This window comes from Mauremys reevesii, linkage group 1 (assembly GCF_016161935.1).
Source record: "Mauremys reevesii isolate NIE-2019 linkage group 1, ASM1616193v1, whole genome shotgun sequence".
Classification (NCBI taxonomy): domain Eukaryota; kingdom Metazoa; phylum Chordata; order Testudines; family Geoemydidae; genus Mauremys; species Mauremys reevesii.
Window position 1 is genome coordinate 246545803 of NC_052623.1, and position 102712 is coordinate 246648514.

The 102712-nt window shown below is 41.4% G+C and overlaps 1 protein-coding gene across 16 annotated transcripts; it reads left to right on the forward strand.

Moving 5' to 3' along the window:
* The first annotated feature begins 41087 nt into the window (after nucleotides 1-41087).
* SLC15A5 (solute carrier family 15 member 5) lies at nucleotides 41088-101387 on the forward strand. 16 transcript variants are annotated; one of them, XM_039523722.1, is made up of 12 exons: nucleotides 41952-42003; nucleotides 42884-43060; nucleotides 43148-43246; nucleotides 46194-46416; nucleotides 57329-57498; nucleotides 62691-62911; nucleotides 67153-67339; nucleotides 76907-77104; nucleotides 79757-79945; nucleotides 85683-85814; nucleotides 98163-98271; nucleotides 100886-101387. In XM_039523722.1, the coding sequence occupies exons 1-12, from the start codon at nucleotides 41967-41969 to the stop codon at nucleotides 101031-101033; spliced, it is 1890 nt and encodes a 629-aa protein (XP_039379656.1). In that variant the 5' UTR covers nucleotides 41952-41966; the 3' UTR covers nucleotides 101034-101387. The 16 variants fall into 16 exon arrangements, with proteins under 16 accessions (XP_039379625.1, XP_039379708.1, XP_039379636.1 ...); XM_039523691.1 differs by lacking the exon at nucleotides 41952-42003 and adding an exon at nucleotides 41088-41217 and having other exon boundaries at nucleotides 42884-43246; XM_039523774.1 differs by lacking the exon at nucleotides 41952-42003 and adding an exon at nucleotides 41291-41424 and having other exon boundaries at nucleotides 42884-43246.
* Nucleotides 101388-102712: the final 1325 nt, after the last annotated feature.

Below are 102712 nucleotides of genomic sequence, written 5' to 3' on the forward strand. Positions count from 1 at the left end.
GAGTTTAAAATGCTCCCAAGTAAGCCTGTTAGTTTCTGACATCTATTTTGCACAGGTGTAAGTGATAATGCAAGACAGTGGAGAAGCAGGCCTGCAAGATTTGTCAACTGTCAATTAGTTTGAGACTTTTGAGCTCATTTCGCATACGGCACCAAAAAGCATCCTGACAGTAATGATCTTTGGTCACTACAGATCTGACCTGGATTCACATAAGTGATCTAGTGGTGAAAGGCTTTGTCTCTTATTATAATCCCTTAAACCATCCAGCCCCTTCCTACACCACATCTGAAAAGAATTTCACAAGACAAGTGCAGCAAGTTCCCTTCTGGGAGCAACGGATCCCAAAAGTCCTGTCTACCCTGGCAAATAAACAATGCAAATCCAGTGTTCACTATAAGGGTTAAAATTAGCATAATTACACCAGTTACAATTATTTTGGTAATTTATTTCCAAACCCCTTTCAGCAAGTATGTCTGTAATAATACACACACACACAAATTCCCCCAGGAGTAGAGAGTTAAAGAAACCCCTATGACAACCCAGTTCCTGTTTCTCTACCCCCTCCTCCTCCAGAGCCCATCCGGGGGCCAGACACTCACAACCCCTTCCCCGTCAGAGCCCAGCCACAGGCCTGCTCCTTGCTTAGATACCCGCACCCAGGGGCGGCTCCAGACCCCAGCACGCCAAGCGCGTGCTTGGGGCGGCATGCCGCGGGGGGCGCTCTGCCGGTCGCCGGGAGGGCGGCAGGCGGCTCCGGTGGACCTCCCGCAGGCGTGCCTGCGGAGGGTCCGCTGGTCCCGCAGCTTCGGTGGAGCATCCACAGGCACGCCTGCGGGAGGTCCACCGGAGCCACGGGACTGGCGATCGGCAGAGCGCCCCCCGCGGCATCCCTCCGTGCTTGGGGCGGCGCAATGTCTAGAGCCTCCCCTGCCCGCACCTCCTCCTCGCCCCAGAGCCAAGCTGCAGGGTCCTCCCAGCCCAGACAACCCCGCTCCCACTCTAGAGCCCAGCCATGCCCCCCCCCAGCCCAGACACCTGCCCCCCTACCCCTCAGAGCCCAGGGGCCCAGAGCCTGATGCTCAGTCCCAGGCTTGCATGGAGTTTCCTGCATGCTGCCTGCCATCTCCTTCCCTCAGGGCATGGGGGAAACTGAAGCTGCTGGGAACCATCTAGCTCTCTTCTCCCTCCCCCAGGCAGTGTCTTCAATTTATGAGCTGGGCTCTGCCAGGTCTAGTGCCAGGTCTAGTGCCCCCTAGTGATGGCCAACAGCTCTGCAGCCAATTTGTCTGGGGGAAAGGAAATTCTGTGCACACAACATTAATTTCTGCAAAATTCTGCATTGTTCAGTGGTGCAGAATTCCCCCAAGAGTAACCAATTTCTTCCCCTTGTTTACCACCATTCCCTGCCCACTTGCTCATGAGATGGGAGTATGATGCACTTGGTCACTGCTCTCTCTTGCTCGAGGCTAATGTGGCAGCTCAGCAGTGTAATGGGCACCCTTAGACCCCTGCAAATCCCCTTAAATCAAGGGCACAATCTAGCCCTCTATATTTATATATTCACCTTTACTTTGCCTGTTTATTTTAAAAAATCTTTCATGAAGTTACCTCAGTCATTTAATACTGAATTTTCAGTTGCACTGTGTTTGATTTATAGACTCTGAAAAGCTTCCCTGAAATTATACCCCCACTGGTTTTCAGGACAGTTCAGGGATGATATCACTCCTGTGTCCCATTCTGTATTCCCTCTGTTTCTCCAATGACACTGCAGATAAATTGATATTAATGCTACATAAGGGAGGTCAAGGGCACATTACGGTTGCCTGATTTGCCTGTATACAATCCCTCTGCTAGTGATCTGCCATGAAATATCTTATAAAGCACTCTGGACATTCCATTTGACCATAAACACCAGGGGCGGCTCCAGACCCCAGCACGCCAAGCACGTGCTTGGGAAGGCAAGCCGTGGGGGGCGCTCTGCTGGTGCCGTGAGGGTGGCAGGCAGGCTGCCTCCGGCGATTTGCCTGCGGAGAGTCTGCTGGTCCCGCGGCTTCGGTGGACCTCCCACAGGCGTGCCTGCGGAAGGTCCTCCGGTCCGGGAGGTCCTCCGAAGCCACGGGACCAGCGGACCCTCCTCAGGCAAACCGCCGGAGGCAGCCTGCCTGGCATGCTTGGGGCAGCAAAATCCCTAGAGCCGCCCCTGATAAACACCAATGAAAGTTTTATTGACTTAGAAATCTTCAGGAGCCTGTAAGAAACTAGAAATTCAGAAATATTTAAGATAGCTAATGCTAAATAGGCAGGGCCTTTTATACTAATCTGGCAGGGTAAAGGGGCCTTTTAGTGAATGGTAGGCCTGGTCTACACTGGGGCGGGGGAATCAACCTAAGATACGCAACTTCAGCTACGAGAATAGCGTAGCTGAAGTCGACGTATGTTAGTTCGACTTACCTCACATCCTCACAGAGCAGGGTCGATTGCCGCGGCTCCCCCGTCGACTTTGCTTCTGCCTCTTGCCGAGCTGGAGTTCAGCAGTGGATGGGAGAGCAATCAAGAATCGATTTATTACATCTACATTAAACGCGATAAATTGATCTCCGATAGATCAATCGCTACTCGCCAATCCGGCGGGTAGCGTAGACGTACCCTAAGTGTAACTTCAGCTACAAATTAAATCCATTTCAAGGCCCCATCACATTGCCAGAGCTGTGTAAATGGCCCTTAGGGTAAATGACAATTAGGCCCTAAGTCTTTAGTTTAGTAAAACTGAATGCATCAAAGTTCATTAAACTTACAAGAAACAAGGCATTTTTGTCCCCTAATAAGAGTATCAATTCATGGAGTTAATCAGGAACAACTCCACGTGTAGACAAATCTTTTAAGGATGGGCAAACTAAACCTTTCCAACTCACACAAATGCTGAAGTCATTTGTACATTTAAATGACAAGATCCAAATGTGTCTGAAAAACTAGTTGTTTCCTGAGATCTCCTTGCCTTTATTTTCAATTTTAAATGAACTTGCAGTTCGTTAAAGGTCCTGGAAGGAGAGTGCTGGAGAGTGAATTCCTCTGTTTATCTACAGAAGAGTTACAGCGACTACAGCAACAGTTTAATTTAATCCACATGGGCCCAAAAAGGTGCCTCAGTCCTGACGCAGTACTCAGAGGATGGGAGGTCAGTTCAATCTGTGCCTATTCAAGCCTCTTGACTTGGACTGATACAATTTACCTTTTTGTCTATAGTTTTCTATGTGGAAATGTGTCTAATAGGATCTGAATTCAGGCCACCATGTCACTTCACAAAGACCACAGAACAGCTATCAGCTATCAGCTTGTAGCTAGTTTCAGGGCTTGTCTACATTGGAAAAGTTATAGCTGTGTGCATAAGCTGTGAATTTAAACTCTTATAGTTCTATTGGTATAACTCACAATGTTGACACTCTTATTCCAGTATAAGAATGCTTTCTTCAGTTTAGTCTGTCACTTAAGGAGGGAGCTAAGCTAAACTGAGAGGAGGGAGAACCACTTAGGGCCTGTCTGCATGGGAAACTTGTACCAATTATACCAGTATAGTTACACCGTTATAATGATATCCGTGTAATTCCCCATATGGACACACTCATTCTAGAGTAAGATTGGCTCTTCTCAGTTTAGCTTAAACCCTTTCCCAAGCAATATAAACTGGCTTTTTTTGGTTTAGTTAATACCAAAATAAGCATGCACATATGGATGATTATACCTGTATAACTATATTGGATTGAATTCACACTTTAGCTTATATTGGTATTATTTTACCAGTAGATAAGCCCAGGTATTGAAATAAGTGTGTCCATATGGGGAGTTTTACCAGTACAGTAACTCCTCACTTAAAGTCGCCCTGGTTAACGTTGTTTCGTTGTTATGTTGCTGATCAATTAGAGAACATTCTTGTTTAAAGTTGTGCAATGCTCCTTTATAATATCATTTGGCAGCCGTCTGCTTTGTCCACTGCTTGCAGAAAGAGCAGCCTGTTGGAGCTACCTGGTGGGGGCTTGCAACCAGAGTAGACCAGAAGCCCCCCTATCAGCTCCCCGCTCCCCTACGTTCCCTGTGTGGCAGCTGCCCAGCAGGTTATCTATTGCCCGGCAGTTCAGCTGTCCCTCCCCTCACTGCCATGTGCTGCTCCTGCCCTCTGCCTTGGAGCTGCTCCCCAGAGCCTCCTGCTTGCTGTGCAGGGTGGGGTTGGGAAGAGGGGGGCTAATATTGGGGTGTCCCCCTCCCCCCTGCTCCTGCTTACCCCATCTTCCATAGAGCCGGGGGAGGAGGGGACACAACAGGGCTCAGGACAGAGGGAGCTTCCTGGCAGCAGCTGCCATCTCAACTTGCTGATATACTTAAAAAGGCAATGTACTTAGAGTGGGGTCAGCGTAGTTAAAGGGCAATGTGCATCTCTCTCTCACACAGCGTGTGCGTCTCGGTCTGCCATGCTGTCTCCCCTTCCTCCATTCATGCTGCCTTGTAAAGTGTGAGGCTACATTAACAACAAGTTAACCCTTGAGGGCTCAGCCAATTGCTAGTTCATCATTTAGCAGTAAGGCATTCCCTGGGAAATATCCCACCCTCTGACTTCACCACCTCAACCAAGCTTCACAATCATCATTGCTGTGTACAGTATTAAATTGTTTGTTTAAAACTCTGTGTGTGTGTGTGTGTGTGTGTGTATTAGTCTTTTGTCTGGTGAAAAAAATTTCCCTGGAACCTAACCCCCGCTATTTACATTAATTCTTATGGGGAAACTGGATTCACTTAACACTGTTTCACTTAAAGTCGCATTTTTTAGGAACATAACTACAACATTAAGTGAGAAGTTACTGTATAATTACGTTGATTTTACTATACAGGTATAATTATACTGGTAAAACTTTCCCATGTAGACAAAACCTCAGTCAGTAGTGACTTGGATTTTTGGAGCCTGAGCTTTATTATGCTAAGGCCACTATACACCATTCTCACAGCATAAAGCAGTCTTCATGTGAGAATAAACTACATTTACACCCGCCTTAAAGCCTTCATGCACTGCTAGAGTGGTGTAAAGTGGCTTTTGTTTAAATGAGAATCAGCCTCTTAATCTAAGGATATATCTACACCAGAAACACTACAGTGACACCACTGAGTAAACACTTTCTACAGCAATGGAAGGGGATCTTCCACTGCTGTAGTAAATACACCATGTCATTAGCCGGTAGCTAGGTCAACAGAAGAATTCTTGCGTTGACCTAGAGTGGTCTCATTACATCACACAGGGCATGACATTTTTCACAGCTCTGAGCGATGTCGTTAAGATGACCTAACTTTGTAGTGTAGACCAGCCCTATACATAAAACATTTCAATTAACTCTATTTTTTTTGTAAAATTTCATTTAGTGGGAAAATTCAAAATTCTTTGTTTTCCTTCTGACTCAAAACAAAAACAATTTTCAAAATCATGTAATATCCTGTGAAATGGAAATTCTGGTTCCTGTACAGGTCTACTCCTAAGAGCCTAATTCACTTTTGAAAATAGGAATTAGGCACCTAAGTCACTTGGTTACTTTTGAAATGTTTACCCCAGGTGCTGAGGTACTTTTGAAAATCCCAGTATAGAAGCATCAACCTTTTTTTCTTATGCTTTGTGGAATTATAAATTTTATTTGTGAATTTTCATGCAACTGCTTGGAAGTCATGAAAATATTCACAGATCCTGGATGTTTCTCAAATTTGAGAACAGATGATTCTCTTCAGAAATTATACCTGAAGTAAGGTAAGCTATCAATGAACAACGCACAAGCTAGGTATTATTTATCTATTATTCATAAACTATAGGGTTTAGCTGGGATTTAATAAGCATTGGGCAAGCCCTCTGCAGGGATGAATTTAACTTCATGTAAGTACTTACCACTATAAATCATCATCATGTTCCTATTACACCTCTGGTGTTTAGAGCAGTGACAAAGCTCCTCCACTCCTGTCTGTTTCTGGCAAGTCTTTCAATGGCTCCCCAGTTGTACCCCAGGTTTTTCAGGTCGGCTTCCACTGCTCTTTGTCATGTTGTTTTTGGGCGGCCTCGTTTTCCAGGTTTCCATCTTATTGCTACTCTGGTGATAGAATCAGTTTCCATCCGAATCACATGGCCAATCCAACTCAAACGCCTCCTGGCAATGATGGTGCTCAGATCCTCTTGGCTGCACTGTGTCAATAGATCTTGGTTTGAGATTGTTCTGGGCCAAAAGATACGGAGGATTTTTCTGAGGCAGGTTGTATGGAATGAAGACAGTTAAATAAGATAATAAGATAATAAATACTTTGATGAAATTAATGATCAGTCTGATGTGTGTGAACAAATTGCTAGCCAATTTTGGTGCTAAATTCATAATGGAAGTTTTTCATAATGGCTATGTAATGTATATACACACACTTGTGGGCACCACCTGGCTTTTTTAATCTTTTATTTATTTATCGTGTTGGTTAATATTTTAAATCATATTTATGTACAGTAAATTATCTAAAAGGTGGCCTATATAACTTCTGGAATTAAACCTTTCTACCTTCAGAGCATGTAGGTAACCTGGTCAGAGATGCCATATCTAATGACAAAAAATCCAGTCTAATCAAACATTGCTTAAAATGGGGTGATCAGAGATGGGCTTGAACTACATAACCCCAAAGGTTTTGCAATCTGAATTTGGGTTCAGATGTGAATTTGACACTGGGGTGAAATTGTGACCCCAGTGAAATAAAGGGCAAAACTTCCATTCACTCTCATGGAATCAGGATTTCACTGCTGCTGTCTAAACTCTATGAGCTTGTCTACACAGGGAAGTTAATGAAAAAATAAGGTGTGAATTTAAAGACCAATAGCTATTACACACTAACTCCACATGTAAGGATTCTTTGGGCTTGTCTACACAGATGTTAGTGCACAGAAAGCCAGGGTGTGAATCTATAGGGCTTGCTGTGCAGTAGAGTCCCATGTGGACATTCCCACAGTGTCCTAAAAATTCCATTGTGTATTTTGACATAGTCTCATTTCAAACAGCAGTAGGTCAAAGTGCAGCACAGAACTTTTAGTGCACAGTAACAGGGCCCACATACCGAGATAGTGTGTGGCAAGTTACTATGCAGTAGATTCACACCCTGGCTTGCCACACTCTAACTCACTGTGTACACAAGTCCTGGGTGTGAAATAAGAGTGTCCACATGGGGAGCTAGTGCGGAAGAACTAGTCTACAATAGCTATTCTGGACTACTTCCCTGTGTAGACAACTCTTGAACAATTTGAACTGAAAAAACATAGATCTGAACACCCAGGGATGTTCAGATCTGGATGTGAATTCTATAGCTTGGGATCATTTCTCCTTGTTTTGGTAATTCAACACTTCCATTTTCAAATCTGAACTGGGAAGTACAGATGCTCACAACAACAAAAATAAGTAAGTTGACAGAACTTTTCCAAACCTTAAAAAAGGTTTGTTTTGAATTTCAGGTGTCTTCTTATTTTACCTATGTTACCGGTCTCCTACATTCTTGAGCACTAACAAAATCTCCTCCTCCTATAAAAGGCATAATATATAGAGATATACCTATCTCATAGAGCTGGAAGGGACCCCGAAAGGTCATAGAGTCCATCCCCCTGCCTTCACTAGCAGGACCAAGTACTGATTTTGCCCCAGATCCCTAAGTGACCCCCTTAAGGATTGAACTCACAACCCTTGGCTTAGCAGGCCAATGCACAAACCATTGAGCTATCCCTAAAAGTATTAAACAACCTTGTGCACTAAGTTTAGCATGAGTAATGCTTTCTGAATGGTGATTGTAGCAACCCATTAATGGCAATAGCTTGAGAATATTAGCAAAAAATATTTTGACTGGTGATAGTGGAATCATTTAAACTGAAGCAAATTTCCCCAGGGAATCCATTTTTTTTCAAGCACTTCAAATCATGAAAAAAAAAAGATGAAATGCAGCCCGTATTTTACTGTTCTTAATTCTTTGACAAGTTATCCCTGTGAATAAGATGACAATGTAGTCATATATTCCAGCATAAGAGAACTTTTTTGGTAGAAAATATTTTGCTGTAGCTACATTGGTTAAATTCCATATATAGCTTCAATCAGAAATGTTACAATTTTATTAATAATTATTGTTTGTATTGTAGTAGCACCTAGAAGCTCCCATCATGAACCAGGACTCTATTGTGTTAGGTATTGAACAAAGACCAAAAAACAGTCCCCATCCAAAGAACTCCCTTCTCTGCACTGTTTAGTGTTATGTTCAGCCAGAAACCCTAGACACCGCCCTCCAGCCCTGCCAATCCCCGGGAACTTTATGGACATTTGGAATCCAAATCCAGTGTTGTGTCTGAATTTTGTGTCTGACTTCTGTTTCTACAAATGGCCAAACCAAAACCATGGATCCTAATGTTGTCAAATGTTAGGGTGGTGGGATTCTAACTCCAGGTCCAAATCTGAATTTTGTGGTTTGAGCTGTTTAGATTTTTTACTGGTGCAGCAGCAGCAAAAAGACTACTGCAGTCCACTCCCGAGGAGGCTGAATTACAGTGAAGGGTTAGTGAACCCTGAACATTTTGTAAAATATGTTGGATGAGTGGGAGAGAAAGTTGCTGTTAGTATTATTGCTATTGTTATCATGGGTATCTTGGGAGAAAGGGGTGGGGTAAAATATTCTCCCATGGGTCAGCACCATGCCTGGTTTTCACCTTCCACAGCTATTCTGTTTTTAAAGTGCTGGGCAGCTACCAGAAATAGTCTTATCTTACCTCTACAGTCTCCAGCCTAGTGCCAATGGTATCAGCCTCCCTTCCCTACCACACTGCATGCAGCACGTTCTGTCAGGTGAATCTTTCAAGAGGAAGTGCAGAACAATGCATAGCTTCCCAGAGGTATAGATGAAGCTATACACTGTCCGTGATCCATGTCAGCAGCTTCCCTTGATGACAATGGGCATCTCAGTCACACATTGGGCCCAATTCTCCCCCCTACAAATGGACTGAATCCAAAGCCCATTGAAGTCAATGGAAGTCTTTCCACGGACTTCAGTGGGCTTTGAATCATCCCCAATGTAAGTCCCATTGATTTCAATGGAAGTTACACACATGCTCTACAGGGCTGACCACAGCCAATGAGTGGCCTTTAGCTCTGAACTTTCCCCAGGTTCAAGAGAATCCACGCATGGGATTGCAACTCAGGCGCATTACAGGCCTTTCTGTAGTATTACTTACACAACTGCAGAGCAATGACAACAGTTCCGTACATTAGCTCAGGTAACTTTACCCTGCAACAGTCAGAGATAAGTTATCAGAGTAAACACTAGAGGGACAAAGTTCTAGTTAGTCAACTCATGCCAGTCAAAGATCGAGTTCACCGCAGCCCGTCATTCAAAACAGCAAACTTATGTTCAGCTTTTGCACCTTTGTGTAAGAGCCACTGCTGTAGTGAAGAAAGACTGGTCAGCTGTATGTGTGAATGCCCTGGGCAACTAAAGTTCATTATATAACACTAAAGATAAAAAGCAACCTATTGTTTTACAGGAGAATGAGTAGCATGAAAGGTATAAAATGTATTAAGAACAAACAAGCTTATTAGAGTCCTTCCAACTAATGTCTCATAATATTTGTTCCTCTTACCTATCTGATTACATATTAGGAACGTGAGTAAGGACTATTCTTGTGTAAGATACTGCAAGATCAAGCCTGGATTTTTCAGTGAAAGGTGCTTCATTTCTGGAGCTTTGGTTCTGTATCAATGCTGTAAAAATAGCAGGCTGTAATAAGAACCACATGGATATTATTATTTGCTATTTTAATTGGCATAACACCCAGAGGCCCCAGTTAAGGATTGTGCTAGGTTCTATACAAACAAAATAAAAGACAATCACTTGCCACACACAACTTAAAATCTAAGACCCTGATCCTCCTAAGATTTACACACATGCTTGACCGTTTATGTCAATAGGCCTGCTTGCTGTGCATGAAATTAGGCACACGCATAAGTCTTTGCAGGATTTGGGCCTAAATTAACTGCAAAAGGCAATGAGTGCATTTAACAAAAAAAGATGAGTGGAGAGGAGGGAATGGGGACAAGGGTCATGGGGATAAGAACATGCTGATGCATAGGATATATAATGCACAGCACGCTTTCAGCTTGCATTAAAAGGATGGGGTTTTATATGTACATATAGACTTTTTAAAGAATTTTTTGAGAGACACTTCCAAGGTATCAGACCAGTGGTCCCCAACCTTTTTGCGGCCAGTAGCTCATTCATGTTTTCAGAAGAGTGTGGCGGGCGCCAACAGTTTTTCAAGGATTATTTTGTATTTGTACATTAAATAATATGAAATCATATTTAACATAACATAATATATGAATCCAGAGAGAAGAGAGAAGCCACGAGCACAGAGAACACCGGCGCCTGCAGCCCCGGAGTTCTCTGTCCGCGGCAGGCGCGGGGCCGTGGCTTCTCTCTGGCTTAAGCCACGGCCCCACACCTGCCAGGGACCGAGAACACCGGCGCCCGCAGCCTGAAGCCATGGAGTTCTGTCCCCGTCAGGCACGGGGCCACGGCTTGTCTCCCCTGCTGGGCACTAGGCGGGCCCCATGCCTGCTGGGAACAGAGAACACCGCGCTCGCAGCCTGAGTTCTCTGTCCGTGGCAGGCGCAGGGCCACGGCTTCTGTCCTGAGCTGGGCACTAGGCGGGCGTAAATAAATGCCCCGGCGGGCGCCATGGCGCCCGCAGGCACCACATTGGGGACCACTGTATCAGACCTTTTGGATACAAGACATTTGACAGACATCTAGCTTTTCAGAGCAGGTGCCATAGGTAAAATTTTCAAAAGCACCTAGGTGACTTAGGAGCTAAAGTTCACTGGCTTTCAATTTGAAAATGGAATTTAGGCTCCTATGTCACTTAGGGCCTTTTGAAGATGTCACCCCACACCGTCACATATGTTTGTACAGCATCTAGCACAAAGCAATTGCAATCCTGACTGGGACCTTTGAGAATTATTGCAGTAAATAACACTAGGCCTGAGTTGAACAGTTAAGATCAGAAGTTCTCGCAAACTCTGGGGGTATTTGGTTATCAGGATTCAGTCAAGACTCATCTTTAATCTATTTTTATCCAATTACAGGACTATAGGGGCTGAGAGGGTCCTGGGTTTGCCAGGGGCCAGTGTGACCCCTAGTACAAGTTAGGACCGCTCAGGGGCTCACCCTAACCTGCACCCCCACTGCTACAGCCACTACTGACTGTTCTGGCACCCAGTGACAACTGGGGCATAGGAACTCCCCAGCTACACCCTTCCCTTCCTTGGCTTAGTTTAGGGGAGCCAAACTGGCTGTGTACCTGCCAGACAAGCAGGGAGTATTCTCTGAAGAGGTCTTATGGCCACAGTGCAGGGGGCATTTTTCCCATAGTCGGTAGCTTTAATAATTTCTAGAAGGTAAAGAAACATTAAGAGTTGTCAGTTCTTGCAGTTGTCATGAGTCTCATGATATTTGGTGTTAATCTTAAAGCCCCACCCTGAAAGTCAGGTGATTACATAAATCTCAGCTTCCATTAAAAAATAAAATTTCTAGCCCTCGAGATTGTGGAGAAAAAATTGAAAACATGACCCAAGTGCAGCCTAAAGGCTCAGAGCTAGAAGGCAAAAAAAGAATCCCAATTTATTTTTTGCTTAATAAAAATAATCATGATTTATAAGCAATCTCAGGATCCTGGGGCCTGGTCCATGATTTTTTTAAACTAACTATTCTTTTCTGAAACAAAATCACTTTGCTTTGGGGGTGGGTAACCGGGTTTGGTAAATGTCTGGACTGGTTTTTATTTTATTTGAACTACATGGACCATCCCTAAATTCTAGATTAGTGATTTAAAAGAGTATTAAAAAACAGCCAGTCATATGGTGCCAGATCCTGGAACGTGCTGAATGTCTCCGGGCAGGGCTGACTGCCTTCAATGAACATTAGCAGTAACATTGGAAGTTGAGGGTGCTAAGCACCTCAGGTTCAGGCCTAGGGTCCTTTGGAGCAATTAATAGCTTTCAACAACATACGAGTTCTGGGGCATTTTATTATGTGTGAAATGATGGACAATCTTCTGGCGAAGGCATTGGACTGGGACTCATGAGCTGAGTTTGAGTCTCAGCTCTGCCACACTTTTCCTATGTGACCCTGGGCAAGTCACTTAATCTCTCTGTACCTCACTGTAAAATATGCCCATCTGTAAAATGGAGATAATGATATTTCCTTTCTCCCAGGCTTTTAGTCTCTTGTCTACTTAGACTCTTTGGGACAGGGCCTGTAACTGTGTGACTGTACACCTCTTAGCACCCTGGGGCCCTGATCTCAGCTGTAGCCTTTCAGTGCAGTTGTAATACAAATAATTAATAGTAATGTCCAACAGTCAGTGGCGTTACATCAGGGATGGATTTGGCCCAAGGCCCATATAATTTAAATATGATGGATTTTTAATTGATTATTTGGAAAGAGACCTTTTCCCAGGTTCACTAACTCACTTAGACCCACGCACCAGTTAGCTATATTTAGGGATGAGGAGGAGGCAGAGTAATTCTTAAAGTGCTCTGTGTGTCTAACAACTGAGTTGACTGACAGCCCTTAAGTGCTGCCTCTTTCAAAACAAACATGACTCACAGCCCTCAGGCAGAGAATATGCAGGTAGGAAATGTTATTGAACTGTCCATATTTGAGAAACAATGAAATTCAATATAATATCAACTAATAAAGTTTCATTTATTTTATTAAAATCAGGCTAATAGAATGAGGAAAGGGTAGTTATAGCTGCAAGAAGTCTAGCAGTGAAATGCAAAAAGATGACGTGAACCTAGCGTTAAGAGTTTAGTGTAAACCTGGAGAAGCAAAACAGTATTTTCACCTCATTCCCTTGTGCTCGAAACACTGAAAGGTACAATCAGGGTCCCAGCCATATGGTGTGTTCTGTGTAATCTGAGGTTCTCTTTGTAAGAGTAATGGTTGTAGTGCGGTTGTTGTAGCTCAAGTCTAAGACCTCAAGTGTATCTGGCCTTGCACATGGTATCATTGCCCTTTTTCAACCTGAGTGGCTAGTCTAAGTTTGGGATCTGGAATGTTGCAGTTGGGGTAGAAATTGATGACGGAGTCTAGCATTTTCTTTGATGCAGTCTTATTCACAAAGAATGTACAAGGTTTTGCTGCTCCAAATGCTGGAGGAAACAGAAACAACAGTTTCTTAGATTGCAGACGTGCACGTGGTCAGAAGACTATAGTGGAACTATCCGCCACATGGTGCTAGTTTCTGGGTAGGCTTTATTAGGCTTTGTTTTAGTGGTGGCCCCTTGACTGTCTCACAACCTTCTTAACTGAAGGGTCAGTTTTAATGAGGTTTAACTTTTGACTCATAACAAGGTTTAACCCTGCTCATAACAATCTGTTGCTATTTTACCTATAAGAGAAATGGGCAAGAGCTTGTCTCCTTTCCTTCCCTTGTACACTTTCTGTCCCAAACAACAATTTAAGACAGGAAGTGACAAATATATTTTCCAAATGATGCTGCAGGCAGAAACTAAGTAGGCTGAATCAATCCATAGCGAGGTGTACGAGAGAGTGGGAATACACCCCAACCCTCAGACTTCTGAGCAAAGGTTAGCACAAATATAGTCCAGTGGGGACACTACACTCTGTCCAAGGGTGATGCTGATGCTCTGCTTTACTTGTGCTCCTGGAGACACTGGGCCAGGTTCATTGTCACTCTGTGCCTTGCACAGTCATCTACCTCAGTGCAAAGTGGATGTACAATGCTACCATTCGGATAGGAAGCATTTTGCATGCCCTCTGCATGGAGGTATATGGACTAGACACATTACAGGCCAATAGTGAATTGGTCCTCCCATTGTGACTGTCTGGAAGACAGTGCGTCCAGAAGCTGCCACTGAAGCAATATCAATGTCTTAAGAGCACAGTTCAGTTCCATCCATGGTAACTACCTTAGGCCCTAGCCTGTGGTTTTGTTTCAATTAATATTTATTTAGCTCTTATTCAGGCAGATTCCCACTGACGACACAGGAGCTCTGCCTAAGTGAATTATAGAATACCAGGGTTAGAAGGGACCTCAGGAGGTCATCTAGTCCAACCCCCTGCTCAAACCACTGAGGACCAATCCCCAGGCAGATTTTTGCCCCAAACAGCCCCCTCCAGGATTGAGCTCACAACCCTGGGTTAAGCAGGCCAATGCTCAAACCACTGAGCTATCCCTCCCCCTTCTGAAGTCCTCCGCCAGTTCTGCCTACTTACATTCTTTCTTCAGTTTCACTGGCAATTATATTAACCACTTCCTGTCCTAGACTTGGTTGCTGTTTAGCAGTCACCATGTTTTATTCCAGAGGTGGCTGCATTTAGTGGATCCTGGAACATATAGTTTAACAGTTAGTGCAACACTTTGGAATAAAAGGAACTACGTAAATGCAAGGTCATGATCTTTAACTATCTCATGATTGTCAGAACAGTGTGTGATACACACCGTGGGTGAAATCCTGGCCTCATTGATGTCAATGGCAAAAATCTCACTGACTTCAATGGGGCCAGGATTTTACCCCATGTGTATTACAACACCTAGGAACAACGGGCTCTCTTGAAGACACAGTAGCAGCTTTAGCTCTGAATTTCTTTGGTTTTGTCACTTTACAGAAAACTCAATATTGATTTTGTATTTACCCCGTAGTCTGTTTTTAACATTTAACCCAGTGAGAGGGCTATTGTGGTAGCTGGGAATAACACCTTCCTCATGTCATTTAGCAAAGGAAAAGTATTGGCAGACACTCTTCAGTGTCTTTTTTTCCCTTGGGTCTCACCAGCCTAGGAATCATTGTCTTAAAATTCATCTCAGGCATATTTTCATGTGGATTTAGTGTTCCTGAGAGGTGGCCTGGCAGACCCAGGGATTGGAGACCTCTGTTATCCATGGAACAGGGAATGGCAGCAAAAGTTTCCCAGCCACCCTGCCAGTTTGCTACTGTGTCTTCAACCTGATCTGAGTGGGCCTCCTCTTGAGGAAGCCAGGCACTTCAATCTACAGGCTCATTTAATCCTTAGCCTCCCAGTATATGGGTGCATAGGAACAAAGGAATTGCCATGCTGGATGAGACTCTAAATCAGTCTAGCCCAGTATCTGGCAGTGACCCATACAAGTTGCTTCAGAGGAAGTTATAAGATCCCCACTACGCAATAAGCAGAAATGGGACAATTTGCCTCTACAACCTAGATTGCATCTAATCTCTAACAGATATTGGCCTAAGGCCTAAAGCATGAGGTCTACATCCCTTGCAAACATTTTTGTTAACAATCACTCTGATAACTCTGGATATTCTTGCTAGCCATATAAAAATCCAATCCCTTTTTGAGTCTTGCTAAGTTGTTGGCCTCAATGCCTTCTTGTGGCAATAAGCTACACAGTCTATTTATGTGTTGTGTGAAAAAGTATTTCCTTTCATCGATTCTGAATTTACCACCTCTTAAGTTCATTGAATCTCCCTTTTGTTCTGTTAGGAATTAGGGAGAAGAGAACTCTACATCCACACTTTCAAGACTATCCATTTTATTTAAGACAGTCTTATTATCCTTATCCAAGACCATTTCTGCACCAGATGAAGTGGTTACTAGATCAGCTGCCCTCCAATTTTGTATTGATATTTTTCTCCCTCTAAGTAGCTGCAAGACATCACTACATGATTGCCATCTATGACCTCTGCATGGCCTCACTTCATCTCTATTGAGACCTCACCCCAAAGCCCAGGAAGTCAATGAAAAGACTCCCATTGACTCCACTGAGCTTTGAATCAGGCCCTGGTGGCCATGCACCATTAAGGGGTCAGGAATAAGTTGTGTTCCCCTTAGCAACTTCCACACTAGGGAGGCATAGGAAATGCAACTTAACTGTCAGTACATACCTGATGTTTGCAGTGCTGTAGCTGTATTGGTCCCAGGTGGACTCCGTGGCAGCTACCAGAACTCAGCACCTGGTGAAAAAAGAATCATACTCAGGTAGCATCCCCGTTTGGGCACACACACACGCACACACAAAATAGAAGCACTCAAATCAGGTGAAGCTTTTGAAATGTTGGCTTTTACCCACCCCTGTCTCCAAAATGAAGATAATCCCTACCTCACAGGGACATTGTGAAGCTCAATTGGTAGATGCTTGTGGAAGGGAAATGTGAGGCTGGGTAGTTAATGGTTGCACTTGGGACAGAGGATTTGACTGAGGCACTCTCTTCTTTTATACCCAGCATCTTGTGAATAAGAACTATTTTAATACATTGCTTATATTCAATGTTGTGAACTGACAACTGCTTGTGAAGCATTATCTGCATCTAAATAAAAGTACCTTTCATCATTTTGTCTCCAGACTGGATCTTTTGCCACAATCAAGCAAAGTAGAGCCCATCACAGGACACCCATCGGTACTGAAAATGACTCCTTCATCATGGAAGTATCTCTGGAAGACCATAGAATTTGCTACAGTGTCAATGGAACCACTACAGTCCATGCCCTTGTAAATGTGAGGCACTTCCACTGACATGCAATGAGATTCACAAGTCTGGATCCAGCACACACACCATGGAAGTCAACAGGAAAGCCACCGTGTTCTCTACCTTGATCTTGATGAAGATACAATTGGGGGAAATTAGCTACTGAATTTGATTCAAGTAAATATTTCAAATAAATTCACTAAAAAAACATAGACTAAAAGCACTCACACACACTATAGCCCAGGGGTCGGCAACGTTTCAGCAGTGGTGTGCCAAGTCTTCATTTATTCACTCTAATTTAAGGGTTTCGCGTGCCAGTCATACATTTTAAGAAGGTCTCTTTCTATAAGTCTATAATATATAACTAAACTATTGTTGTATGTAAAGTAAATCATGTTTTAAAATGTTTAAGAAACTTAATTTAAAATTAAATTAAAATGCAGAGCTCCCAGACTGGTGGCCAGGACCCGGACAGTGTGAGTGCCACTCATGCCATAGGTTGCCTACCCCTGCTATAGCCTCTGCAACAACTCTTCAATTTGTTACGGTTTGTATTATTGTCCTTGACTGGGGCCTTCACGTCCTAGACACTAAACAAATTCTCTTTGTCAACAGAATAAGTACAGCAGTGACCGCTCTTCTCTAAGGGGGAGAAGATGGAGTAACTTACCCTCATGGCTTATTGAGGCTTTGCCATTGCCAAAAAAGTGCTAAATTAGGGCTTGATCTGGCACAGCTGAAGTCAATGGGAGCCAAGCCATTAACTTCAGTGGGAGTAGAATGAAGCCCTCATTACTCATTGCTGAATTGATGTTGTGGATGTGGACACCTGACCACCAGAGACCCCCTGAGACTACAAATTCCTTTCTCCTTTTTTAAGGCACTTAAGGGGGGAAATGAATAACTATGGTGGGCTGTCAACTATTGTGCCAACTTTCCTCCTGATGTGATTCCGAAAACAGCTAAGATAACCTCTGGGGGGAAAAAGATGCTTTGTAATGGAAATAGCAAGTAGTTCTTATTCTAATGAACACAGTGCTGTCATAAGTTTAAAGTTCAAGTCTGAGGTGTAGAGACTGAAAAAAACAGAACCCTTAAAATAGGACAATTACAGTGTGTGTGTTCATTGTCTGGACTCTATATAAAACAAGAGAAAGAGACAAAAACTTAATTTTCCCAAGGAGGTTTACAATATTTCTTAATTCTCAGCAGGTAGATATTTCACAACATTAGAATTTGCTTCTGCATTCCTTGTGCAACCCTGCTTGGGATTGGTAGGCATTTTTCCCAGCCCACCTTTTGTGCCCTGAGGTCCTTCAGCATTGTAAAACACACTATCACAATTGGTGCTAATTGACCCCTTGTTGGCAGTTTCAGCCAAGAGGCCAAAGACTGAATGGGCTATGGAGATTAAACTACCCTTTACCTCTTAGGGCAGTGATAGGAAAATTGAGGCAAGTGGCTCTTTAATGTATCTCCTGTGGCTCTTTGCAGCACAAAATTAAAACACTATGTGATTTAATTATTAACCAATCAGGATGCTTTTACTATGTTATTAACCAATTGTAGCTGATAAAATAATAATACTTGGTCAATCATTTCGCTGGGAGAATTATATCAGAATTGTAAATGAAACAATGACTTCACACTATGGTGGCTCTTTTGGGTAATGTTGATCGCTAATTTCATTCCTGAATGACTGAGGTCTGAGGGCTAGTCTACACTACTGCGCTACATCGGTGCAGCTGCATTGGTGCAGCTGCGCCGTTATAGCGCATCTGGTGAAGACACATTATGCTGATGAAAGAGCGCTCTCCCATTGGCATAATTACTCCACCTCAACGCGAAGCAGAAGCTATGTCAGTGGAAGAGCATCTCCTGCTGACTTAGTGATGGTGTGGACAGTGCTTAGGTCAACGTAACTTCCATCACTCAGGCTTTTTCACACCCCGAGTGACATAAGTTACATGGACTTAAGCGGTAGTGTAGACAAGCCCTGAGTATCCTTATCTTAAAGTATATCTGTGCTGCAATTAGACCATAGCTGGCCTGTGGCAGTTGACTCAAGCTCTCGAGACTCAGGCTGAGAGGGTGTGAGATTGTGGTGTAAAGGTTTGGGCTTGGGCTGGAGTCTGAGCTCTGGGAATCTCCCACTCACAGCATCCCAAGCCTGAACGTCTACACTGCAAATAAACAGCCTGATCCCCGCAAGCCTGAGCCAGCTGGCACAGGCCAGCCGCAGGTTTTTAATTGCAGTGTAGACATACTCCTAGAGAGGAGTCTTTCCTACCTAGGGTTGAGGTGCACTGGCCAGGGCTGCAAGAGAGAGTTTGTATTGTTGCTTCTTGTTCAGTTAAAAAACAAAGGACTTTATTACTAGCCATCTAGCTGCTTTCACTAGCAGTTAACTCGTTTCAGAAATGCTTCCAATAAATAATAATAATTTAAAAAATCTTTTCCAGGAAAAGTTTCAGGCAGGAAGTACATTACTAGTAAAGTTTATAAATCAATGGCAGCGGCAGGTTAACCTGCCCCTGAACTTAGATGACACATTTCTCCTGATCAGAGCTATGCTGAACTGTATGAATGTAATTTAGGTATTCAGTGAACCATGGTATCTGCAGGTTTGCTGAGGTTGATAGCTTTTTACTGTTGGTCTGACTTTTTTTCTGTCCCAAGGCTAAGAGTTGCACTAAATCTTCACCATCAGCTATCTAGTGTGTGGAAAATAAACGTAACAGTTTTAAAATAGTTTGTACTAAATACTATATAGCTATTAGTCTGATTTTTCTAAGGATGCACCCTATGTCAAAGCACTAGGCTAGTAAAAACTATTTTATTGGCCTCCTCTGGATTCCTGGAAGAATCTATGAAACATTCCAGTGGTCTTTCATGAAACTCATGTATTCAGTGCTGGCCCCCTCCTCCAAAATAAGTCTTAGGAGGGCCGGAGACAGAGTTTTAAAAAAGGGAGATTCTAGCGATCAGGCCAAATTCTGTTCTGTTATACCAGTGAAGCGCCACTGAAGTTTGCCCTGGTGTTGCCAAGAATAGAGTTTGGTCCACTGTATTCTTTTAAAAACATCTTGGACCAAACTCTACTCTCAGTTACTCTGGTGCAAATCCCAAGTAGCTCCATATAATTCAATAAAGTTACTCAAGGTCCCTCCTCCCCCCCCATTCAACAAGATACCTAAGTATGTGTATTTTAAGCATATGAATCACTGAAGTCAATAGGATTAATCAGGTGGTTAAAGTTAAGCACGTGTTTAGGTATCATGTTGAATGGGGGCCTTAATACATACCAAGTCACTAGAGTTTCTGCTTTACTGTTATTAGGTTGTTCAACTTGTGCTTGAGAGTAAAACAGACATTTTTATGAGAGGTCTTTCAAAGCTGTATTTTGTGTCACAGCACTTTGACTGCTTTAGGTTAGAGATCTTTACTGGTATCTCACACAAACTAGTATAAAGATTTTTATATTTATTTCTATAACATTTTTTGCATATATTGAGAGGGAGGGAACCAACTCTAACCCTTCTAAAAGTTTTTTTTTAATGAGCAAGAATTAATATGAAAAGATGGATAGTATATGTTGATGATCAATACAGAAATTAGATTATAAAATCTTTAGGGCAGGGGCCATCTTTTTGTACAGATCCTATCCCAGTGGGGTCCAAGTCTGATTTAGGTTTTTAGAAATAATCATGACACAAATACTATGAAATAATAATGTTCTCTAACATAACCATAATCCCCTCAGTGGAAAAGGCTAAAGAGAAAAAGGCATTACCTGCTTCACAAGAGAATGATCATATAATGCAATATCCATATTTAATCTAAACCTGTGATGGACAAAATTTGTCTCTTAGATGCACATGATGTCTGTCATTGACTCAAGTGGGAGTCACATGTACACACTGAGAGCAAAATTTAGTCCTGTCTCTATTTTCTTAAGCCTAAATACTAACTGATCTGATGGATAACTAAAATATCCAGAGAATGGCCAGATTCCACAAAAAGTTTGGATTTTCAGAAGGCTCCTACATGATCCTGTGAAGCTCCCAACATAGGAGTATAACCAGAGCCTACCATACTTCACCAGTCCCCAACAGATGGTTCCTTGGCAGAGGCTCCTCTAACCAACTCTGGAACCAGACTGGACATAGAACCTACCTCTAGATCAAGAAGCTTCTTTGTGGACCCTTCCCTGCTGCACCCAGTGTTCCTTTCAAGAATAGTTTCTTATGAACCATGCACATTAAAAATTTGGCTTGAAGTCTGCCAATGTCAAGACTTGTATACTAGAGCAGGTTGGAAAATGGAGAGGAAGACAACAATTCTGGCAAAGTTTTTTGTTTCCTTTTTGAAGCAGATTTTTGTTTTGCCAGACAAAAACAAAAAAAATCCACCCATCGCTACACTAAATACTAAAGTCTAAACTTGTATGCAGTGTTGTTGTAGCCAATATTAGAAAGACAAGGTAATATCTTTTATTGGACCAACTTCTGTTGGGGTGAGAGACAAGCTTTTGAGCTACACAAAGCGCTTCTTCAGTCTGGGAAAGATACTCTGATGGTTACAGTTAAATACTAGGTGGAATTTTTGCATAGGTAGTTAGCGCACATTCTACAGGACTGTTCAAGGAGTGGCCCATTAACACTGCTGTGGTCATAAGGCAAAAGGGGGGGGGAAGGGGTATTGGGTTACAGATTGTAATAAGCTATATATCCAGCGTCTCTATTCAGTCCATGATTTTTAGTGGCTAGCAGAGTTATGAATTTAAGCTCCCAGGCTTGTGTTTTGAAAGTGTCGTGCAGGTTTCCTTTGAGGATGAGGACTGCGAGGTCAGATATAGAGTGATCACTTTGTGAAAAGTGTTCACCCACAGGTGATAGGGTGTTTGTCTTTTATCATTTTCCTGTCTGAGTTCATCTAAGAGCATAATGATTGTCTGGTTTCACCCTCATAACTTGTTATTGGGGCATTTAGTGCACTGGACAAGGTATATCACACGTTGTGATTGGTGTGAGTAGGAGCACTGGATCTTGAAAGGTGTGTTGATCTTTGTAGCAGTAGAGATATGTCTGAAGGTTTTGTATCTGTTGCCCTGGCAGGGTCTGGTGCTGTTTTGAGTTGGTGTGCCCTGGTCTGTGAGGGAGTTTGCTTCTGATGATGAGCTTGGGGGGTTCTTTGAAGGCCAGAAGTGGGAGTTCAGGAAAAATTTCTTTCAGGATGGAGTCCCCATTGAGTTGGGTTTTAGTTGTTTGATGATCCCCTGTATGAGACCCAGTATGGGGGGGTAGTTGACAACTGGGATATGCAGTCAGAAGGGTTTTTATTTCTGTGTTGAAGCAGGTTGTCTCTAAATTAGATTATAAATTACCTCTAAACATGGTATAGAAGCACTTAGAACAATGTAGAAAATCAACTGCTCTGCACACTCACTTCACTGTCAGCCCTATGAAGCTTTGTTGGATCCCTGTAGATCAGTGTTTCTCAAACTGGAGTCGCCGCTTGTGTAGGGAAAGCCCCTGGTGGGCCGGGCCGGTTTGTTTACTTGCCCCATCCACAGGTCCGGCCAGTCGCGGCTTCCACTGGCTGCAGTTCACTGCTCCAGGCCAATGGGAGCTGCTGGAAGCGGCACGGGCCAAGGGACTTACTGGCCACCGCTTCCAGCGGCTCCCATTGGCCTGCAGCAGTGAACTGGGGCCAGTGGGAGCCGCGATTGGCTGGACCTGCGGACGGGGCAGGTAAACAAACCAGCCCGGTCCGCCAGGGGCTTTCCCTACACAGGTGGCAACCCCAGTTTGAGAAACACTGCTATAGATATAGGTGCTGGCAGAATGAGGTGGTGAGCATGCAGTGCTTTGGCATCATGTAATGGTTCATTTGTTTGTGGGGTATAACCCTTCAATGACAGCTGCGTGGAGTGATAAATAAGGCCTTGACTACACACAGAATTTGTATTGCTTTAAGTAAGTGGTACAGTCCTCTAGTGTGATGCAGTTTTATTGGTATAAGAGTGCTTTTACTATTATAGTTATCCATGTATGGGAAGAAGACTAAACATACTGATATAAGTCACCTTTATCCACTGTGTCCATACTAAGACTTTTACTGGTATTCCTAGATCATCAGAAAAAAAAAACCCTCACACTCTTAACCAAAGTGCTTATACCAGTAGAACTTTTATGTGTAGACCTAAGTCAAAAACTGGGAGCTTCTTAGGGCAGAAACCATAGATTGTGCCTAGCACATTATGGGTTCCACTGTAACATAAATACATAAATTATGAATGATATAGTAAGGCAAAATAGATTCAGGCAGGGAGAACACACTTTTCTGGTAATAGCAGCAGCAGCTGAAAGAAATGAACCATAGCAGAGAAGCATTTTCCTGAGTTCTAAGTGCTATACATTCAGATTAACAGAATTAGGGAGACCTTTTCCAATAACGGCATCTGATAACTTCCAATAATGTTCTAGAGCAGCTCCTGGGAATTCAGTGGGAATTGATGTGATCAGCACCACATTAAGGCATTAAGCACTTTGCAGGATGCTGCACAGTATTTCCCCCCTTCTCCCCAGTCTTAAATCATTATTGGAAAAAGTTTGAAATCAGAGGCTTGAGATCAGGGCTCTTTATTTATATTTTGGCTCTATTACTGAGACTATGTGATCTTGGGTAATTTCCATAACTTCCCTGCGCCATAGTTTACGCATCTATAAAATGGGGAATACTACTACTTACTTACCTGTCAGGAATTTTCTAGCCTTAATTAGCAGAGGACTAAAGTTTCAAAAATGACTATAGTGCAGAGGTCGGCAACCTTTCAGAAGTGGTGTGCTGAGTCTTCATTTAGTCACTCTAATTTAAGGTTTTGCGTGCCAGTCATACATTTTAACATTTTTAGAACATCTCTTTCTATGAGTCTATAATATATAACTAAATTATTGTGGTATGTAAAGTAAATAAGGTTTTTAAAATGTTTAAGAAGCTTCATTTAAATTAAATTAAAATGCAGAGCCCCCCAGACCAGTGGCCAGGACCTGGGCAGTGTGAGTGCCACTGAAAATCAGCTCGCATGCCACCTTCAGCACGCGTGCCATAAGTTGACTACCCCTGCATAGTGATTTTGGATGTTCAACTTGATTATCCCTCTGAAAATCAGGTCCCTTTAAGGTGTCTTAAGGTGGGCACCCAAAATCACTACTCACTTAAAAAAATTTTAGGGGTATATGGTCATAAAGTATTTTTGAGACCCTCCAGTAAGAGTTTTTATATGCAAGAACAAAGCTATAATATTTGAGAAGGGGAAGGTTACCCATCATTGTATATTATTTATCATCATTTTGGTATAAAGATGTTCTGAAACAGAAATTTCCCTCCCTTCATCCCCCTCACCCAATTCAACATCTAAGATTTACAGCCCTAATTAGTCTTGGTTGTTTTATTCCATCTTCTCCATTTTGGGGCAGAGAGGGAGATGGGGGAAAATCAGCCAAACCTACCCAGAGCAACCTGCAAAGATCCATAGAAGAAACAAGCCACAAATTGTGAGAAGAGATCAGTTAGGGAAACTCAATTTGATCCCAGTTCCCCTCAGGATATGGCAACCTCGTGAAAGTATGTTACGTGATTGCCAAAGGCAAGTGGTTTTAATTGCAAAATACCATACATCATCGTGTCATCAAAAAATTGCCAGCACTTACTTGCATAGTGCACGTGAATGCTACAAGGCTTAGCTTTCATTACGGATCTCTTGCTTGCTGACCCAGTTTTGACTGGTGTCAACTCAGTGCTGCAGTGTAAATTCTTTTTGAACGACTGGACAGAATTCCACTGAAGCGTGTGAATAAACACAAGTTTGTTGGAGGCTGAGTTAAAATCTAACATCTCCCTGGTGGAGCTACATAAACTACTAATTTTTTTCCTATCAGTTGTCTGAATATTAATAGATGTTGTAAATGAATTAAAAACATCTCACTTCGGCTTCTTGCCATCAAGTAGCTTATTTCATCCTTTCCTTGGAAGGAGCCAAATAACATCCTGGAATATATTAATTAGAATTAAAATACAGTGTAAAAATGCGAGCATTAATACGTGTTCATTTTGAAATCATAAGCACAAAAGTGAAGAGACTGTAAAAGCTAAAGTGGCTTCTACCACGTTAGCTTGGCTGTATCACACCTCCTAGATTATGTTATGGAAATACATTCATAACAAGCCATAATATCTTAAGGTTAGATTTAGAAAACAGAAAAAATATGACTCAGGGGCAATGTGACTGTGTAACAATATGGAGCAACCTTAATTTTGAAATGTCACAACTTTTTAGTGCTTGACCTTCAACCTTGCATGCACATTTTCTGTTTTGGTTTTGTCTTTTGGCCAGGGGAGAGGTGGTTGAGAAGGGAATTGCATTTTACTCCCCCCCACCTTTTTAATGAAAAAGTAGTTCAAATGAAATAGAGAAATAAGAATTTCTTGGGCTCGGAGAGCATGTAAGTGAACAGACCCAGGCAATGGATCTAGTCAAAATCTTTAAAAAGTGCCTCTGAAATTTCTCCCTTTCTGCACAAATTAGTATTTCAATGTCCTGAATTCTAAGGGCCGTGGTTGTACTCAATAGTTGACCAAGTTTTCTTCCAAAATTAAAAAAAATCAGACAAATGTATGAAATCCTAAAGAAAATAACATGACTTGGGGAGAAGAAATTTCAGGTGTTCAGATGGGCCTGATAAATAATGATAATAAACATGATTTAAGATAGATGTAACTTAATATTTATATACCAGTAGTTCTGACAGTCACAAAACAAGATCAGGGTCCCATTGTGCTATACAAGCACACAGCAAGGAACGGACCCTTCTCCAAGGAACTTGCAATGTAAATATGCTTGAAAGTGAACCCTGTTCACAATACCAATAACTGTTATAGTAGGCAGCAGAAGCTTTCTGATCTACTTCTAAGAAAGTCAATCGTAAAGGTGTGAAAAGGTCTAGAAAAATCTTACTTGTTGCTTGGTCAAAAAACTGTAGCTGTTACTCCTTTCTTACCTGATTGGGTGCGTCCTTACAAGCACCACCAATACTGTATTGTTAAGGGGTTAGGTAATAAAGGTAATGGTTGGAGATATACCAATCTCCTACAACTGGAAGGGACCTTGAAAGGTCATTGAGTCTGGCCCCCTGCCTTCACTAGCAGGACCAATTTTTGCCCTAGATCCCTAAGTGTCCCCCTCAAGGATTGAACTCACAACACTGGGTTTAGCAGGCCAATGCTCAAACCACTGAGCTATCCCTCCCTCCTGGGTCAGTTCACTGGGTCACATCACAGCAGGCTTTTACACAGGAGCTCAGAGAGCAAGGATGCTTCTGTACAGTGATAAGCATGATGGTTACCTGCAGTCAAACTCCTTTTACTGTCAAGCAGGGTGCACCACGCAGACAACCCCAATGGTGACCTAACAGCTATGAAATGTGAGGAGTAAGTCCTCAAAATGTTTCCTTCGCTCTGCGCTAGAACACAGAGTCACTCTCAATACAAGATATCTCCTATCTGCCACATTTATAGAGAATGGGTAGTTTAAACTGTGCTAAAAGAAAACATTGTCTGCTGCTGCCCATGCTGAACCACAGTAGAACAGAACTAGCCCACTAGGTAGGATGCTCAGGGTGGATTTGTCACATAAGACTTGGGTTTAGGGTTTTAATCACAGAAATGTAGGGCTTGAAGTCATCAGGTCCAGCCCCCTGTGCTGTGCCAATAAACAGACCATTCCTGACAGGTGTTTGTCCAACCTGTTCTTAAAAACCTGCAAGTATTCCACAGCCTCCCTTGGAAGCCTGCTCCAGAGCTTAACTACCCTTATACTTTGAAAGTTTTTCCTAATATTTAACATAAATTGCCCTTGCTGCTGATGAAGCCCATTACTTCTTGTCCTACCCCCAGTGGACATGAAGAACAACTGATCACCATCCTCTTTATAACAGCCATTAACTTATTTGAAGACTGTTACCAAGTGCCCCCCTCAATCTTCTTTTCTCAAGGTTAAACATACCAAGGTTTTTTTTAACCTTTCCTCATACATCAGGTTTTCTAAACCTTTCATCATTGCTGCTCTCCTCTGGACTCTCCAATTTATCCATATCTTCGCTAAAGTATAGCACCCAGAACTGGACACCGTACTCCAGCTGAGGTCTCACCAGTGCCAAGTAGAGCAGGACAATTATCTCCCATGTCTTGCACATGTCACTCCTGTTAATACACCCCCAGAACTATATTAGCTTTTTCAGGGTTATTTCTGTGGGGTTGGGGAGGTTAAAATGTCTTCTCTATATTAGAGCTGGTCCATTTTCTGATTACTATATTTAAAGTTGCCTGGCACTTTCCAGGCACTGTGTCTGTGGGCACTGCGATGGAGAGCAGGGAGACTGTCAGTCCTGGGCTCTTGTTCCTCCACACAAGCAGCACGGCGAGTAGAGCTGGGAGGACAAAGGTAATTCCATTTTGCAGAGGATTTTAATCTTTCAAAATTTGGTTTCATCACAATTTGAAATGAAAACCAAAATTTTTCCACACTCTGGAATGGAGCCCCTGCTCTGAGACAGTCATCCTGGCAGGCTGTTTTAGGGATGTGGACCCTAGAAACCCCGGGATCCAGAATCCAAAGGTAGCCCTACTGAAGGGTTGTTGAGGGACTGACAGGAACCAAGCACGTTTCTGCCTGAGATCCGTCGGATATTTGCTGAAATCAAACTGTCTCTGTGAATGGTTCAAAGTTCAACAAACTGACAAAATCTGACCAAAGAATTATTGGAATTTTTTCAACTAGCTGTACTGGAGAAGAAGGAAGAAAAAAGCCTGACAAACATAATAAGAATGAAGACAATAGGGAAAAGAGGAAGAAATGCTGTGATGCTGGTACAATAGGTGCCAGCTCATGCAAAGGCCCTTATGTCTCACTAAACACTGAAAAATGCATAGCTGGAAACCAGTCTGACTCACCTGTGTGTTAGCATTGTTATAATAGATGTTCAGTTGGATTTATATAGAGGCAATATGATATTTTCTGTCGTCTTATCTATCCCTTTCTTAATGATTCCCAACATTCTGTTTGTTTTTTTGACTGCCGCTGCATATTGAGTGGATGTTTTCAGAGAACTATCCAATATGACTTCAAGATCTCTTTCTTGAGTGGTAACAGCTAATTTAAACCCCATCATTTTCTATGTATAATTGGGATTATGTTTTCCAATGTGCATTACTTTGCATTGATCAGCATTGAATTTCATCTGCCATTTTGTTGCCCAGTCACCCACTTTTGAGAGATTCTTTTGTAGCTCTTCGCAGTCTGCTTGGGACTTAACTATCTTTAGTAGTTTTGTATCATCTGCAAATTTTGCCACCTCACTGTTTACCCCTTTTTCCAGATCATTTAAGAATATGTTGAATAGGACTGGTCCCAGTACAGACCCCTGGGGGACACCACTATTTACCTTTCTCCATTCTGAAAACTGCCCATTTATTCCTATCCTTTGTTTCCTGTCTTTTAACCAGTTATCAATCCATGAGAGGACCTTCCCTCTTATGCCATGACAGTTTAAGAGCCTTTGGAGAGGGACCTTATCAAAGGCTTTCTGAAAATCTAAGAACACTATATCCACTGGATTCCCCTTGTCCACTTACTTGTTGACCCCCTCAAAGAATTCTAGTAGATTGGTGAGGCATGCTTTCCCTTTACAAAAACCATGTTGACTATTCCCCCAACAAATTATGTTCATCAATGTGTCTGACAATTTTGTTTTTTACTATAATTTTAACCAGTTTGCCTGGCACTGAAGTCAGGTTTACCAGCCTGTAACTGCCAGGATGACCTCTGGAGCCCTTTTTAAAAATTGGCATCACATTATCTATCCTCCAGTCATTTGACGCTGATTTAAATGATAGGTTACAAACTACAGTTAGTAGTTCTGCAGTTTCACATTTGAGTTCCTTCAGAACTCTTAGGTGAATATCATCTGGTCCTGGTGAATTATTACTGTTTAGTTTATCAATTTGTTCCAAAAACCTCATCTAATGACACCTTAATCTGAGACAGTTCCTCAGATTTGTCACCTAAAAAGAATGGCTCAGGTTTGGGAATCGCCCGCACATCCTCAGCCGTGAAGACTGATGCAAAGAATTCATTTAGTTTCTCTGCAATGGCCTTATCATCCTTGCATGCTCCTTTAGCATCTCGATCATCCAGCAGCCCCACTGGTTGTTTAGCAGACTTCCTGCTTCTGATGTACTTAAAAAAAAAATTGCTATTACTTTTTGAGTCTTTGGCTAGCTGTTCTTCAAATTACTTTTTGACCTTCCTAATTATATTTTTACACTTCATTTGCCAGAGTTTATGCTCCTTTCTATTTTCCCCACTAGGATTTAACTTCCACTTTTTAAAGGATGCCTTTTTGCCTCTCACTGCTTCTATTACTTTGTTGTTTAGCCACCGTGACTTTTTTATTATGTTTTTTAATTTGGGGTATACATTTAAGTTGAGCCTCTATTATGGTGTCTTTAAAAAGTTTCCATGCATCTAGCAGGGATTTCACTTTTTGCGCTGTACCTTTTAATTTCTGTTTAACTAACATCCTCATTTTTTTATAGTCCCCCTTTCTGAAATTAAATGCTACAGTGTTGGGCTGCTATGGTGTTTTCCCCACCACAGGGATGATAAATTTAATTAGATTATGGTCACTATTACCAAGTGGTCCAGCTATATTCACCTCTTGGACCAGATCCTGTGCTCCACTTAAGACTAACTCAAGAATTGTTCTCTTGTGGGTTCGAGGACTAGCTGCTCCAAGAAGCAGTCATTTAAGGTGTCAAGAAATTTTTTCTCTGCATCCCATTCTGAGGTGACATGTACCCAGTCAATATGGGGATAGCTGAAATCCCCCATTATTACTGAGTTTTTTATTTTAATAACCTCTCTAATCTCCCTGAGCATTTCACAGTCACTATCACCATCCTGGTCAGAGGATCAGTAGTATATCCCTACTGCTATATTCTTATTATTAGAGCATGGAATTCCTATCCAAAGAGATTCTATGATACAGTTTGGTTCTTTTAAAAGTTTTGCTTCATTTGATTGTATGCTTTCTTTCACATATAGTGCCACTCCCCCACCAGCACAACCCGTTCTCTCATTCCGATATATTTTGTACCCTGGTATTATTGTGTCCCATGGATTAGCCTCATTCCACCAAGTTTCTGTGATGCCTATTACATCAATATCCTCATTTAATATGAGGCATTCTAGTTCACCCATCTTATTATTTAGACTTCTAGCATTGGTATATAAGCACTTTGAAATCTTGTCACTTTTTAGTCTGCCATTATATGATGTAATTGAATGGGACTTTTTTTCATTTGATTATTCTCATCAGATCCTACCTGTATTTGATCATCTTCCATCCTCTCCTCCTTACTAGGACATAGGGGAGGATCTATTAATGGAGATTCTCTAAGGGATGCCTCTGCCTGAACCATTTGCTCCTCTACACCTGCTGGCTTTCCCCCAGTCCTTAGTTTAAAACCTGATCTACGACCTTTTTAATTTTAAGTGCCAGCAATCTGGTTCCATTCTCCTATAATCTGCCAGATACATTTTGATCTCAGAACTGGAACATCACAGGGTTAATTCATGATATTGGCTTCAGATGCTCTTGCTATGGGTAGACAAGTTGGCTCTGATTCTTCTTCTATTTACACTGCGGTAAATCATTAAGCAACTCTGTGGGACTACAAGAGATTACACTGGTAACATTTATGGAAGGAAGAATCAGGTTCATAATGTTTATATTGTTCTGGGTTGGTTAAACCTCTTTGAAACTGAGGGGTGTGCTGGCTTTCATTTAAGATAGGTGTAAGATACCATTAAGCTCCTTTATGGAATCAGATAACTGAAACAAGAGCAGCCTCCACTCAAAATAAAAGGCACATGCTGGCAGAGGGGTTATGTGGCTCTTGTTTTGTGAAGGTTTGTGTGCCTGTGAAAGAGAAGGAGAAATGGCAGAGAAGTTTCCTTGCTGCCTTCTCTCTCAGCACCAAACACAGCCTGAACAAGTACTGGGTCTGTGGCTCTGAGAAAAGCCTAGAGAGAGCTTTTTTAGGCTGAGTCCCGGCTAAAAGGAGTTTAGAGCTGCAAGCAAAGAAACTCTCTCCTATTTGATTCCTCCTGTGCTGTGGTAAACAGGACTTTATATACATTCTTTGTCAACAAACATGATTGCATCAAAGAAATACCAACCCCATCATCAATTTCTCCTTCTAATGGGACCAAGCCACAAGACCCCAAACTTTGGGTATCCACTCAGTTCAAAAAGGGTAACAATATTAAAGACCTAGTATTTTATAGCAGCTGGATTACTACCCAAACAATCAAACATATGTAGTATTACACACACACACAAAAAACCTACATGAAAGGAACACCATGTTTGCAAAATCATACACTCCAAAATTAGGAAAGGCTAGAATAAAGGTTTCCTGTGCAACCTTAATTTGGCCCTGTTGTCTGTATGTATTATGATATATTCTATAATTACATGATCACACTCTATGTTTTCCCACAGGACCCCTGCCTCATTCGGTGCACAGGATGGACAATGCTCACTTAATGAGCACCTATTCAATATTGTTTCTGCCTTGTTGTTCAACATGTGGCCCCAGGCCTTATTTACTGCACACTTTTCAAACCCTGCTCTGAAAATGGAACTATTAATTTCCTCCTGGGCTTTTCTAGGACACATTCTTGTGTTCCCCGCATACCGCTGAAATGATACTCAAAGCCTGCCAGCTACTTTCCACGCTAGGAATGGCTCTCAGTTGGCCCATTCAGATCTGAGTTCTTGGTCAGGCCCATTCCCAAGACAGCAACGAACAGCAAAGCTGGGAGTGTGACTTCAAGTGCAGACTTGCTCCGATCCAGGCTTTGGGTCCACCTCTGCTGTGAAGGTGACAAAGGTTTTGTGAGTGCACAAATGTGTACAGTTAGGGGGGCAGGGATAGCTCAGTGGTTTGAGCATTAGTCTGCAAACCCCAGGGTTGTGAGCTCAATCCTTGAGGGGGCCACTTAGGGATGTAGGGCAAAAATCAGTACTTGGTCCTGCTAGTGAAGGCAGGGGACTAGACTCAATGACCTTTCAAGGTCCCTTCCAGTTCTAGGAGAAATATAATTGGAGATATACCTATTATATTAATTATACAGCATAAGCACCTTGTACTAGCAGATTTTTATCCTTCACTCTTCTCCAGTTGACTTCCCCTCTCCATTTATTCAGACCAGTCCTGCTTCTTGTGCCATTATCAATTATGTTTCAACACCGTACTGTATCCAACCTAATCTCTCTGCTATCAGGAGTCCTTTGTCCTCTCTGTTTCAATACTAACTCTTCCTCTGCTAACCAGTCAAAGGAATTTTTTGTTTTGTACCTGTTGTGGCAGTATGTAAACACAAATTCACATTCTTTGAACCAACAGAGAATTGCTAAGTGTATAACCATTTGTAATGCATTTGCATTAAAAGCTTTGAATTGCTATCATATATTATCTACGATTAAGCCATTTAGTTTGATTACATGATTTTGGAATTACATATTCAAGTTTGTGTATGTTTTTGAAAAGTGAATCTGTTTCAAAATGTAATATTTCTTGAAATGTCTTGATTTTTTTTCCAAATACTGTATGATTTTGAATAAGCAATGGTATTTCTGACATCAATCCCAGCTCCCAGCAATTAAGAGTAGGATTTAAAGTTCATTATTTTATCTCTCATTTAAGGATATTGCAGATATGGGGAAGATAAATAATCTTGAAATTTTATGCAGCTTCTCAGAAAGATCCAAAAATCCTTTATAGATTGTATATATAGGGATTGCTCACCCACCACTGAAATCCATTTCTTGAGTGGAACATGACATGTATTTTGCACAAACAATAGTTGGCAATTTTAAAATGGAGAGTGAAGAATATCTTCTTCCAAGTGAATGCAGGGGTAATTTTAGCTCAGTAATATGTAATCACTCATATTGGAATTTGGTCAGGATATCAAAGTAATATCACCTAATCTTTCAGAAATTCTGTGGGATCTTTAAATAACCATGAATGGTCAGGGACCTGAAGCATTAGATAAGTATCTATCTTAGTACTTTAGTTACTTATGTAACACCAACTGATCTGCTATCTGTTGAATCTCCATGATAACTTCTTGCAGCACCCTGAATTTTCTTTGGTCATCGTGCATCCAGATACTTGGCCAGACCTTGTTTGGCTTATGAGAGTTAGTGCAATCACAGTCCAAGACTCTGTATCTAAAAAAAAAAAAAAAACCAATCGAGAAATTGGTATATGAACTTTGGTCAGTTTTTCCACCTACATTGTTAAGTGGAAATACATTTAGAGTAGTTAAATATAGAACACAGCCATCCACATCATGTCAGTTTAAGGTTAATATGATTAAATTTTTTAAACTCAAGAGTCATCCTTATAGGGTACTGCGCATATCTTGAGCTATAAACAGAGCACCCACAACTTCTGTCAATGGCTGTTGAGATCACCCAGGACCTAACCAGGAGTGCTTAGCACCTGACATAATCAGGGTCTAAATAGACTTTTAAATCATCCTTCAGGGGCCAGATTTTAAAAAGGTGTTTTAGGTGCCTAACTCCCACTGATTTCCATTTTTAGATAACAACATCCTACTTTCACTTTCTTAACTGCTAACTTGACATCTGACCCTTTTTCAGTGATTTAAAATGAGGAGATGATCATTATTCTTATTTTTTTTAAGAAGATGCTGATAGCAATGATGGAACAATGATTAAACTGGCCTAAGCATTTGGAACATGTGACAGGCACTGATCTAACTGGCCGCTGGAATTAAAACAACAACTTGTATTGCGACTTATCATGCTGAGAGACATCTCAAGGTGCTTTATAAAAAGCTTTGCAATGGTTTAATGATACATTCTTCAGTGCCACGCTAACAAGTCAAAGCCAGAAAGAAAACAAGCGTGTCTCGGGTTTTGTTTAGTTTTTAAATAAGTGCAGTGGAATCAGTACCCCTTTCACATCTGCTTAGCAGGCTCCAGAGAGAAACTACTAAATGGAGACAGTGACAGCATTGCATTATATTAGTAGCAAGGCACACAAGCCAACAACACATAAAAATTGCAATTCAGTAGGAGTTAAGTGCGGATGGCAAAAGTTAGGTATCTAAATAGGTGGTCTGATTTTCAGGCCCAGTCACAGAGGTTTGAGGCCCCAGTACATTATGTTTGCTGGGGCACCACCCCTCCCATTTCACGCTATTTACTCAGACAATACAGATGCTCAGAGCCCCAGTACAATTGTCCCTGCTTTCCCTCCCTATTGTCAGTGCTGTGAGCAGCCACAACTCCCCTGGGCACCAGTGAGAATTTCAGGTACTTACTACTTCTGAAAAAGTCAGGCCATTCTTATTTTGGTGCCTGGGTTTGAATAAAAGGAGGGATTCTCCCTTTCACTAAGGCACCTGCACTAGCACAGAGCAGCTGTAAAAGCCCCATAGTCAGCTAGGAAGAATTCCTCCAGTGCAGGCCCTGCATAGGACCTCACATAAGCCCTGGCCCAGGTGAAATACCAGGAGCGGGAGGACACATATTTGGGGCACTAGATGAGTTTCCACAGCACATGCTACTTTAAGAATTTTGGGCTGTACCATGCAGTGGATGAGCCCAATGGTAACCCATAAGAGGCAACCATCAACTAGAGCAGTCTCAAGGTTCTCAAATTTATGCGAGGGGCCCTCACTGGAATCATACTGCACACAGACGTCTTAAAGCCACCTTACGTGAGACATTTAAAACTAGAGATGGGCCACTTGTGCTTCAGTTTGGGAGCATTTGGATCTAGCATTTTGATTCAGGCCTGAGTTTACTTTAAGACTGCCTTCACACGGCCCTAGAGAAAATACTATTGGGAACAATCCTGAATTAGGTTGTGGGAGCATCCTAAAGTAGTCTTTTACTCTCTGATTTCTGTGTTTTAAGGCAGTTATGTGCTCACTCTTCCTTGAGCTGGATAGGATCCTAGCAGCAGTATTTTGTACCAGCTGAAGTCTGTTAATTGTGCGTGCTGGGAGATCAGCCAAAAGGCCATTACCACAGTCTAAAGGAGATAAAATAGAGGCCTAAACATGGTTCTGTGCATCAGCAATCAAGAACTATTTCTAAGGCAGTAAAGGGAGATTTTCATTCTACCAGAGATATATAATTCATATGTTAAGCTTCAAAGCCTAAGAAGAGAATAAAGATGTGCTGGAGCCTGGAAGTTCCTACTGAAATCCAAACTTTCCCAAAGTTCAAGGGTGATCCATGGTTCTGATTCAGGCCTATCTCTAGAAGAAACTTCATTAGACAGTTACAAAAAAAAAAAAAGACGAAGATGGAAGCCAGTGTCTCGACTAGACACGCAACAGCTCTGGTTTGGCTGAATCGAATTAAAGCTCTAGACATCTAAGCCTTTATATTGGATAGCCAAGCAAACAGCACAAAGATGTGAGAAATATTAGAACTATTTTAAAATTCACCCTAACATATGTATCATTAGAATAGGAATGCAATTTCAAATCCACATTGATTCATTCAATTGCTGACAGTGACTTGCATACACAGATTAAAAGCAGGGATCCAAGCACACAGCTGTTTGGGGCACCCTAGACAATTGATTTTACTGTCTGGGCAAAAGGTCAATGTTAATTATTTCAGTTGAAGTGTTACTGCATATTATAGCCCAATTCCCCCATTTAAAAAAATAGAAGCAATTGACTAGAACTGTACAAAGAGGAAGGAGGAGGGGAACCACACACACAAAACCATACTATTACAAGCTATCTGGGTTTGAACTAAAAAAAAAAAAAAAAAAAAAAAAAAAAGATGAGGTTTGAGTAAAATTAGCTCTGCAGCTAGCAGTCTTACTTTGCAGGTGTCACAGTTCAGGGCAACTGCACCTGTATTTCCCCTCCATAGTTCAGCATGGGTATCCACTCTAGGCTTCCGGCTGTCAGTTGTCACCTCTCCTGGGTAGAGAGCCATGCTTCTCTCCTTCCTGACTGGGGTTCTTCCAAGCCCCACAGTTTGGGTATAAAAGGACCTATTATTTTCTGAGAACAGTAGGAACCATCTCGGATTCACAGATAATATTGTCTCAGTTGTAGACACAGCCTTAGAATCTATTTCCAATCTCTACCTAAAAATCTATGTCAGAAAAGAATATCCTAAGTGCCATCTACAAACTATAATGTGACATAAAAAAGCCATCTTTCTATATGATAGAACTGGTTCTAATCTTCCCATTAGAACAAATGTCATCATAAAAAATATCTGCCAACAATGTGATATAAAACCGCACCATGCATCATGAAAAATAATTGCAATACAATTATTCCTGAATTATAAAAACGTCAAATAGGTGCAATAAGACAAGAGCCTGAGAACATATATAATTATCTATGCTGAGCAGTTTTTCATATGTTTGAACAAAATCTCAAGAAATAAAACCTCTGCTGCTTGAAGGAACAGTGTAATCATGCCAAAAATCATTCTTATTATAGTAGTGGTTTTTGTATCAGCAATTTTAAAATCAGCTCCCTGCAGAGGACTTTATAAAGGCAAAATTAGTTGACTTTTCTCTCGGATAGTTATAAACCATGTACTCAACAGCAGAACCAGTAGCCATCTTCTCCCCTCCTTTGCTTACTCTCTATCGTTCCATTTAAGCAAGGTAGAGTACCTTATAACTGTAAGCAGGCGAGTAGCCACATTCACTTCTGTAGGACTGCTTGTACTTAAAATTGCACATGTGCTGAAGTACCTGCTGGATTGGCCTGTAAGGATGGCAATAGAAAACTTAAAGGTTATTTCTAACACTTTGTACTTCCATAGCTCCTTTCATCTAGGATCTCAAAGCACTGTACAAATTTTAGTGAGCATGGCCTCATACCACTATGGTGTGGTAGATAAATATTATCCCAATTCTGAAGATGGAGAAAGTAAGGCCCAGCTGAGGTAAACGTGACTTGCCCACAGTCACACAGGAAATTTGCAGAAGAACCACGATAGAAATCTTGTCTCCTGACTCTTTTCATTATTTAGGGCCTGACTTTACAAGGTGACAGGGACCTTCGAATTCTATTCACTCACATGACAGTTAGGAGACACAGGATTGGGTCCTTAGTTTTAGGAGGAAAAAATATAAACGGGGGCATTTTAAAATGATCACAAATTATTCTGAGGGCAAAGGGACACTACTCTTTGGAAAGAAAAGTGTAGAACACAAGGGGAAAGGAAGATGAGTAAATTTATTGCTACCTTATGAAAGTTAACTTCATATATTTTCAGATTTGAGATCTAATATTTGAAGCAATCATAAAAATATCTCAACATTATCCAGCCTCCACTCAAAAAGGGGGTTATACAATATCTAACCCCCCTAGGGATACTACAGATTATTCTCATTTGAGAGTTAAATATGAAACTGGTCCTGTCTGCACACTTCACTGTTGGTCTGGAGTGATGCTCACTTCCGGGATTTGGTTCCATCTGTTGTGGTGTTTCCTTCAAACAGAATAAGCAAGAACTGCAAGGGCTTCCCCAAAAGTCCCAATTTAATTATGGCTGGAAAGTGAAAAAAACAAACATATTTTTTATATATTCCCCTGCCCCAAACTTAAATCAAGTACCTTGTACTGGTGCTGCACATCTGAGGGCCAGTCTTTGCTACTGTCTTTGAAAAGGGGGTTATTCATATCCTGCAGCAAGGGGGAGGAGGGAATCAGGCCTTGGGTTCTCCGATTCCTCTAAGAAGTTGAAAGTTTTTCAAGAATACACATACCAAAGAAGGAATAAAACTATGCAAATGTTATTTAGTAGCATAACCACATAACTTCTAAGGGTATTCACAGAGCAGTTCTCTTATAATCAATAGTCTTAATAAACTGGTAATTTTGTAGCTGTTATCTTCCAGCCTTCAAAGTGTACTTTTATCACATTTAATGGTTGTTTATAGCTTAGAGAACTTTGAGTAGATGTGCTGTTTTTCCCACTTTCACAAATATGCGTTCTCAGCTCCTTGATAATTGTATTTCAGGGTTTTAATTGGTCCTTAACACTATTTACAAATCATTCTGATTTTAATATATGTTTGCTCTTCTGGAATGTATGGTCCATAGGCCTACGGACATTATTCAACATTATTCATTGCTGCTGACAAGATTTATTAGCAGCATCAGATATACATTTTAAATACAAGAATACCAAAAAAGCACCATTGTGTATTATGATTTATTCCAATTATTCAAAATACAGATTCAATGTTCTGTGCTTAGACTATAGTGCCTAAATACCATAGGGATGAGCAACACAGAAATCTCATAAATAGATACATTAAGTGGAAGATTATAATTTTTTTAACCTACATATAGCCTTTACTCTGAGGCTGTCACAACAATCACACATTTTATTGAATCAGGTCTCATCTTGCTTCTTCACCTCAGAGGAGGAGTTATTGTCCCTGTTTTCCAGATGGAGAAACTGACCTTATGAGACTTTGCCTAAAGTCAGACCACAAGCTTGAGTCAAAGCTGGACTCAAACCCAATTCTTCTGCCTCCCAGTCTGTGCTTTAACCACATGGCTATCCTATCACACCTTTTAATTTATTTTATTTTCAGAGCCACTTTGGAGTCTTCCGAAACAACTACATAAGTAGCAGGTTATCTTCAGACTGTCAAAGACCATTGCTTCCAGTAATTATTTTTGTCTCAGACAGACTGAAAGATATTCTACTTTTTCCTTTCCTACCAGGGAATCAACTGCACAGAGAACACGAGGAGGATTCACCTAATAATTGGAAGAATGACCCTTTCTTTGAGGTGTGGAAATAGACACAGTGCACTCCACTAAAACAAAGTAGTCATGAACAGTGCCTGTCTAGCATCATGATTATTCAGCTATTCTTACTAGAAAATATTTTATAGGGAACAATGCTTCATTGGCAGGGAGATGAATTAGTCACAGCTATTACATACATTAAGTTAAACAATTCTCTCTCTCGCACACAAGAAAGATTAAAGTGGTAATTTTAAAAAACATAAGATTCTAGTCTTTGCCTCTCCTATCACATCTCTGTTTCCTGTCACTGAAGTGGTCACCCTTTTAATCACATTGCAGTCTTTGGATCAGTATACACAGGACCAAATCCTTGTCCCATGGAAGTCAACTGGAATTCTGGCATTGACTTCAAAAGATGGCTACTGTTGGAGCCATAAAATATTTCTGCTTTAACCACTATGGTCCAGATTTTTAAAGGTATTTAGGTGTTACTCTGCTCAATGTTGCAAAGCCTAGCTGTCATAGGACTCTAAGTTCCATTTTCAAAAGTGACTTAGACACTTCAGCTCCTAAGTCTCACTGAAAGTGAATAGGATTTAGGTGCCTACGTGCCAGAGCCTCAAAGGTCTTTAGGTGCTTAATTTCCATTGGAAAAAAAATCAGTGGAAGTTAGGTATCTAAAGACCTTTGAGATCTGGGCTTACATTACTTTTGAAAATGAGACTTAGGAGCCTAAGTCAGCTAGCACTTGCAACACTGAGCAGAGCAACACCTAAATACTTTTAAAAATCTCAGCCTGTGTTAAAAAAATTACACTTGTACTGCCAAAGAAGTCAGCGAAATGTGCATGAAGTTTTCCCCTCAAGAAATGTGGCAAGAGCTAATTTGACTTTTCCAGCCCATGAAGAGAAGTTTAGATCATAGAACCACATAGGCAACCAGTACTCAACCAAGTCAGAGCAGGTAGTAGGTTAGTACTTGTTGGTGCTGAGCCAAACACAAGTGCCTGGGCTACGTCCTGGCCAGGTTTTACTATTTTAAATGGACTCTAGAACCAAGAGATTTCCTTTCTGGTGCTGGCCTATTCACTTGACAGATGGCCTGCCAAAATATAACTTGTACCGTCAGCCCACTGTGACCACTAGGAGCCCTGGAAAGAACAAGAGCTTTTATAGCAAACCCCACTGCAAGAACTAGTTGTCCCATCTTCACAGAGCTATCCCTTTAAAGAAGATGCTTTCAAGGATTTCAAGATCCAGATCCACAAAGGTACTTAGGCACCTAAGCCCCAAACTTACACATCACTGCGATCCACAAAACTCCCACTCGGCTGCCATCTAACCCTGCAGGGGCCTCAACTCACTCAGTGCCTAAGTTTGTGCAAGCAACAAAGAATCCTGTGGCACCTTATAGACTAACAGACGTTCTGCAGCATGAGCTTTTGTGGGTGAATACCCACTTCTTCAGATGCAAGTTTGTGCAGTAAAAGTTCCCTCAGTGCCTATGTTTCTAGCTGGGGGCATGCCCATTACTGCCTCCCTCTAGAAGTCCACATGCTCATCTCACATCTAAGCCCCAGTGCAATTTACAAAGTGTGGGAAGATAGGCACTTCTCTTCCTAAGTCACGTGCAGGGCCTGATCCAGTAGGTGTGCTCACAGGCCACATAAAACACTCAGGACAGAGAAGATGGTAGCCCAGTGGTTAGGGTGCTCACCTGGGATATAGGAAACCCTCAGTTCAAGTCTCTATTCTACCTGCTGAAGATACCAGATTGGAACAGCAATCTAATAACTCTCAGGTGTGTATCCTCACCACTGGGCTATAGGGTGAGTCTCAGTCTCCATGGCCCAATTAATATTGAGTTAATTAAAGTGGAACAACTTCAGCTGAATAGAATATCCCCTAAGCTAGTGGTCCCTTTGTCAATCTGACCCAAAGCCTTTTGCTGGGGACCAAGAGGATTTGTCAGATGCAGGACTTCTCTTCTAACCCACTTCAGTCCTGAGCTGCTGCTGTTGTTGGTTTCCATTTAAAATCTCACCTGCTTCAATAGTGGTGTAACTAAAATATATTATTAGGTCTACCACCACCTTTTCTCAGTCACTTTGTATTAAGCATTCTAAGTACTACATTAAGGGGTAAACCAGTGAGCAGATTGACTAAAGGGTTTCATCAAGACCATACAGCAGGTCAGCTGCAGAGCTAGGTATAGAACACATGTTCCCTGGGCTCTCATCAGCAAAACATACCACCATTATTATAAGATACATATACTTAGAGTATCAAACATTTCAACTCACAGAGCCAGAGCTATACCTAAAACAATCACATCAATAGAAGCCCACTCTCACACACTGGTTTCAGCCTACCTTGGGGGTTTTATGGGGGTTAACCAACCAAGCAGTCAGTTATTTTCCCTGCCTGACCCCCAAATCAAGCAAATTAACATCAAATAAGGAATTGTTGTCATCTAACCCAATTGGCAAGCCTTCTAGCTCTACCCCTCTTCCCATGAGCTCATTTGCCCTCAATCAGCAACACCTGTCAGAAACAGGTGCCCCACCCCAAATAAAAATCCTTTAAAGACAAAAATCAACAGTGGAACAGGGAATATTCCCTATTAAAATGTGTGTAGGAAGCAGAGTATATTTACTATAGTGTTTTCAATCTGGTTTTATACTATAGTTATATCTTCCAATAGAATAAAGAAAGGGCACCTTAATGCACCAGCAGCTAGGTAAGAGGTACTCCCCAGAATGGAGTAGGTGTGTATTCTGGTCATAGTACTTTCTTCTTCCCTGGTTTGGGACCAGGTTTGTTAAACTATGAAAGAGAAATCAGATGGGGCTGCAGGTGATCTCTGTAGCTTGCTTTTCTCCAGCCATCAAAAATGAATGAAACTCATCCTAGTCCATTTCAGAGAAGGTGGCAGACATAGATACTGGTATGATACAAAGTTCCCTCATCCCCCACAGTCCTACCCAGAACTAAGCAAACTCTGTGATACTGCTAGCCAAGTTCTGGCTTTAGAACCCTGTTTGAATTAAAAAAGAACCCTGGCTGAGAAAGGGGTTCAACTAATGCTTGGATCTGTGTTTCAGGGCTTCTGGATTTAGTATTTATGGGCCATTACAGAAATAAGTTAGGGCAGTAACCTTTTCACCTGATACCAAAGTTCAGTGAATTTTGGATCTGGGATTCTGACTTGGGCCTATCCATGTCATTTATATACTATCTTGCATCTCTATTACTTAATAATAGGTAGGTATAACAGCTGCTAAAAGGTAGGGAGCATGTGTGCATATAAGTATCTATATAGTTAGATAAAACCAAAAAAGAGTCTCTGTTCCAACAACTTGCAAAGTGAGGACTTGATTTAGACTACTTAGAAACAGTGGGTCTGATTCACCATTGCCTTTCACCCTGTGTAGTCATTTACACCTGTGCAAAGTGGGTGCCTAACACTACCATTTGGGACATGTATAAATGGCTATGCACAGTAGTGGAGAATCACCTATAGGAGGTCAGACAAGTTTTCTGTAAACTTCTTAGTGGATTGCCTGGTAGGGACATTGTAAACTTGTAGGACCTTCCCAATTTCTCTTTAAGTTGACTATATAGAGTCTAATTAATACCCAAGATCCAAAGTCTTTCTGACTCTGATTCCCTATGACATGTTATAGCTGTGGTATAAGGTCAGCCTAAAGAAACTGAGCTGGTTTGGGGTGCTCTTGTATTGCTTTTTCTCTTTATTAATACCCTGGGATTACTTTCTTGTAAAACCTGCTTATTGTACTTAAATGTACTAGCATTTCTTACTTTTCTAATTAACCTTATCTGAATTTCAACCAAAAATAACAAGAAATGTAATAATAAGATATTGTTCACCTAAAACCATAAATTCTTTCTATCTTTATCTCTTTGCTTGCAGTTTCTCACTTGTTGCTTAATTAAGGTAGCAGAATATTAGCCCCAAATTATTTTCTTGATCTAGTACTTGAATTCTGCTGAAACAATTTAGCCTTTCTCAGTATTTAACCTTTATCTGTAACGTGCAGATACAATTTGGCACATATTGTATTTGATTCACATAATTTAATGGGTAATATTATTTGTGGGGGAGTCTTGTTCATAACCAGACAAACTAATTAAATAAACAGATTGGATTCAGCAACTTTGTGCACTCAGAGAAGTTTAAATACTGGTGTCCCCCATGCTCCTTGATCTTGAATGTAACAGCACTAAAGTGATAAGTACCCTGAGGAATTGTGGTAGTAAGGTGTGGAATTCAAAGCAAGGGTCTTACCAGTTTGTTAATTACAGTGGAGGATAACAGAAGTGTACATACAACCTAACCCACTCAATTTAGTCTTGCTCAGCACAGCTAAGTATGCCCGTTACAGACCTTAGAGACTTACAAGAAAAACAACTTCTGAACCACGCTGCTGAGAGGGAGAAAAGGAAATTCTCCAGGAAAGGCAAGCATGATGGAGACTCATCTGGGTTCAAGTCTCAGAAGAAACTTCAGGTGGCCATTTGCCTGCTGTTGATGGAGCTGTGTGAGAGGTTCACTTTCTTTGGTATTGTCTGCAACATGATTCTCTTTTGCACTATCAAACTTGGCTATCCCAACTACCAAGCAGCCATCATAAATATGTGCTTTGTAGGTGCCTCCATGTTATCACCTGTGTTTATGGGTTGGCTTGCTGAACATCTGGTGGGGAGGATCAAGCTGGTGTATATCTCCATATTTCTCCACTTTCTAGGTAGGTGCTATGCCATGATTATTTCATCTACAACATGCTTTTTGTATGCAATTCTGCTCTAAGAAGTCAATTTTTTAAAAAGTACTATAGAAACATACTATTCCTTACTTATATGCAAATTCAATAATTGTCTCCAACCTGGTGGCCTCACCAAAGTTCTTTAATAGCTAAGGACTTAACTTTTCTTTCACAAAATGTACTGGAGTAGATTTGCTAATATACCTTAAAGAAGCATTATTTTGAACAACACTAAATAATGTTTGTAAAATAAGGTCAAAATTTTCAAAGGTGACTAGAGATTTTGGGTGCTGCAGTCTGAGAGCCTAAACTGTAACACCTTAAAGTGGCTTAACTTTTCAGAAAGCAGGCTCTCAGCATTTTCTGAAACTGAGCCTCTTTAAGGTATCAAGTTGGGCACCCACAGTCACTAGTCACTTCTGGAAAATTCAGTGATATAACCATTTGTTAAGGCCATAATTTGCAATGCATTTCTCCAGTTGGTGCAAATTTAGGGGGTTCTGCTGTATTTAAAAGCTACATGGTTGTTAATAAGACGTATATGTTGCGTAGATAAACTTTGAACTCGGGAGCCACATTTTGATGCTTACCTTTAGGGCCTGACTCATATTAGCACTATCTGACTCCTTCCCCCACCCAATGGGCTAAAATCTTTTATACAAAGTTCAGGATACACTTCTTAAAATATTTTTCCAGGTAATTTACATGTGTGAATTTTACTGACCCATGATCTTCTGTACATTTGAAGTCCCCTCAATATACAGATATGTAATGTATGGACACCTCCTAATGATCCTCCACATAGTGCTGGAATGGGGGACAGTATGAAACTTTAGATATGCACAGCTATTAGTATGGGTTGTCAAGGAGATTGGGTGATATAGAGGGTGGAACCACTCCCTTTCCTAAACAAACTGAGTTTGCAAGTCTCTGCTCACTTTGTACAACTGTCATGTGGAATTTAGTAAATGTCAAAGCTGATGATGGCTTTGGCAGCTCGAGTTGAGCTGATCTAAAAACTGAATTATCTTTTGTCTCTAGGACAGAGTTGAGTTGATTGCTACTCAGATCAGGCAGGTACAACTAGACAGTAACAGTCGATCTCTGATGCTGCAGCCTGTTCTTTAAACTGCACAAATACCAGAATTAACTTCATAAAATCACCAACCTTTAAGTGGACAGCACAGGCAGAAGATGAGGGCAGAACAAGTTATTGCTGTTCCAGGGCCACATTAACATAAATATTGGAAATTCACCCAGATTTCCAGAACTCTATACTAAAAGAGATATCAATTGCATTGCTGCTTGATGTATAGCTGACACACAAGCTTATTCACATTTACTCATCCCAAGAATTTGTTTGCATGCAGGGAAATAAGTTGTTATTTAGATAGGCATCAGAATAACATTGGACTAATTGAGATAATTTCTAAATCAGTCTTCTCTTGAGGCAACATTTCTGTCCTCTTGACCTCCATCCAGAAGTGTGAGTTTGAATTCAGTTGTGTGCAGCAGATGCCCCGAGGTCATGTTTCAGAAAGCTTTGCACTGGAAACTCTAGCGCCTCCTTTAGAGTGTTGCCGCAGCAGGAAATAATTCTGTGTTGTGTGCCTCAGCTATAAAAACACCTGCTGTGGATGACTGAAGAGAAATTGCCGCAAGAATTTAAAAGAAAAAAAATGACACGGAGTTTCAAATGGGTCAGTGGAAAGGGAGAAAGAAGGGGACCACTTTGCCTAGATTGCCAAGGCACTGTATGAACTACCTGAGAAAATGACTTCCTTTGTATTCTCTTCCTTACTCCATAAACTCCCTGTTTGGAATCCCCTTGCCCTTTGATTCTAGATTACAAAAAAAAAAAAAAAAAGACATCAAAGTGGGACAAATTGACTCTAATGATAAAACAAGTATAAATTGTTGAACTGAATACTGAATATACTGCATCAGACCACTTAACCATCCATTGACAACTGTCAGAGGTAGCACAAAACATTTTCCAAAGAGGAACAAATGTCACTATAGCAAGGGAAAGTTTGTGGTAAATAAATATAAAATATTATAGGGATGATGATTTGATACTAGACTTGTTAGTGTAAATACAATGTATGGGATATGACTCTTTATTGTGGGAGCTTATTACAAATTTTTGCTTAATCCAGGCTGGGGTTTCAGATTTTGATGTTTAGTATCACAATCCTGGTCTCCTGTTGCCATGCTTGAAGCAGACGTGTGCAGATATTATGTATATAATGTATTTGCAATCTCTCTCAAAATACACTTAAAAGGCTCATAGAATATAGGAGCCTCACTTTGCTCATAGAAACAACGTTGTAGATTGGAGGTGCCAAATTTCGACTGCAGAGTCCTAAAATATGTTCTGGGGCTAACTTTTTCTGAAGCTGCAAAGGGAAGAGTAAAACTGATAAAATAAGTAAAAATAATCAAATAGCATATCTGAGAATACCTCATAACATTTGCCAAATTATCTGATGAATATTGTTCATCTAGCTGTGGTGATAAACTACAACTTTTGAGTTCAAGCAAGCAATTTCTATTAATCCATCTAGACAGATAAAAGAGTAGCACAAATTATGGTCATGTTTCTTTATTTGTAAAGAGAACTTCTATGCCACTTAACTGCAGCCCTCTGGCCCCAGGCCAGCCCTGAAAGCAGCAAAGTTCAAGTACTTCTGCCATATGTAGTCAATATTCTTGCCTAATAGTAGTTTTCAGAAAAGTTTTGGACTTGTACCCACATCTCACTCTAAAGGAATGAATAATTTTCTCTCCCATTGCATGTGTAGATATATTTTTTTAATAATTCAGAGACTATAATTCCAATATAGCTGTTAATCTAGAAAATAAATACTGGATTCAATGCTTCATTGTTTTAACCAGTTACATATGTCCATTTTCTTCCCCATTGCAGGTACAGCCCTACTACCTGTTGTTGCCTTCCCCTTTGAAGATTTTTATACAGACAGACACTATATCATTCACCCGCTAGCCAAAAAGGAGCAGAAAATACTCTTCTACTTTGGGCTAATAACAGCCTGCTTTGGATCAGGAGGCATAAGAGCTGTAGTTTGTCCACTGAGTGCATACAACCTTGAGGACTTTGAACCAAAGGAACTTCTTTCTTTTTTCAATTGGTGAGTTTCTTAATATTGCAACAGAACAACTGTGTGAGATGATGGAGCTTAATTAAAAACTCAAGTGCATCTCAATTTTTAAAAAATGATGTATATAGGAAATCTCATTTTTAGCTGTAACAATTAGTTTTCAAAAGGACTACCTAAATTTCCTTCCAGGCACATAGAGTCATAAATCTTAAGGCCAGGAGGAACAAGTCTGATCATAGTCTGACTTCCTGTATAGCACAGGCCAGGGACTTTCGGCCAGGATGAATCAAAGTCAGGTGATTTGCCCAACTTGAGACAAAATTAATAAGCTAGTTGCTCTTTAGAACCAAGCTATTCTATTTGAGTTCTTACACTATGGTACTTAAAGGCCTGCCAGGGATGTGGTGAAGTTGCTTGCTGGGTCTCAATCCTTTGCTCTAGGTTGAGTAGACTCCATATCGGTGGCAAAGTTCCTTGAACACATATAAGTACCAATCAAAACATCACATTTGGAACTGTCATTTACTTCAAGAAGTGGTCAATTTTCCTCATGTGAGCAGTGGTGATAGAAAGATAAGCCTCATAGATTCTCTTTCCAGCTGTGACTGACAGTTTAGGGCATCAGGTAAGCCACTTGACTTCTGTTCTTCAATTTAAACATCTGTATAGTTACCAAGGCTGGCTGGAAAATTTCAGACAAAAACATCTTTCATTGGAAAATGGGGCTTCATCAAAATCACAATTTTCTACAGAAAAAGAATTTTCATTGGAAAAATTGACATGTAACATTTTGTCAACCCAAAATGAACTGTTTCCTTTTGGTTAATAAACTGAAATGGAACACTTTGACATTTACAAATTTTTTTTTCTGGACACTTCCACAAAGTTCCAACAGTTCAAGATTTTTGTTCTGATTTGAGACAAAATGATGACGTATCGGAATTTCTCTTGGGACAGAAATTCCTTTATTAGATACGCACAAATATTTACCTGCCTTAGAGGGAGCTTTGTGATACTTAATGTTTGCCAATTATCCAGAAATTCTTGATTGAGAGGTGCTATACATGTGCAAAGCATTGTTGGTACTACTAAAAATAAATCAAAGTGTATCTATTATGAACTGAAACTGAGCACATTTGAATATTGATAATGCATCACTGATGAATCAATGAAGAATTTATTAGGTCATATTTCTGTTCATATAGGGATGCCTTTGAGGGCTATTCCTTTTCCTCCCCCCAGTTATGTTAATATTGAAGCTCTTTGGATTAAATCCAAACTTCAGTGAATAGTGTAACTTTACTAAAGGTGGAAAAGACTGTTTGGTTCCTTAAAACAGATTCTGCCTCCTTGACCTGCCCAAAGGAGAGAGAAAAAATCCTCCTTTTTTATTCTATTCTGAGTTTTAATCCTTAATTAGCAACATCATTTTGATTAAATAAGACTCTGGAGGATTAAGACTGGAGAGCAATCAGTTGTTCTGAAAGATAGCTCTGGAGAATTTATTGTACTATGATTTTAGTCATTCAGAGTTGTGTTTAATCAAAGTGACATTTCTCAGTGTTGATTACAAAGGAGACATAACGACAGAATGAATAAAATATTTCCTTGGGGGAATCCAAATGGGTCAGTTCTTGGGGCTTTCGAAGTATCAGGAAAGGTGTGTGTGTGATTAAAAACTAATTTCTACAGTTGTCTGGCATCTGGGGCAGGAGCCATATGATTTGTAATCTTAAAACTAACAAAATGAGGTTTACTTCTTCGCATTCCCTAGTCTCATTACAACCTCGTAAGTATATAATCATACGCTATTTTCTCTTCTTGGTAGATTCTTTGTCACGAGAATAAATGTTTAAAATACATTGTTGCTTTTTAGCAAAATCTAGATTCTTATCCAGCCTGCTTTACTTCAGAAATCAGGCCTAACAGCTTTTCAAAAATCAGACTTCTTGCAAAGGAGTGTGTAACTATGATCTTAACCCTAGTGTGTGGTGAGGGCTGCATTACACTTCTAGGGCCTGAATCCAATCTCTGGAACAAACTAGGTGTAAAATCATGGAAATAAATGGAATTTCACTAATGTTAAACTAAGAAGAGGAAAACTGGGCCCTGAGAGTCTGAAGCCTGGGGCTATAAGTTAAGGCTGTAAACTGGTACTACTACTTGATGCATGAGAACTCCCATTGCTGTCGATGGGAGCTGAGCAAAAGGGTCGGAGACAGAATATGGTTCTTAAATCCTTACCATCAACTGAGCTAGTAAAGCAAAATTGCCTTGCGCACTGAGGTGTTGGAAAATTGTGGTTTGTATAGGACCACTTCTATATCTGTCTTTGTCTTCTATTCCTTCTCCATCTTGCTTGGGGTTTCCCTCTTCCTTCTACTAATATTTCTTTCCTTTTTTGTTTGCCTCAACTCAATCTCTCAATTATTTTCGTCACTCCTATTTTATATTTATCTCTTTTTTTTGTTCCTTTCTCCCTGTGTTCACTACCATGGCCACTGAATTTTTGTACCCTGCAGGGTGTCAGAAGGACTTTCCTTTCTGCAAAGCCTCATTGTCAAATGAAGAAAAGTATGGTAAACAAATGTTTCTGCATAGTTTTGGAAATGGACCATTATCTGGTACTTGGAGTCCAAACTCCACTGCCTATAGCTAGTCTAGCTTCTGTATAACACTCTTCATCGGTAGATATCAAAACACTTCATCAGTATCATTATCTCAATTTTACAGACTGGGTAACTGATGCATAGGGTGGGTGAGTGACTTAGCCAAGGTCACCCAGCAGATCATGGCAGAGCCAGGAATAGAATGCAGGTCTCCTGAGTCCCAGTTCAGTGCTAATCTAATAATCATAGCAGTGTGGGACTGGATGGGACCTTGAGAGGTCATCTAATCCCCTGCACGAAAGGCAGGAGTACATAATAACTAAACCATTCCTGACAGGTGTTTGTCTAACCTGTTCTTAAAAACCTCCAATAACAGAGATTCCACAACCTCCCTAGGCAATTTGTTCTGGTGCTTAACTACCCTGACACGTAGGAAGTTTTTCCTAATATCCAGCCTAAAGTTTCCTTTCTGCAATTTAAGATAATTGCTTATTGTTGTATCCTCAGAGGTTATCAAGAACAATTTTTCATACTCCTCCTTGTAATAACCTTTTATATACTTGAAAGTTATCATGTCCCCCCTCAGTCTTCTCTTCTCTTTAGAATAAACAAACACAATTTTTTTTCAATCATTCCTTATAGCCATCTTTTCTAGACCTTTAATCATTTTGTTGTTCTCCTTTGGACTTTCTTCAATTTGTCCATATCTTTCCTGAAATATGGCACCCAGAACTGGACACAATACTCCAGCTGAGGCCTTATCAGTGCAGAGTAGACTGAAAGGATTATTTATTGAGTCTGGCTTACAACACTCCTGCTAATATATTGAGAATGGTGTTTGCTTTTTTTGCAACAGAGTTACACCGTTGACTCATATTTAGCTTGCAATCCACAATAACTCCTAGATCCCTTTCTGCAGTACTCCTTCCTAGGCAGTCATTTCCCATTTTGTATGTGTGCAACTGATTGTTCCTTCCAAAGTGGATTACCTTGAATTTGTCCTTGTTGAATTTTATCCTATTACTTCAGACCATTTCTCCAGTTTATTTTGAATTTTAATCCTATCTTCCAAAGTACTTGCAACCTTTCTCAGCTTAGTATCATGCACAAACTTTAAAAGTGTACTCTCTACACCATTATCTAAATCATTGATGAAGATATTTGACAGAACCAGGACTGATCCTTGTGGGACCCCGTTCGATATGCCCTTCCAGCTTGACTATGAACCACTGATAACTAGTCTCGGTGAACAGTTTTCCAACCAGTTATGCACCCACCTTACAGTAGCTCCATCTAGAACGTAATTCTCTAGTTTGTTTATGAGAAGGTCATGCGAGACAATATCAAAAGCCTTACTAAAATCTAGATGTACCACATTTACTGCTTCCCCCCACCCCATCTACAGGGCTTGTTACCTTGTCAAAGAAAGCTATCAGGTTGTTTTGACATGATTTGTTCTTGACAAATCTATGCTGATAGTTAGTTAGCACCTTATTATCTTCTAGGTGTTTGAAAATTGATTGCTTGATTATTTGCTCCATTATCTTTCCGGATACTGAAGTTAAGATGACTGGTCTGTAATTCACAGGGTTGTCCTTATTCCCCTTTGTATAGATTGGCACTATATTTGCCCTTTTCCAGGCCTTTGAAATCTCTCCCGTCTTCCATGACTTTTCAAAGATAATCGCTTAATGGCTCAGATATCTTCTCAGTCAGCTCCCTGAGTATTCTAGAAATGTATTTTATCAGGCCCTGATGGCTTGAAGACATCTAATTTGTCTAAATAAGTTTTAACTTAGTCTTTCCGTATTTTAGCCTCAGAGTTTGCCTCATTTTCACTGGCATTCACTATGTTAGACATCCAATTGCTACAAAATGTTTTGGTGAAAACTGAAACAAACCCATTTAGTACTTCTGCCATTTCCACATTTTCTGTTGTTGTTTCTCCCACCTCACTGAATAACGGGCCTACTCTGACCTTGGTCTTACTCTTGCTTCTAATGGATTTGTAGAATGTTTTCTTGTTACCATTGATGTCTCTAGCTAGTTTAATCTCATTTTATGTCTTGGCCCTTCCAATTTTGTCCCTACATGCTTGTGTTGTTTGTTTATATTCATCCTTTGTAATATGACCTAGTTTCTACTTTTTGTAGGACTCTTTTTTTGATTTTTAGATCATTGAAGATCTCCTGGTTAAGCCAGCGTGGTCTCTTGCCATACTTCCTACCTTTCCTATGCATTGGGATAGTTTGTTCTTGTGTCCACAATAATGTCTCTTTGCCAACTCTCTCAAACTGTGTTTTCCCTTAGACTTGCTTCCCATGGGATCTTGCGTACCAACTCCCTGAGTTTGCTAAAGTTTGCCTTCTTGAAATCTATTATCTTTATTGTTCTGTTTTTCCCTCCTACCGTTCCTTAGAACTGTGAACTCTATCATTTATTGTCACTTTCACCCAAGCTGCCTTCCACTTCCAAATTCTCAGCTATGATCCTCCCAGCCTTGGGGGTACAGAGCTTTTTCCTCCTCCATCTTTGGGGGTGATTCCTCTTCACCCATTGCCAAGGCAGCATAATGGTTCTTCATCACCATGGTTGGTGGGTTGTTCGTAGCTAGTTCTATGGTAGCATCATGAACTTCCAGTCTGCTACATCAGAGTGCCACAGAATCTGGGGCCTTGTCATAGAAAGAATTTATATAGATTGTGAAAGGTCTTACCTGGTGATTTTTGGTTTGTTTGTTTCTGTCACTAACATCCTGACCACTTGCACTACAGCTCCATTACAGTCATCCTCAGAGGGGGAGCTATTCCACCTCTACAATAATGATGTTTGAAATGTGAGGGGGCACTAAACAGTGATTAAAGTTTTTGACCTTTCAAACACCCACACACACATCCCCAGCCAACCCCCGCAGGTGTGTGGTCTCCAGCAGTGCAGTTTGTTGCACTGGTGCCTGTAAGACTGCTTAGCTGCTGAATCCAGGGCTCGAATCTCAAGTATCCTGCCTGTCTCTACTCCAGAGAGGTCACTCAGATGGCCTGAAGAATGCAATGGAATGTCAGGAAAGGAGGTGGGGCATCAAAATCAGAAACAAGCCATAGGCTCGTGTCTAGGTTCTTATATGCAATTCATCACTGTGACATGATGATCATGATGGTCCCTTCTTGTCTATGACACGAGCACCCCTCAGAATTTTGAAATGTGCACATCAAGATACATTTCTCTTTCTCTCTTTGCTCCAGTCAGCAAAGACTTGATATTTGTTCTTTACTTATTTTGGTGGCAGTATTGATCTCAGGGCACCAAGATTTATGGAGGTCCTAATTTCTTCTGAGAATGAGTTCCAGTTGCTGAAAAAAGTCCATCTCCTGCACATATGGGTTTCATTCTTTAGGCTGCCATTTCCAGTGGAACACAATGGACATTATAGTCATGTCGGGTGAGACAGCCTGGGCTGATCTCATGGAGAGCTCTGGATACCAGGATTAAAACCTTGAATTTGGCCAGCATCTGGAGCTGTTTGCCCCATCGTGCAATTTTAAACTTAAAAACAAAATTGCCAGAAGAGGGCTAAAGCATGTGTATGCAAAACACTTCCATAATCTTTAATACTTTCTCTCCAAAGTGGTTAACACCAAACCCCAGACAACTGCTTTACATTTAAATAAAAAAAACTCTCTAATAGTTTCATATCTCATGACAGAAATGGTTTAAAAGACACAGCACTAGCTAAAAATAGTTAAAGTTGAAATTCTCGGGGACTTTTTCAGATGGCTTTGGAAGCTGGTTTAGGCCTGGAAGTCCCTGCTTCCTGGCATACATAGTATTGCTAGTACCCCTGCTTCCCAGCATACATAGTATTGCTAGTCCCCCTGACAGCTGCCAAATGCTTCTCAGAAGCACTGAGTTCATCCAAATTGGATATGTCATTATTCTTTCCTTGGCCACTGCCTGTATTTCCACTAGGCTTGCTGCTTAAAAGTGCACTCCTGCCCACTGCTTCTAAGCCACTGTCGGATGCTCTTCTTCCCTAACAAGGCAAGAGAGATTATTTTGTTTTGAGTTGAACAAACTTGGGTATTGTCACTCCTCCACGTCTTCAGCATTATAAAGGCTTTTCCTCTTGGTTCTAGCTAGATAGGTCAATGACAGAGTAGTCAGAAGCACTACAGTAATGATCTCAACATTGTAACTTACAGTGATGCCACTACAATTTTCTGGGCAATTACAACAGACTAGCAAGGAGCCTTTTAAAGAGAAGAAGCAGAGGCAATGCAGATGGGTCCTTGGTGTTTAATAGCAACTGCTTTTTCTCCCCTCCCACCCCTTCCCCTCTTCTCAAGGTTCACAGCCAAAACATTGATCTGATCTTTAATACATGTTCTCTTATGTAGAGGACAGTGATACTAGACAGATTTGCTGCTCCAGTTGAGCTGATAGTACGCCCTGCCCACTCACTTGTGCTTCAGATAAAAAGTTGTAGAGGTGAGCAAGAATAGCTAAGGTCATCTCTCCTGCTTGTTTATTTTAAGCGAATTCAAGACTAATGATACATGCTGAATTGACAGCGCAAAGACTCAAGTTCTTTGGCATGGCAGGTGAATTGCAGGACCCTCATCAGTGTTGGGGTGAGGCGTCTGTTCGAAAGGGGACATGCTGGATAGGGGCCATCAACGGGACGCACTACAATGCAATCCGTAAGTAGTGACATGGAGGCTGGCAGGAGGGGGGGAGGGAGGGAGGAGGAGGAGAGGAGGAGAGAGGGAGCGAGTGAAGCTGGGGGGATGGGGAGAGAAGAGATTCCTGGAGGCATGCAGCCAGCTCTTCTCCAGGCCAGGGAGGAAGTAGCAGCCAGCAGCAGCAGGCAGTTGCAGAAGGACAAGCAGAGCGGGAGGTGTAAGGCGCGGCTTATTTTTTTGTGTGGAAAAATGTTTCTGGAGGAAGGGGGTTATGGATGCATGCATGTAAGTCAGTTATCAAGCTTCATCCATTCAAGCGCAGCGTATGCCCTGCCAGTTATATAGGCAGAGCCACTGTGTCCCTTGTCCCCAGTGACGGTGACGGCCCCGCGCCACCACTCTTCGGGGGGGGGGATTTGAACACACAGGCACGGCGCGCCGGCATAGGGGCGAATCCACATTGCTGCTCTAAGCCCCCGCTGTTCCCTAGTGACTCGCAGTAGGAAAAACATCTTCAGGATTAAGTCCTGTGAAAAATGTTGGGAGACTTTTAGTGAAGAGATAGGAGATAAGATCACCCATTTCGCGGCTTCTGTGTTGTTTTTTTTTTTGGATAAAAGAATGCAAGTGAGAACTGAAGAGTGAGAAGAACTAACAATTCATGTCTGGAGATAGATGGATACAATGCTGCTGTGTGTGTTGTGTGTTGTTGTGTGTGTGTGGTGATGACCTTGACTGACTGCCCAGATGTTCAACATCACAGAGGAAAAAAAAGAAAAAAAAATCCCGAAAGAGAAAAAGAGGACATGTGAAAACTGTTTTTCAGCCTCTGCTACAGAGAGAAAAGAATTGAAGGAGGCTCCACCTTCCCCACCATCCAGGCCCTTACACCACCACACCCCTCCAACACCTCCCTGTCCCCCACCCAGCCTGATACCTACCACCACCCACACCCTCTACATTCAACCATCACCACCATGTATATGCACCTGCAGTGCAAAGTGCAGCACACAACACCAGGCACATGGCATACACAAACTTGTGACTTCTGTACACCACACCACACCACCCACTTCCTTGCCCTCTGATGTGTTGTGTTGTGTGTCTGTCTGTCTGTGTGTGAAGTTTTTTTTTTTTCAATAAACAATTCTGGCTTGAAAAACAAGTTTTTATTATAGCATTATATGAAAGACATAGCCTAGTAGAAAGAAAAGAAGAGGCAAAATCATATTATTATTATGGATAATAGAATAACAGTGTAAGCAGTGCATAGTGCAATGCAAGGCAGCAAAGCAACATAACATTTGGCTTGGCTTTCCTCTTTCCTCAAGGCATCCTAATCCCTAAAGCCCTGTGCCTGGCCTCTCCCTCTCTATTGCTCTCTGCTCTGGCATATTCAGCCTCAGCCCAGGACTCTGAACCTCGGTGGTCCATGCCTCACTGTTTGTTTCTTCCTTCCTTGCAAAATATGGAGAGGGGGCAGCAAGCGCTTAAACGCGGGGGATGCTGCTTTCCCAAGTCTAGCTTCCCATACAAACATCTCCACACACTCCACAGTCATTCTGCACCGGCTCAGCCTGTAGTTGAACAAGGATTCACATGCACATCCCCGATCCCCCCTACTGATCTTCCTGTCTCCCTGAAAAATGCTCCTCAGGCCACTTGAACAGGCCCAGAAGACGTGCATCGCATGCATCACCCAGAGCCAGCCCAGCCTGTGTAAAATGCATGAAAGGTGATCGATCCCCCCTGGAGGACCATAGAGAAATACCCCCCCCGATTAATATTGATGACTCTGATGGGGGGGGCCAGAGAAATAGAATGCGTCCCCCCATCTATCCCCAGTTAGTTAGAACCCCCCATTGTGCAAAGCCATCACAATGTCCTGCACGCCCCCCAGTCACGGTCTTTCTTAGCAGGATGCTGTCTGATTGCCATCTTCCAGATTGCAATAGCCACCCTTTTTTTTTCCGTCCAGCAGGCAGCTCAATCTCTGTGTCTGCGCGCAGAGTGGGGCGAGCTCAGCACACAGTCCCATGAAAGTGGCTTTGCCACTGCTCGTCATCCCAGACTTCCATGACGATGTGATCCCACCACTCAGTGCTTGTTTCATATCATATTCATCGGACTCCTCACCTCACACTGGAGCTGAAGGAATAGCTCGACTGCCAACTGTGTTGTGCTGTGCTGGTGACACATCAGCAGTCCTCAGCAGATCGATCGGGCCCCCCCACAGAAACGCGATTTCACAGAGAGTAACAGAAAGACACTCACAATGCTGCAACTTGTAAGTGTAGCCAAGCCCTTTGTTCATATTCCGCAGGACAGGTAGAACCCAAGGCAATAGCAATATGCACTCCTCCAGGCTTCCTCAGTGTGTCTCAGTCTCAATACACAGAGTCTGTGTGTGTGTGTGTGTGTGTGTGTGTGTGTGCACGTGCACGCAGGGGTGTGAAATCAGTTACCTCCATGCTCAGTTAGTCCTTGCTCTCAGTGCAGTGGATCTCAGCAAGGGTGACAGCTGTAGTGGTGCTCTCACTTTGATACTGAAACTGCATACAAAAGAAATCTGAGCAATGTGTTCTGTTGATTGTCGAGTTCTTGTTTATATTCTTTAAAATAGTATTAGCTTTTTAACACATTCGGAAGTTTGAGACACGTTTTAAAGAGGCCTGAATTTTGTCATTTTCATGCTGAGCATCCACTCTTTGAAAATCAGGGCAATAATAAGGTGTCTCAAGTTTGATACAGAGATTACCGAGTGAGATTTCTTTGGCCTGTGTTATGCAGGAGGTCAGACTAGATCAGTGGTGGGCAACCTACAGCCCGTGGGCCGCAAGCAGCCCATCAGGGTAAGCTGATTGTGCGCCGTGAGACATTTTGTGGGCATTGACCATCTGCAGGCATGGCCCCTCACAGCTTCCAGTGGCCGCAGTTCACCATTCCTGGCCAATGGGAGCTGCAGGAAGTGGCAGCCAGCACGTCCCTGCGTCCTGCTGCTTCCTGCCGCTCCCATTGGCCAGGAACGGCAAACTGCGGCCACTGGGAACTGCGGAGGACCATGCCTGCGCACAATCAGCGTCCGCAAAATGTCTCGCAGCCCTCAAATCAGCTTACCCTGATGGGCCATAGGTTGCCCACCACTGTGCCAGAGTCAGCAAGGAAACACTTTCTCCTTGTGTATAGAATTATACATTTGGCATGGGGCATTATGGGTTTTTTCATCTTCCTTTGAAATGGTGTTGCCAACTCCACACATTCAAAAACCTTAGTCAGGCATCCATAAACCAAGAGATTGACTTAAAAATCATGAGTTTAAAAAAATGAGGTACTTTTTGTCTTCTGGCTTTTGAGCCTTTAGGCATCAGCATTTTTTCTATAACCATGAGAGCTAGAAACTTGGTCTGTTTTTATAAGTAAATGCTGAGACTCTCCCATAATCAAATGAAAGTTCATGTAGACTGTCAGGCTACGCAGGATCCTGGTGCATACCACACGGGTGTAAATACACCCCACTCACTACTGTTAAAGTAAGTAAACTTTTTAACTTCAGAATGCTTAAAACGGTACTTTTTGCAACAGAATTGCATTCTTAATTACTTGCATCTCTTCACCGGTTTCCCTCTTAGAATAACTTTTGTCTGTTTACCATAGGTTTTATTGGCTGGTTAACTTAAATTCAGCAGTTGTCTTTGTTAGCATTTCTTATATCCAGCAATCTGTGGCCAAGAACCTTGGTTTTCTTATCCCATTTGTGTCTGTGCTTATGGCCCTAATCACAATTCACATGGTGCGCAGTGAAATGATTTACCAGCCCAAAAAAGGTAAGATGCAAATATCTGTCTCTTAGAAATGTTTTAAAGGTGACTTAAAAAAATTGTTTAACTGTTCTTTCCCCAAAGCTACATTCATTCTGTCTGCACTCATTTTGGACTTAATCCTGCTGAGTGCCTCCTGTGAAGGGCTGAACATCTTCTACCGCCATTAACTTCAGCACTTTGCAGAATCAGGCCCATATAAAAACAGTTAAAACAGGCCCTTACCAGGAGGTGGCTGCATCACGAGAGATCAGATGCTGATTTTCTATTTTAAAGCTATCATTGCTGCAATATAAGCTATTACAATAAAACCTCAGAGCTACAAACGCCTCCGGAATGGAGGTTGTTCGTAACTCTGAAATGTTTGTAACTCTGAACAAAACGGTATGGTTCTTTCAAAAGTTTATAACTGAACATTGAGTTAATACAGCTTTGAAACTTTACTGTGCGGAAGAAAAATGCTGCTTTTAACCATCTTAATTTAAATGAAACAAGCACAGAAACAGTTTCCTCACCTTGTCAATTTTTTTTAACTTTCCCTTTATTGTTTTAGTAGTTTACAGGTTTTGTTTTTGGGTTTTTTTTGTCTCTGCTACTACCTGATTGTGCACTTCCGGTTCCAAATAAGGTGTGTGGTTGACGGGTCGGTTCGTAACTCTGGTGTTCATAACTCTGAAGGCCTGCTGTATCCCTAAAACTAAATATTAGAAATGTTGAACAGTTTAAACATGCAGATAGCTTTGAGTACTTTAAAACAGATGTATTTATACAAAGAAATTTTTACTGCATCTCCCAGCTTGTTGCAACATTTTAACATATAGCAATTCCTTAAAGTATTTTGATTCTGCTTTATAACTTGTAAAATGCAATTTGTATGCAATAGGAGGCAGGGAGCCCTATCAAATGCAAGAAATTAAGCTACCAGAAAAGAGAGTAAAAGCTTAATGTTAAAATAAACCCTGCTTGTTTAATCAGTGGAAAATATAGTTAATAGAAACACATGTTAGATGGATGTTGGCAGTGTTGTTGTAGCCATGCTGGTCCCAGGATAAGAGACACAGTGGGTGAGGTAATATCTTTTATTGGACCAACTTCTGTTGGTGGAAGAGACAAGCTTTCAAGTTGTACAGAGCTGAGAAAGACCTTGGTGAAGCTCAAAACTTTGTCCCTTCTCCCAACAGAAGTTGATCCAATAAAAGCTGTTATCTCACCCACCTTGTGTCTCTTACTTTTGAACGATGGCTATTGTTTCTGGAATTTTCAGACACATTCATTACTCACATATATGAAGCATCTTTGAGTTCCAAGGTGAGATTAAGATTCAACCCCACGATGCTGTGATCAGGTGGCTTCTCCTACCTGCTTCAAATACAGTTCACCTAAGCTGAGACAAGACAAGGCTCACTGCTTCCTTGGGCTTTGTGCTATTTCTTTTTGAGTTCCATTTGTGAATAAAATCAGTCTCCCTCACAAGGCTAACTACTGCCAGGGTTGCTCAGCCCCCATGCTGAAGTCCTCTGAGAACCATTCCCTGTACCCTAAGGTCAAGGTGTAGGGTGACCAGATGGCCCGTTTCTAAAGGGACAGTCTTGTTTTTTGGGACTACTTCTTATATAGGCGCCTATTACCCTCCACCCCCTGTCCCTTTTTTTCCACGGTTGCTATCTGGTAACCCTATCAAGGTGGGGCAATGTCACCTGCAACAATGAGTCAGCAAATCACACACCTCTTCTGAGTCTCTACTACTTTGCACTCTGGATAGTATTTTACTCCCATTTTGCACAAGTATAAGCTCTATCAAATCACATTGGTAGTGTTGCACATAATGTGTACAGGTGCAAAGAACAGAGGCTAGGATTTTCAGAGAAGCCTCAGGAAATTAGGGACCCAAATCCCATTGATTTTTTTCAATGGACTCTCTTGAAAATTCCTGCCAGAAACTGAAGACAGTGGAGATTCTGGCTCATGGCACATTGACACCAAGGACATATCTGAACAAAAGCCGTGGATCTGAATGTACTTAGCATGAGGAAATTTGTATCTGAACTTTGCAGCTTGAGCCAGCCTGTCTGTTATGGAAAAATCACGGCACCAAGGTCACTAGCAAGGTTTACTCAGTTCCTTATGGTCACAGCAAAGAAAACAAGAGATACCAAGAACTTTTGGGTAACAAAAGTGGCCTTACAAAAATGTTAATTGCCCTACAAAATCAGCAGAGGCAGCTCTTGTTTGTATATCGTTGCTTAATGTTTTTCTGAATGAACGTTGTTTGGTTGAATTAATATTTTGCAAGTTTCAACAGAATTGCCCATTTTGGAGTAATATTCTGAGGGTTTTTAATTCTTATTTTGGCTCCTTCCAATAAAATGACTACATTGGAAATTCTTTAGAGCCATAATTCAACTCCAGAGGTGACCTTAAAGAAATGATTTTTATATATGCTCCCTTTTTATTTTAAGGTAACATTTCCAATGTGGATCATGCATTCCATCATGTTTAGCGGTCAAGCACTGACTTCATTTGCATTTCTTCCCACTGCTATAATTTTAAGAACTGGCAGGTGACCAAAGATGAGAAAAAATGTGTGTCTACCATCTAGAGTACAATGTAGGCTTTTTATCATAATTAAGTAGCATAGATATTCATGATTAGATCAAGGTCAGAGTAGCAGAACATCAGCGCCAAAGGCTGTAAGTATAAAGAAGGGGAAAGATTGCTTTCTAAATGTTTTTATTTTAGTGTCTAAACAGATGTACATTTCCAAGGAAACGTTAAAAATCTCAACATGTATAAACATGAAATGGATAATGTTGATATATACTGTGGTACACGGTTATGTCTGTAGAACAGATATCTGTTGCAATGATAGTGCTGCACATCATAAAATTTCTGTACCTTCTCCCTTTGCGCTTCTTACCCTATGCCTTCCTGAATTACTGCTTCAATTAACATCAAAGTTCAAACAGTGTATTTCTCTAAAATTACACTCCTACTTAAAAAGCAGGGGTAACTCCTGGCACTACTAATATCAGTGGCAAAGCTTTTATTGACATCACTGAGGCCAGAATTTCACCCAAGTTGTTCATTTAAACAAAACTGCAACTACAGATAAACAAGCTTCATACACAGGTTGAGTTCCAGATTTGTCTGTCTTGTTTACCAGGGAGGGACCAAAACTCATCTGGAACGCTATACATTGTTCAGAAATATCTAGTAGCTAAATAATATACTGCAAGTAAATATATCATTGCATTCTTACTCTTGTACAGAGCAAAATATTTTCTAGATCTTCATAAGCGGTTGATTCTCAGATTGTATTATGAAAGGAGGGAAATTGTTCTAATAGGAAATGCATTGAAATGTCAGGGCTTGACAATAATCTGTCATCCATGTTAAATCTTCTTTCCAATGTGAATAATGGAACTTTGTCTGATTTTTTTTTAATGGTTGTTATTTCCAAGGGTGTAATCTGCAATAAACTGGATATGCTACAGTGCAAACATTTCTTAAGGTGTAACACTTTTCTTTATTCATCGTGGCCACCTATTTAATAAATGAGTACAGCTGTCTAAAACCTTAATCTCCTGAGAGGGCTGATTTCAAGAGGAGTCCTGAGTTCCTGACTTCTCACAGGACTAGGCTGTAACTGCACCTCCTGTAAATGAGTGCATTCTTTGTAATGACACAATGTCAACTGTGGGGCAAAAAGCTAGAGATCAGCCCATGCGTGTAAACATCAAATAGCTAGCTACAGCCCCGAACTACGACAGCTTGTGAAAACTGTACCCTTACACTAGTTCTCTAATGTCCATTTTCACTTCTAAAAACAGTCTTCATACTGATTTGAGAATCCAGAATCTATACCCTCTTTCTTTTTTCTGATCAGTTTATCTTAATTTGAACACTCCTATAAAGATTGCTTTTTCTTCTTGGTTATGTTTTTGGACCTCAAACCTTTTTTTTTTTTTAAAAGAGTATGTAAGCCAGAAGACTCGATATTTGCTAACTTGGATCCGTATTATATATTTCCCTCTCTGTTAGGGAGATCTTATTTATCAATGCCAACAGTCTGGCTGTGCCAGAGTGGGTTTAAATCTTGATTAGCCAATAGCCATTGCTTTCTTAGTTCTTTCCTGACATTAAGTGAATAGTGTTTGTGATAGGTACCAACTCAGGAGATGAACTCCACCATCAATAAACAAAATAGGCCCCAGGCAGCAGCAGTGCAAACTTACCTCACACCTCTCTGTCAGTATGTCTCAACCCTGGGATGACCTTTGTGGGATATAGGCATTTAAGATCTATCTATCTTATCTTATCTAATCTAATCTATCTATTTTACTCATATTACCCCTCCTTTACTGTAGTATCCGAGTGATTCAGACACCCCTGTGAGGTAGAGAAGTGCTATTACCCCGTTGGACAGATTGGAAACTGAGGCACAGAGAGTAAGTGATTTGCCTGAGGTTGCACAGGCAGAGCAGGAATGTGACCCCAGGACTCCCAGACCGTAGGCTCGGACCGAATGACTGAACCATCCTTCCTGTCTAAGTTTCCATATTTGTACTATTGCTGGTTTCTCTGAGACTGACAACAAGGATGGTAATTGCGGTTGAGGTTTTCGTTGTTTTGCTAGGAACTGGACTGAGAACCTCTAATTTATTTCAGACAGCCTATCACATGGCCATCAGAAGGTAATATATTTAATAACAACTAACCTGACCATGAAACATAACCATGACAAGTTCTCTATCCCATTAGCATCCACTGAGCCATACCTCAATTCACCAGTGCCTCCCTCTTTCATTGACAGTATTGTTGGTTGGCATACAATAGCTCACTACTGGCTTGAATGGAAAATGACCCAGATCAAATCAATACAAAACACATTCAAAGGAAAATATTAATACAGTTCCTGCTCAGCCATAACAATAAATCATTCCAAAGTGTTAACTGGTATTAACCTATGTACCTCAGTAGGGCAGTTTAGGGTGGATGCTGCAACCAAACTTGGCCCTGTATGTTCAACTTGTCTTGTAAAGATGAATGCACTGGAACAAATCTGGTCTGCTACATCCTTTGGAAATAACCAAGATAAATCATATCAAGTTGTCTTTTGTTCCGAAAGTGATTTGGCTTGTCTTCAGTTTGGCAGCAAGTAAAACGTATTGATGCATGATGTCTCTGATCATTCACAGGTAGTTCCCAGCTGACCACCTTTGGGGTAGTTGCTAATGCACTGAAAATGTGCTGTGTGAGATACCGCCACCTTAGTGGAGATGTGCCAAGCTGGTTAGATCATGCCAAGGAAAACTATGGTGGCTGGTACAGTGAGACTCATGTGGAAAGCACTAAGTTGCTTGTCAGGCTCTTTCCGCTCTTTGCATTTCAAATTCTATATAGAATGTGCATCATGCAGGTGAGTAAAAAGCTTTTAATCCTAAATTCCCATGATTATTAAAATATGATGAAATATATTTAATACAATTGTATATCTAGTTTCTTGGTATGGTCTTCAACAGCTGTTTTACCAGTACAGTAGTCTTGATTTACTAAAACTTACCAGGCTATGGTCACATTGACTCTCATAAACTAAGGATGATTGGCTTGATCAACGCTTGAGAGAGAGCCTCAGGTGACGCAGGAAGACCAGTACGTGCTACTTTTTTCTTTGAATCATTATTGTTCTAGTGCCCAGTGCTAGGGTGCTCTGCTGCTGGAGTTTGGTGTGTTTCAGGTGAGGATCTACGCACTTGTGGTTATTAAAGACAGAATACCAGTGCTCGTTAGAAATACCATTATCTCCAATTTCCTCAACAAATTGTAACTCACTTGATTTTTTTCCACCACAGACTTTCTCTGTAGTCCTAGTTCTATGCTCTTTATACTGCTCTGGAGGGGATGTGTTGCTGGTGTGTCCCACCCCAGAGGTGGGTGTATTTCAGTGGTGGATAAAGTGATCCTTTCACAGCCTGTGTAGGGGTCTCTCTGCTTCTGGGGAAGAGGTGTTGTATAAATGTGAAAGTGTCTTGCAGATCTACTTAGGTAGACATGATTTTTTTGACTGGATGTTCCAGGTTAAGCAGAAGTTTTTCAAGGTAGTTTACCCTGTGGCAACCTGCTTAGCTGTATGTTACTGAGCAGGCTTTGCACTTCACTTCCACTGATTGGTGCTAAAATTAGTGCATGGTGCTAGGCTGCTTGAGGAAAAAAAAATCTTAAAATACCATATCTTAATTATACTGCTATTATTGACAGTCATTCCTGAGACAGCCTTCTCCTAAAAATAAAAAAGTTGATGTTGACACTTGACATTACTAGCCACTACAAGGTAACAATGAACCTCTAGTGACACTGCTTATAGTCAGAATATTCAGGCATGTATTTGAAAAGGGAGTCAAAAATTTTGAAGGGGATGATTTTTGTACTTGAGGCAGAGGAAGCAATGATTTCAAGGCTTGAGCCTTTTCTTTGATTAGGCAATAGATTAATATTGCTTCTGTAAAGATGAATAGCACTTTCTCTATATTATGAACAGATTTGTGTGCCTGATAATGTTATTCCTATTCATAACATCGATCTTCATGTGTAATTAGTGACAGAAACCAGAGGTCTATAAGTTGTGTGGCAACCATTTTGAGTTCAGCCACCATTTCTTTGTTCACCTTAAGTTTTTGCATAGTTTGTATCCTCCTCTGGAGGTGAGCAGTGAAAATCCCCTTTTTTAAAAAAAAAAAAAAGAGATTTAATATTCTGAATAACCCTAAAAGTCCTGAAGAAACTGGAATCATTTTGTCCACCACTGACTTGCAGACACCTCAAAGGTGAAAACATGGCAACTGTTTTAGGAATGCCTAACAACACCGAACAACAATTTAGGACAGCAATTGAATACTAGATCTAACTGAAGCAGCAAGAGGCTTAAGTAATTGGAAAGTAATTATCAGAGTTGGAATCTCCCCAGGAAACTAAGATTAACATGATGATGTTATGAGAAGCACCATGGGGTCCTCTGTGTAAGTGCTCCAGACCTCAGTTTTATGTCTCATCTGAAAGAATTATGGAAAACAAAGCTAATGTAAATAACATTAGTTTCATACATTTGTCAAATCAGAGATTCTTGCTCAAATGCATTTAATTGAATTGATTTACGTTGGGTTTACTGAGGGATTCATCTTATTCTGGAGAATTAGCAGGAGTAGAAGGCATACACTTGTGGTAAAGATACAGGGGTAGGCGTGAAGCGATCTGGGTTCTATACCCAACTGTTCTGTGTGACCTGGGCAAGTCACCTATCTCTCTCTCCCTATCATTCTGTATAATGACACTTCCCTGCTGCATGTAGGGATTGGGAAGCTTAATTAATCAATGTTTATAAGGTCTGAGGCTAGAAAAGAAAGAGACTTGTTTCTTAACTTTGGTGAGAACTGCTCTGATACCATGATGATGAGTGACTTTGTAAAAATCTATGTAACCCCCAAGGAGATTCCCTGATTCCTGGGGCTCTGTCTGCTGGCAGCTCAGGGAGAGGCACACTGGCCCTGGGGGAGCCCAAGCAGACTCAGAGTCTGCCCGGCAAGCAAACGGGAGTGAGATGCCACTCCCAGGGCGTTCAGGAAAGGGGATAAGACATTTTTTGAGTCAGTTTGGGGCCAGCCAGGACAAGGGCAGGACTGGCTGTGTGGTGAGCCCCAGGCCTGCATGCAGGGTTCCCCCTGAGAACTGGCCTGTAGGGACCTGAAAGCAAGATCCCTCAGCTGGGCTTGTCCTTCTCCACTGATGCTTCCCAGTTTGTGGAGTTTTGCTGGGAAACTTCCCCAGCCAGGCTGAGTTAGCCCTCCAGCTCCAGTTAGCCCACCAGTCACCACATGGTGAGCTCTGCTCTGTCCGCTAGTTCAGGGCTGTTGCCTGCTGTGTGTGTGTCTGGAAACTTGGCTAGGAGAAGACAGTTTGGATTTCAGTACAGTAGTCTAATCTGCATCTTGAGCTCTGCACCCCTTTGTGGTGAGGGGAAATCCTGGGACTGAAGCAGCCTGATTTCTGCCTGAAGAGCATCCCTGCCAGCAGAGATCAGCCCCTCTGCAGTGACTGAGGAGTCCAGAGTCATCTCTGAACCTGAGGATCATTCACAGAGTTTGTGAGTGCACCATCTTTTAGTCAGTCAGTCATGGAATTTGTTTTGGTGACCCTCTACTCCCTGAACTGTGTCCTCAAGCCAGAGAGTAAGGGTTTGGGGATTTTATAACCCCCTGCATATTAAACCTGTGGAGGGACTTACCACCTCCTCCCATTTGAGAGTCCTTTGGGCGGTACTGAACCCAGTCAGCCACACTGCTAAACCACTGCAGAGAAGAATTTTGTGGTCATAGGTCATCAAGGGCCCCAGCAAATTCTGCGTACCAATGGGACACTAATCTTACATTTGCTACATCAAGTCACGTGACTGGGGAAAGTCACAGGTATTAGCAGCGTGGGCACCGGTGAACCTAACAATAGTGTTTTACCCTGTTGTATTTGTCTCCTGTTTAATATAATTATTGTGTTTGTGTTATTTCTTGGAAGTCTCCAACTATCTAGCAAATAAGTGGGGATTACCCTGTAGTTAGAATTTTCCTCCCAAGCTGCCCTGCTGACCCTGCCAGGAAGGAGTGATGGGGGTAGAGGCACCGCCAAATAAATTCATAGGAAAAAATAAAGAAGATACACCCTGTTGAGTGGGTGGAAGGATCCAGAAGAACCCAGACCTGTCTATCAAAACCTGTAAGCAGATTGGCATTAAAGAAGGTAACCGGGTGGAGAGGGGGCGCTACACCTAGATAGACCTTCACTGTAAGACACAAAAGAAATACAAACTGTCCCCTGCTGTGGTGGGATACACCAATCACATCCTATAAACCTACTTTGATTTCACTGGACTTGGGGGACTGGCACTAGTGGGCCTCTCTCCTTCCAATTATCAGTTTCTCTTTTCATTTACTGACCTAGAAATACAGAGAAATGCTGTTTATTAATGTTATGCTTATCAATCAAGTTTTTCAAGTGTTGGTCTGGTTCTAAAGAGCATGGCCAAATATTCATCCTGTACATCATACTGGTGCATCTGTTAGATACGACTTGCTAACATGGGTATCTAAAAAATTACTGCTGTCTTTATAATGATATATTCCGACTTGTGTTTTTCTGTAAAATGAGTTCATGTCTCACTTTCCTATGGAGGTTTGTGGCTGATCAATTCTATTAATAAATTGTTTTCCTGCAGTATAAGGAGCAACTAAAACTTCTTTCGCAGAGTTACTGTTTGAGTTCAATCAATCACTTTAACGAGGGATAGACAAAGACGTTGATACTCAATGGTCATAATTGCTGATCCTGTTATACTGCAGGGCAATTGAAACAGAAGTAAAAATTTAGCTCTCAACAGAGGATGACGATGACAGCATCACAACAACAGGCAGATAATTGATTCATTTTGTTATGGTTGGGCCTTCCCTTTGAGAGTCTAGTAAAAGATCTGCAAGTATTTGCATTGTCATTTCAGCTTGGAGAAGAGAAGATGGAACAAGATCCATTTGGAAGAGGTTTCCAAAAGTATTAGAATTTTGTCCCTTCAAAAAAGCCTAAAACTAGTATACTAATAAACAGGGTTTTTCCCCAATGCAGATTCCTTCAGGATATTATCTCCAGACCATGAATTCCAACTTGAATTTGAATGGATTTCTCTTGCCAATTGCAGCAATGAATGTGATAAGCATCATACCCTTATTAATTCTTGCTCCTGTTTTGGAATGCATCAACACTCATCTATTGAGTTCCAAGAGAGGCAGACGCTCTCCAACAGTTTACATTAGTGAGTATGAAATACATATGTATAGGGTCTTCATCTGCATTTCATTCCTGATTGAAATACTAAACTAGCTGATGGATAAGAAGGGTGCACTTGCTGAATGACTCTATCAGCGTATTTGCAATTATGAACACTGAGATGAAAAACCAACTGTTTTGGGGTTGTCCCAGGATTGATACTACTTGAAGTGATTGGCTGTAACTGAGCCAAGGAAACATGCTGGTGATTAAGAAAAGGTCTCCACCTCCATTTAGAGACAGGTTGGGGGGGAATCATTTTGCCTTGAGCCACTAAAAACAGACAAAAAGTTTTGAGACAAACCACTCAAGGATGTACTAGAGGGATAGTCCTGAGTCCCTAGGTAAGAATTTGCTAACCACCTAAAAGGTTTCTGCTAGTTCTAGTTAGATTCCTATAATGCCTGGTTTTCCGAGTATGAAAAGTTGTCTTGTCTTTACCTCTGTAAATATAACCATGAAACATTTACGAATGTGTAGTTGTTGTGGCTGCACAGTGCTAGAACACATCAAAGTCCTCAGGTGCCAGTCGTGTGCTCGGTGTACATCACTCAGAGGCAACCAGTGTAGGTGCTTCAGCCGCTAGGCCTTGTAGGCAATAGCCGTGGTGGGGCCCAATAACCACTCAGACAAATGCCTAAGTGAAAGGGTATTTTACTGGAGTGATAGGAAAGGAAAAGCTTGCAGATGCCCTAGGTACAGAGTCTTTAACAATTACAGTTCAAAGTGAGCAAAAGCAGTTCTTGTTTGGGTCCCTGGGGCAGTCCAATTGAGAGTCAGAGCTTGTCAGGTCTAGTGTCTTGGCTACCTTCTCCAGTCTAAATCTGGATCAAAATATGAATTTCCCAGTAGGCTCTATTTCTGTAGGAGGTCAAGCAATAACCATGATTCTAAATCTCTCCCAAAATGTTGGGGCATTTCACATCTAGAGACAAATTTTGCAAATTTGGGACTCATGCCTTGTCAGTTCATATCTGAGAAGAACAATGTTCACCCATTATTTATTTAAATCTGTCTCCAGTCACAAGGATTTCCAGACAAAGCGAACTCTATTCCTGTTTATTTTATCATCCACCCTGCAGTGTAAACTTTTCAGACAAAACTGTTCATAAACCAGTATTTCCTCTTCTGTATTAATTCAGTGCCCTGTGGCATGGAGGACAGTCAGTGCTGAAATGCAGAAGTATTAATCTGACTAAAGTTAGACCCAGGGACGGCTCTAGACATTTCGCTGCCCCAAGCATGGCGGCATGCCTCAGGGGGCGTTCTGCCGGTCGCTGGTCCCGTGGTTCCGGTGGACCTCCCACAGGCGTGCCTGCGGAGGGTCCGCTGGTCCCGTGGCTTCGGTGGACCTCCCGCAGGTGTACCTGCGGAGGGTCCGCTGGTCCCGTGGCTCCACCGAAGCCACGGGACCAGCGGACCCTCCACAGGCACGCCTGCGGGAGGTCCACTGGGGCCCTGCCTGCTGCCCTCCCGGCGACCGGCAGAGCACCCCCCACGGCATGCCGCCTCAAGTACGCGCTTGGCGTGCTGGGGCCTGGAGCCACCCCTGGTTAGACCAATTAAGGCTGTTATTAAGTCTTACACAAACTAGAAGCGTATAACCCAGCAGGTGGCAATTAACCTTGGTTTTCAAAAAACATCTAAATTAAACCACAAAAAGTACATTCAGATAATAATGTTTTCCTTAAAACCATGGAAATTCCAAAAGGGTGCTAGGGTACTATCTTATTGTTCTTTACTGCAGCAGAATACATGAGGTGGCTCATTCTTAATGGTTCCATTTTTAAAAATAGCCTCCCATTTTGTGCCCATAAATAACTTGAGGTGCAATTAACTGTTGGTGCAAGCGATGGCTGTTAGATATCTAACTCATGATTGCACCTGCAAATCTGCTAGAGCTGTAAGTGCCAGCATTTTGTGCCAGAAGTTAATTAGGTTCACAATTATTTGCAGGAGCAAAATTGAAAGTGTAAATAGGCTGTTGGTTTTAAGCCAGGTCCTAATGCATTCAAATGCAAATTTCATTACAGAAAAGAAACCCAATAACAGTGATATTAGAGAAACTTTAAAAAAAAAATTAAGACAAAGTTACAATAAAACATTAACCTACTACATTATATATTATTTATTCATGATCAGGTTAATATCAAAGAACCTGGCTAAAGACTAAAAATCTTTAAAGATGTAACTGCATAAATAATATAAACTATGCATTATTAATCCGACAGTAACATTACCTTTGGAACTATTGTGGTTTGTCATGGTAATCCTTATATGCAGAATGTTTAAAAATTCTATTTACCCATTAGACTATATTAGATCTTCCAAAAACATTTGTTTTCTTTTTATAAATTAGGGATGATTGAACTCATATGAAAAATTAGTGAACCTAAATCTTATCCCCAAACTTATTCTGAACCTGAACCTCTCTCTGAGACGTGCATGTATTCAGTCAACTTCTTTAAGATTATTTCTCATATTTGTGGAATTCTTCTATTTCTTGATTCAATAAAGTGACAAGGATTCAAAAAAGAAATGGCCATATATGTGGATAATGATAATATCCAGATGTACAATAAGGATTTTTAAAAATAAGGTGATATTAATCCTTTTGCTGCAGGATATAAAGGGGAGTTAGGAATAAACTTTCTCTATTCCATAATTGCTTACTGTAGGATTTCATGCATCTTCCTCTGAAGCAACTGGAATTGGCTGCTGTTGCAGATAAGAGACTGGATTAGATGGACTGCATGGTAATTCCTAGGTTAAATTGATATTTAATGCATTTCAGGCTCAACTAGAGGTAGGAAATGTTGTCTCTTTGCCAGGTAATAACACACTTTAGGGCTCTTAGAGATTTCTGGTAGACGATTCTTTAATTTTGCAGGCAAAAGTTTTCCCACTGGAAAATAGGTGAGGCAGAATCAAGATATTAGTGCAATTTGTTTACAGGATGTGCACAAGTTCTGTTCCTTTGAACGAAGATCACAAACTGCACTCGGGACCTTCTCTTGGAAAAACCTCAGCTAAAGCCCTGCTATTCTGTCCCTAAGGGCATGGCTACACAGGGATCATACATCGCATTAATTTAAGTTTATTCACCTTCAAGTGCCTTGCGTCCACACACAGCATTTTTTTTAAAGTGAATTATTCAGCATTTTAGGTCACAGTAATTAATCCCCTTTGGAACAGGAGTAACTCTACTTCACAGTTTGTTTGTGTCATGGTTCATGCTACAGATTAATCAATTTTAAGGCCAGAAGGGACCACAGTGATCATCTAGTCTGACCTCCTGCATAACATTGGCAGTAGGACTTCCTTGAATGAATGTCTCTTTGAACTAGAACAGATCTTTTAGAAAAAAACTACTAATCTTGATTTTAAAATTGCCAGTGATGAACAATCCCCACAACCCGTCGTAAGTTGTCCCAATACCTAGTTACCCTCACTGTTCCAGTCCGAATTTGTCTAACTTCATTCTTCCAGCATTTGCCTACTAGACTGAAGAGCTCTTTATCAAATGTTTGTTCCCCATGTACATACTTAGAATGTGATCAAATCACATTCTCTTTGTTAAGCTAAATAAATTGAGCTCCTTGAGTCTGTCACTATAAGGCATATTTTGTTTTCTAATCCTTTGATCATTCTTATGGCTCTTCTCTGAACCATCTCCAATTTTTCAACTTCTTTCTTGTATTGTGGACACCAGAACTGGACGGCAGTCACACCTGTGCCAAATACAAAGGTAATATTACCTCCTGGCTGCTACTTAATATTTTCCTGTTTATGCATCCAAGTCTACCACTACATCCAATTGCTAACTACTCTATTTCTGGCAGTACTCCAACTGCTATCCCACACCTGGATTGGCCTCTCTCTGTACCCATCCACTGCTTCGGGGTCATCTTGGCCAGATGTTCTCTCTCCCTTTAAATGATGGCACAGTCAAAAGTGCCCTGTTCCAATACCAGGTAGTGGTAAAGTCACAAACCCATTAAAGCACCCATGTTTCCCTACAGACCGCTGCAGAACTCTTGGACTTGATTGACCTTTTTGGAGAGCTAGTCCCATCTGATGAAGTTATCAGAATGCAAACCTCATCAGGACACAGTCAGAACAAATGAAGAGAGGGTATGCTCCCAGAGCTGCTTTCAGTGCCAAGTCTAAGCAAAGGAGCTCCAGCAGAAGTACCCAAAAGCAAGGAACAAGAGTGGGGCCTCCAGTAATGCTCCCACTACTCACCCATACTGGACCTGGACCTCATTTTTACAAGCAATGCTACCACCACACTTAAGAATGATATGATGGATAGTTTTCCAGAAAGTGTCCAAGACAATATGGAAAGGGCCCTTGACCCCATGTGTAGAAGGAGGTCTGACCAGAAGGAGATTTTTCTGAGCACCCAAGAACAGTACGACACAGCAGATTCAGAAATTATATAAGAACTCCATGTGGCCAGCCATACTGAAACTGCTGTTGAAGAGAGCTCTATCAGCAGCCAACCTGAAAATGCAGTGGATAGGAGTTGTACCGCTTATTATTGTGTGCTGTATTACAATACAACAGTACAAATGAATTCAAACAACTTTCTTTCTGGGTAAAACAGCTGTCTACTGCCATGTTAGGTAACACCAGTAGCATCTCTCTTTTTGCTGGGTTTTTAACCCCTTCACCCAGCAACTTGCTCAAAATGGCATTTGTGCCACAGATTTAAAGAGAGAATGTTTTATTTCCATGGAGTATGAAATCCCAAAACCATCAGCAACACTTGCTGCTTCATTTTCCCCCTTCCTGAGATGCTCTCCTTTCCTCCCCCATCATCCACAGCATCATCCCTTGTGCTTGGCTCACAGTGCCATTAGTGCCCTCAGCTTTTAGCCAACTTGAAATTTTGAGGTAAATGCCTGGCAAGTTTTAAGGCATTCATGGTTATCAGAAGTCCTTGGAATTAGAGCAATTATTGCAGGATTCTATTTATTTTGCAGTATACTTTATGCTGATTTGTGAGTGTCATAAAAGAGAATTTAAGTCAAAGCCAGACCCCTATTTTGACATGCATATTGCAAGGCAAAGTAGTTCTCTCAAGACTGCTTATATAACTAGTGTTTCCCTTCTACTGCTGCACTAGCTAGGAGGGACATCATCCTGGTCAAGGGCAGTACTGCATATCTTCTGGGTTTGCCCATTGCCTTTCTGAACGAGTCTCTTCTGTCTCCTGGGGACCTGCCTGAGGATAACGTCCACCAACAGAAGGACAGCCAGCAGAGGTGCACTTGTAATTAACAATCTGCTCTTTGCTGACCCCTTCACCCACCCAGCATTTTTAAAGGGGTCCTATACAAGAGGGAAGTAATTTGGAAAATTTCTTCTCAAAATGAACCAGAGCGTGAAGAGAATTCCACATTCCAAAATTGCGAGGAAAAGCAACATTTTATCATTGTCAGCATGGAGACTAGGAGTGATACAGTATGTACTTGTGCTTTTTCTGACTCCCTTTAGCACCTGTAACACACTGCTCTATGCGTAGAGGGGACTTATCACCTGCTGAGAGGCTGACAAACCTCTGATGGGAGGGGGGAAAAGGACACAAGGATATGTTCAAGGAATGAGGGATTGCAAAGAGGGAAGTGTGATTGCTCCAGGAAACCTTTTCTCCACAAAGGCTCAAAATGGAGTAGCTGACCCTAGAAAAGGACACAATGCAGAGGCAAATGGCTGTGATGGAGCACTTTTTGTTACAAAGGTCAAGACCACCTCCTGACTCCCATGCTTCAGAGCCAAGCTCCAGCCTGCGCCACAACTTCAAAGCGCTGTCTACACAGCTGTTTTTAGAGCACAAGCCCTGCAAACCCAAATCTGTTGACCCAGGCTGGGAGGGTCGCTTCTGTGAGCTGTGTAGACATACCCTCAAGGATCCCAGAGGAAAACTGAGGATTATAATCAAAGATGTTCACAAGCTTATGCAGTGGCTAGGGCTGCTTTTTCTGTTTTGTGCAGTGCTGCTCTGTATTGGTTAGTGCTCATGAGACACATGCTACGGGGCACCACAGTGGTGATTGTTCCTGAAGGAGGACTGCCCCATCCCATAAGATGAGGCATTAGCTGACACTGTAGTGGTTTTATTTGGCTTACATAGGACTCAAACTCGTGTATTGCTCAGGTCTTGCTTTATTTCTCTCAATGTCTGAATGTCCTCAATACCGAGCATTTTGTGAATTCATGGATTCTCATAATGGCTTCAAACTCACCACCAGGTGAAGTAGGAATTTTCCCAGGAGTGTCACCATACCCATGAATCAACATACTTCATTGACACTTTGAGGCTCCTTTACCTAGGTAATCACTTGCACTTTCTCTGGATCTGATCTGATCCCTGCCCATCAATGATCTGGCCTAGAAATGAGAATTCTGCCTTTTTACAATTTGCACTTGTCATTAAGTGTTAGTCCTGCTTTCTCCAGTTTTTCCAGGACTGTAAACAGATGTTGGTTATGTAGGGTCGATCAGTAAATAATGAGATACGGATCCATTTGGCAGAAAACCCCTTCCAGGAGTTGACATTGTTCTCTGGAAGTGTTCAGGAGCAGATGGTATTCCAAATGGTAGCCTATTGAAATAAAACTTTCCAAAAGGTATCATGAAGATCATTAGCATTGCAGATTCTGCAGCAAGTGGTATCTGCCAAAATCCAGATGGAATATCCAATTTTAAGACATCTGTTTCAGTAAGTTGTCCAAGACTGTGTTCAACATATAAGAGGATATGTTGCTCTCTACTACAGATATTCTTTTTGAGCTTGGTAAGGGTTACACATATCCAAACTTTGTCATTTGGCTTTGGGACCACTACCATGCCAATACACCGTTCAGGTGGGTGTCTATTCTGGAAATTACACCCATCTGATCTACGCAGCTGAGCTCTTCTTTTACCCTGGGCAGTAATGGGAGGGGGACTCTACTAGGTGTTAACAGAGCAAATGGTATAAGTTTAATGTGGTTTCTCCCTCCATTTCCCCCAGTTCTTGGAATAATTTTGGGAACCTCTTCCTGATCTCAGGTTCTAGGGCTATGATTAGTAGGTGGCTAGTAGCGCACTGCATAGGCCATCTACAATGTAGACCTCTTTGGATGTAGTCTTCTTTCTGAGTTTCAGTGGCCAAAAATTTTCCTTTCACATTTAATGGGGACTGTCCTAGGACTTTCAATATCTTTTTGTTTAGCTCTTGGCGTTTTGGTGGTTTCATCCTACTGAAAAATTATTCTGAAGTTACTGTTATATCAATGCCTGTATCTATTTTGGAGTTTGCTTTATATTTTCCCAAGGCAATTGTGGATGATCAATGGTGGTTCTTTTTGGTTATCTCCTACGGCTCCAAAGTAGGAGTGTCTTTTGGATCATGTTTTTGAAAGACAAGGTGTTACCATATGTTTAGACTGGCAGACTGCTGCATAATGTCCCTTTTTTAAAAGACCTTTCCTGCATGTGGTGTTTCTTGCTGGACAAAGCTGTTTGCTGTGAGGTGGTTTGCCACACCATGGGCATTTTTTCACGCTCTTGCTGTATTTCTTTTCTTTACTCCATGTTAGCAATTGCTCTCTTTGGGTCCCTTTGTACTTGTACTGGTCTGGGTAGGTTTGGTTTCTTGGCATCCCGAGATATTTTCCTCTCCATGTCTGTGGTATCTATAGTGGATTCTTTCTCAAAGTTACTCCTGAGAAGAATCTCTTGCTTTGGAGGACTATGTTCTTGGCTGTCTCTAGTTTGATGTTAGGATCATTTTGAAGTGTTTCTGATAGTTGGCTGTCCCTCAGCCCTCAAGTAAGCCTGTCTCTGATCAATTCTTCACTCATCTCCCCATAGCCACAGCATTGGATTAAGTTGTGCAGGGCTGTTTATGAAATCATTCACTGACTCCCCCTTCTCTTGCTTGCATAAGTGAAATTGTGCCTACTCAAAAAAATCACATTGCAGTGTGGCAAGAAATACTTATCCAATTTTTCAGCTGTATTGAACTATGTCATCTGAGCAGTTGTGAGGCTTCTGGGAAGGATAATATTCTCTTCTACTGATCCCATTGTATACAGCAGGGTATTAACTTGTTTCTCTTCTAACTGCTGGTGTAAACTGGAAGCCTGACAGAACATCTGGAATCTGCTTACCCAGAGTGGTCATCCTTCAGGGTGATGAAAATCAAATTCTGCTGGGGTGGTATTTAAAAAAAGTCTGGGTAAGATGTAGCCACTTCTAGTACTTCTGTGCCCCCTAGTGGTCACGCTAAATGTTGACAACCCACCAACCTCCTGGAGATGGAGAAGAACACATCACTTACAGGAAATTGTGACCACTCCATAGTTTGGTGATGCTATAGTTCCATTGGTCTTAAATTTGCACTATGTTCATGTTTGTTAGTTTTTATTCAATTAATATAATTTGTTACCTATGTTATTTGTTACCTCAATAGATATTTTTGGTAAAACTTGGTTTAAAAATGTCATTGAGGAACAGCTCCCCCATGTAAATTCTTCATACAACTCAATACACAAACATATTTTAGTAGTCTTCTTGGTAACAGTACATTTATTACCCACAACTAACCCCTGGCCTCATAGTAGGAGCACAACATTTCCCTGACCAGTTGGGTCATTTTTCAGAAGCACCCTCTTCAGCTGTCCATGAAAGAGCAGTATGCTAAGCCACACTCCATGACTTCCACTGCACTGTAGCAGCATTTATGCAGGTTTTCTGCTCAGCAAGCTTGTGTGCACTAACCTACCATGCAGTAAGTCCTTGAGTGATGTGTGAAGGAGGTCTCAGGCTGCCATCCTTGGAATTTCTAAGTAATTATAGATGACAATTTCCTAACTCAAGAAGTGTTGTATCGAGCACAGGGGGGATTTTATATTAGACTTTGTCATGCTAAATAAAGAGGAACTGATCACAGAACTAAAAATTAGTGGTAGCTTAGGTACAAGTGATCATGACTTTATTCTGCTTGCACATAAATTTTAATCAAATCCAAACAATTAATAAATATACTTGGTGCTTTAAAAGGGTCAATTTCACAAATCTAAAAACAACTATGAGCTAAATCAATTGGGAGAAATAATTTAAACAGAAAACTGTAAATGATAATTGGGGATTGCTTAAGAACATTTTACTAGATGCCCCAAAAGCCACAATCAAGCAAAAAGCCCACACTTTTAAAAAATGGCTTAAGGGGAAAGGGAAAGCAGTTATAATAAGAACAACATATAACAAATGGAAAAAAGGTTGATAGAAATGACTAGAAATCAGAAGTTAGGAATTATAGAAAATTGCTAAGGGACGCAAAAGGACACAAGGCAAACTCTCTGGCCAGCAAATTTAAGGACATCATTTTATTTTTAAGTATATTAGGAATAAGAGAAATCCTAACAATGGTACAGGTCCATTTCTAGATGGAAAAAAGTAGCACTGTCAATAATAATACAGAAAAGCAGAAGTGTTCAATAAATATTTGTTTTATATTTGGGGAAAAGCCAGATGATTTATTTACTTTCCATTCCAACAGGAACTGAGGATGTAAAACAGCTGCTGCTAATGCTAGACATTTTTAAATCAGCAGATCAAGATAACTTGTATCCAGGACTTTTAAAAGAGCTGTCTGAGAAGCTTTCTGGACCATTAGTGATGATTTTCAATAACTTTTGGAATACTATAGAAGTTCCAGAGGATTGGAAGAAAGCTAATGTTCCAATATATAAAAAGGGTAAATTGAATGACCCAGATAACAATAGGCCTGTCAGCATGGCATTGATCTCAGGCTAATTAACAGTTGATACAGGAGTTCATTAATAAATAATTAAAGGAAGGTAACATTAATGGTAGTCAAGATCAGTTTATGGAAAACAGATCCTGTCAAACTAACTTGATATCTTTTTTTTTAAATATGATTACAAGTTTGGTTGATAAAGGCTATAGTGATGATGTAGTCTACTAAGACTTTGTAAAGCATTTGACTTGAACTGCATGATATTTTGATTCAGAAATTAGAATGGTACAAAATCAACATGGCACACAGCAAATGGCTTAAAAACTGGCTAATTCAAAGGTCAAAATATAATCATAAATGAAGAATCATCATTAACTAGGTGTGTTCAAGGATTGGTTCTTGGCACTAAGCTATTTAACATTTTTATCAATGACCCACAAGGGGAAAAAAAAGTCATCACTGAACGTTTGCAGATGGCAGAAAGATTGGAAGAGTGGAGGATGGGTTACTGATACAGAGCTGTATCCATCATTTGGTAATTTGAGTGCAAGCAAATACATTTGTTAGTATTAAAAACACGTAGTAACATTGTACATCTAAGAACAAAGAACATTACCCATACTTACTGGATGGGAACTGTATCCTGGAAAGCAGTAACTCTAAAAAGGACTTGGGGTCATGGTGGCCAATCAGCTGAACATTAGATCTCTGTGTGACACTGTAGCCAAGAAGGTTAATGAGATCTGTGGATATATAAACAGGGGAATATGGTGCAGGAGTAAGGTGGTTATATTATCTCTTTATTGGGCACTGGAATATAGTGCCTATTTTTGGTGTCAACAATTCAAGAAGTATGTTGAAAAATTGGAGAGGGTTCAGACAAAAATCATAAGAATACTGAAGGGTTCGAGACAACCTGCTGTCATAAGTATAAATCCAAGTATCCCAAATCTCTTTTTTTTGTGGGGGGAGGGAGGCAAAGGGGTTAGATATCGGAGTGAGGTCCAGTGGCTAGAAGAGATGAGTGGAAACTGGGTCTTTCTTAGATTTTCTGTTCCTAGCTCTATCAGATTTGTGACCCTGGGCAAGTCTCTTAACTTCAGTCTTCCTGGATACCTAGTAGTAGGGTATTCAGATGTTAAATACATATTTGTGAAGTGGTTTGATACCCAGGTGAAAAACACCATATATAAAATACCAAATAGTAATATTTTTCTATCTGGATCCTCTGTGGCTTGACCAACACTAACATAGCTTTTTATTTGGGGAACTTTTGACATAATAGATTGCAAGAAGCTCCTTGAGGGCTTTATACCTATCCTTGACATGATGCATCTGCTATAAAATTCTCTCCTGTCATTGATTTTCAAGCAATAATTCATCCAGGTTCCTAATAAACACTGAAGGGGCCTTAATCAATGATAAAATCTTCCCAGAATGCAGTTTTTGTTTTTAAAAAAGTGTATTACGAGTTCTAGAAATGCAAGAAAGCTTCAGACTGGTGGCAGGGGTTAGAGAGGAGTTTTGCTGGGGGAAAGGAAACCACACAAGGACTTTATTTTGAGTCATGTGGCTACCAAAACCTTCAGTGTTCTATCTCTTTTGTCTCAACTTTGGTGTAATCTTGACTTTGGCATAATTGAAACAGTCTCAGAAACAACCACCCTTTGAATATTGTAGTTCAGATGGTGAACAATTTTGGGATACAGAACAGCATGAAGCTTCTTAAACCAAGGTGTACTAGCACACAGCTCAGATATTTGGGCCTGAACTGTTAAAAGTGACCTCTAATTCTAAGCAGATACAATTTTTTGTAGCCAGCTTAGGGCTTCACAGAACCCATGACCTGTGTGACCAAATCATATCCTCCTTCATAAGCTACTAAATAGATTTTCTGCACCCATGTGGAGCCCTACTGAAGTCAAGGGGGCTTCATGAGGATGCCAGGGGACTGCCAGTGCGTACTGCAGTTCAGAATCAGGGACAAAGGGGGTGAAAACCACCTTTACAAATTAAATTAAATGCAACCTTAACTATGGAGCTGCTTATGACACCTTGCTAATAAGAGCTTCAAAAAGCTCTGTGTGGTCCTAACTGGGTCTTGTGCTCTTCCACATCTAGTGAATGGGCTGACAAGACACTGTTCATGTGGGTACATCCCTTGATCAGACCATTACCCTTTTACTGGCAATGTAAAATGCATCCAGCAGAATTTCCCCATGCTCTTTGTAGCCTTCTCACCTTACTCCCACCCTTTTCTCCTCCTGCTTTATGCCTTCACTCATGTGACCCCTCATACCTTCAAAGTCTCCTTTTCCTCCTCCACTTACCATCTTGTCTCTCCCGTAAAATGCTTCTTTAAAAATGCTACCTCCTTTCTCACCTCCCTGTGCTCAACTCTTGCCCTTTGCTTTATCTTGTTTAGACTGTAAGCTCCTGAGGGCAGAGAACACTTCTTATCTATGTGCTGAAGTGCTGTGCAAATGTGTTGTGCTGTATGCATGGATAATTAAGAACTCACTGAACTCCATTTTGTGACCATGTTTTTAAAAAGAATACATTACAATCCTATGTCACTTGAATATACTGGAATCCTATAACTTCATTCTTGTCAAAAAGTCTCTCTCTCTATTTGCTCCATTTACCCAGTTGTTGGTTATTTCTCTGCGGCTCTGTCTGTGATGGTCGCTGGATTTTCTGAAATACACAGGAAACACTTCCCTCAGATGGAACAGACTCTGTCAGGCAAGGTGCTTCCAGTTTCCTCCATGCCTTGTTTTCATCTGGCTCCTCAGTACATTTTACTTGGAGTGGCTGAAGCTTTGGTAACTCCCACCTGTAAGTACATTTTATCAACTAACAAGGAATTACATTAACTTCACAAGAAGAATTAGAATGACTTTCATCTGATTTCTCACCCCTGGCTCTCTTCCACAGGTTTTCTGAATAGGCCTATTCATCACCTGCACTGAAGGAGCTTAATTTCTGTTCTTTGCTGTACTACATGGTGAACAATAATGTTCTCTGAGATTAGGAGGAATTTTAGAATTTGTCAGACTTGGTCAGCCCATTGGACCATTAAATCTAGTAATCCACCCATGAGCAGTGGAGCCAATAACTGCACTAGGCAAACTCCATCCTTTCTCGCTTGTATGTTGACTTTCTACCCTCTGCAAGTTGTTAATTTATACTGAGAAGCATGAGATTTGATTAACCTTATTTTAGCTTGCATAACTACAAATGCTGTTAGCCTTCAAAAATTATGCACAACTCTTTTAAAACAGTTGTTTTACAATTACAGTAGTTGACTAAATTACCTTCTCAAGCGGTGAATTCCACAGAAAGAATAATATATTGTGTATATTTCTCTTCTTGTTTTTATTGTTCTAAAACAATTTCAGAAGTGTTCAGATTTTACATAGGGGTAGGAAATAGCTTGAATATTTTGAGTGTTTGAATTGTCATTCTTATACTCTTAGATTTCTAGGAACTGAGGGTCACGGTCTCACTCAAAAGATAATTTTCTCTGGATGTAATGCTTAGTACATACATAATGCCTCTTCATCCATACATTTCAAGCACTTCACTGAGGCAAGTGTATGTGGTTTCTAGGTTACAGGCTAAGTGTAACAGAAAATTGTGACCTTCACTATTTAGCTTAAAAAAGAAAGGGTTAAGAGGTGACTTGATCATGGTCTATAAGTATCTGTATGAGGAGAAGATTTTTCATGATAGAGGGCTCTTTAATCTAGCAGACAAAGGCTTAGCAATGTCCAATGGCTGGAAGATTAAACTAGATAAATTCCAGCTAGAAATAAGGCACAAGTTCCTAAAAGTAAGGGTAATTAACCATTGGAGCAACTTAGCTAGGGATGTAGTGGGTTCTCCATCACTCAGTCTTTAAATCAAGAGTGGATGGCTTTCTATAAGATATGCTCTAGCTCAACTAGGAGTTGTGGATTTGATGCAGGAACTGCCTGGTAGCATTCTATGGCCTGTGATATGCAGGAGGTCAGATTAGATTATCATAGTCTTAAAACCAAGACAAATATTCAAAAATGTACACAAATTTTGGACATCTTGGGTTTGGGGTATTCAGTCTGAGGGCCTAGGTTTGAGGTGCTGACCCTTACGACTCCCACTGATGCCAATATTCCCATGATACAATAGAGGGGTTATTTATTATCTTGTCTAACACAATTATCTGTTAGTTACCTTTTAACACAGGGTTTTGTGAGCATCCCTTTCCCAGGCTGATCCCTCTAGTTCTGTTATTACATTTAAAACATTACATTAAAGGAACATTAAGGTTGCAAAGTCAAATTCTTAAAAGGTAGGAAATGCTGGAATTAAGGTTGCTGGTGCATCTTGTTCGTAGTGTTGCTGAGGCTCTTAAAAGCTTGATTTTGCAACCTTCACGTTACTTATAGCTGTTCTTTTACAGTGTAATTTCCTTAAAAAAAGCAATCTGAATAAACAAATTCCATCATGTGGAACAACGCGCACACATGCACACACACCCTGCCATGGGTCATCAGCTGGGTTAAGGATCTTTAGATCCACTGCGCAGACATATGCCACTTAAGCTAATGGAGTAACTGGTAGTGTTAGGCTGTTATCCACTTCTTCTATCAGCTTTCTAAGAGATTCTTCTACTTCTCTGGATATTTCTAAGCCAAGCATGAATAAAGTTCAGCCCATGGAGTTCTGCCCTTTGCCACTCTCACTGCACAACTGCAGAGTGAAGACAAAACTGGTGAATTCAGGCAATTCCTGTTCTGTTAAAGATACAAACATATTATTATGGTTGCATTAAACTTAAGATACAGTTGAAAGTTTTAAATTTATCCCTGTGGCTCCTAGCATTTTGCCTACACCAACTAAACAGAGGAACTTTGCTCATATGTGACCCTGATGTAGGCTGCTAGTTGAAGCAGCTACCCTCCTGTTACCAGGTCAACTCAAATCCTGAACCTCTTCAGGAGGAACAAAATTTCTGCAACAAATCCATGGCTGCCTATGGCTTTATTCTTTTAAAAACTCTTAACACTGTTCCTTTAAAGAAATCTACAGAGAGTTGAAAGATAGGACTCCTATAATAAATCTTTCTAGGAGCACTCAGTATCTCCAAGGAGTTTTGTGGGGTGGTTTCAAGCCCACAATGTACACCTGTTCTTTATTAAGGAGTATTTAGTTCTTGTTACAGTACTTTCATCTTTTAAAATGTGCTAAATTTAAAGCATGTTTCAAATATTTTGATTGGTAGCTATGGCTGAACACACACACACACAGAGCAAAAAGTCAACAAAAGAGAGAGCAAGGATACAATAGAGCTAAATGAACAACTTGAACTAGTTTACACTAGCTATGTTAATCTGCTAATAGAGAATTTATATACTGTGACTGCTTTGTCAAACAAAGGGTTACCACATCTGCAATGTCTGATGATGCATTGCAAAAATATCTGCATTTCTAATCCAAGTGTCTCAAAGTACTTTGCGAATGCTGAGTCTCATAACAAACAGTCTCTTAGTTAAGGAATATATAGGGGATCACTTCGCCCACCACTGAAATGCAATAGTCTCTCTAGGGTAGAATGCAGCAGCTGTTTAATAGCTCACTGAAACACTGTGGGAGAAGTGAAGAATACAGAGTGCAATTGAAACATCAGGAGTAATTTAGGTAAGCAGAATGCAATTACCAGAGCTGAATTTGTCCAGGATGTGTGCTTTATACCCCTACTCTTGCAAAAAGAAAGCTCCATCTGCACTTAATGATTACAAGTGGTCTGAATATTGGTTTTACAACTTCCTTTGGCTTTGTCTTCCCTGCTAAAATAAGTGTCTCTTTTATCTTGGGGTAACTAATGTGTGCAAGCTATCCTGAGATTAAAAAAAACAAACACACACAGTGAAGACTCGGAACTTCAGTTTTACTATGAGGTAAATTCACCAGTGTCAACCCCTGGAATGGGTATAGGGACATTTACCTCATGGTTTATCTCATAATACAACTAAACAATCCTATAGGCCTTCTATTAGTTATTCCACATTAAAAAACACACCTTTTCTTTTCAGCAGTGAAGACTAGGCCACAGACTGTACTGTCATACACACAGCACAGCATATGATCACCTTCCCCTTCCCCACACATTCTGGTTTCACTCCTGAGTGAGGTAAAAGCACCACTTACTGAAATCAGGTTCAAAACCTAAATTCTTAATAGGATTTCCAAATCCCTCATTTGGACTTGCAAATCAAGGATGGGGACAGTGATTGTATTTTGTCAGTTGTACTCCGTGATAATTCAGGCATCCAAATGTGGAATTGGGATCTCCCATTGACAGTCTTCGCATTGTGAATTCTTTCCATGAAAGTTGCTGCAATATCAGCTAAGGAAGGGGAAAGGGAGAGGAGACAGAGGATTGGAGTTCCTGGGAGTAGATACAGCAGAGCTCCAAAAATGAGATTATGAAGACTAGAGACTTTGGCAACAGCTGATTCCAAAGAGAATCTGTTATGATTCACAAATGTTTCCTGCAGAAAACTGGGCAGGAAACATTTGTGAATCATAACAGAAATTCTAGTGAGGCAGAAGTCCTTAATTAATAATTGGCAAATAGTCTTGATGGGTCACTTTTCATGATGAAGGAAGCAGTTCTGCTCATTATCAACTGTTTTTTCTCTGATATTCTTAAAATTTGAAATCCAGGAGGAGGTAAGTCCCTTGTTCAATTTGGCTTGTTCACATAGAGACGCCTTCTGTACCTCCCTAATAATCTAGTTTAATAACTTATTTGTAATTAGTCTAAAGGTGACCAACTGGTTTGCTTCACTCTTTTTTAAGTAATTGCTGGTTTTGTACTAAAGGTGCAACTACCTAAACATCACTGTGAAGGAGTGAATACATGGCAAATGATGAGTTACTAGGGGGAATTTACTGCTTGTTGAAGGTGTTCAGGGACGGTGCAAGGATGTTTCGCGCCCTAGGCGAAACTTCCACCTTGCACCCTCCCCCGTTCCCGAGCCCCCGCCCTGAGGCTCCCCCCTCTGCCCTGAGGCACCCCCCCGCCCCAGCTCACCCCTGCCCCGCCTCCACCCTGAGCACACTGTCGCTGCTTCACTTCTCCCGCCTCCCAGGCTTGCGGCGCCAATCAGTTTAGGCGCTGTAAGCCTGGGAGGTGGGAGAAGTGAAGCAACGACGGCATGATCAGGGAGGAGGTGGAGCAGGGGTGAGCTGGGGCAGGGAGTTCCCCTGCGTGCAGCCCCCCCCCTTACTTGCACAAAAATATTGTTCTATTTAAATGAAAAAAAAAGGTCCTTTATTAATTACTTTGATTTGAACTTTTATTTTCTACTGACTCTCCAGACCACTGAGCAAAGCCATTGCAAAGGAACAGGGTGACAATTAAATCCCGCTGTACCATTTCTGAAATGCTTGAACATCACTGTAGCATTAGGCTGTACACTAAACTTTTTTGGGGGAAAGGTGCAAAAATCCCCAAAGATGCATCTCCACTCATCAGGGTGGGGAACATGAATGTAGCAAAGCTGCTGAGGCCACTAGCATTGTTAACATGTCATTAAATGCTGCTCAAAACAAATCTAAATGACACCATCTAAAAACACTGGTAACCATGGCATCCTTGTCTCCACTAGCACCCCCAGTTGTTGGTAGCACTAGTGGAATTGCTGCTAATAACAGTGGAAAACTTTTGTGTAGATAAAGCAACGTAGTACATTAAGAAATGTAGTACATTAAGAAACATCTCTAACCTCTCTAAAGCCTCCCTAAGCTACCACATGTCGTGTCTGCTGTTTTTGTTTTGTTAGTAAGATCCCTTAACTAGAGATGGTCAGACTTTTGGTTATGACATGGGACTGGAAGTTGGGATGGAGAGGCAAGATTTCTCAAAACTGACTAGCGACTTTGTGGAGGAGAGGTCCTTAAGTTTTTTGGGTGCCTGGCATCAAATACCTTAAACTGGGAGTCTGAATTTCAGAGGTACTGATCTTCCACCCTCTGAAAATCCAAGCCTCTTCAAGGTTTCTCAAGGTGGGCCTCCAAAATCACTAGTCACTCTTGAAAATCTGGGTTCAGTTCCTACCTCTGCCATTTTCAGTGACTTGCCTGAGGTCACATACAACATCTCACAGCCTGCTTCCTCTTTTGTATAAAATGGAGAAACGAGAACTTTCCCACTTGAGGAAGTTTGAGGCTAAATTAAGTAATTGTAAAATGCACTGTGATCATTGGATAGAAAGGAATACACATCTGCCAAGTAGCCTTATTACTAGATGACTGATTTTTGGGATGGTCCACTGTATGATCATTTTAAGTAGCTTAACTTAGAATGTTATACTTCAATAGGTTGCCTTTCCATAATGATTCAGTTTCACTGTATATTTTAAAAGTAGTGGAATATAAGCTTCATGGTGTATCCTGTTGCAGTAGGCTCTGGGCTTTTTTCTTTTTCAAATTTATTGGATTTCTAATTATTGTATCTTTTGCCTGGCCATCCCTAAAAGGTTATTTCCTTGTGTAACTTGTAACTATCTTCTGCTTCCTCGCAAAGGTTCCTTACTAACATTCAGGCTTGTGCCAGGCAGAATTCGAGGGATTGCAATGCACTTTTTGACCGTCTTCAATGGAGCTGGTTGTTTTATGGGAGCCTTTATTGTTCAGACAACATACATAGGCTCTCAAGGTAAGAATATGCTCATGTGGTAAGTTTGCGAGATGAGTTTTCTAATCCTACTGGCTATTGATTTGAAGAAGCATGTACCAGCATAAAAGTGGCTGCCAAAGTTTATTGATTTACTTTCACAATTAAGATAGAATTAAGATAGGAAATAGACTTGCAGCTGTATTCATCAAATTGTAATGAGTCCTCTTACTTTTGATAGGTGGAGTAATTAGAGAATGGCATCTGTGAGGAGCCCCATGCTTTCTATTCTGAAATCATGGGCAATAAATTGGCTATCAAGAACCCTTCATCCACCAGAACAGTCAGCATGTGTCTATCCCCAGCCACATTTACTTGGGGATCATCTGAGCCACCAGAATGTGTGTTCAATGCTTTACGAAAGGTAGAATAGTGGAATACATTGTAGGTATGTTGTACCGGGGCCTTGAGAGTAAGGACAAAAAAATAAGATTGAGATTTGCAAAACTGACCAGGAGATTTAGACACACAGCTCCTATTGAAATAATGAGAAATGTGTGGCTAAATCCCTCCAGGACCATATTTTGCCACCCTATCTCACACAGGGTAGTATCTTACTCTGCAAATAGTCATTGACTTTAATGGGATCATCAATTGCATAAGGTACTACTCAGTGGGAGCAAAGGTGTCACAGTCTGATGCTTAGTTAGCTATGAAAAGCTCAACCTTGAACTTCATGCAGCAGGCAAAATAAGGGTGAAGTTGAACCTCATTCCAAAGCTGAAACCAAGCTCTAACTGAACCTTTCTTTTCAAGTTAAATATCTCCTTGGTCTTTCATTTTTCACACATGTCCAGGTGCTGCCAGAACCCAAAAGTAAGAAAACGTTGTGACAAGATATTTTCACAGTATTTCTATCCCACTTAGAAAAGAGCTAGCATTCCCAGAAAACTCATTCTCATGACATTTCTAAGCCAATTACATACATTCAACCAACTGAAAGCATTTATTATAAATCTGACTTTCTGGTTACTCTTCTGAATTGGTCATGGTAGGAATCTGGCACACAGTTCTTAAAAATACCTTTTTTGTTGATGAACCTTTGTTAGATACAGTTAGTACGTAGGAGTTCTCTATGTTATGATTACATTTAAAACACCAGGAAGTATTTAGAGCAAAGGAATAGGGCCTCCTTTGTTTATATGTCCAAAATATTTACCATATTCAAAGTCATCAGTTTTACAGATTGGTTGACATCCATAAATTTGATCATTACCACCTTTCAAGAAGTCACCCTTTTAACATGCTACTGTTGCTGGCTGTAGTACAAACTACAGCTGTAGTTAAAATACCTGCCAATTTTCAGAGATGCTTGGGTTGCACCTATGTCTCCAAGAGACTTTATTCTGGGGAACAGTGCAGTTAAAAAGATTGTGTATCATTGAAAAAGTATGTGTCAGAAAATATTAATCCATGCTTCCAAGATCTGGATGTACAAGTAGTTGGTATCTTAATCTGTTTCACTTCTGTAATGAAGTTTCTCTTATATTTGCTTAAGTTAAGTTAGATAGAATTTTATTTCAAGCCATGAATTTCATCTAGAAATGGAAACGGATATTAAAATGCTTAGCTCAACAAGTCACCTACAAGTCTTCAAGCAGAAGGGCCAACAGGCATAATAGTTGAGGTTACAGCTGGTCAAAAAGTTTCCATTAAAGCACATTTCCTTTTGAAATGTTGATTTCATTAAATCAGCATTTTCCCAGAATGTAATCAACTTTGTCAGAATTTTCAGTGATAAAATTATCAAAATGATTTTTTTATGAAAAAGTTGGAATATTTTGTTTTGTTGAGGAGAAAATGTTTTATTTCAACTATCATTTTGATATTTGTTATGATTAAATATAACATAATTTATATGATATTATAAAAGTCAGAATGCTTAGACTCATGTTATGTCACAACATGATGTCATTTTATGTATTTTTGTTATACCAATTATAATAGGAAATTACTGATTTAAAAAAATATAAAATCAAAAGTCAAAATTGAAACAAATTTTAGGGGGGAACAAAACTCTTTGATCCAACACAAATGTTTTTTTTAGCAATTTTTGATTCACAGGTAATTTTGCAATTTCAACTTTTTGTTCCAATTCGGAACAAAATGTTTAGAATTGTCAGAATTTCCTATGGAAAGAAATTCTGAGTTTCAACTCGCTGTCATTGAGATTTTCAAAGGCAATTGGTGGATTTAACCATTCATCTCTTACATTTTTATGGGAGTTGTGTGGCTAAATCCTCTAGTCAGCTTTGTAAAATCTCAAGCCACATCTTTATCTCCATTACTGACTTCCTGTGAGTGAACACAGAACTGAACACAGTGAACAGCTACTGAAAGTGACTTTCCACTAAGGAGAATTATTTCCGAGGTGGTTCAGTGGTTGTCTGAACTCCTAAGGTTTGGGGTTTGGCCTAGGTAAGCCCCTCAAAAGACTAATTCTTATCCAAACCTGTAATGAGAATCAAGGTGAATATTATTCTTCAATGGTGTCCTCCTGTTCTTCCAGTGAGAACACTCAGATTACTCTTTTCATTTTCATGTAATTGATATATTTTTAGGGCCTCAGAAGTTCCATTCTAAAAATGGGTAGAGATTCCTCTGAGGTTCTTTTGCCTCGACCCTAAACAGAACCAGTTCACCTATTCCTAGCAACTATTCCTGGAATGATACTGTGATTTGGGAATATGACTGAACAATTTATGAATTCTGTGTAAGATTTTGAACCTTATGTGTCTGTGTCAGGCTGCAAACACCATTCTGAATGTGCAGCTTTTTGCCTTCTGCATGGTCTCTTTACCTCTGTTGGGTTAAAATTGGATGGTGGCAAAAGAATAACAGTAGAGGGTAGTTGTCTCTTAAGTACCCTATCGTTGGAAATCATTTCATTGTAGACAAGACTAGTCCCTGCCCAGAAAAACTGGTTTAGCAGTGAGGAGGTTGTCATAAAGTCACTTGGCAAGGGTTTGTGCTCATGGGGGTGGAGGGAGGGGAAGGGTATCACCTGGCACAGTGGGACTGGAGGCTTTAAAAGGACAGAAGCTTTTCCGCTCAGGGGTCCTTTTTCTCCAGTCCATGAAGAAGCAGCAACCCAGCATGTAACACCTCATGAGGTAGGGACACCCTGCCTGCTGGAACCCAGTTGATTCCCCACAGACTCACATGGGGAGAGTGAGCTTGACAGTAAGGGACATTGAGGTTTAATATGTTTATTGTGTTATTTGTTCTGTACGCTCCTGTGCTGTACATGATTAAGTATAACGGAGCATAAATGTGTTAGACTATGTGAAGGGTGTGTGTTGACTGTTTGACAACTACTGCATGCCAAGTGATAAAGCAGAAGTTTCACACCTTTAGGGTGAAGTTTTGGTAAAGGGCTGTGTTTAAGTACTGGGGTGGCTCAAGGGTCAGCAGTGTGGCCAGAGGGGACAGGTGGATGGACAGGGGCTCCAACTCTCAGAAGGGGGTGCCATCTAGAAGGTCTGTACCCTGAGAGGTTGCCTAAGGACCCCAAGTTTGGGGCAGTGGCTGTTCAGGCTGTAGGGACTTAACATTCCTCAGGGGATCCAGAGACTTGGATTGTCCCCGCAACAGTCCTAATGGGTGTCCACTCGCTAGCATCTGTGACAGACACACAACCTTTAAATATAATGTAAATATTTCTGTATCTCTATTATATAACCTTTTAAGTGTGAGATTTTATGAATATTGTAATACTTGCTACTTACTTCTGCTAACTTTTGATTCTGAGCCATGAGTTAAGCTAGGCTTGTTTGTAAAAATTCAGACCTTTCGAGCTGAGTTTAAATTATAATGAAACCAGCAGAGGTTTTCTTACCTCATTTCCAAAGGAATGCAAGAATTTGCTGCTGCTCCATCTATCTTTTGATGCCCATTCTGGAAATGGTGTCAGACATGATACCCTTTTCCAAATTATTCCATTATTTTTGCATGATTAAACTGTCTGTATTAGGCTATGTTACTCTCATATCATTCTTGATTACCTTTCTTGGGGCTTGTGTTGTATTGTTACAAGTGGTATGAATAAAGTAGTTTTGTTGTTTTAAAAACCTCCAGAGCTGCTTATTGTTGACTGTTGACCTCTGACCTGATCATGGAGGGTCTATAATTTTGGAGTAAAATATCATATATCTGCTAAGCATGCTTACAGAAATAATGACGTTATTGAAGCTGTAATAGGAAGTAGGTGAATATAAATAATTGTGTTAGTATGCTTTTGTTACGTTAGTGGCCTGTTTTATGGGTGTGAGGCCAGGCGCGACAGTCTGGGTTCTAGTCAGGCTAAGGCAGGGGTTTTTAGTTAAAATTATATAGACCTGAGGACATACCCAGGTAACAGTTTATGCCTTCTCTTGCTGTGCAAGTAAACAGGTGACCGCAAGTTGCACAAATTAGAGGGGACTTGGGGGCCTTCTGCAATATGTTAACTAGGCAGTTTGACCCCAGTGATGTACGGGAATTATTAAGAAATGCTTGACACGATGTATTAATGTTAATGAGTAGAAGATTAATTAAGGAAGTCCGCAATGCCACATATGGATAATGGATAGGTATTAATCTTGTTATGGTCATGGAAGATGATCAAATATGGTTGTAGATTCAAACAGTTATATAAAGAAGGGAGTATAAAAGATCCAGTCTAGTTTGGGGGTTTGTTGGGTCCCTGAGACTTTGTAAACTAAATCAGGACCAACTCTCCACTTACTTTTCCTTCCATCTTTTTTTGTAATGGTCTTGTGATGAAGTGTAGTAGACTCAGAGGACCCCTGCTGGAGTCCTCACGGTCCTACTACACCCCACTCCAGGAAAGAGCAGTAGAGAGAAGTCCTCCAGGCTGCCTAGGAGCTGCTGGTTAAAGTAGATTCAGTTGCTGGCAGGAACTAGGGGAGCAAGGAAGGTGCTTCTGGCTGGCTGCAGGGACACAAGCAGGACTTCAGCCTTGGGTTGAAGGTGCTGGGGCTGCAGGCAAGTGGCTCAGGGAACACAAGCTGCATCAACAAAGTAAAAAGGGATGCAGCAGATGGCTGTTATTTGTAGGGTCCCTGGGTTGGGACCTAGAGTAGTGGGTGGGCACCAGGAAAGTGGCTGCATAAGCCCAGGGAAGGAGCTGAAGATCTGGAAGAGGGTCAGCGTTTGTTGGACTTTGATACCTCCCCAGAAGGGGAATTAAGTGAATTGTAAACAGTGACTCATCTGGAGAGCAGGGGTCAGTTGAGGCTTGCCAGGGGACAAAGGTCTCCAGGGAGGAAACCCTGGGGGCACTGCTCCATTCCAGAACTGGGATCACTTGAGAGCTAGCCCAGAAGAAGCTGAGGAATAAGTCCCGGGAGTGCTACAGGAAGAGACCAACTGAGCGTACTGTGATAGTTGGACTTGTACCCCAGAAGGGGTTTGTTTTGTTCACATATGGACTCTGTATGACTCGGCTGGTGGCAGGGGCAGCTCTAGGAATTTTGCCGCCCTAAGCACGGCAGGCAGGCTGCCTTCCGCAGCTTGCCTGCGGGAGGTCCGCCAAAGCCGCGGGACCAGCGGACCCTCCGCAGGCAAGCCGCCGAGGGCAGCCTGCCTGCCGCCCTCCCAGCACCGGCAGAGCGCCCCCCGCGGCTTGCCGCCCCAAGCAAGCGCTTGGCGTTCTGGGGCCTGGAGCCGCCACTGGCTGGTGGTCTGAGTTGCCAAAGATCCACTGAGGTGAGTGGAAACCGGTGGAAGGCCCTATGAACAGCGCAGAGCTGAAAAAGAACAGGCATGCACATATCCGATAGAGGGCGTTCATGAGAGGTGAGCGGACCCCATCACAGGTCTCCATGATGTAATATTGAAGGTCTGAACAATGCACGAAATCACTTTCCCGTACTTATTCTCCTCAAAGGCAGCACTTCTGAGAATGACACTAGGCGCCAGTACCAATTAGCCAATACTGACATCAGCTACATCCCAATCCCTAAAAAAGTTTAAGTTCCATGATAAAGAGTGCTAAAAAATAATCAATATCTGAACAACTCATGGTGAAGGAGGAAGGCAAACCAACTTGAATTGGTTGCTTTTAAACCAGCTGAACCTGGGTTAGGTTCTGAAGTCCAGACCTTGTTCTGTCACAGTGAAGCAGGATGACACGTGCATTGTGCTGTTGTAAAGCTAAATTCAACAAGGCGTGTTGTGTGGATGTTAGGCTACCGATGCTTTTGCATTGTCCCATGATTCAGGTTTACTGGAACAAGAGCCTAAACTATTTTGCGTTCTCCCACCCTTAGTTCAGTGGAACCCATGCTCTTGGGAAGCTGTTCAGAACATACTGAATTAGAGTCAGTGAAAGGATACAATTTGTGAATTACACCACTGAGCATGAAAGGTGTTGATTAAACTACTTCAACCTTTTTTGGATCGTGCTCCATATCACTAGCTTATAGTATTTTTTTATTGGCACAGTTGATCAGCTATCAGTCACACAGAGTCTAGGCTGCATTAATCACATTTTAACTCATCTAAGGAGGATGGTGTGAATATGATAAAATAAGACTTCTTGAAATCTGATGAGTGCAAACAGATGATGGGTGACAGTGATATTTTCAGTACAAGCTGGGAAACTGATCTCTTTTGCATCTTTTACCTTTCCTGACATTTTAATGGAAGAGATGCAAAACTAAACCTGTCCTCCTTTGCTAATCATTTCAGAATAAATGTATCTAAAAGTAGTAATGCAAATATGTAAAGGGGGGTGGGTCAGAGGGGAGGAAATTAGTCCAGATTGCCTCTTTCTGTTAAGATCTCTGGTACTAATATTCTCACTTGTGAGTTTTAACTTACCTGTGTGATTAGCACCAAAATATGATACTGCCAAAAGACGTTTTACAGTCCAGATGGCAGTGTCCACTGATGCCTGTTTAACCAATAAGGATTTGAGACAGCATGTACTAAGACTTAGACTTGGGAGTGATAAGCATTAACTATATCCCATCACTTGGTGAATTGATTGAGGGATATGTGAAGCTCTTGAAAGATTTGAATTTAAGTGTTTTTTTTTTAATTCCAAGTCTCAGTAGTGGGTTAAATGTAAGTATCTGGGATTTATTCAGGATAGACTAGTCTGCGGGATGGGTTCACTGTGTTTTATATGTACCCTTTAACTATGAGTTTATGGCATTATTTGTATGGCAGTAAACAAACTGCACTACCCATCCAGCTTGGGGCTCTGCTGTGCCTTCAAGGTACAGCCCTGCAAGGGAGGTAGTGTAGCTCCAGGCACAGCCCTGAAGATGCAGCATCCATTTTTTCTGTATCCAGGTGGACCTTCTAGCTTAGGTGGACAAATGGTGGTTCTACAGCCTTGCCTTTCCCTACCAGCTTTGGAGAGGCTAGTGCCTGCAACAGCACTAGCTTCATGCATATGCTTCGTGCTCCATGCAAACCTGGCATAATGTGGTCCTTGCATTCCCCATAGTAGGCCAGGCTTTGCATGGAGCACAAAGGGCATGAGGCTGCTCTTGCCGTCCTGCCCAGCCCAAGCCGCTACCTCTCTCTCTGTATACATGTGCAAGGCCAGGCACCATTGTCTTAGGGTAGGTCTACATTGCAGCTGGGAGCAAACCTCCCAGCCTGGGTAGACAGAGATTTGCTAATGGGGCTCAAGCAAGAGTGGTAAAAATAGGCGTGTGGAGCCCGCCCAAGCTCCAGCCCAAGCCAGAATGTCCATATTGGTTATTTTTAGCATGCTAGCTTGAGCCCCACTAAGGCTGTGAGGCGTTTTACATTGCCAACCATCACTGTAGTATATGAGCATCTTCTATGTAAAATTGATTGCAATGGCTCTAATTAGGTTAAGTAGCTCTTCCAATCAGTCATGGAACACACACGCAATTCATTGACACCCAAAAGGAAAAGGATCTCAATCTATCCATGGTTAGAAGTAGCTGATAACATTTCGCAGCATGAATCAACAATGAGAATTTTTGTGTTGGAATAAACTTGAAAATAGGGGAACTGTTTTGCAAGTCTAATTCCCAGTGAGCCAGTATCCACATGACAAACCATCCCCACAACTGGGACTTCTGTTGGCAATCTCAATAGAAAAGCCCAGGATGTGACCAGGGTGTGGAGATACTGCCAACTAAAAGCACAGACACTGCAAGTTAGTGTCTGGGACAGCAGCTCCTGGAATTCTGTGATTACAACAGACTCTCAGCTTCCATTTAAAACACTGAACAATCAAAACAGACCAAGTAAAGTTCTGTGTCTCATGGTGTAGAAGAAAAGCTTGAAAACATGAACAGACTTTACTCCATGCAGGGAGGCTTTCAGTCTTCAGCCAGCCTGAAGCAATAGCTCCTAGCAGAGTGAGCTGCCCTCATGTGTCTCAGTGGAATTTTAAATCCAAGCCCTATTGCTTTGTGGAGGCCACCTCAGCAGACGATGGTGTGTGGGTGCAGGATAGAGCTGGACAGATGTCACACTCCACACCTTTACCCTCCGTGGAAATTTTCAACTTTTCATTTAAAAGAAAATCTAAGTCAAAACTTTCTGTGGAAATTTTTTTTAAACAAAAGCCCAATATTCAGCTGAAAAACCATTTTGACTGAAAATTTTGGACCATCCCTTGTGCAGCAGGCCTGGGCCACCCACGCAAATACATGCTGGCTACTGGTTAGGTATTTGGAAGACTCCCAGTACTGCTGTCACCCCTGCCTATCTGGAGGAGGATCTCTGCTACTACTGGGGAGAGACTGGCCCCGGCTGCCAGTATTGGAATGGTGGGGGAGAAGGGAGCCCCACTGCTGCCTCCCACTTTCAGTGCAGCGGGGGGCATGACACAGGGGCAGGACTTGTCACAGTGTGCCTATCGTCTGCCCTGAAGACAGAACAACTTTCTCACCCCAAAACTAGCCCTTCTGATTTGAGGAAGGGGGTGCTTGCATTGTTGTGGCTTTCCTTGTCAATTTTCTATTACACTATTGTCTAGACACCCCCTTCAGATCTGGGCCCCACTGGGTTAGGCACTGTTCAAACACAAGGCAGAGAAGGAGCGTGAGGGAAAATAAACCCAGAGAGAAGTAACTTATCGAGGGTCACACCGGAGGTCAATGGCGCAGCATGGAGTAGAACCCGGGTCTCCTGATTCCCAGTCCGGTGTCCTATCCGCTAGATCATGCTGCTTATTGCCAGGGCCGGCTCTAGCTTTTTTGCTGCCCCAAGCGGCGAAGGAAAAAAAAAGATAAAGCTGCGATCAGCGGCACTTCGGCGTCATCTCTACCGTGCTGCTTCATTCTTCGGTGGCTGGTCCTTCCCTCCGAGAGGGACCAAAGGACCCGCCGCTGAATTGCCGCCGAAGACCCGGACATGCCACCCCTTTCCATTGGCCGCCCAAGCACCTGCTTCCTGCACTGATGCCTGGAGCCAGCCCTGCTTAATTCTATACTTGTTCTGCAGATGAAAAGAGGGCTTCCATCTCCAACACTATTAACACTTCACCAGCACTGAAAACTCAGTCTCAGGGACTCGGTTTTGGGTCTGTTCTCTTGGAAGCAACAAACTCCGCAGAGCACAGGCATGGAACTAAATTCATTTTTCTTATAATTCAGTAGTATTTTAATGACATAGTTTCTATGGATTCCCTGGTAAACTCAGTTCCATTACGAAGTTCCTGCTGCTCACATAGTTAGACCAATAGATGTAAATAATCCAACAGACAGTGTGAACTCTGCTTTGACAAGCTGTAGTACAGAACCCCATGCTTGCTTTTCCTTTCATCAGATACTCACTCTCCCTCCTTCTTCTATCGGCCACTGGGGGATGTAAAATGAAAAACTGCCTGATTGTGAATTATGTCAGTAAAAGTTTATATGCTACTAAAATGAAGTTATGGTACCTGGGAGCTCAGTCAACTGACAATGTTAAATGATACGTTTTAAAACTAGTTCTGAGATAACACCACAAAGGGAGCCACACATGCAGAGGTGAGGTGGTGCTGTTCTCCGACAGGCGGAGAGGCATCACTGTGCAAAACAAAGTCTGGAGAAGGATGAGGGAAAATTACTGTACTGATTACAGTTGATCCTTATTGATCCAGAGAGATCTAAAGGGGACTGCTTAGTGGAGCGAGAGATGTTTACAACCTTGAGGTATGGATGAAAGCGTATGAGGATGAAAGAGGAAAGCGGAGATCCTTTTTTCATTCCTTTGGTCACTCTCTCAAACTGAAGTCATTTCCTTCTCCTCCTCATTCTAATTAGGTTAAGTAGCTCTTGCAAACTGAGCTAGGAATGCCAACAGACAGCTTGGGTCAAATTAGGCTATTAGTTTTCAATGGCACACCTGCAAAAGGAAAAGTTATTTTTTTCTTATTCCCCTTTTAGCAAAGCCTTCTGGGGAAAAGCTGCTTTCTAATGCTGGAGGACTTCATATTGGAAATGGGGGAGTGAAGTGCTTTCTTGGTGATAAGCAGCCTGAGTTCCCAGTTAGAATAAGGGCTTGATACTGCCTGTAGAGTTTTGCTCCGATATTTTAGCTCCTCTGTCACTCTGTGCTTTCAGTTTGGTTTTGTGTGTTAACTATATTTGATCATCCTTCAAGAACTGAACTTCTGGAAATCCATTCTAACTAATGACTGGCTTCCTTCTGTGAAACCCAATCTCTACAGTTACCAAAAGCAAATCTGCTTCTGCAATTATGATGTGCACAGCATATCTGACAGGCAGGGGAAAACTTTTAAAGTATTGCAGTTACCCAAAATTCTTGAGGTGTTTTGGATTGTATGTGCATATGTGCCATTGTCCTTTACTTGATGGAATTTGAAGTGCTGAAATGTGTCATAAGCTCTATACTACCAAGAGGCCAAATGGTAGGGGTCTGTGCTTATAGAGTATTTACAAATAGCTATGGTGTGCAGCATAAAGAGGACCAGAAAGTCCTAGCTGTTGCAGATCCCTGGCCAGTATGTTAAACAACAAAAAGGCAAAGCTTCTTGTTTTTCCAGTGACTGGTGGATGGTGCTGCTGGAAGGCCTGAAGCACTTTGACTTTACCTTCTCAGTTATCCATTAGCACATTTCCCATTCACAGCAAAGTTTGAGAAATGTGGTTTTGTTCCAAACAGTGCGGGGCGGGAGAGGAGGAAGTAGAAAGAGAGTGGGACTTGCTGGACAAGAAGACTGGATCTGGGTGCTGTGTTAGGGAGACTGCAAATGGCTGGGTCAACAGGAGGGAGACTGAGATTGCATGAGGAGCTACAGAGAGACTTGGAGTGGCTAGGAAAGGAGACGGGGACTAGGAACCAGTGTGGCAGGAAAGGAGGGGAGGAAGGAGAAGAGGCACATCTGACAAGGAATTGGCGTTGGGGGCGAGAACTGGGACTTGCTGGACAATGAGCCTGAGACAATGAGCGGGGCGGGGGGGACGGACACTGAGGGTGAATGAAGAGTTCAGGGACAGAGACTGGGACTGGGAGCCAGTTAGGGCAGGAATGTGAGCAAAGGGGAGTGGCTGGATGCCAGGGTGAGGGAAGAGACAAATTGGATGAGGTGTGTCATTCTGAAACTCTCTGGATAAGGAGACTGCAGTGGATTTAGGGGTAGACTGGGGTGAGACTAGGATTTGCTGGGCAAGGAAAGTGGGACTGGGATGAGACGTCTGAGGAGTGGAAAGTGGAAGATATTAATAATTTTTTCTCAAGAGCAGGGTTTAATAGGGTGCCATAAATAAGGCCTGGAGGCACCTATTGCTCAATGAGAAAAAAACAAAATGTTGGATAACTTCTCACAAAGTGGGCACCATTCATTCTGCGCACTCAGTGAGTGTCCTGTGGAAAAAATAGTATGTGAGCATGTAATTAAAGACTGCATCATAATGCATATACACATGAGGTTTAATTAAGGTTGTATGGGCAACCTTATTTCTGCATTTCCCAACTTTAAAATGCTTGACTTTGCAACCTTAAATATGTTCGATTTAATGTAGATTTTGTGTGTGTGATACAAGTATAGAGAAGATGATCAGAGAGCAATGTTCAGGGTGCTAAGTAGAGACCTGGGTTCAATTCCCTCATCCACCATAGATTCCTTTGTGACTTTGGATATGTAATTTAGTTTCTCTATGCCTAAATTACCCATCTGTAAAAGGGTACAATAGATGTGTTAAAGACTGTAAGGCGCTCAGATACTGAGGTAATGGGGCTATATGAATATCTATGATAGAATTCAAAGCCCCCATCACTGTAGGATCTATGTGATCTTACACAAGCTTATATTTCAGTAACTTATATGTGACCTACCTCCTAGCCAGTTGAATAAACTAACACTGCTTCAAATATTTGCTTCACTAGGCAATTGGTTCCCAAACTTCCTAAATGAGGGTAACTTGGAGAGATTCTACTTCTTCTTGGCTTCATTAATGGTGGTGAACACCTTGGGGTTCTGGACCATTTCACACAGGTAAGTACCAGAAAATGAGGATCTGACACTTCACTAGTGTGTGTAGGATTTCTCATTAAAATTACAAGTAAACCTTATAACAAAGCAGTGCTGACTGAGCAGCCTAGAGGTAGTTCATTGGATTACCATGTAGAAGGTCAGAGTTCAGGATTTTCTCTCCCCCCCTTGGAGAGAAGAGGCTTGAAAGTACTTTCACTGGGATAAGATTAAAAACAAAATATACATCCTTTGTCCCAGTTGTTGAAGGGGTCTTAAAAAGCTAAAGTTCTGTGAAGAATGCTAACACTAAAGATGGAAGGGAACTGTTTAGGGGAATGTAAGCATAATTGGATGGAATAGAGCAAAGGAATGCATAGGGAATATTTCCTGCTTCTCAGCTGTATACTAATGTCAGCTAGACTCCCTGGTGGAGATGTTGGAATGACTCAAGTCACTCAAATGCAGGAATCAATTCTATATTGCCAGTAGGCCTTACATTATATAATCTGGGGGTTCCCAAACTGTGACCAATAGGACCACCAATAATGTTTGCAAAACTGTCGGGGACATGGTGCTGTCTCTACCTCCTTGTTTCCAGCTGCTGAAACATGTTAAAATCCAAAAATACACTAAATACATAACTAATATTTTCCCTGTAATCAACAGTTGTCATAGGGATGCTATTCAGTCCCCAACAGAAGGACAGGCAGCCCACACCATTGCAAATGGGAAGGGAGGGGTCCAACATGAGGGGAGGGGATAGCTCAGTGGTTTGAGCATTGGCCTGCTAAACCCAGGCTTGTGAGTTCAGTCCTTGAGGGGGCCACTTAGGACTCTGGGGCAAAATCAGTACTTGGTCCTGCTAGTGAAGGCAGGGGGCTGGACTCAATGACCTTTCAGGGTCCCTTCCAGCTCTCTGAGATAGGTATATCTCCACATATTTATTTAACAGATAAAGTCTCTCTATTAAAATGTGATTCACACTATTAAAAACATCAAGAACCCTTCAGATAAGCTAAATTAACTTTGCTAATTTTAATTTCTATGATTCTTCTGCTGGAAGGCTGGTAGCTTGATATGGGCACTAAGTATTCTTGAAGTGAATACCTCTGAGGGAAATGTGCTTCTAGTAACAGGGCCTGATTAAAAATCTGACTTGTTTTATTACAGATTTCCCTAACTTTGCAACACCAAGGACCATGCTGGCATCTTGCCAACCACATAAATGCCATATCTAATCCAAATCTGAATTTATACCACGAGGCAGCAACTAGAGGGTTAGCTCTGGACTATATTTTTTACTCAGATTCTTGCAATGGATAGATCAATTTCATCTCTGTGTACCTCAGTTTCCCTCATATAAAGTGAAATATTATTATCCACAAGTTCAATGAAGTGCTTTGAGGCCCATTGCTGAAACATACAAGTACGAATTATTCAAAAAGTACTATATTTTCCTACATGTTAATTTATTTCATGCCTGTTCCTTTAAATGATCAAGACTATAAACTACTGCCTAGTTTTTCTACAGCACTTTTCATCAGTAGATCTCAAAGTGTTCAATATCTTCATTAACGATCTGGAGGATGGTGTGGACTGCACCCTTAGCAAGTTTGCAGATGACACTAAACTGGGAGGAGTGGTTGATACGCTGGAGGGTAGGGATAGGATACAGAGGGACCTAGACAAATTAGAGGATTGGGTCAAAAGAAATATGATGAGGTTCAACAAGGACAAGTGCAGAGTCTTGCACTTAGGACGGAAGAATCCCATGCACAGACTAGGGACCGAATGGCTGGGCAGCAGTTCTGCAGAAAAGGACCTAGGGGTTACGGTGGACGAAAAGCTGAATATGAGTCAACAGTGTGCCCTTGTTGCCAAGAAGGCTAATGGCATTTTGGGTTGTATAAGTAGGGGCATTTCCAGCAGATCGAGGGATGTGATCATTCGCCTCTATTCAGCACTGGTGAGGCCTCATTTGGAGTACTGTGTCCAGTTTTGGGCCCCACACTACAAGAAGGATGTGGATAAATTGGAGAGAGTCCAGCGGAGGGCAACAAAAATGATTAGGGGGCTGGAGTACATGACTTATGAGGAGAGGCTGAGGGAACTGGGATTGTTTAGCCTGCAGAAGAGAAGAATGAGGGGGGATTTGATAGCTGCTTTCAACTACCTGAAAGGGGTTCCAAAGAGGATGGATCTAGACTGTTCTCAGTGGTATAAGATGACAGAACAAGGAGTAATGGTCTCAAGTTGCAGAGGGGGAGGTTTGGTTGGACATTAGGAAAAACTTTTTCACTAGTAGGGTGGTGAAGAACTGGAATGGGTTACCTAGGGAGGTGGTGGGATCTCCTTCCTTAGAGGTTTTTAAGGTCAGGCTTGACAAAGCCCTGGCTGGGATGATTTAGTTGGGTTTGGTCCTGCTTTGAGCAGGGGGTTGGACTAGATGACCTCCTGAGGTCCCTTCCAACCCTGAGATTCTATGATTCTATGAAGTGCTATTATCCACATTTTACAGATGGGAAAACTCAGGCATAGGGAGGGAAGTGACTAGCCCAAGGTCACACAGCAAAATCCCAGCAGAGCAAATCCTTAAAAAGGAGGGTCATATTGCTTTGGTTTTTTTTATTTGCAGATACAGCAATCTGAATCAAGAATATGACCAAGGGTTCAGAGGAAGCATCCTTGACAAGAAACTTCTGCAGCATGAAAATTCTCCCAAGTTTTATGACAGTGTCCTACAATATTCTTCCACTTTGTCTCCTATGGAGACAGCCCTATAAAATTTTACCCTTAATTGACAGACCTGGCATCAGAGTGCAGTCTACCTGCTTTGTTGCAGTCAGTCATCTGGAATATTTTAATGAAACTGCCTATGTATTTACGAATGGCCTTAGCAATAATACCGATTTGTTGTTATATTTTTTACCAAGTACCACAAACAACTGCAAGCTTAGGGCCTGTCCCTGTAGCTGCTCCAGCAGCATAATTCCGGTTGCTGTCAATGACAGCTCCACAAGCAAAATGGCTACAGAGCAGAGCCTTTTAAATGGTGAGGGGAAACGTATAATGTGTTAACATATGTATTTAATTATGGCTTAAACCGAATAAAGTCACTTAGAAATTTGTTTAGCAAATCATTGAGTCACACATTTACATATAAACTATTTTAAAATCTTGTTTGGAGACACTAGATGGAACAGTGGGTTGGAACTCAGGAGCTTTGTGTTCTGTTCCCGGCTGGATGACCTTGGGCAAGTCGTTTCACCACTCCACACCTTGATTTTCCCCTCTGTAAAATGGGGATAATACTGACCTCTTTTGTAAAGCACTTTAAGAGCTACTAATGCAAAGCACCCTGTGCAAGAGTTAGGTGGTACTATTATAATTATTTAAATAACCCCAATTATTTTGCTCATCAGATGCATGCACAGGAATCACTTCACTCATCACCTCTGGAATACAGTAGCTGTTTAACAACCTCACCTGGCAAAAATACAATGGAGTTTTTAAATGTAAGAATGCTATATCCAACCCCCTCCCCCAACAGATTTGGAAATAACTCCCTACTTTGGAATTTGACATGTTGACAGTGAGGCTACTAATCATTCCCTTGTCAGCAGTGTCAGGGGATTTTAATGACTACAAGTAGGTGAGACCCTTTTAAAATCTCACTGGGAACATGAAACAGTTAGCTTCACAGTTTTCTTCCCTTAAACACTGTGCTGGGGGATTTGCTGTACAGGGTACATCTACACAGCAACAAACAAACAAAACCCCCACAGCAGTGAGTCTGAGAGCCCCGGTCAACTAATTTGGGCTTGTGGTATGGGGTAAAAATAGCCATGTAGTCATTCAGGCTTGGGCTGGAGGCTGGAGTCTGAAACCCCACGATGGGGGAGGACTTGCAGCCCCGGCTTCAGTCCAAGCCTGAATGTCTACACTGCTATTTTTCGCTCTGTGGCGCAAACCTGAGTCAGTTGACCCGAGCTCTGAGACTCGTTGCAGTATTTTTTGCTGTGTAGACATATGTGCCCGTAGTGGTTTGGAGGGAAGAGAACTGCCTTCTATAAAAGTGATAGGTTCTTTTGCAATAGGGCTTGCATCCAAGAACTGACCACATCTGTCACTGATGCTAGGCAGTGCTGATGCCAATCTGTCTGGAGTGTTATCCAGAAACACAGCACAGGTTTGTAATATAGATATTCCCTAGATATCTTTTACCCACAATACAAAGGTGATACAAACCTATAAAGATGATTATCATATTTAGTTAATTATAACTTTTCCACTGATACCTTACACAATATAGCTGGTAAGATTCATTGCACTTTTATAATGATGATGGGCAATCTCTCATTAACAAGTTTGATCATCTTCCATGGGAGTTATGGGTCCTCAGGTGGCTAATGAGGCCAATCCTTGAACCACAAGTTCTATTACAATGAGGGCAGATGTTTGC

What these genes read in the sequence shown, in the direction of transcription:
- SLC15A5 (XM_039523683.1), top strand. Translation starts at nt 41,967, where the DNA reads ATGGCTATGCACAGTAGTGGAGAATCACCTATAGGAG. An exon ending in GATTTACCAGCCCAAAAAAG is followed by an intron (nt 57,499 to 62,690) that starts GTAAGATGCAAA and finishes GATCATTCACAG; the next exon opens with GTAGTTCCCAGCTGACCACC. An exon ending in TGTTCCAATATATAAAAAGG is followed by an intron (nt 77,105 to 79,756) that starts GTAAATTGAATG and finishes CCATTTACCCAG; the next exon opens with TTGTTGGTTATTTCTCTGCG.